At 42.3% G+C, this 121,896-nt stretch overlaps 3 protein-coding genes and 1 long non-coding RNA gene across 7 annotated transcripts in view; 2 read left to right on the top strand and 2 right to left on the bottom strand.

Annotated features, from left to right (window-relative positions):
* Positions 1-1,109: 1,109 nt before the first annotated feature.
* LOC101736317 (poly(U)-binding-splicing factor half pint) lies at positions 1,110-7,455 on the bottom strand. 4 transcript variants are annotated; one of them, XM_062674593.1, is made up of 11 exons: positions 7,282-7,455; positions 5,024-5,120; positions 4,757-4,833; positions 4,416-4,466; positions 4,117-4,336; positions 3,704-3,907; positions 3,489-3,629; positions 2,714-3,413; positions 2,548-2,640; positions 2,344-2,464; positions 1,110-1,291 (listed from the first exon to the last, which is right to left on the bottom strand). In XM_062674593.1, exons 5-11 carry the CDS (start codon positions 4,230-4,232, stop codon positions 1,182-1,184), a joined length of 1,485 nt encoding a protein of 494 aa, XP_062530577.1. In that variant the 5' UTR covers positions 4,233-4,336; positions 4,416-4,466; positions 4,757-4,833; positions 5,024-5,120; positions 7,282-7,455; the 3' UTR covers positions 1,110-1,181. The 4 variants fall into 4 exon arrangements, with proteins under 4 accessions (XP_062530577.1, XP_037874371.1, XP_062530576.1 ...); XM_038018443.2 differs by lacking the exon at positions 4,757-4,833; XM_062674592.1 differs by lacking the exon at positions 7,282-7,455 and having other exon boundaries at positions 4,757-4,935; positions 5,024-5,121.
* A 6,110-nt stretch (positions 7,456-13,565) lies between these two features.
* Positions 13,566-62,564, top strand: LOC101736178 (zwei Ig domain protein zig-8). Its single transcript, XM_062674596.1, has 7 exons — positions 13,566-13,740; positions 30,688-30,843; positions 45,934-46,085; positions 49,538-49,757; positions 57,613-57,785; positions 60,549-60,705; positions 62,337-62,564. Exons 2-7 carry the CDS (start codon positions 30,792-30,794, stop codon positions 62,459-62,461), a joined length of 879 nt encoding a protein of 292 aa, XP_062530580.1. The 5' UTR covers positions 13,566-13,740; positions 30,688-30,791; the 3' UTR covers positions 62,462-62,564.
* Positions 51,325-57,513, top strand: LOC134200829 (uncharacterized). The gene is made up of 2 exons (XR_009975891.1): positions 51,325-51,741; positions 52,389-57,513. It is a non-coding gene; the product is annotated as an uncharacterized LOC134200829 (long non-coding RNA).
* Positions 62,565-120,252: 57,688 nt separating the features above from the next.
* Positions 120,253-121,896, bottom strand: part of LOC101745954 (cytochrome P450 6B2) — a 2,445-nt gene continuing 801 nt past the window's right edge. The window contains exons 1-2 of the mRNA XM_012689784.4: positions 120,997-121,896; positions 120,253-120,492 (exon numbers count right to left, since the gene is read on the bottom strand). The exon at positions 120,997-121,896 is cut by the window's right edge and continues 801 nt beyond it. Of these exons, the coding sequence (XP_012545238.2) occupies positions 120,317-120,492; positions 120,997-121,896 (1,076 nt within the window). The 3' untranslated portion in view covers positions 120,253-120,316. The remainder of the gene's footprint in view (positions 120,493-120,996) is intronic.

Below are 121,896 nucleotides of genomic sequence, written 5' to 3'. Positions count from 1 at the left end.
ACTTATTTATATTACCTACGAATTCCACCGAACCGGTTTAAATGAAATCGTGGCGCATTCTGTAAGCCATCGATCAAACGCTAAATATTATTCAATTTATAACACTGTAGCGCGTAATTTTATTATAAGTCTTGTGATCGATGGAGCAGCGTCGGCGGGTATGAACATCAAAACATCTAAAACATTGGAAACAACGTGATTTCCTGATTGAAAACTTTGAGCGGGCTTTTAACGCTAATCTTCGAATAAAGCTTTTTGTTTAAAGTAATTTATGGTGTTCTGAAACAGGAATCAATAAGTGTGACAGTATTTATTACGCGGTAGTAACATTAAATAAGATTGACGGAGACACAAAAAAGCAATTTGATAGGTACTTAAGTCATCTACTAATTGGTTTCAACAACAAAATAAGGCCACAATAAAAGGAAACGTGATCACAACATATTGACAAAAGTTGAGATTCACCCAGGGACTGTAGAAAGTAGTTGTTTATTAATGACTAGCGGCCCGCCCCGGCTTCGCTTGGGATGTAGCGCACGCCGTGTAAATAATTTTAGGTAATTTTTTTACACATTGGGTTAGATTATTGGAGTTTCAGTAAGGATCCAAATTTATTTTTAATAAATATAGCCCATGTCACCCGGGGATAGCGTAGCTTTCCAACAGTGAAATAATTTTTTAAATCGGTTCAGTAGTTTCGGAGCCTGTTCAATACAAACAAACAAACAGATCTTTCCTCTTTATAATATTAAGTATAGATAAATCCGGATTTTACAAACTCATTTTAATACACACAGCCACGTACAAATGTTCTATGCTATAAATGTTATTTATTGTTAAATGTTACGGTCGCGAGGACCGAACCAGACTTCCGCGGAACCAGGTTGATGTATGCTGTTACTGTTCAACTGCAACTTTAAATAAACGTGCAGTGTGATGTTATTGCTTGCTAACTTTAACCCTTAGATACAGCCCACTGAGTTTCTCGCTGGATCTTCTCAGTGGGTCGCTTTTCTCAAGGCTCTCAGCTTCGGTAGGAAAAAAAAAGCTTGCTAAGATGTTCGGTCGTATTACACTGAACAGTGAGTAAGGATACGAAATGAAAGACATTTTACAAAAAGTTAATCTTAAGTTTATTTATTATTATTTAGTAGAGTAAGTGTATGTATGCGGCGGCGCGGCTACCCGGAGAGGTCTCCGTGGTCGAACAGGTCCTGGTCGTAGAGCGCGGCGCGCACGGTGCGCCCGCCGAAGTACCGCCCGTTGAGCGCGCCCGCCGTCGCACTCGCCTCTGGCAACGCAACAACACCCCGGTGCACATCAATCCTTCTTGCACATTTATGATCAACTACACCCTCGTATTTATAATCAACTAATCCTTCACATTCACAATCAATTACTACTTCACATTCACAACCAATTAATCCTTCACCTTCACAATCAACATATTTTTCACATTTATAGTCAACGAATCCTTCGCATTTACAATCAACTAATTTTTCACGTTCACAATCAACTAATCCTTCGCGTTCACAATCAACTAATCCTTCGCATTTACAATCAACTAATTCTTCACGTTCACAATCAACAAATCCTTCACAATCACAAATCAACAAATCCTTCACATTCACAATCAACTAATCCTTGACATTCACAATCAACAAATCCTTCACATTTACATTAAACTAATCCTACACATTCACAATCAACGAATCCTTCACATTCACAATCAAGTAATCCTTCACATTTACAATCAACTAATTCTTCACGTTCACAATCAACTAATCCTTCACATTCACAATCAACAAATCCTTCACATTTACAATCAACTAATTCTTCACATTTACAATCAACTAATCCTTCACATTCACAATCAACAAATCCTTCACATTCACAATCAACTAATCCTTCACATTCACAATCAACAAATCCATCACATTTATAATCAACTAATCCTTCACATTCACAATCAACTAATCCTTCACATTCACAATCAATTAATCCTTCACATTCACAATCAATTAATCATTCACATTCACAATCAATTAATCCTTCACACTCACAATCAACATATACTTCGTATTTATAATTAACTAATCCTTCGCATTTATAATCAACTAATCCTTCACATTTGCAATCAACTAATCCTTCGCATTTACAATCAACGAATTATTCGCATTTACGATTAACTAATCCATCACATTTCCGGTCAGTTGTTGTCAGGTTGTCAGCTTATCATTTTATATTGTTAATGAACTTACAATAAACTAAATGCACAACACACAACGAAATCCCGTTTGCACACCTTTAGTTAGATTACAGGATGTGTAATTAATAACATACCTTCAGGTTCAGCGAACTGTACAAAGATCTTAACATTAGCGTGCGAGGGGTCGTCGTCTTCGTTCTGTCGCTCGTTGTAGATCACGAGCCGCTCCACACTGCCCCACTTCGAGCATTCCTCCTGCACAGAACGAAAAGTGAACAGTCATAACAGACAACCGGTAGCACCGGCAAGTGCACGGGGAGCGAGTAACAGAACCGGACCTGGATTTCGTGATGTAGCGCCTCGTCCACCTCGTCAGCCGACACCATGTTGCACAGCAGCACGGTGCGGGAGGCTCGACGCCGCATTAGCCGCTGTAACAATACCGAGCTTCAGACGTCATACTGACGACACACGCACCGACACGTGAGCGGGCGCCGGACCTACCTGCATGACGAGGTGCCGCGCTGATTGACCAGATATTGAAAGGGACTCCTGCTGCTGCAAGGTGTCGGGTGACGCATCCAGTAGCTTCTGCTGTAAGGCAGCTTGTTGCTGTCCTTCCGCTTCCGTGAGCGTGGGGGGTGCGGCCGGTGCGGGGGGAGGCGGCGCAGGGGTGGGGGGAGGTAGGTCGGCGGGAAGGGGGCCGACCCGTGGAGCGGGAGGGATTACCACGCCCGGAGGAGGGATGGCAGCCGGCAGTACTCCGGGCAGGGCCGCCGGGATCACTCCAGGTAAGGCTGCGGGCAGCACGGCCGGGATGGCGGCGGGCAGCGCGGCGGCGAGGGTGGGCAGCGCGGCGGCGGGCGGCACGCCGAGCGCGTTGAGCTTGGTGAGGCCGAGCGCGACGGCGTTGGAGGCGACGGCGTCCATGGCCTGGATCTTGGCGGTGGCGGCGGCGGCGGCCACGGCGGCGGCGGTGGGCAGCGCGGACGGCTGCGGCGGCCCGGCCAGCGCGTTGGGCGGCGTGATGGCGCGCCCCACCCGCAGGTACTGCCCGCCCAGGTCGAACAGGTTCATGGAAGCTATGGCCTCGAGCGCCGCGGGCAGCGTGGCGTACTCGATGAACCCGTAGCCCTTGTGCTTGTGTTGGGAGGTGCCGTAAGCCAGTTTGCAATATGTGATCGGTCCAAATGCTTCGAACACGCTAATGATAAAAGTCACAGATGAGTACAAAATATACTAATGCCTTGAGAAAACAAACATCCTCCAATGTGCTTACTTCTTGATGTCGTCCTCAGTTAATTCCGGGTGTATGGAGGCGACGTATATCCGATTGAACTGTTTAGCTTCCTCTTGAATCTCATCAATGACTGCCTGCGCCTGAGGCATGTTGGAAGGTCGCCCGACGACTTTAATGTTCCTAAAATATTACCATACATCAATCTACTCTGAATGAGGAACAAAATACAAATGTGACATTAGGAAGGCACGAACCTTCCTCCCAGCATGACGCCGTTCATCTGTTCGAGCGACAGCTGCGCGGCCTCCGGTATCTCGTACTCCACGAACGCGAACCCCTTGTGCTTCTGCGTGACGGGGTCCCAGGACATGTTGATGGACTTGATCGGCCCGAACGGCAGGAACGCTTGTCGGATGGTGTCCTCCTTCAATTCAAAGGATATCGAACCCACGTACACCCTGAGCCAAAACTATTAGATGAGTATTTGTTATTTAACAGAATTAAGATTTAAACACGTATTTGTACATCAGATCTTTTCAGCTAAAAGGGTCAAAGGCTCGACCAGCGTGGGGCGGGAGCCTACCGTCATCGCTTACATCACGGTGCGGGGGAGGGGCCAGGGTAGGGGCCGCGGGGGGACGGCAGGGGGGCCGTGAGGCTCGGTTACCTGCACATGAGCGCGAGGGCCTGCTGCCGCTGCACCTGCGTGCGCTGCGAGGCCATCTGCTGCTGCTGGTGCGCGAGGGTTTGCTTCATGAGCACCATTTTGATGCTTTGCTCCATGGCGTATTTCTTAGCGCGTGCCACGGCGTCCGCTTGTTCCGACGACAGCCGCGGCAGCGAGCCGCCCAGGATGGCCGGCAGTGTTGCGCATTTCGCTCCTGGCCCTAAGCATTACTCAATTTTATTGTATTCAATACGAAAACTAAAACGAAAGCTATTGTGCACATAATTAATTCTACTGACCCGTAAATACGTCTCCTTGCTGTTTGAAGTCGTAGATGGGGGCGACGAAACCTGCAACACACGCGCACACGTTACCGAGTGGCCGCTTGGTTAAGTTGGCTTACAGCAGTGGACGCGTGCATGCCACCTCTCATCAAGTCAACCGAACACGCTCGCTAACCTCCGTCCCTCTCTACCCGCGAGTAGCCGGTTCTAACATTTGACCGTTCGACACACTCAACACCCTTTCACATGTCGTTCAGAGGCTCTCGGTAGCGGTGGGCTAGTGCGGTAGCACCAGGAGGACGGAGGCGCTTCAGTCATACGTCGCGGGCAGGCGGGCGGTAGAAGGAGGTAAGTACATTGGTCGTGGCGCGTGGCAGCCGGCGCCGCTCCCGGCCGCAGTCAGTCCTTAGCATTTACCTAACTTATATCTAGCCTGAAACAGAAAGCAGAACAACGGATCACTGAGCGAGTGAACGTGTGTCGGTCGTGCGGTGTGCGATGGCGCGCGTCGGCCGACCTCTCTGCTCCGCGGGTCCTGCAACAGCGAGCACAACCCAGCGGCGTTAGCGGGCTCCTCTACAAATACCGGTCTTCCTACCTCGGGGTGTCGTCGTCATACTTACCAGGAGCGGGGGCGGGGGCTGCGGGGGCCGCGGCGGGGACCAGTGTGGTCAGCAGTGGTACGGCCGGTAGGGGAGGCTGCATCGTGCCGCCCTGCAACTGTACGAAGCAATTATTTCATTCAAGAATTTGTGTACTTAATTATCTTTAGCTGGTTTGATATTTATTAAGCTTATTGTAATATCGTCTATTCGCATTAAAAGTGTACAATTTCCAAAAATATTCGAAATTGAGTTAATATGCGGAATCATTTGGTATCTCCAGTATTTTTCTCATAAATATAGTCAAAAGAGCGTAGTTTAGTTTTAGTTTACCTATATTTTGACTACTGTTAACAAAGTTAATACATAATTTTATCTTATTTTAAAAGACAAATAATGTAACTGGTAAAAACTAAAAAATAAATGTTGCAAAGATGATTAATATTCAAAATATCATGTTAAACCTTTAAAACACTCTCCTGTAAAACTTAGTAAGTTTTGACATTGTTATGACAAAAAATGGGTTTGATTTTGTTAACATTATTGGAATAAAAGGACCTTTGCTTGTGTAATACGTGTTTATTTTGGTTGCATTTTGGTAGCTGAAAACTACATTAAGGCTCGAGGCAACATCATTCATGAACAACATATTGTAGAGTTGGAGGCGTTTTACAGTTAATTGATTACATTTTGTTAGTTTTTCTTCAGTCATGTTCCTTGTCGTTAAGACATAACACAGTATGGAAATGTTGAAACTTTTATTGTCTGTAACTAAAGTCTTTGCCGTGTCTTCCGTACATTTGTGTATTTCTCAGTTATGAACTATTTTTATTTTTTTAAAACAGTTTTTTTTTCTTTAGTTTTACTATTCTTAATGTTATCATAATATTATTTAACTGGATATTTCAAAATACTTATAGCTGAAATAGAAATTTCTAATTGTGTTTCAGATTTGACTGTGATATCAAAATTTAGTCTAGTACTTCCTTATGCTAGATATGGACATAAATTCTATATTTGAAGACCAGGGCACCCTCTTGAAGTAATCGAGACATTTCAGTTTTATGATGTTGTGATATCTATAGACTTCTGTGGCTACCAAGTAAAAATATTAACCACTAGGCTAATATGACAATTTAAATTTAATTTATCTGAACCACATGAACCTAGTACCAAAACTGGTGATAGACGCATTATAATTAAGATATTGACCTCATTACTTTTCGCATAAAAGCTGTCCGCTGTGAATAATACGAAAAGATAGTAATCTGGCAAATTTCAATTGCTATTTGCTCGATTGAACGTTACTAGAGTAAAATTTGACAGATTTCGTTAATTTATCTTTAGTTGTGTTCGAGTCATGTTCAAGGTGGATTTGATAAAATACTTTTCGGAAATCTGAAGAAAATTTATCTGTTCATTAATGATGGTTAAGTTAAGTGGAGAGTAAGTTTAGGTTTAACTTATTCATGTAGCGTGAAATACTGTTTTAAATAAAAATTGTAAGCATTTGAGGATTTTATTGAAATAAAGTTTTGTCTTAATAGACAATTTTAGACAGAATAATATTTTTATAGACAATTTTAGACAGTTTTTTTTTTTATCTTGCACTCATTCACATTGCGTTTATTTTAGCAGTTCACTGATCAATGTAGGCGTCCCAAAAATATTTCCAACCAATTGGATGCAGCGACACTGTGTTTCATGTTGTTTGTCTATTATGACAGTATTCCACTGTGAAATTGAATTGCTGAGAATTCTGTCCATTGGCACTTCAATTTGTCAACCCAATAATTGGAAGTTTGTTGGTGTTTTCAGTTTTATTAAGATTCTACAACATTCAATCACCAATAGTGAATCACCAAACGAAAGCCCACTGTAGGCTATGTTGTTTATTAGAAATTATGTTATTAGAATATAATGGAATAATTACAAAAATATGCTAAGTACTATAAATCAATTAACCTTTCTATTTAAAAATGGAAATTTCAAAATTGATCGATTCATGTTTAATAATAAGTAGTAAAGATGAGGTAATAGGGTAATAAATAGCCAATAGATAGAAAATGTTTTGAAACTAAACACTACATTTGAACAACGCTTTGCAAATATTAATGTCTGTTATTACTGAATTTTGCTTGAGTAGATATTAAGAATATACGTCTTTGTAATAAAAGAATATTTTTCATAATTATTGTCTTCAACTTTTAGGTTAGGTACTTCCAGAAAATAACACATGCAAAATATATTATTCGATTTTACAGGTTTTATACACTTACCATATCCATAGTTGTTTTAAAATTATAAATTATTAACTGAAAAATCAAATAACTGAATTAGAATATGTTTAAGCGACTAAATTATTATAAAATTCATTAAAATACGATTTCAACACAAGTAACGCGAGAATTTTGACATTGAACGAAGTGACGCGATATCAGACACCAGCGTGTAGTGACAGCTGACAACTACAGTAGCAGTAATTCCATTTTTTCAATTGAAATGGCAAAGGTATCACAACATACTACCTACTCTTTTGTACAATATTCTGTTTCATGAAAAATTAAATGGAGAGAAATCAAGTTGATTAACTAGGAACTTTGAACAATTGAGATAAAATTAAATGAAACAAGAGTACATGGATAAAATGTAGTCGCAGTAAAATTTTCTGATAATTTACTGAGACTTTTGCTTGGGACTTTTTGGAAGATTCCAACAAGCTACGTCCTGCGGCTTTGATTCGTTTTCCCACATTTGTGAACTTTCACAGATACTAATAAACTATCGTTAATACGCATTTAAACCTGAACTAACAAAATAAAACAATTCACACAACTACGCTCCTTGCGTTTCCACCAAGAAGCCCTACAAGATGTCTTACAACCACAGAGACAATTGATAAACTGACAGTGATATTTGAAAGATAATCGAATGATCTTTTTGTTCTTTGAGCCAGCACATCTCTTTAAGAAGAGATTTCTTTCTTTTTTTACTGGTAGTATGTTCTTATGGATGCTGTAATCAAGCACATCTACTAAGAACCATTTATTATTACTGTTTTAACAATCTTTATGTCCATTGTTAGTAAACTAAAATAAATATATGAACGCATGCGTTTTATGCTCAAATTTACGACACTAAAGTTCATAACTAAAGTGTTTTTTAATATTAAAATGAATAACTTAACATGAATAATTAATTATATTTTTAATACTTTCATACTTTTCCATTTTACAACTTGCTTACCTAGTTCGCTATCGCTCAGTAGATGGCATCTGGTCTGAATCGCGCTAACGATATTTGCAAGAAATCGGATTTATACATATTATCATGTATGTTATTGTTGTGTAGTAATCCTAGGGTACCCCGTTGGTTGTAATCTAAAAAAAAAAAACATAGGGCCTTCGCCAGTTGTCTCCACTTCACCTTAACATCCTTAACATCACTCAAGTGTGTACAGGCCACAGGCCTGCCGCGCGGGCTTTTAAAGACAACAGATACGAAAAGTGTGTTACCAAGCAAAAATCTGCGGTATCTTCCTGGTTTCAAGGATAAGAGGCCCTGTGTACAATTATCCAGCGATTCAAGGTGCTCTTATTCAATTTTGTATCCTTAAGGCGTATTGTAATTCTGATCTGCCACGCAATAATCATCATGAATAGTTGTTTGGTAGTTACTGATTGACACTTTAGGACTGTGTGTTTGCCGCTAGGGGCGCTGTTCCAACTGCAAACAAATTTGATTTAACGTTTACGCTATCGAGGACGTTAAAAAACTCGCACTAAGCTCACTGTTTTATTACATAGTATTATATATCTCTTGACAGTACACCAGTAAGACTCCAATAAGATTTTTTTTGTTGTGCACCACTCGGCGCCAAAGCAATATTACAAATATAATTTTGCGTTTGAGAAGGCACTCGAAATTGCAGCTAAGTACAATAGTGAAATATTTTCCAAACTTTTGACGTAAGAATCTTTGTGTTAAAAACATCTGAACAAATGTACTCCATACTACCTGGAGCCACTGCGGTCATCCACAGTGCGTTTCCAGAGATCTTTTTTGCCACGTACCATCCGGCTATGGAATGAGCTCCCCTCCACGGTGTTTCCGAGCGCTATGACATGTCCTTCTTCAAACGAGGCTTATGGAGAGTATTAAGCGGTAGGCAGCGGCTTGGCTCTGCCCCTGGCATTGCTGAAGTCCATGGGCGACGGTAACCACTCATCATCAGGTGGGCCGTATGCCAGTCTGCGTACAAAGGCAATAAAAAAAAATTCTTTGAACAACATATTGTTATCAATAAAATAGTTATTTGCAAATGTTTTATAGTTGTTGTAGTTCCACAGAGCTTCCCATTCAACATGCTTTGGCTTAGGCGGCTAAACTAGATCACGGATCACCTGGTGTTAAGCGGTTACCAGACCCGATAGACATGAACAACATAAATGCCGCCGCCCAAATTGAGACATGAGCTTAAAGTCCCAGTATAATACAACGGTTGCCCCACTCTTTAAGCCGGAACATATAACTGCTGCAGAAACAAGCGGGCTCGTGGTACCTAACTATGCGGGCTTCAATATGAAGTGTATTATCTATGGTGTGGGCTCACAATGCCCACCAGCAAGCCTTCGATTAACAGCAACTGGTGGTTGGACGTCTTGTGAGTCCGCACGGGTAGGTACCACCACCCTGCCCATTTCTGCCCTGAAGCAGTAATGCATTTCAGTTTGAAGGGTGGGGAAGCCTTTGTAACTATACTGAGACCTTAGCATTTTCTATGTGCTCCGGTAACTATTTAACACCGGGCCGTGAGCTCGTCCACCCATCTAATAATAATAAAATAATAAAATAAAACTGTATTTTTGGTTGAAGGTCCCAGATATTTGTTTCTAAGCATCGCACCGAAACTATACTAACCCATAACGGTGGTGTTGTGGCCGGCTTAATTTTAAAAATCCTAACTTACTTACTTAAATTTAAAAGAAAGGGTCCGTGCTTGAATTATTCACATTCCTCAATTTAATTTATTGTTTTTTGTGTTGGATTCGTTTATGAAAAAACATAGTCAGTGTTGACATGAAAAAAAAAAAAAAAACTACTGGGATTTGGAAGTAAGCGCACCGTGATGGCCCGTGGCGTTACATTTTGGGTGCTCGTGTTTACGAACGATGTACAGAACAAATAAATAAATCAAATTAGTTAAGCGGCGGGTGGCGTACTCTTTTTTGTTACGTTTTAAAATTATTGAGGGGCGCGCTGTAATAAAAGGACTTCTATGGCGTGACGATTTGCATTTCAATGCGCGGGATTGGCCGATTTTTTTATGAGCTAAAATTACTATGCGAATAATTTTTTAAGAATTTTGAGGATTCTTGAGGAGGAGGAGAAAAGAATTACTTTTATGTTAAGGGTTTATTTCGTGCGTGTTACCAACGTTAATTGTAAAAACAAATAAAATTTAGAATAAACTAGTAACTGCAAACTATTCAACATTAACGCAAGATCCAAAGTACGCTCTAGGAAGTGCTTCGATGAATACATTCGATTTAATGGGGAAATCAGAATTTTTAGTTTCTGAAGGTTCGGGTTTTACAGCTTGCTCTATGTGATACAAACTTTTAAAGTGTATTCTGTGTAATAATAGGTATAAAATAAAATACTGGCATCAAAAAATATATATATAAAAAATAGGACCTGCATTTCAAGGTATTGTACGGGTATTATATGTGACTTATTATAAAGTTCTGTGTATACTTTTTAAATCGCCATTTGACTTAAATAACGCCGTTCTGTACTGGGTTAATTAATTGAGAAAATCGATAGAGATGTAACCGTTTGATCTAAAGGCTATCAGCACGATAGCCTTTAGAGGCTATTTCAGCTTCTTCTTGACATGAAGGTGAGCTCACGGGTCTCTAACCGGGAGTGTTGCTAACACTGACCCTAGCAAGAGCAGTGCTTCGCAGAATCTACCACTGGATCGGAAACGCGACTCACTGAGAATATCCGGCGAGAAATTCAGTGGGATGTGTATATGGGTAATGTCATCATTAGGAATAGTAATCTAATTTATTATACGATATTATATGAATATAGATTATAATATTTATTTTATTATACGATCTATACAATGAGTAGATAAAGTGTAGATGCGCTATTTAATATTCATACAGAATGCATTGGGACATTAGGGCAAAGATTAAACAGTTTAGAGCTATGTGCCTACGCCATTAGTCTATATAGATATGATAGCAGCGAAGATTTTCAGCCTGCATCATATAATCTTAGATCATATCAATATTCCTCAGTTAATTAAACTGCAAAGATTATTAATACCTATTTCAAGTTTTAGGAAAAACCATCATGGCTGCTTAATAAAGAGTAAGAAGTAGATTAAAGGGACTGGAAGAATACTAGATAATATTATATTGTCAACAACTGTTCAATTGCACATCAATATATTATGCTCTATCATCTCTGTATGCTGAAGCAAAAACTTTTTACCCCTTTTTACGAAAATTGCGCAGACGGAGGAGCATGAAATTTCCCACACTTATAGGGAATACAGAGAAGAAGTCTAGAATGTAATTTTTTTATCATTTGCATAAAACATACATTAAATGAATAAAAAAACAATACACATACTACCATGTATTTGACACAACACATACATATTAATATACTTACTCTTTGTTTGTTGTCAATTGTCAAACTTTTGTTATTGTTTAGTCTGTAGTCAAATTGAGAATACATTAATCTTGTTTGTCTTTAATATTATTTGTCTATAGTGTAGTCTTGGCGAAATCTGTGATTATAGAAGTTTAATTATCTTTGAAAATAGAACCATAATAATGTTCAAACTTATAATTTAAATTAATTATAGTCGAATTTCGACTACTGGGAGACCACTTGTAATCTTAAAATGAAATAAACAATTACTGATTATTATTATTAATTAGCCTTCAAATCGGAATGTATACTAAATGTGTGGCAGAAATATATAGAATGGTGTTACCGACCCGTGTAGGCTCGTAGCGCGCCCTGTCACTACTAATAAATGCAGCTGGTACCAAAACCTCCCCCCAATTGTCGTTTGTTAATTAAATTTTCGAAAATTCTCTAGTGCTAATTAGATGAGGGTCGACCCGGATGTAGTAATCTTGCCTAAATAATCTAAGTAGAAATTTGAGATTGGGCCGCATGATGCCGATTGTTAAATTACGCTCTTGCAGCGATCGTTTCATGCCATTTGCTTAGCTGAGTTGCTGAGTGTCTCGCTGGATCTTTTTCATGGGTCGCAATTCCGATCCGGTCCCATCCGATCGGTAGGCAGCGGCTTGGGTCTGCCTCTGGCTTGCGGAAGTTCATGGGCGATAGTAACCACTCACCACCAGGTGGGCCGTATGCTTGTCTGCCTACTAGGGCAATAAAAAAAAAGATTCTACGAACCACAGCTCTTACTAGGGCTGTGTTAGCAAATCTTCCCAGGCTGAACCCGTGAACCTACTCGTCCGGTTGTAGCGAAATAGCCTCATAGGCTACCACCAGTGAATAGGTAGGGAAATAATTTGCTTGTTGATTGCGTAAAATAGTTTTGAAAGCGTTTTGACTGCGTTCTTTGTATGGCTGCTGCTGAGAGAAATTGTTGCCTTTTGAAATAGTTAGATAAATAGATAGATAGAATATGATTGTTTTTATTAGCTCTAGCCATGCGCCTATTTTTTTATTTTTTTTATTGCTTGCATGGCTGGACGAGCTCACGGCCCACCTGTTGTTAAGTGGTTACCGGAGCCCATAGACATTTACAACGTAAATGCCGCCACCCACCTTATGAGATATGAGTTCGAAGGTATCATCAGTATAGTTACAACAGCTGCCCCGCCCTTCAAACCGAAACGCATTACTGTTTCATGGCAGAAATAAGCACGGTGCTGGTACCTACCCGCGCGGACTCACAAGAGGTCCTACCACCAGTAATTACGCAAATTATAATTTTGCGGGTTTGATTTTTATTACACGATGTTATTCCTTCACCGTGGAAGTCAATCATGAACATTTGTTGAATACGTATTTCATTAGAAAAATTGGTACCCGCCAGCGGGATTCGAACACCGTTGCATCGCTTCAACACGAATGCACCGGACGTCTTATCCTTTAGGCCACGACGACTCATAAGCGGGGTAGCCTTTATACACTACAAATGATACTTTAGTCCTTATGATGAGTGGCATCATCCAGATTATACGACATGAGAACGCTCTATGTATCGAGATGAAAACTTGTAACGTATTGTAATTCTAAAATAATGTCTCGATTGTAACGGATTTTTCCAAATGTTAATTTCAATTTAATGCAATTTTTTGTATTTACCGGAATACTAGTAAACATATTCAACGTGCGATGAATATTAGATCCCGTTTCGAGCACGTGTTAAATGCACTTCTGGCGTTAATCACCATAAAACAATATAAAGTTACCATTACCCTATTAAGGGTGGTCGGAAGCTCGGAGTTATGACAATAGGGGTGATCGCGCACGTGCAATGATCTTTCAAAATACTGAAGCTTAATCTATAAAATCTGTAAGCTCCGCAGTGTGACGCGAGTTGTGTGCGTGTGCGCACGTGTTTGAGACTTACGAGCATAGAAAAGTTCTGCTTCAGTGTTTATGTATTTTCGTAAAGTGCAATGTACATTTATTGTGTATGGTGTGAATGGTGTTGTTCTGTAACTAAGGTTAGTATACTTGGCAGCTATCGCGGTTCGCAGATGCGTTTAAAATCACTTTTACGGTTTAACCTTACAATTTGTTTGTTTTCTTCTACCGTTCAACCGTGAAAGATGTATTTATTCTAAATATCGGATATCGAAGGTAATAAATAGGGATTGATTACTGATTACATATGTGAAGATTGATATCTAAACTACCTTTGATGGCCTCGCGGGATATTTTCGAAGAAACTTTACTTTTTTTACACTGTACATAAATGGTCTTAATTACATTATATTTGTTATTATGCTTATTTTCCATGTTTGTCCGCTATATGATTTTCTCTTCAAAGCGAGGTTTAAACTTGATCCCAACTTCGAATGAGAAATTCGAGTTTGCCTATTAATAAACAGGAGGTTTATAGCCTTATCTAGTGTACGTAACTTACATCAAATTCCAAATTAACTTACATTATAATATATTATTAAGAATACGCTCAAAAACATTGTAAAAGGGAATAGTAGAATAATTGCATTCAAAACTACTGTTTATTTCTTTCTGTATATCTTCTAGCAGACCCTTCAGAGAAGAAAGTGATGAAGGAGGAGAGATAGCACGATATACTCATTAATTACGTTATGGAAGACAGAGGTCTGGCAATGACTCTTTTTTCCATAAGCGGCGTTCACTCATCATCACTACATAGTATAAAACAAAGTCGCTTTTTCTGTCCCTATATCTGTCTGTCCCTATGTATGCTTAAATTTTTAAAACTACGCAACGGGTTTTGATGCGGTTTTTTTAATAGATAGAGTGATTAAGGTGGAAGGTTTATATGTATAATAACATCCATTAAATACTGGAGAAATCAATAATAAATTACAGTATCCGAAGCGAAGCGAGGGCGGGTCGCTAGTCAGCTATAAAAAGTCTAATTAGCCAAAACAAAACCCCTAAATGTAAATGATTTTGTGTAATCTTTGCTTGGAATAGCACCACCCCATCTCTTCTCGCGGGTGTCGTAAAAGGCAATTAAGGGATTCGCGAGAGAACGTTTAGCAGTGTTCTTTGAGCATTATACTCTCGTAACTTTTAGTCCATGAGTTTCTCGCCGGATCATCTCAGTAGGTCTCGATTCCGATCCGGTGGTAGATTCTGCGAAGCTCTGTTCTTGCTAGGACTAGTGTTAGCAATTTTTCTCAGGTTGAGCCCGTGAGCTCACTTACCGGGCGTAGCTGAAATAGCCCCTTAAGCTTCCAGCGAATCGGCAGGGGAAAAAAGGAAGGACCACAATTCTGCCTATTTCTGCCGCGAAGCGATTATATGCTCGGGTTTGAGGGATGGGCAGTCGTGATATTATAAATACTATTGAGACTTTGTGAGCTAATGTCTCAAGGTTGTGATGTCTATGGGCATCGGTGACAAAACTAACATCAATCAGGCTGTGAGCTCGTTGACCCGTCGCAACAAAAGTAATTAAAAAAATAAACACAGTAAATGTCCTTATGTGGTTTTTTTTTTATTGCCCTTGTAGGCAGACGAGCATACGGCCCACCTGATAGTGAGTGGTTACCGTCGCCCATGGACTTCAGCAATGCCAGGGGCAGAGCCAAGCCGCTGCCTACCGCTTAATACTCTCCACAAGCCTCGTTTGAAGAAGGACATGTCATAGCGCGCGGGAAAGACCGTGGAGGGTGTTAGAGACAGTGGCAACAGTCTTCTGAAAATCATATCGAGCAAGATCGAAGGACTGCTGATTAATAAATAGCCTTTGCAGCAGGCACTTGGAAGGAAAAAAATAAAATAAAAATGTAATGATATAAAATGTATGTAATGTTATTTATGTGTTAGATTTTTTAAGTTACTAACATAGATTTTAAGTAATTCTTCTTAACAAAATGTTATGGTTTAAAAAAAAAACTGAAATAAATTATAAATAAATAAATTACTCTAACGGCTTACTGTGAATAGGTAATAACAATAAATAATAATATTTACAAGTATTTTAAACAGAGGGGTGAAAAGCTATTTGATTTAAGCGATATTTCGCTTAGTACGCAACATTTATCTTTGTAATAAAAGGTCCGTTTTATTTGGTATTAGTATCAATAGTTCGATATTTTTAATTGAACTTCAACTAGGTAAATTTACCCTATTCAAATAGTTGAAGAAGTTTTTGGATATTTTCTCCTAATTTTAAATATTTAAATGGCCCTCCTCTAAAGAAAATGTCGCTTATACCAAATGGCCTTTCACTCATCGATGTGAAGAGAGCTACACTTAGAATTGGGTAGACACCGGTTCAAGAAGAAGAAAAATACTGTAATGCTTCATCTTTTAGCTTTTACTTTTATTTTTTATTGCTTAGATGGGTGGACGAGCTCACAGCCCACCTGGTGTTAAGTGGTTACTGGAGCCCATAGACATCTACAACGTAAATGCGCCACCCACCTTGAGATATAAGTTCTATGGTCTCAAGTGTAGTTACAACGGCTGCCCCACCCTTCAAACCGAAACGCATTAATGCTTCACGGCAGAAATAGGCAGGGTGGTGGTGCCTACCCGTGCGGACTCACAAGAGGTCCTACCATCAGTCTTAGCTCCTAAACTATGCTACGCAATACTTTTGTGGTTAAGGTGCTGCTTCCTTTTATTAACCTCAGCTGTATCTAAATAGTAATTAATATTTCAAATATCAATTTGCGCACGTGTCTATAGGATCGATGACCGATGATAGAAGTGTATTTTATTGCTTCGGCCAAACGTCTTGACGAAGATGATCAGAATTAAAGATGATTCATTTAGGTTTTGAGTTTGAAAGCGCTTATTTAGTTTATGAGCTATGCTTTTTTATTGATCGAGGTAGAGAGGGAGAAGAGGACGCAGTCCGCTTTACAGTCCAAAGTTTTACGTCGATGGAGATTTTAGATACAAAAGGTTGGGAGCTTTCACGTGGTTTCTCGAGTTCGAACTCTATGGTGTCTCCAGAACGCTATGGCTTGTTTTTCTGCCAATGAAATTTAACAGACTTACGAAATTGTAGGCTAAATTCAACTGAGGGTATTTACAGTCAGAGGTGACTGCATTCATTCAAATGGAGGGTGTGTTCATATGCCTCTTGACGTACTAATTAAAAACCGTCGTCTTTTCCGCAACCAACCGTGGACTCTAATTCAAAAGGTAAAAATGGCCATTTTTCTAATGTGTCATGGCTCTAGGTGGAAGGTGACATATTGCAGTGTTTTTTATTTATTTATTTTTATTGCATAGATGGGTGAACGAGCTCACAGCCCACTTGATGCTAAGTGGCTGCCGAGGCCCATAGATATCTACAGCATAAATGCCGCCACCCACTTTGAGATATGAGTTCTAAGGTCTCAGTATAGTTACAAAGACTAAGTCTCAAAGAATGAAAAATTATAAGGAAGAACTGAAGTAAATAACTCAATGAACTTTGGTGAGGCGTCTAGTAGTGACAGAATAAAGACGACAGCATCACCTCCACTACTTCCTATTCTATTCATATTCAGCCGACAATGTTAAAAATAAAATATTTTTTTCTACAATATTAAATTCTGGGCGAAACTAATATTCTCATCTGCCAATCGCTCCAAGCCGAAACACATCAACCTCATGAACGTAAACACGACACGTGCACAAAAATAAATTCACAACATCACATTCACGCAAAGAAACTGGAGAATATAAAAAAAGATGATATTATAAAATCATAAAAAAATACTACAGCAATATATTATACGATACATTAATTTATTTTTGTATGTGTGCTCACGTGGCCGTCGTAAATAACTTTATATTAAGATCTCGTTCGCTGCGACCGGAAAATGGAATTTAGTGATTTCCGTAAGCCTAGTGCTGCCAAAGAGTTGAGCAAAACCGGAAAAAATATAAGACGACCGCATAACGTGAATAGAAAGAAGATGACTCATCCCTACCGCGGATGTACCATAACTGCTATACTTGCTTATGGTATTTTCCAAGTATTTTTCAAAGTTCTTGCAAATCTTCGAAATGTTTCAAAAAGTTCTCTTATATCAATATTATATATTTTCTTCGATTTTAGATAGATAGATAATACTAGTTTTAAGGCTTAATCCCACATTTTAAATGCTCTTCATGGTTAAAATATTACAAACATTGCAATCCACATGATCCAAAGTCATGTCACTATAGTTGAAATTTAAACACCTGAAATTACGTTACGAATTACGAAGAGTACTTAATGGTAAGGTCGGTAGGCAGCGGCTTGGCTCTGCTCCTGGTGTTGCTGAAGTCCATGAGCGACGGTAACCACTTACTATCAGGTGGACCGTATGCTCGTCTGCATTTAATGGAAATAAAAAAAAAAATGTGTGCAATTCACACGTGGTAGAAGTGAAACCTTCCAAAATTAAAATACAATTATCCTAAACGTCTTAAGTATATGTAAAATTTTGTCATTAGTAAATAATTGTAAGGTAGCGCCCTCTGTGAATTGATATTTTAATTTCACGTATAATCCTAAATTAAAATTCACTACAAGAGCTTTCATACACACGTTAGTATTAAAAAATCTCACAGATGGCCCTGTATTAAATGGTATGTATATTTCTGTCTCATTCTTTGCTGGCTTCATCCTACACATTTTTGTATTTGTGTCTCTTACCTGTCGTTTTTTCCGTTGCATCCGGTTTGAAATCACAACGATTCTAAAGAAGTTTTCACTTCAAAAACTTAGAATGTTACGGGAGTAAGGCAATCGTTGGGTTTAGTTTTTGTTGTCAGTACGTACATTGTATCCCTACAAGCCTGTCATACCTTTCAAATACAAAGGTACTGCAGTTCTTCGAACGATAGTACCGTCAAGTCTAAACCATTACACTTCTACTGGTGGTAGGACCTCTTGTGAGTCCGCACGGGTAGGTACCACCGCCCTGCTTATTTCTGCCGTGAAGCAGTAATGCGTTTCGGTTTGAAGGGTGGGGCAGCCGTTGTAACTATACTTGAGACCTTAGAACTTATATCTCAAGGTGGGTGGCGCATTTACGTTGTAGATGTCTATGGGCTCCAGTAACCACTTAACACCAGATGGGTTGTGAGCTCGTCCAACAACCTAAGAAATAAAAAAAACCAGGATTGACGTCGCTGTAACATGAAAGCCACTTGCGTATCCGCTGTCACCGGTCGTTGTATGAGGAGTGCCACGCTTCGTTGTCACGTCGCTGCGTTATTTAGCTAACCTTTGCGCGGTATTCTGGGAGTGCTATTTACGGTCCCTCCGATAGCGCTCAGAAATAGCCGCACGCGTCCTCAATGCACAACAAACAAACAAACATACTGCCGGTTAAACTATTTCAACATTGTCCACGCGCCTCCGGACCGTTTTTTAAATTGACGTAAACGCGCAGACGAACTCAAGGCCTGTTTGATTCCTGATTGTATAACTTGAATTTTGGCCACTTTTATGATTTCCTTCCAGCCGACGCAACGAATTACTTTCAATTAAGCCAGCAGGCAGCGGCTTGGTTCTGCCCCTGGCATTTCTGAAGTCCATGGGCGATGGTAACCACTCACCAGCAGATGGGCTGTGTCTGCCTACAAGGGTAATATAAAATAATGGTTTCATGCACTTAGAAAAATGAAAGATAAAGCTTACGAATGAAATCCTCCTATCACTTATTTCACAGTGTTATTCCCTCAAAGGAGGTTTGAAAAGCTCTCTGCGGTACGTGGATATGTCACTATCGACGATAATGATCGATCTATTAGGCTACGGTCGACTAAGCTGTTTGTTTGCCTTCAAAAGTAATAATGAAAATCCCAATTGCAATATCTTGAAACAAGATACAAAATAGGCAGCAATAGTTAACAAGCTCTTGTACTGGTGGTAGGACCTCTTGTACTGTTGGTAGAACCTCTTGTACTGGTGGCAGGACCTCTTGTGAGTCCGCGCGGGTAAGTACCACCACTCTGCCTAATTCTGCCGTAAAACGGTAATGCGTTTCGGTTTGAAGGGTAGGGCAGCCGTTGTAACTATACTGAGACCTTAGAACTTATTTCTCAAGGTGGGTGGCGCATTTACGTTGTAGATTTCTATGGGCTCCAGTAACCACTTAACACCAGGTGGGCTGTGAGCTCGTCCACCCACCTAACCAATAAATAAGCAATAAATAAAGCTACCGACGGTAAGTTTTTACCCAGCTAACAGCGGAAAGTAAAAATAAATGTTAAGCCTTACAAAATCCATAAATCGAGATGTAGTAAATATTTACAAAGTTCAATCACACCTGTTACCACGTGAAGCCACACGCGGAACGTAAACCAACCCACGAAGTATTATTCACCCGACGTAGTTCATCTTTCAGCGTTGCTCCGAATACGTTGATATCGTCGATTCCCATTTGGCAGGGAGAATTAGGTTAGACGTTAGATTTACGTGAGTTTTGTAATCAGGGTCTTGTTTGATTTGGTCTTGTGTTATTTGAGATGATCTGCTGATTTGTTTAGTTGATTGCGGAGGTGCTTAAGTGGGAAGCTACTGGACGATGTAAACGCAATTGGTACAAAAGACTATAGTCCGTGAGCACTCGTAATATCTATATATTAATACGTGAAGCAAAAACTTTGTATCCCTTTTTACGAAAATTGCGCGGACGGAGGAGTATGAAATTTTCCACACTTATAGAGAATATAGAGAAGAAGTGCACAAGGCTAATATTTTTCTAAAAGAATGCATAAAAGATACATTAAATCAATGAAAAAAACGTTACACACACTGCATACCCATGTATTTGACGCACACACGCATGCATACTATTTATTGTCAAGCTTTTGTTCTTGACGTCTGTTGTCAAATTGAGAATAGATTAAATATTGTTTGTCTTTGTTAATATTTTTTATAGTGTAGTCTTGGCGAAATTTGTGATTATAGAAGTATAAAATACAATCATAATAGTGTACAAACTTACAATTTCAATTAATTATAGTCGAATTTCAACTACTGCGGGACCTCTAGTAAAATCTAGTTACATAAGAGACAAGAGAGCGTATGCCCTTCAACAAAATACCACACAACGTACAACGTCCTTATACAGACTTTAGAAAACTATCAAAGAGCTTAAATGCAGTAAAGCGTAACAGTATAACGACGTCGGGGAAGGTGTTAGCTCCGTAAATGAAATATAGCTAGTTAAAACAATACAATTGTCATTGAAAAGCAAAATAACATTAATTTTATCAGCTCAAAAGCAAATTCGGTGAATTTATTTTGTCGGTTTGTCTGTGACACGCTTTGGAGGAAGGTTCAATTACAATATATATTATTTTGCCATTCAAATAAATATGTTATGTAATTTTATTGCTTTTTTTGGAAGTCGGGCATGTCGTTCGCTCAGAAGACCAGGGCCCATTTAAACTACTACCTACTACAAAGAACTGTCTTCAAACCCGTCTCATGCTATTTTTTTATTACACATGTCAATGAGCTGCTGGCCTTCCAGGTGTAAAACGGTTACCAGAGCTATTACATATTGCAACGTGAATGCTGTTACTCATTTCGAGGTGTGAGATCGAAATCCCATTTTTCAGCACTTGTTTTCCTACCTATTCTAGTCTCCTCGACGGGTTATGCTAGATTCTCCGGGTGAGTAGTTGAGCTCACGGGGCTCTAACCTGACGACGTTGCTAACACTAGCCCTAGCGAGAGCAGTGCTTCTCAGAATTTACCACCGGATTGGAAACGCGACCCATTGAGAAGATCCGGCGAGAAACTCAGTGGGCTTTTTCAGCACCAACCAACGAAAATTTTTTATACGTGTGAACAAGACAATACGACTTTGTCCGTACAATAGCGTCATCATCAGCCTTTATCTGCCCATTGCTGAACATAGGCCTTCCCCAATGCCTCCCGCAGAATGCGGTCCTGCAAATCAAAACAAATGAAATAAATAAAAAATTATTCAACATAAATGAAAGTACATACTTGTTGAACGTCAAAAGAACTACCGCCAATTCACAAAAACTAGCCTCCCTCCTGAGAAGAATTGGCAAGAAACTCAGCGGGCATGTCTTTTTTTTTTTAATATTAGATTATTTTTTTAATTTTTCGCCTTCCGCATCCAACGACTTCCCGCCGTGCGCACTAAGTCGTCGGTCCACCTGGTTGGAGGACGCCCAGCACTCCTGGAACCCATCCACGGCTTCCATTCGAGGACTTTCCTCCCCCCTGGCGTCGCTGGTTCGTTACCTGCCCATTGCCACTTTAGCCTGCTAACTTTGCTGTCGCTACCTGTAATCCTACAGGCTTGATACTACCTTCCTGTGCAGGGCTAAACATGCTCTATCAGCAGTAAATGGTGGTTAGCGCTCGCGGTACGCATTACCTACCAGGAAGCAAGCCGACGGCGTCGTTTTAAACGAACGAACTTCTGAGAAATGTATTGGAGCTACGGAGTTCCGAAAATTGGTTCGTTGAATTCGACAATTTCGTAATGTGTTGAAAAGCAAAAAGCCTGTAATTAACTTTCGACATAGTGTAATGAACCGTGAAACAACGGAATATCCTTCAGATCTTTCGTTGTTATCAAAGACTGATTGCCTCTCTGTGTAATTATACATTATTTAGGGATTAGTCGGTATGGGATGGTCCTCAGAACCGTTTTAGTCTTTTCTGTTACGAGATATGCGTTCTGATTTGAAGAATAAATAAGCTATTATTCGACTTTAAATAGAATTGCATATTTTAACCCTCATTTTATTTATCATTTAAAAAAAAAAACGAATATTTCACTTTCCTATAATTTCTTGTCGATACATTTGCAGCAAAATTTTGTACAAACAAATATGTTTATGCTTGAATTGCATACGAATCACACACACTACATTCAGCCTAATGAAATATTAGTGCAGTCATAAACATTAGCGCCACGAACGGACCGACCGTAAAACCGTTCAAATGCAATATTGTTGCGCACTCGTAAATATACGTAAATTGAAATTCGTTGAATTCTTTTTTTTATTGCTTAGACGGTTGGACGAGCTCACAGCCCGCCTGATGTTAAGTGGTTACTGAAGCCCATTTTTTTATATATTTTTTTTATTGCTTAGGTGGGTGGACGAGCTCACAGCCCACCTGCTGTTAAGTGGTTACCGGAGCCCATAGACATCCACAACGTAAACGCGCCACCCACCTTCACACCTGCCTACATCTATAACGTAAATGCGCCGCCTATCTTGAGATATGAGTTCTAAGGTCTCGGTATAGTTACAACGGCTGTCCCGCCCTTCAAACCGAAACGCATTATTGCTTCACGGCAGAAATAGTCAGGGTGGTGGTACCTACCCGCGCGGACTGACAAGAGATCCTACCACCAGTAATTACGCAAATTATAATTTTGCGTGTTTGCTTTTTATTACACGATGCTATTTCTTCACCGTGGAAGTCAATCGTGAACATTTGTTGAGTACGTATTTCATTATAAAAATTGGTACCCGCCTGGAATTCGAACACCGGTGCATCGCTCAACACGAATGCACCGGACCTCTTATCCTTTAGGCCACGACGACTTACATGTAAAGTTCTCATTCCCAAAAATTTGGAACCTGATGGTTAGTGATCGCCGTCGCCCATAGACATCAGCGAGTCACTGTCTGCGTCTGAAAAGACAATGTCACGTAATGCCAGTAAAATTATTAAAATGCTACAAACCATGAGTCTCGATCCACCTCTGGATCCTCAATCCACCTGGTTATGTAATTTGCGGTAGGCAGCGGCTTGGCTCTGCCCCTGGCATTGCTGAAGTCCATGGGCGACGGTAACCACTCACCATCAGGTGGGCCGTATGCCCGTCTGCCTATAAAGGCAATAAAAAAAAAAACACTACAATGCTTCTTATTGAGCGAGCAATGGATTTTAGATAATTTTTTTCAAAACGCGATAACCGAACTTAAAGTATGTATAAGTTAATAAAAACATCAGTTGTTCCATTGAATTTATGAGCATTGATGACTCAATATCTTTTGACCATATGCCTCGAGCACATCCTCCACTTAAATGGGTCATTAAAAAGACAATTTCCCCGAAATTAAACATATGGCCGCGATTGCGTCAACATTACAATTCAAAATATCTAAAAGAGCCAAATGTTGATCTAAGGAGTAAGACGCCCGATACACTTCTACGGAGCACCGCGACTGTGATGTTCGAAATTTAGAAAAGGTATTTTTTTCTAAAACAAGTACCTACCTACTTAACATGATTTAACGAACGGTAGCAAGAGAAGAAACACCGCTAAACGATAAGACAATCGCCAAGCTTTCTAAATGTGATCGACCAGCATATGTTGATCTATTGTGATTACGCCGTACTAGATATTTGTCCAGGTTCAAATCTTACCCATAGACACAGACCACTGAGTTTCTCGCCGGATCTTCTCAGTGGGTCGCGATTCTGATCCGGTGGTAGATTCTGCGAAGCACTGCTCTTGCTAGGGCTAGTGTTAGGAAATTCTAGCTGAAATAGCCTCTTAGGCTACCAGCGAATAGGTAGAAGAAAAAAAGTTCAAGTCTATCAGAAATTGGGTTACATTTTCAAGTATAGCCTTGACGTCCTCGGCACAGGAATCCGGACCGAAGACTGATCCTCTTTCATTGCTTAAGTTGTGCTTGTCTTTAACAGAAGTGTCTTCGTTCTCCCTAGATTAAAATGCAGTTTACCGGATTAGTTGCCCAGTCCTAATTACGTAAAATATTAATAATGTACTGGCTTACCAGTAGTATTATTTAGGGCTCCAGGGTATTTAGGCTCTCCTAATTAAGTTTCTGTAGCTATCGCAAGACAGTTTCGTAGCTTCAGGGGCTGAAGCCCAAGATAGATCGGCTGTATCTATACATCTAAAGTGTATAATTAGTCTAAAAACCAGTCCAAAATGTGCCACAAAAATCGAACTACATTGGATACTGATGTTTTTGCGTGAAAAAAAAACCAATTGCTATGAATATTTTTTTATTTACAGTTCAAAATGAGTGTAAAAAGAAGGAGTTATCATTACTACGGTACAGATGTCGTATCTGTTTTTATGTACTCTTTGTTTCCTGCGCGCGCGTGTCTGAAATAAGCTTAGGTTTCTGAGTTGCCAGCTGCGCGGGACTTTGACATGGCTATATTTACATCAATTACAGCGATTTGAAAACTAAATGATTTAAGAAAGCCTTTTGAACTGATTACTGTGAATATTTATGTTCCTCATTTTATTAATACGCTTTTATTAGCTTCAGACGTATGTATGTATGTTTGTAACGGAATCTTTGAACATGATTTTGACCCCCTTCGGTTTAACTCGAAATTTGGTATACTTAATAAGGACCGATGACAATTCAATATAAAAAAAAAATGAAGTTCAACTAAAACATGAAAAAGAAATAATAGTTTAAAAAAACTAACAAAATACGCTTTTATAGAAAATCTAACGAAAAAATAGAAAAAAATTTTTAATAAATTTGAATTAAAAATTTTAATAATTTTCACGGAGGACTGATGAACTCCATGGTAGGTTGGAAATTATTATTGAAATAAATAGAATGCAAAATAGAAAAAAATATATATATGGGATATGTTAGAAAAAGTGGTAGAAGTTAGAAGGTAGCGTAATACAAGCCCCGAATCTTCTAGGTTGAATCTGGGTAGAATTACCCTTTTTATAATTTAGCAACGAAATTCGGCGATGATTCCCTGTTATATATATATTTTTTGTTTCCTTTTGGTGGTCAGCATCTCGCAGGGATATCAGCAATTCTCAATAGCTCCTCGACATGATGCTTCCTCACCACAAGTACTCACTCACTGTCTCTCTTGAAATGTTTAGGGAGAGTCATTTGCGGCAGGTCTAGCTGTGCTGACGGGACTGCTGGAGAGTGACATGCTCTAGCGCTGATATATACCATGGAAGGGATTTCGTGCAAAGTACGTTGCAAAATTTGTATTGAAGAGCACATTGTGCATGAACTCAGTGGTTTTCAATGCTGGTCGGTGTGATAGTGAAAAAGAAAAGATGGAAACATTTAAAACAATTGTGTAAAATTTTCGACATGCCTGAATTTATCAAATTACTTTAACGCCTCTTTTTAGACGTCATTGTTACTATATATTTAGTTTTATTTGGAGAAAAAATAATTATCTATATCCAAGTATATACCAACAGCCGTGAATTGTAAATCTATAATATGTATATTAGCTGGCCCGGTAAACGTTGTTTTGCCATATAAATTTTTTCTAAGAAAGATAAATAACCTTGATACCGACTGCTGCGCTAACTGCCGGGCTGATTTGTAAATCTAAACCACTCTCGAATCCACCTGAAGGCACAAAGAACATTTTATTAAAATCGGTTTAGCTGTTTAGGAGGAGTTCAGTGACAAACACACGTACAGAAGAAATATATATATATATACATATATAAAGATTTGACAATCACTTAAGTGTACCCTTATGTGTAACAAACACTACACAGTTCATCTCTTCAAAATATGTACACACTAATAATATAAAAATAACAAAAAGGAAAAAAGGAAGAAAAATAAAAATACCTATTTAAACTAAAATCAAAAGTTCGGGATCCGAATTTAGCAAAATCGCTCGTGAGAGTGCCTCTGAACTTAGAAGAATTTAAGTTAAGAGATATACATTATGCCAAAAGTCTGTAGTGTTAACATTAACATAGCTGGATATATTTTTCGAATTTTCTAGAATCCCTACAATATGATCAAACAAACAAAAGTATACTTTTCAAACTATTATCGGTATCTGACAACCCTACTTACGTTTACTTTTTGTGGCTGCGATTGCGCAGATGCTGTTCCGAAGCTGTGAAGCTACAATACGTATCGGAATGTGCGAACCTGCATTCTTAGCATACAAGTATTGGCTGTTGTTTGTTCGAGACTAATTTTGTACTCAACGCCATTATTGAGGGGAGAAAAGTTGATCCGAAAACCGAAATTCACTAACGAAGGAATGTTGAGTTTTTGGAACAAAGTTCCTTACGGCAGGCTTGGAGGAGATAGGGATTTTGCTGCGCGACCGAACTGAAAAAAATGTGATAGTAAAACCGTAAGAAAAAGTTCGTGGAATAAGGCCTTGTTTTCCGCACAGCGATATTTCACCGCGCGATTTTTGCTGCGCGACCGAACTGAAAAAAATGTGATAGTAAAAACCGTAAGAAAAAGTCCGTGGAATAAGGCATTGTTTTTCGCACATATTCATTCGCGATTTTAACATTTCGCGATATTTCACCCCGCGATTTTTTTCTCGTAATTCTTTTTTTTTTTATATGAAACTTCGTTCATATCCGGTGTCCCACGACACCACACATCTTTTTTGTTAAATATCTCTCTATCAAAAGAATACCAAAAAAATAACTAAATTTAAAAAATAAATCTAATTTTTAAAAACAATCCGCACAAAACAATTTGTCAATGTCATTTCAGAGTCTAGCATGTTTCTGTACCAAATTTAAATCTATCCGTATAAAAGTGGACCGTTAAATGAGAAATCTGTCTTCAATTATATGAATTATAAAAGTAATAAGGTTATGAGGGAATTTAAGAATATTACTGAATGTTAAATCTCTGTCCTACATCCATGTTGCTAGTTATATTATCGACGGTCCATTTACTATTTCTACAAAAATTACACGCAGGCATTCCTCTGCAATAGCGTGTTATGTAATCTTCAGGCGCCTCAAGTTATTCTGTGAGTTTTTTTTTACCGCGCAAACTCAGCACTGTGACATTAAAAGATTGTAAATTTTTTTAAAGAATATTTTACGAGCTGTGTGACGACACGTTAAAATGATACGCTCTGAAATTTATCCTAATTTTCTATTATTTTAATTCTAATTTCGCTGTAGTTCCCGAACATTCTAGAATGACATTTTGTTTATAGGCGGACTGTAGCTCTATTTAAAGCTTAAATACTGTTCTTAGTCATAATAAAAGTCTGATTTATAGATAGTCCTCATTTCCCAATTTACGATTAGCATTGCTTGTTACTCTCCTACTCCTGTGAAAATTGAGACTTTTAATAAAATAACTAATCCAAAGAATCGATTCCAACATAAAATCGTTCATAAAACATTTTATTAGTACTATAATTGATAATTTGTGAGTATTCAATACTTTATAAGCCGTAAAAAGTAATGAGTTTCATGTGGCGTTGCACTGAAGTGGAACTCTTAGGGTTTGGTGTCAATGTTCTCATGGGATTCAAGATTATTTATTTTTATTTAATTCAAAATGTCAGGAGAATTTTTTCGAACGTCACATATCATGTGTCCATATGAGTTCGTTCTAATTATAGGTTTCGGTAAAACTGTGATTTTTTTTCAAGTTTTTTTTTTTTTTTTTTTTATTGCTTAGTTGGGTGGACGAGCTCACAGCCCACATGGTGTTAAGTGGTTACTAGAGCCCATTGACATCTACAACGTAGACGCGCCACCCACCTTGAGATACAAGTTCTAAAGTCTCAGTATAGTTACAACGGCTGCCCCACCCTTCAAACCGAAACGCATTACTGCTTCACGGCAGAAATAGACAGGGCGGTGGTACCTATCCGCGCGGACTCACAAGTGGTCCTACCACCAGTAATTACGCAAATTATAATTTTGCGGGTTTGATTTTTATTACACGATGTTGTTCCTTCACCGTGGAAGTGAATCGTGAACATTTGTCGAGTACGTATTTCATTAGAAAAATTGGTACCCGCCTGCGGGATTCGAACACCGGTGCATCGCTTCAACACGAATGCACCGGACGTCTTATCCTTTAGGCCACGACGACTTCAAAATAAAGTTTAAATAAAGTATATTGTGATTTTGACGAATGTGTATAAGTGTGAATGAACTATGTTGATATGCTATATGATTGATGTGTCAAAAAAATAATAGAATTCAGCTTTCGAGCTCGAAGACTCTGGTTGTTCTATTATAAATAAATAATCGTTATCCAAACCGAACTATAAAGCCTCAGTGGATATCCGAGGAGTTGATTTATTTAATTAATTAAAAATGATATATCCCTGCGTCCGGGGTCAGTGTAATAAATAACGTCACGGGAGCTGTCATCATCCGGAGACGCCTTCTAGTAGGGTTGGAGCGAACACTTTTAATCTTTCGTAATATAGTAATGTATATAAAGATACGATGTTAAGGCAGCGGTAGTTGTAATGAGTTGTATTTTATTCATTACTAGCTGACCCGGTAGACTTCGTAGTGCCTCAATCGATAAATAAAATACCTAAACTTTTTTTAAATAAACTTAAAACAAACAAAAGGAATCCGTCCAAAGGGGGACACATCAAAGGAAAAATAAAATTGTTATTTTTATTTATTTCCGAACATTTTCATATTTATCTACCTTTTAAACCTTCTCTGGACGTCCACAAATAATTAAAGACCAAAATTAGCCAAATCGGTCCAGTCATTCTCGAGTTTTAGCGAGACTAACGAACAGCAATTCATTTTTATATATATAGATATATTTTTAAAGATCATTTAGTCTTCTCCTCCTCCAATGACTTTAGTAAATATGCTTGCGGTCTTAAACTCATGTAATTAAGAGCTTAGAAAGAGAGCTGAAATTATTTAAAAGTCAAGGAATAAAAAAAATCCAATTCTTTATCCCTTTGTAAGTTTCTGTCTCATTTTTTATACATAAAACTGAATATTCCGGATAAAATGTTTCTTAGCCTGATTCGGTGCACCCTTCGGACATAATCGATCGGACAATCAAATGGGTAGACAAAATAAATAAAAATAACTTTAGATAAGTATGATGTCGAAAGAAAAATGATGATTAAAATGGATGCACTTGCACTTTTGAAGTCAACTACTTATCTAAATGCCGCGGTATGAAAAGCTTGTAATCATGATAAAATTGGTGGATCTATCAAGGTATCTTTAAAATAATTAGTTTTAACAAAATGTATGCTTATTGTAGGAAGTGTTATAACATAAACTTATAACCACCACCCTCAGACTTGAGGGTAAAGTATATAATAAAAGGTATAGTTCTGTTAACCCTACGGTCTTTTGTATCTTAGGGTGATACACCCATAATAATTATTGTTATGGTCAGCTGGTCAATTTTAATTATTTGATTATAGATGTTTCTGATAATACATATTGAGTTTTTGATAATATCACGTACCTAATTAAATTTCCGTTGATGTTGTCTTCACGCCATTGCTGTCTCGGGGAAGATAGAGAATATTAAATATTGTAGGCACATAAAAATAGTTTTCTATTAGCTACATAATGGGTTCGTACCATTGTATTGTTTACATACTTATTATACTGCATTACATTACAATACTTAACTTTTGGCCCTGGCATTGCTGACGTCCTTGGGTGGAAAAATCTGGATGAGAGAAGCCGAGGGTCGTGGCGTGCAATTAGAGAGGTCTGTGTCCAGCAGTAGATTGCTATAGGATGATGATGATGGGTGACAGTAACCACTCACCATCGTATACTCATCTGCCTTAAAGGGCAATAAGGAAATTGCCCCGAACTTATCAGGTGATTTAGGTTGAGAGAGGATCATATTTTCAATGAAGTCGAAACAGAGGGCTGTCAGGTTTTCGTTGCTATCAAAGAGACAATAGCAGTCAGTTCACTCTATGTTAAGTAGTTACAGCCGCCTCTGACCACTGGGACTATTGGTTTTTTTTCCTTACCTAAGATAGCCTTGAGAGGCTATGTCAGCGTAACTGGGCGAGTAGGTGAGCGCATGGGGCTCAAATTGGGAATGTTGCTAACGTTGGCAAAAGCAGTGCTTCGCAGAATCTACCACCGGATCGGAAACGCGACCCATTGAGAAGATCCAGCGAGAAGCTCAGTGGGCTGATCGAGCTATTGGTATTGCCAGGCCACTGTCTTTTCTAGTCTATTGGACATAACCTACAAAATTTTCATTAATTTCAGGTACAAAATATATATGAAATGTACTACGAGCCTCTCCAGCTTAAAGTGCAAGAACAGTGACCGTTTCTGACATCAGTGTCGTGCGTATTGTGACGTCATCGGACATGTGTGCGTGCGTGCGTTTGTTGATGTTGGCCGCGCTACCGACGCTTGCCGGTGAGTTGATATTATAACAAATCATAATCTGCATGTATGACTTCTTTTCGCGTATTTATTTATCGAAATTGGGTAATATATGTTAAGTGGAAATACTCAAATGCTGAATTTTTAATGAATTAGATGCCAGAGCCGGTAGGTAATCCACTAAAAGTCCGGCTCACAAGTACAAAAGGCAGTAAGTAGCAAAGAACAGTAGCTGTGTATTATTTTTGGTGTTCATTTAATTTTGATCCCGAAACTTTGGAGTTTCATTAAGAAAGGCATCCGGGATAGAATAAGATGAAAAACCAGCTTGCTCTAGAATCGAACTGTGTTATAAGTAATAATAATAACAATATCCTGATGGTTATAGGTAATAAACCCGAATGTGCTCTTTTGAGACACTGGGTTCATATACATACCCATGTACCTGGAGCCTCAAAGCAACGCAGATTTATGAGTTAAATGTTTAAATGTTTTAATAATTTTGCTAATTTTAATTTTAATTTTACTAACATAGTTCTAAGTATTACTCTACTTACAACATAATATGGACTTAAGATGGTCTGAATTAAGTTTTTTTTTTATATAATTTTTTATATAATTAAATTATAGAGATCTGTCTTTCTGCGCATATCAAGCGCATCGGTTCCTTATCATGATTTTCGTTTTTAAAGCTGTCAAGCATGTTTGAATCGCCTATGATTTTGTTATGGTTTAATATTATCAAAATGAATTAAACTATTTACTTATAGTCGTAAGGACAAAGTAGCGGACGCAATCAAACAGATCTAGATACGTTCAACCGCAGGTCAGTTTTGGTTACGCCGCTTTTTATTAAGATGCCATTTTGCTTTGACATCGTGTTACATGATCCACGCTTGTTTAGCTTACCGTTGTGTCGCTGTCTTTTATATTTAAAACAGATGAAGGAAAGAAAAAAAGAACCAATTGATAAAACTAAAAGGACACACTTTAAGGGGTGATTTAAAAAATAAAATTATAAGTAAAAATTCATACTAAAATAATCAAGAGCAAATCTAATCTAATCTAATCTGTAAAACCAATTAGATAAAATTGTATAAAAATATCAAACTGAACTAGCACTTTTTTGTTGCTTAGATGGGAGGACGAGCTCACAGCCCCCTGGTGTTACGGGAGCCCATAGACATCTACAGCGTAAATGTTTCCACCCATCTTGAGATATGAGTTTTAAGGTCTCAGTATAGTTACAACGGCTGCCCCACCCTTCAAACCGAAACGCATTACTGCTTCACGACAGAAATAGGCAAAGTGGTGGTATCTACCCGTGCGGACTCACAAGAGGTCCTACCACCAGTAACTTAATTTCAACTTTTTTTTCTGTCGATACAGATCAGGATATTAAAGCAAGATTATACAATTATTGTGTTGTCATCGGTTGGACGTCGGTGCAAATAACGTTCAGAGATTCCATTATCAATAAAAAAAACATACCAAGCTAATAAAAGCGTGTTAACAAAATACGCTGAGCCAAAGAATCTTCAACTTTAAGTTGATTCATCATTTTTAAAAGCGTTCCCCACGGATGGCTAACACCTATTGCTTTAGAAAGTTCATTGGCAACTGGAGAGGTCAAACATTAATTAGATTAGTTAATGGAGTCGTAAAGTTGTAACGTTGATCACTGCTGTTGGACAGTTAATTTTTAACCAAGATTTGTGGCCAGAGGATACTGACATTTTAATTGACTGCACGGTTTTCATTAATAGACTAGCTGACCCAGCTGACTTCGTAGTGCCTCAATAAATAAATAAAAGACCTAAAATTTTGTATAAAATAAACTTAAAACAAACAAAAGGAATCCGTCCGACGGGGGACACATCAAAGGAAAAACAAAATTGTTATTTTTATTTAATTCCGGTCATTTTCATATTTATCTATCTTTTAAACCTTCCCTGGACTTTACGAATAATTCAAGACCAAAATTAGCCAAATCGGTCTAGCCGTTCTTGAGTTTTAGCGAGACTAACGAACAGCAATTCATTTTTATATATAAAGTAGAGATGAGTATGCGTAACCGGTCCCTCAAGCTACTTCTCCTACTATCCTATTCGTCGAACTCGTCGATTAAGACGAAGAGTTCGACGAGCAAACGAGCCCATTGCCACAACTCACTGAATTTCACTGGATTCCGATCCAGTAGTAGATTCTACGAAGCACTGCTCTTGCTAGGCTAGTGTTAGCAAATTCTCTCAGGGTGAGCCCGTGAGCTTACCTACCAGTCCGGGCGTAGCGGGAATAGCCACTTAGGCTACCGGCTTATAGGTAGAGAAAAAAAATTTATACTTATGTGAGCACTCAACCTTATGGTTTGTTTTGAGGAGAGCTATAAGCACGAACATCCATCCCAATAAAATAAGCACAAATTCCCGATGTTTGTTTTATATGTAGACGATTTTCGTCTTTTCAATCAACTTTCAAAAAAGGAGGAGGCTCTCGCTTCGACACTAAATGTTTTTTTCTGTCATGGCTACCGGAAGCAAACACATGTTTAGGACGCTTACATAAAAGCGGCTCTAAATAAAATAATAAAATGTTTATTTTTATGTAGAAATGTACAATCTGTTTTCTTATGGCGGGGTTCATGGCCTCCTGGATTTTTGTAACCGCGCACGCGCGTGATGGAACCAAAGGTTTCGTCACACCACCCCCTCACGGAGACAAACAAATCAGTAGCAAAACAATTTAAATTAATTATGTCCTGAATCTAGCCTGCCTGCCTGATCGAATGGTATATAGTTTTACAGCGGGTGATGGAGGTAACTGTTGTGACACTAGTTTTTATTAAGTAACTAGCTGACCCGGCAGACTTCGTAGTGCCTCAATCGATAGATAAAATACCTAAGCTTTTGTATAAAATAAACTTAAAACAAACAAAAGGAATCCGTCCGACGGGGGACACATCAAAGGAAAACAAAATAGTTATTTTTATTTAATTCCGAGCATTTCATATTTATCTACCTTTTAAACCTTTTCTGGACTTCCACAAATAATTCAAGACCAAAATTAGCCAAATCGGTCCAGCCGTTCTCGAGTTTTAGCGAGACTAATGAACAGCAATTAATTTTTATATATAGAGATATAGATATAGATTTATTTTGTAAGGTATCTAATTCAACGAATGCAACAAGAACAGGACCAAGATCCTTCAGTTGCTAAGGTCACCTCTCGTCCAACGAGATCTATGACAACATGACGCGATGACTAATCGACAATGGTATCTCGTGTGGGTAATTTGTCGTGGGGCGTACAATACGGCATAGTGAATTCGGTATTGAATAATCAAATGGAAGGTTTGAATAAATAATATATCAGGAGTTAGATATTTCAACGTTAAAATATCTCTATAAATAGTAGGTAATTTTTGTTATTATCATGTTTATTTGTATGTGATCCGTGGGTTCGCGTGTCGATTTTAAGATTCAGTCTTGCTGTTGGCACTACTGGTAAGTTTGCCGGCCTGGTTTTATGCCCCTGGCATTGCTGAAGTCCATGGGCGACGGTAACCGCTCACCATCAGGTGGGCCGTATGCTCGTCTGCCTACAAGGGCAATAAATAATAAATAAATAAAAAGTATTCGAGTTGGTGTGAGTAGTTTCGACAAATGGATTTTTCGCATATTTTACGACAATCACATGGAAGCGTTGCCAACATTTACTAGTTAAGCTAAACTTCAAATAAATAATAGCCTTGTCGTTTTGTTGTACTCAGATTTACAGCAAAAGTGAGAGTAGATTAATGTCAATATCGAAATACACTCGATTATTACATCAAAATGAATCAAAGGAAACGCAGCGTTGGCGCATTAGCGTCGTTATAATATACTGTAAAAATTAATATTTAAAAAACAATCTAATATTAAAAAAAAAAAAAAAATTAAAAAAAGACATGCCCGCTGAGTTTCCTGCCAGTTCTTCTCAGGACGGAGGCCAGTTTTTGTGAGTATGTACTTTAATTTATCTATACTTATAATATCTATACTAATATTATAAAGAGGAAAGATTTGTTTGTTTGTATTGAATAGGCTCCGAAACTACTGAACCGATTTGAAAAATTCTTTCACTGTTTGGAAGCTACACTATTCCTGAGTGACATAGGCTATAATATTTTTTGAAAAAAATTAGGGATCCTTACTAAAATTCCAATAATGTAACCTACGGTGTAAAAAAATTACCTAAAATATTCTTTACATCGCGTGCCCTGCGAAAACTATTGATTATAGAATAAAATAATATACTACGACTTTGTAGAACACATTATTATTTACAAAAAATGTCGCGACAGCATATGTCTAACTGTTATAGTTATGCCGCAATAAGTGTTCTTTTATTTAAAAAAATATAAAAACGTCAAATATCGTTGAAATTTTTGTTATAGACCCAAGCGGAGCCGGAGCGGGCTGCTAGTGTTGAATAAAAAAAAACAATTTTTGATTTGTTTTGAATGTTTCCACGGCGGGTTTGTTTGCGCGCGTGATCACGGCGCCATGTCTTCAGAGCGCGGGCTGAAGGCGCCACCACCGGCCGCGGATGTGTGATCTATTTCGGTCCTTCACAGAAAAACATTGGGACTGTATAGGTTATTAAAATTCAAATGACGCTCGGTCACGCGACATTGTAGGAAAATCATTTGGTCTATTTTACAAAAACGCTTTACATTCAATGCCTTTTATTTTGATTAGAAGTTGTGGTACAAAGGACATGCACAAGACATTCGTATCGGGTGATGCAACTGTACCGGAGTTATAATTCTGTGGTTACTGCTTCTGGTGTTGTTAACATCATATCCGGAAAAGTTGTAATACTTTTCGATAAGTCGATATAGAAAGTCGTCGTGGCCTAAAGGATAAGACGTCCGGTGCATTCGTATTGAGCGATGCACCGATGTTCGAATCCCAGGCGGGTACCAATTTTTCTAATGAAATACGTACTCAACAAATGCTCACAATTGACTTCCACGGTGAAGGAATAACATCGTGTAATAAAAATTAAACCCGCAAAATTATAATTTGTGTAATTACTAGTGGTAGGACCTCTTGTGAGTCCGCGCGGGTAATTACCGCCATCCTGCCTATTTCTGCCCTGAAGCAGTAATGCGTTTCGGTTTGAAGGGCGGGGCAGCCGTTGTAACTAATATATATTTGAGACCTTAGAACTTACATCTCAAGGTGGGTGGCGCATTTACGTTTTAGATGTCTATGGGCTCCAGTAACCACTTAACACCAGGTGGGCTGTGAGTTCGTCCACCCACCTCAGCAATAAAAAAGCCAGAAAAAAAGCCAGGTCGCTCAGTCCATACGCATACATTTGTATAATCTGGTTACCCGCACAGACTACAAGTAACAATCGACTCCTTAATAAGTCATCCGCATCTATAAGTACATATATGTTAAGGTTTGTTGAATGCTCTATATAATAAATTCGAATAGAAACACGCGAGAATATCAGAGAATACAAACTTAAGTTTGCCGATAGTTGAGCGACGCCGGTGTCCGCTTGCAGTTCTGGTCCAGATAATGAGACGTCTCTCATAACTAAATTCGAACGCTTGTCTCGTGTGATTCTAGTTTGAAATCTGTTGCTGAATTAGAATATTTACCGTGCAGAAAGAATCAGCCTAATTTCTGTAAAAAGTACTTTTATTTATTTATTGCTTAGATGGGTGGACGAGCTCCCAGCCCACCTGATGTTAAGTGGTCACTGGAACCCATAGACATCTACAACGTAAATGCCGTCACCCACCTTGAAATATGAGCTCTAAGGTATAATTACAACGGGTACCCCACCCTTCAAGCCGAAACGCTTTGCTGCTTCACGGTAGAAATAGGCGGGGTGGTGGTACCTACCCGTGCGGACTCACAAGAGGTTCTACCACCAGTAATTACGCAAATTAAAATTGATTAATTGAAGAGTAGAAGAAATAATTTACTACTTATGTATGATGTGATTTAGAACTTTAACGAATGCTTAGAATAATCTATTATCCGCAATTACTGAGCTACAAGAGATATTTTGTACCATGTACCATCCCTCCGCTGTGTTTCCCGAGTTCTGTGACATGTCTTTCCTCAAGAGAGGCTTGCGAAGAGTCCTGAGCCGTAGGACCATATTGTTTTGTTTCGCAATTTGATTTGTTCATAATAAAGATATTGAATCTTCTTCTTCTTCTTTTTCCCCACCTTATCCCACTAGGTGGGGTTGGCACAGCTAATTTTTCTGTTCTAACAGCCGTCATCTCAACACTCACTTCTCACTCTCATATCGTGATTCACATACTCCATCCATATCTTCGTCGGTCGACCTTTTCCCCCTCTACTTTGCACTACCATTTCTATACATCTCCTAGTCACATGCATCTTCTCTCTACGCATCACACGTCCATACTACCTATAAGGATATAGAATGTGATTATTTAAAAGTATGACTCCTTGATTATGTCTGCTACCGAAGCGACCTCACGAACCGTATCTCTATGACAAGCTCATTTCATTGGAAAGCGCGCTAATTCTCTGTACCTTAATTTCAAAATGTCGCTAAAACTTTGAAGATTATGATTTCACAAAATTTATTGGACACGTGACTGCGGCTTTAACTGACGCGACTAGTTTGTTGTAACAAAAGCGAGCATTATTTAATTATCCTTCTGAGAAACAATATCCTGCGAGGCGAGGGGGAGTCGTCCGCCGGTGGTCCTTCGTTGACAGCTAGTGATGACAGTCCCTTCTCACGCTCCTATGAAAATATATTTTTGAAACTTGAACTTTGGGCTGCGGTTTGAAATTTTAAACGTATTTTATTACGTAAGTGAAGGTTTTCTGAAACTAATTGATCCCTATGATTAGGGACCATAGATCGATGTTAGGGACAATCGATACAATCATCAATCCCTATTATTAGGAACAATCGAATCAATCGATAATTCTACCACGAAGTAGATTGCGACTTGGAGTTCTTGCTGTGTTGTTTAGCCTTTTTTTTGCTTAGATGGATGGACGAGTTCACAGACCTCAACTGGTGTTAAGTGGTAGCTGGAGCCCATAGACATCTACAACGTACATGCGCCACCCAACTTAAGATATAAGCTCTAAGGTATCAGTATAGTTACAACGGCTGCCCCACCCTTCAAACCGAAATGCATTACTGCGTCACGGCAGAAATAGGCAGGGCGGTGGTACTTACCCGTGCGGACTCACAAGGGGTTCTACCACCCGTAAAATTTCATCCCCAAATTCCAGGAGAGGCACGATATGGCCTAGTCTCATGTGAGAGCTCAAAAGTACGTTTTATATAGCTTGCACTGGTTGACAGGCGTCATGCGAACTCCCACATCAATCCTCTGCCGACTCAAAATTTTTCGATTTAGAAGCGTTGCGGCTGGGCGATGAAAACTACACCAAACTCAATTTTTGTCACTTCAAAATGATTGACACAAATATATTTTTAGCGAACAGGAATTTTAGGGCTAATCTTCATAAGCCCCGATTAAAGAGCTTTGATTGGTTGCCTACGTGAGTGTCGTGGATAGAAAGCTCACACATGCGTTAGTTTGTGTGTCGGTGACAGCTGACGGTGATCAGTATATTTCGGTTTGAGTGTGCTCCAGAAAACGCGGGCTCATCTCTGCGGTGTCACAACTCAACTAATTGGGTCCCACTTTCGATGGCATTTCACAATATGTTCTCGAATTTGCTGTGAACGCTTGTTTTGTTGTGATGTTTGTTATAATCGGTAATTATAAGGTGACTAGGATAGTGCCGATGCTTTAGAAGACAGACTAGGGCTTAATTATTCTGCAGATAAGTTTAAACTTTAAAAAGTTACCATCTAATTAATAATTACTCGATAGTGCAGTAAGGTAGCGGCCTTGATTCCTTGACTGAAGATCTTAACTTCGATTTCCACGTCAGGTAAACATTAGTTTAGCGAACAGATTTTTTTTCACACGAGAATGTTAGTATATCAGTCTCTTGTTCGTTTTGTGGCGGGTAGCTATTATACAACGCAAGATATTTGACAGATGCCTGAATCTCGCTTACGACATTTTCAAGATAAGCTTGCATATATACAAGTTCCGAACAACATACGGACCGTCGGTCTACCGAGCAAATATCACCCGCTCGGTGGAAGATCTTCTTTTCGTCATCTAAGCCTTCCTACAGTTTAATACAGGGAATCCTGAGGCCAGACGGCCGTATGTAATTTGTCAAAAAACATAAAAAAATAATGTGCATCTAATGGTTACACTATTACCGCCACGGTCATCTCATCCTCCAAACTGAAACCTATATCTAACGCAATAAGCAGGAAGTTAAACTAAGCCTTGTGTGCTCACAACATATGATATCTACAATGTTGCTTCGCGACGTACACAGGCTGGATGACTGTGTCTACTCGTGCCCATAATCCGAAAACCACTACAACTGAAGCTCCTCAGCTCCTCTATATGGCATTGTGCCACATCTAGAGATGTCATGTTCCCATAGATACAGCCCACTGAGTTTCTCGCCGGATCTTCTCAGTAGGTCGCGATTCAGATCCGGTAGTCGATTCTGAAAAGCACTGTTCTTGTTAGGGCTAGTGTTAGCAAATTCTCTCAGGTTACGCCCTGTGAGCTCACCTACCCATCCGGGCGTACTTGGAATAGCCTCTTAGGCTACCAGTGTGGTTAGTGCGAGTTTTTTAACGTTCTCGATAGCGTAAAAGTTAACCCAATGTTGTATGCAGTTGGAACAGCGCCCCTAACAGCAAACGTAGGCAAACGAACCCATTCGAGCGAAAAAAAAGTTACTCTGAGAGCGCAGGAGATGTATAGCATTTCATTTGTGTTGGAAAGCAACGACCTATTAGGCCGCCTCAATTTCACAAGAACATCACGAACGCGACCACTAATATCTATTGAGTAATCAAGTCCTAAAAACCGACTATTAACCTCAACCGTTCAAACGAGTGTATATTTCCTGTTGTCTAAACAAAGAATGTCCGAGGCGGCAGCCGCGTGCTGTATGTTCCGACGCGAAACTGTTGGGTTTTGAGCGTTTGATGTTTTCGAAATAAATTTTTACTGTTTATTTTGGGCGATCATTTAAATGACAATAACAGTTTTCTTTGACGAAGATGTGCAGATGAATACGGCTCTGGTATTCTGTTCCAGAGCCCGTAAATACTGCAACCAGCGATTTTGGGACTCGATATCATCATCTTAATTGCATTAACAACTTCCTAATATCATCTACAACCTGCTCCTCAGCAGAAGAATTTGCTTAATTGTTTTTTTTCGGGTCGAGACTGAACCACCTACGAGGTTACTCGGGTTTTGACCCGAGTAACAAAAATCAGGACCGAAAAAGGCTTTCCCACTAAACGACTCCCCCTACACCCTGCCCGAGACAGAACCCGGATAAAGAGGAAGTGTTTCCGCGGTCAATATTGCAACCAAGCTCGCTACTCACCCGATAATGTTCGACCGGTGTAGTCGTCGAGGTGGCGAACGGCCTACCCGGTATTAAGTGGTAACAAGAGCACGTTGAAGCCGATAGAGTAGACTGAGGTATTCATGAGCGCAAGTTCACATATCTATGCCCTGTTTAGAAGTAAATTTCTCAAATGAATTGTAAATTATCGGCTTCCATATAAATGGGCACAGGATTATCGAACAAGGGAAGGATTTTCGATATTATGGTATAGTGATTGTCTTATTTTTATTGCTTACGAATGGACGAGCTCACGGCCCACATGGTGTTAAGGGGTTACCGGAGTCCATAGATATCTACAATGTAAATGCTGCCACCCACCTTGAGACATGAGTTCCAAGGTCTCTGTTTTCACAATACATGTCTTTTTATCCCCTACTCATTCCCTGGTAGCCTAAGAGATTATTCCAACTAAGTAGGTGTATTATGCATCTTTAAGTACTATCCTTATAACATCGCAAAAAAAATTCAATAGCATTCTGTGTAGCGTGCGTACTAACTTCAGTTAAAGTTTCGTGTTTGTACATCATGGCATTGTAATAATATTCATATTGTAATTTGCACGTGTGCGCTTATTAAGAGCACGTGTCGGATTTCGCGTCGGCCACCCGCGGCGATCACGACACGATTTTTACAACCTTAAATTCAGTACAGGATAATTACAGTACATTATTAGCTTCACTGCTTTATTGTCCAATGGGGTTGTAGTAGATAAAGTGCTCAATGCTTGCGAGAAATTGTTTCTTTGGTCACAAATTACATTTATCTGTATTTTTTCATGCTTGGTAATGGTATAAAAATGCCACATCGCTACTATATAACAAATAAAGTGACAATAAATACGCTTTGCAAGAGAGAAATTATATTTTATGATCGTCCCATGAAGTTAGATTATATTGTAACTACATTTAGCTAATTATTAATATCTTTTAATTAATAAGTTACCGGTGGCAGGGCGTTTTGTGAACCCGCACGGGTAGGTACCACCCTGCCTATTTCTGCTGTGAAGCAAGCAAGGGTGGGCCAGTTGTCGTGAAAAACTAAAATTGAGACTTAGAATTCAAGTCAGGTGGGTGGCAGCATTACCTCGTTCATGTCTCTGGGCCCAAATAACCGTTTATCACCAGGATTGAGCTCCTCCGTACAACTAAGCAATTAGAAAAATGAAATAACCGAAGTTGTTTTTTTTATCGCTCATTTCTGTTTTACTTGACGTTACACTTTGATGCGTACATTCTACATTGTACAACTGGAAGGCTTTTGTTTTATCAAGGAAGGATTACTGGTGACCTGGAGGACTTTCCAGTTTGACCTGTACAGGTGGGCGAACAAATGTTCAGTCAGGAGGGAGCAGTGCGTTCATAACTTTTGAGTTCCTTTTATAGTTGCACCCTCTATTAGATCCCTGATAAATAAATTAAAAGCCGTGGCCACCGAAAACGCACAATATCAAATTAGCAATGAGTCGAGATGCGAGCACGTGTAGGATTTTACAAGCGGATGTGCGTGTGGCGCCCGCATCCGCTTGCGGCACACTCATACACGATTATCGTTTGTTTTAGTGGCTAATACTCATTATGGGCTGTGCAAGGTAGAGTGAGCTCTATTGGTAACAAAGGGAGTTTTCAAATTCATTATTACTTCCTATTCTTGCTTTGAAACGCTCCATATTTATACTCGTTGTAATCAAGTAGTATTTCTATCAAAAACACATGAAACATGTTATATGTTTTCATGTAGTGTTAGAAGTTCAAGTTTGGTAAATTATATTTAGCACCTAACAATAAGTTGATTCAAAAGCTGTCACTGTCTGAAATTATTGACATTGTCGGCTGCATGAATCAGTAGCCGTTACAATTGCTGATTAGGTAACTTTAGTTATCAAAGCGATGAACGCCACGGCTCTGGTGAGTTTTGAGGATTATTCAAGACAATGACTGCATCTTTAGTCCTTCTTCTTGCCCTCAGTATGTGGGGTCGGCGCAGTTAGCTCTCTTCTTCCATTCAGGCTTATCATACATCATCTCGTATCTGCACTCTCACTCTGTTATCTCATATCCTCTTTCACACAGTACATCCAAGTCTTTTTAGATTGCTCCCCTCTTCAATCATATCATTTTTAGTATTATTTCAGAATTGTAAATTTGAACTTTTGTTTCAGAATAGGCAGCAGTGTTTGCAATATAGGAGATTCTTATTTTACTTTTGAAGCTTTTATTCAGTTATATTAATACGTGAAGCAAAAACATTGTACCTCTTTTTAAGAAAATTGCGCGGACGCAGGACTGTGAAATTTGCCACACTTATAGAGAATATAGAGAAGGAATGCAGAATGCTAATATTTTTTTCGAAATTATGGATATAGAAAACACACAAAAAAAACATTACACACACTCTCATGTATTTGACACACACACGCACACACACACACACACACACACACACACACACACACACACACACACACACACACACACACACACACACACACACATAAATACTCATTTGTTTATTGTTAGTTATTGTGGTCTGTGGTGTTTGATTTGATTTGATTTCTATATAGTGTAGTCTTGGCGAAATTTTGTGATTACAGAAGTATAATCCTTGACAATAACATTAACGAACATTATTATGGTTAAGAATGTTCCAACTTATAATTTCCATTCGTATTTCGACTACTGGGGGATTACTAGTTCAGATAAAAATGGTAAATTCTCTAATGAATTAAGGAATTAAATTAATTCAAAGGAAAATGTGTTTTTCTTTTGATTATAATGTGACATCCCCGCTGTGTTAACGAGTTAGCAGCAATGAATGGAGGAATGCATTTACGCGACTTGTATCTTAGATGATGACTCAGAGTTTCCGCACACATCGGCATCTTAATAATGTTGTTGTTAGGGTTGGTAAACTTGTTTTGACCGTTATTTGGATAAATGTTGAAAGAAGAGAACTCGCTGAATCCATATTTTTTGACTGACTTTAATGTTGAGCTGGATTGTGTCACTTGAACTATTTCTAAATGTCTCTTGGAAACGTAATTACAAACGAAATGGTGTTCATCTAATAATGGAAATTATTGACTGACACTTTAATATTTTGTTAACATTTTTATTACAATCAGTTCCCAAATAGAAAAAAAGAAGATATTCAACTGCTTTCTGCTTAAAAAAACTGCCTATTTACAAAATATTTATATCGAGCGAAATAATATATGTTTAATTAGTCAAAAAACAAAAAAAAAGGTTCACAAATGGAGGAGACATTGGTACATCTACTGATCATGCTATCTGCACCATGTAATTTTCTTTACTATTCTCTAGAGGGGCTGTCTAGAAGTGCCTGAAAACTGTTAATCTAAGACCTTGACCTAATGAGGGTGACGACATTACCTCGGTGATCTCCATGTGCTCTACGCTGGACAACAGATGTGGCCTGCGCTTTGTTTACCCTAGATAGGGATAAATAAGTATCGAAACACTGGCTAAAATTATCTTTTTCCCACCCACGTCGAAAGTTCGGTTTTCCTCCCGCTGTATAGGGAAGAAAGTGTAACTTTTCCTCCCGCTGTACAGGGTAGAAAGTGTAACATTTTCTCCCTGGGTACTGACAAGTGCGCATGCGCGTTAGTGTCTACGTCTGCTCTCACGCACCTAAAATTTCGTGTAATTTGCAATATTGTGCTTAGTGTAAAAGTGAAATAAACAAAAGGCAATAAAATTTAATAGTGAAGTATGAAACAAATATGAGTTCATCAGACAGTTCTTATTCAATTAGTAGATTATTTAAAAATTAAAAAAACAGTTAAATTCTTTTTTTTTATGAGTATAGGGGGAGGGTCCACCCCCCCTACCCCCCACCAGGGCTTCGCCCTTGGACCCTACCGGGGCTTCGCCCCCGGACTCTGACTCGGTACTCCACGAACTTTCGGCCTGGTAGGAGAAAAAATAGTATGTGCACCGCGGGACAAAAGTTGGACATTTCCTCCCGCGTGTTTGCACAGTGTACTATTTTTCGACTCGTTTATTATGTTTATTTTTAACAAATTCATCAACCCTACAGCGCCTGTTTGGTGCACAAGCTCCCGATGACGTCACCATCCATTCATAGCCCGTCCTTGCCCCGCGCCCTAAGCCCTGCACTCGCGAACTGCGATTTGTCCTTACAGTTTGTTTTGGTCTTTATGGAGTAGGGTACAGATTTTATTGCGTACGAATATAAAATACGTAGGTACATGGTGAACATAATTAGAATACGCTTTGCAAAGTGATCTCGATTGTGAACAAGCAATATTGGGAGAAGTTCTAAAATGTAAATCTAAATGAGGCATTCTAGACTGTTTTTAAATACTAGCAAACTGGTTACTGGTGGTAGGACCTCTTGTGAGTCTTGGAAACGTAAAGTATGGGTGCATCGCAGTAGAAATGTCGAGTCGTCGTGGCCTAAAGGCTAAGACGTCCGGTACACTGATATCTAGCGATGCACCGGTGTTCGAATCCCGCAGACGGGTATAAATTTTTCTAATGAAATACGTACTTAACCAATGTTCACGATTGACTTCCACGATGAAGGAATCACATCGTGTAGTAAATATCAAACCCGCAAAATTTGCGTAATTATTGGTGGTAGGACCTCTTGTGAGTCCGCACGGGTAGGTACCACCACCTCGCCTATTTCTGCCGTGAAGTAGTGATGCGTTTCGGTTTGAAGGGTGAGGCAGCCGTTGTAACTATACTGACACCTTAGAACTTATGTCTCAAGCTGGGTGGCGCATTTACGTTGTAGATGTATATGGGCTCCAGTGACCACTTAACACCAGGTGGGCTGTGAGCTCGTTTTTTTTTTATTGCTTAGATTGATGGACGATCTACCCGCCTGGACGGTACCTACCCGCGTGGACTCACTAGAGGTCCTACCACCAGTAATTACGCAAATTATAATTTTGCGGGTTTGATTTTTATTACACGATGTTATTTCTTCACCGTGGAAGTCAATCGTGAACATTTGTTAAGTACATATTTCATTAGAAAAATTAGTACCCGCCTGCGGGATTCGAACACCGGTGCATCGCTCAACACGAATGCATCGGACGTCTTATCCTTTAGGCCACGACGACTACATCCACCCATCTAAGCAATAAAAAAAAAACTAACAAACTTAGGCAGACGATCTCCCGGATCAAGCGATCCTCAGATGTATCTCGTGGAATTGGTCAGTTACTTCTAGTGTTCTAGTTTAAACCTAATGCTGTCTCAAAATACATAATTAATATTATCTATATATCTCTATATATAAAAATAAATTGCTGTTCGTTAGTCTCGCTAAAACTCGAGAACGGCTGGACCGATTTGGTTAATTTTGGTCTTGAATTATTTGTGGAAGTCCAGAGAAGGTTTAAAAGGTAGATAAATATGAAAATACTCGGAATTCAATAAAAATAACAATTTTGTTTTTCCTTTTATGTGGCCTCCGTCGAACGGATTCCTTTTGTTTGTTTTAAGTTTATTTTATACAAAAGTTTTGGTCTTTTATTTATAGATTGAGGCACTACAAAGTCTGCCGGGTCAGCTAGTCTGAAATAATTTGAATATTACAGGTATTTCGCGATGGTGTGCCGACGGAGAGGTTGTGTCGGTGACTGAAGGCACAGGCCCGGCCTTTGCCCCTCGACAGAGAGATTCACTCATCGCTGCTGTTGGACAAACAGCCGCCTTGGAGTGCCGAGTGCTTCGTTTAGGTGATAAATCTGTGAGTATAATATATCTGAGTATATTTGAGTAATTCTGTTTTACTGCGGGTCACAATTATTTAGCTCGGAGACTTAGCCATTTTTACCGCTCCAGAAGCGGAATAAGTTCACGGCTAACCTGGTGCTGAGAGGTAGTTTTTTTTATTTTTTTTTTATTGCTTAGATGGGTGGACGAGCTCACAGCCTGGTGTTAAGTGGTTACTGGAGCCTAGGAGCCCATAAACATCTATAACGTAAATGCGCCACCCTCCTTGAGATATAAGCTCTAAGGTCTCAAGTATAGTTACAGCGGCTGCCCCACCCTTCAAACCGAAACGCATTACTGCTTCACGGCAGAAATAGGCAGGGCGGACTACCCGGACCTACCCGCGCGGACTCATAAGAGGTCCTACCACTAGTGATGAAATCGTTTCAAATACACGGTATAAAACAAATCAAGTGACCGAATCTCTTCCATTTCAACTGTAGGCGTTTAGTCAGAAATTCCGACACGCAGTACCTGATGCGGTATGCGTTCATACAACGTCGTCAAACTCGATAATATGTCCATAAATTATGGTTATTCACGCGCTTCATGATTCGGAGTGAAAATTGTGATCTCTGCCATTTATATTTGCAAGTTATTTGATAAACAATACGGAAGCACATTGTTTTTATTTTCTTAAACTGTTTCGCGAATATTGGGAAAATGCGGCTGAATGCAACTTCGTTACGTGTTACGTTATTTAGGTTCGGATGTGACGTGTGTGACGGATAATTGACGTAATACTGATTAGCTTAGGCTGCTAAAAGCAGCATGAAAAAAGAATAAGGGTTCCGCGCATAAAATAAAAATTGTAATTTTAGAATGAAAACCGATTCAAATAATATTAATATGAAACAAGGCAGCGGCGCGGGAAATCACTTAAAATCATAAAAATTGAACTAGATTTATCTGAAATACATTTAATTCAGAAGAGAGCATGCTACCTTTAATGATAATAAGTTGATAGAATATTTTTTCCCACTTACCTACTTACCACTTACTTCTAATTTCGTTTCTTAAATACATTCAAAGTTCAATTAGCACTACAGTGATACATTCATATAATGCATGATTTTATCCATGCCTAGAAGTTTCTAAAAGTTCCAAGTTTCATAAATCAATCAATACCACGCATACTTCAACATAGGATCAAAGCCAAAAAATCCAAACGTACCTACTGAAGTTGATTGAGAAAATCACCGCCTTGCCTGATATAGGCGGATGGATTTACGTGAGGCGGGGGCGTCCGGGACACGTGGACGTGGAATAAAAACGGACAGCTGACACTGGGCGAAAGCGTTCCAAAAATGTCGGTCAACGACACTATGGAGCCAAGGTTGCCAGCCGAGTGGGCCTTGGTTGAATTAATTGAAAAATAAATGTTTGCTTAGACCAGCTTGGCGTATTTATTGACTTGTTGATTACAGTCAACTTGTAAATCACAGTGGTTCAGTGTTCAATCCAAACGCATCACAATGAGAATGGCCTGAGGTCGTGGTCTCACTCGCGTCCTTTCACACCGGGGCGCATGACTGCTTCGCAACAGAAGTTGGCAAGATCACACCCTATCACTTGTCAAATTGGTCCAAAATGTATTATGAATTTGACAACATCTTGTTATAGCTTTTTTTTTATGGGCGAATCCACTGTTCAATGTACCTGTCTTTTCAAACGAGTTTCAAACTAAGCTAATCGGAATATTTCCTGTTGTTCTTCAGTATTGTCCCGGATCCAAGTTACTTTTTGATATTTCGAAACGTAGTACACAGTTCACAACCACTTAACACAGAATGGATCGTGAGCTAGTTCTATTGTCTATACCATAAAAAATAAAAATATTGCAACATATTTTTATATAAGACAAAAGTTGCAAGTTTTTCAAACCATTTCAAAATTTTTCCATCAACCAAAAAACCTTATTACTCTTAAATATAATCTCTCACTCAACTCTAATTCCTGATAGTTTTCCTAATTATAACCAGCGCTATGTGAAATTAAACCTTGAATTTGTCTTAAATCATGGCAACTGCTCGCGAAATTCCGATAAAATCACCGACATTTTCAAACCTACACCAATAATTTCAGTGTAATTAAACTGGTAACTCCACTAGTTTATAAAAAGCTGCACGGGAGCTTTATTTAGAGTCGCCCCACGCCTCGTACCTCGCCCCTTACTACGGAGCTTGCCGGAAGTATCTAGTGCCAACTGCTGGCATTCGCAACTACACACTTTCACTAGCGTGGGCAGAATTTTTGCCTTGCGTATTACCCGTGTTAATTTCATTCTTTATTCAAACCAAGCTTTCGGAAATCGCTCGGAATAGACCGGCTATGTGCCTGAGCTTACTGATCTCCATAGGCTACCGTAGCCACATCCTATCGCTAGGTTCATGGTTACCTAATTTTTTTTAAGATTCATAAAATGAGAATAGGAAAAATATGTGTAGTGTCGTGGACACCGGATAGGAATGAAATTCCTTATTATTAAAATATTAATTTTAAGTTATATTCGAGGTATAAAGAAAATAAAACTGGAGGCTTCGCAACAATCCACGGTCATTCGGTAACGTGCGAACTTATTGTGGTACACTTCATTCACGGCAGTTTGCATAAGAGTTAGTGTATTGCGTAAACGAACGCTCTGAGATCGTGGTCAATGAATGATAAAAAAATATGTTATTTTTTGTACGTTATTACAAAGTTAAGACGTACACTGTGTGCATTACTACTAAAAATCTTACGTTACAGACGTTTTTTCCCGGTTAGGGTACCCCTCCGCATCGTTCCATAAGGAACTTCGTTCCAATGATTCTAGTATTCTTAATAGGAGCAAAACTTTTACAGCATGGCGGTAATGTTTTAACTATGTTAATGGCGTGAATAGGTAGCGATAGATAAATAATTGGCGCCACATAATATATAATCATAATATAAAGTAAACATCCAAAAAGGGTCCAGTAATTAGTCATTTCCTTTTTGAAGTCCCATCTTCTAATGAAGTTTGACTATAACTAAAGTTATTTTAAAAAATTCAGCTCGAAACACATTAGTAGCTTATAATTGTCAGCTACAATAGCGACTCGCACAGTAGCGTAGTGATTAGCCAAGGCACTCTGCCAGGATATTCAGTCCCTGTTGCTAGGCGCTGCTTGATGACTGATGAAAATAGCAGGTTTCGAAATGTTTTATTCTTAGACATACTTTTTATTTGCTTTAAAACTAATTCTCATGCCAGAAGAGCTCGACAAGATCTCAAAAGTTTGGGTTATTGTGCTATTTATTGTAAATAAACCGATGTGCCAAATATGTCTTTCCCATTAAGGAGGTCTTCTCGACAAATTAACCCACAGCTGAGATAGATGCGAGAATGGCGGTATAACTAGACTATATGAGAATCATACAACAAATTTTCTTGACTGTCCGCAGGTATCTTGGGTAAGGTCCAGTGACCTTCAAATCCTGTCTCATGCAGGGTCAGTTTTCACAGCAGACGCGCGTGTTTCTGCGACGTCGTCCCGGGGAGGCAGTGGCTCTAGCCGGCATACCTTGAGAATCGAGAGGCTTCGGACCACTGATGCTGGACGCTATGAGTGCCAGGTCAACATGGAACCTAAAATGAGCAAGTTCTTCAACCTTACTGTGTTAGGTAAGTTTTAGAAGCTCTTTAAAAAAGTTGGAGCATGTTTATTCACATGAGGTATTCGCAAATGATTTTTAAAGTACATGTAGTAAAATTTACTGGTGGTAGGAACTTTTGTGAGTCCCCACGGGTAGGTACCACCACCCTGCCTATTTCTATCGTGAAGCAGTAATGCGTTTCAGTTTGAAGGGTGGGGCAGCCGTTGTAACGAACTATTCTGAGAACTTAGAACTTATATGTCAAGGTGGGTGGCGCATTTACGTTGCAGATGTTTATGGGCTCCAGTAACCACTTAACACCAGGTGGGCTGTGAGCTCGTCCACTCATCGAAGCAATAAAAATAAAAAATACTACAAATTCCCAAGATGCCTTGATTCCTGTCGATGCTCTATCCTATCAATTTGAATTACAATTAAATATTCAAAAAGTCATGACTAAGGTTGTATGCATTAAAGTTTGCAACAGAATTGACTACGGGGCAATAAAATTATAGAGGGATTATAAGATCATAAAAATATTAATTTAGCAACTTTTAAGGCCTAAGTTCGTTGTTATCTTCATTTTCATTGTTAGCAGCAAAAAGTATATAAATACTTATCCTTACATGAATATCAATTTAGTGGATTTCCGGATCCGTGTCGAACACGTAAACACAAGAGGCACGCGTGCCATTGCTGGGTCACGAACGCATTATAGTAACGTTCCTATGAGATTTCGTTAGGAATGTCTAATTTTAGAGTTTCTCTTTGACTATGTGACTCAGGTCTATTTGTGTGGCGTGTCATCGGTTGTCAGTTAATTTTCCGTTCACTTGTTACATACTTTACGTTTATTTCAATATTTTATTATGCATCATGAAGATAGAAATAGTTTGTAGTAGAAATAGAAATGGTATATAGTTAGAGCTAGTTTATAGGAGGTATTGTCGCCGAAAGGGCCTTATTTGTATGTGTAGGGGAATAGCACACGTCGGGGTCATCAGTGTGAGGTTTGTGTGGTGGGGTTGTTATGCGTTGTGTGTATTGTCCTTCGGAAAGCTCATTGGAGCGGTCAATAAAACACTAAGTATAATTACATGTTTATTCGCGTCAGCAACCGTGGTGGATCGTTGCACGTTAACCATTGACTGACTAATGTATAAGACTTAATATTGTTACGCGTTAGGGGTTCGGAAATAAATAAAAATTCTACCAAAGTTCAAATTAAAACTGTATTAACAGTTAAAACACTCACAGAGTACTTAACAATTCGTAATTCGCTTCTTCCGCTTCGCTTCAGGTGATCCGTTCGCGGTTTCGCTTCGAGTAGATTACAAACTGTCTTCTGAACTGCACGCTTTTATAGTCAATACGACACCTCTAGAATTATCGAGCACATTCCTCACGAGCCGAGTATTTTCGATACGCGTTTCCGCCATTTAACAATAGATGGCGTTGTACTTCTCGAGCGTTCTCGATTTTACGAGTTCTTTTGATTATATTAGTTTTTGCTATTCGACGATAGCTGGCGTTGCTCTTACTGACATAACTGCCTATTAAGCTAAGCGGGTCGGAGTATCATTATCCTACATATTGTAAGGTTTATGATTATTTATATTAATATGATTATATAGAGTGTAAGGTTTCTGATTATTTATATGATTATATAGAGTCCTGTACATATTAAGAATTATTATTAAATATGAGCTATATTGCAAACCATTAAAATATTGTTAAGTTATAAATCCAACAGTTGACAAATGTCGTCAATAGATGTCACAGGCCAACAAAATTACATCGCGGTAGCGTTGTGTGTAAAAATTAGTATAAGAAGTCCAAAGTAATTATGAATAAAGCAAGATCAAAGCGCATCAGTGTACAATTGGGAGAATAAAGCAGAGTGTGAGCAAAATTGGCCTATTTAATTTATGTCTGACACCCAAAAGGTCAGAAGCGGGATAAATAAGGCTCTAGAAAACTAACCTTACTACGCCCACGGATCGGTAAAAAACGTAAGTTATTATTAATTATTTACATGTGATTCAGTGATATTGAAAATTCTGGTGGTTGTGATTTTTTTTTTTTTTTTTATATGAATTTTCTTTGTCTTGTTCCTCTTCATATTACAAACCTGCACTGAGTCATTTTTTTATTATTGCCTTGTAACCGATCAGTGCAAGTGCACTGAAAAATCGACCACGTAATGATCACATGTGCGTTGGGTTGAATAAACCAATGACGAAGAACCAATGAAGAAATCAATGACGATTATAACTTTCAATATAAGTAATTAAACTTAAAACAACAAATTCATTCTACCCACCTACCGTTTTATTTACATGGTGACGAAAAAGTTAAGGGTTTTATAGGCTCTATTAGAATCTAACGACACTCGTTATTGCATTGGTTTAAATGTTTACATAAATGTATTAGAGTGCGTCAGGTCTTTGGAAATACATGATTTTCGATGAATGCACATGCATAATAAAGTTTATTTTCTTTTCTGTTCCCCGTTCTACGAGGAGTCCTCTTCTAGCTTTTCGGAATGTACCCGATATTATGCCATTTAAATTACCCTATTCTACTTTTTGCAATTATTAAACCCGGTTAAAGCAGTTTATGATTATCATCATTCTAAGCTCCACAATGTGAGTTTCAGTTACGCTCATCAACTGTGACGTGGAGGACGACACTAGCCGAGGGGAAGGGTCTAGTGCTCGGCTAGTAAGAGGAAGTGGCTTAATGAAAAAAGGAGCCCATGTGCTTAGTCGAGGGGAAGGACTAACACATAGGGAATGACCAAGGAGCATCCGAGGCTGAGGATGTAGGTCACATGTGCTTAGTCGAGGGGAAGGACTAACACATGGGAGTGACCAAGGAGCATCCAAGGCTGAGGGTGTAGGTCAACAGGGAAGGATTGGGAGGATGAGCTCGCGGATAGAGCAAGGAGCATCCGAGGTTAGGATGTAGGGTCCATGTGCTTAGTCGAGGGGAAGGACTAACACATGGGAGTGACCAAGGAGCATCCGAGGTTAAGGATGTAGGTCAACAGGAAAGGATTAGGAGGATGTGCTCGAGGATAGAGCATGGAGCATCCGAGGTTCAGGATGTAGGTCGACAGGAAAGAATTAGGAGGAGGAGCTCGAGCATAGAGCAATCGGTACCATTGGATAAAATGGACAAGGACACGATGATTCGAAGAGAACGGTTGCGTGGAAAGCGATCGAGTGAACGACGATCGCGTAAGCAGCGGTCGAGCAGGCAACAATCAAGCGGCTCTGACGACAGGGACGAATACGAAAGAAGGAGATGGAAAACAAGGACAAGGACAGGACAGAGGAGACGGCATGTGTCTTCCTCTTCAGGATCTGATATGGGGTCACCGCAGCTTCCGCGCAAGGTTAAGCGTGGTAAGGAGGACGACGGTTCAGATACAAAGGTATTAGTAGATAAATTCTTGAATATTCTTGACAAAATAAAAGGTTCAGATAAGCCCAAACTTACGTTCAACACAAATGTTATCCCCGAATTTGACCCAATGGCAAAGGAACAAACTATCCTTACTTGGCTGACGAAAGTGGAAGAATGTGCTCACATATATGGGTGGGAAGACGGAAATTATCCACTATTCCTTGCCCAAGCTTTCTGGTGTCGCTAAAACTTGGTATCAGGGCTTATCTAGCCTATTATTTTACATGGACTGAGTGGAAACAAAAACTTATAGAATCTTTTCCCCAAAGCGAGAACTATGCTGAGTTATTGCATAAAATGTTAGCAAAAACAGTTAGATACGGTGAGTCGTTTGAACATTACTATTATGCGAAAATGAACTTGTTAAATCGTTGCAAAATTTATGGCAAGGAAGTGGTAGACTGTTTGCTGTACGGGGTTGAAGATCGTGCCGTTAAAGTGGGTGCTCAAGCCGCTCAATTTAAGCGACCTGAGCAAGTGCTCAAATACTTTAGAACCGTGAAGATAGGCAAAGTTCGTGACTCCATTAACGATGCCAACCTGAAAAAAACAAATCAATCTGGCACGAGCAGGGCGGGCCCTAGTAATAACGGAATCCGTTGCTTCAATTGCAATGAAATAGGTCACCCTAGCTTTAAATGTACAAAACTTATCGCGAAGTGTACGACCTGCGGGAGGATTGGTCATTAGGCGATTAACTGTTTAAAAAATAAAACTCCGATTAATAAAGACGATAGTCAGGCCTTAGATAAAAATAATGAACAAAAACAAGTATCTAATGTAACTGTCGATGATCGCGCTATTGATAAATATATACTGGATATAAAGATTAACAACTCAGGGGTCAAGTGTCATGTAGATTTAGGGAGTCAATGTTCGTTAATTAGACAGAGTACCGCTAAGGAGTTGAACCTGAATATCGATGTGAGGGAAGGTATGCCGGTATTAAGAGGAATAGGAGGAAACCTGACTTGCCCTTTAGGTGTAGCTACCGTGAGTGTAGAAGTTCAAGGATTAAAAGAAACTATTGAAATATATGTAGTAGAAGATTATGTACTAAGTTACTTGGACATTGGCATTACTTGGACATTCCTTTACAGAGAAGCCTGATATTATAATGACTAAGATTCCGACTAAGATCGTATTTGAAAGACTCGCGTGTACTAAAATAAGACTCATAGTGGAAGATGACACGGAAATAGATGGTAACGTTGTACATCCCATAATTGTTAATGCTGATGGGCAGGGAAACGGTAGCATCTACGTCCATGGCTCGTTAAGGGGTGCTGAAGGAAAAGAGTACTATCTCTTTCCCGGTACGTACGAGATAAAAGACAGCCGCACAGCGCTTCTAATTTATAATGCCTCGTCAAACAAGATTTGTATCAAGAAGGACACTCTTAACACGAGCACTGCGTAATACGCATCGAACACCTTTTTCCCAATCTTGTAGCGTTCTTACCGATAGGGGACTGGATGAAGAGATCAGTTGCAATCCTGAGCTAACAAAACAGCAACGCGAAGAACTACACTTCTCAAGTGGACTCAAGGACCTTGGGTTTACCAACATCACTGAGATGGTAATCGACCTTAACGACACGGAACCAGTCGTGTATCGCCCATGCCGTATGTCACATACTGAGCGACAATTAGTAAGAGGCATGGTTAAGGAGATGGTAGATAATGGTAGAGCTAGGGAGTCATCTTCATCATATGCCAGTCCTATAGTCCTGGTACAAAAAAAAAGAATAGTGAGAAACGATTCTATGTGGACTATCGAGCTCTAAACAGAAAGCCCAAAAAGGAACACTACCCCCTACCAAGAGTCGAGGATCAGTTGGACCTATTATCCGGTAACACCCTATTTACGTCATTGGACCTTGCTTCCGGGTACTATCGAACACCAGTCGCCGAGGCCTCCCGTAGTAAAACTGCCTTTGTAACACCTGATGGGCAGCATGAATACAACCGCATGCCTTTCGGACTAGTTAATGCACCATCTGTGTTCCAAAGGACAATCCATAAAATATTAAAGGAGGCCCAAATTAAATATGCTGTTGTCTACATGGATGACATACTGATACCATCCAAGGATTTTAGGGAAGGCATCCAAAGACTAGGCGAAGTTCTCACACTGAAATTAAGTAAGTGCTATTTCTTTTTGAATGTCATAGACTTTCTAGGGTTTGAAGTGACTGCTAATGGTATCCGCCCAGGTAGAAGTCCGAAACCGAGCTACATACGGAGGCTTGCAAAGAAGGCCTAGCGGGCATTTTACTGCAGCGTAACTGTAATGGTGCATTGCAACCAGTGTCCTACTTCAGCAGGAAAACTACCGCTGACGAACGCAAGTTTCATTCGTACGAGCTCGAAACTTTGGCAGTCATTGCATCTCTCAATCGGTTAAGAGTTTATTTAGTGGGAATACCATTTAAAATCTTGACCAATTGCAATGCACTCAGGTCCACTCTAACTAAACGTGACTTGATACCTCGCATAGCTAGGTGGTGGGTCCAACTTCAGAAGTACGACTGTACAATCGAGTACCGGCCTGGTGTTAGCATGGCACACGCGGATGCCCTAAGCAGAAACCCAGTGAATTCTTCTTCAGGTAACACATGTACTAGATGTTTTACAAATACAGCAAATCGAACAGGACTGGATTGCGACGGTACAAAATGCAGATGACGAGATAAATAAAATCAAAAGGATTCTTTCTGACCCTTCATCGGCGGAGGTAGCGGACATACACAAAAACTACAGACTGAAGAATGACCGTGTTTACCGCGTGGTAGGTGACAAAATAAAATGGCTGGTACCCAAAAGTGTACGCTGGCAAATTTTAAAAATGAACCACGATGACGTTGGCCATTGTGGTTTTGAAAGAGCCCTACAGCGCATCCGAGGCCATTATTGGTTCGCGAAAATGCGGCGTCTCGTCCGGAAGTATGTTACCTCCTGCCTTGAGTGCGCGTACCACAAAGCTCCAGGTGATAAACGAGAAGGAGAACTCCACCCAATCGAAAAGATAAAGGTACGAGTTTCACCAGTAAGACGTTCCAAGATTTTACGACCTCTTACGGGATCAAACATATTGTAAATGCCGTTGCAACGCCTCGAGCAAACGGGCAAGTAGAAAGGTTTAATAGAACGATTTTAGATGCTCTATCGACAGCCAATCACGGCGGCGACAAGTCGTGGGACAACCACATCACTGATATACAGGTTGGTATGAACACAGCTCGACATAAAACTACCCAAAAGAGCCCCTCTGAGCTACTATTTGGAGTTAACATAATTAGTAGTACGGAAAGCATACTTAGTACGGTAATCAATGACACTCTAAATAGGACTCCCATTGAGGAATTGGCGGAAGTCAGACAACAGGCTAGAAGTTAAAGATGCAGTCAATTTTAATAAGCATAGGAAACCAGCGAGGCAGTACCAAGAAGGGGATTTAGTACGCTTAGCAAGGCAGGCTCCGCACGATGGAAAATCTCAAAAGCTCTCTGTTAAGTACCAAGGTCCTTATCGTATACTAAAGGTTCTTCGCAATGATAGGTTCGTGGTAGAAGATGACTCGCAAAAAGGTAGAAGGTATGAAGCAGTTGTATCTATTGATAAGATTCAGCCTTGGATGTCGTTCTGTAGAGAATTAGAGTCTGATGAATCTAGTAATAGTGTTGATGACAGTGATTAGATACTTGATTACTCAGTTTATGTTGGACATTTAGTTACTTAAGAAAGAAATTGTTATTTTAATTATTATTTTGATAGAACTTAAAACCATGGAAACGATTTAGCGATAGATATGTGTATGTACTTAGTATTTATAGCAAAAAAATGTTTAAAAAAAAATGTTACACGTCATATATAAACCTAGTGTATAATTAATTGCATTTATTATTATTATTATTTTGTAACACATATATTTTGTTTTTTTTTCTTTCTTGATCTCAAAGCGAAGGGTCTCGCTTTAGGTAGGATGGCCGAGCTGTAAGGTTTATGATTATTTATATTAATATGATTATATAGAGTGTAAGGTTTCTGATTATTTATATGATTATATAGAGTCCTGTACATATTAAGAATTATTATTAAATATGAGCTATATTGCAAACCATTAAAATATTGTTAAGTTATAAATCCAACAGTTGACAAATGTCGTCAATAGATGTCACAGGCCAACAAAATTACATCGCGGTAGCGTTGTGTGTAAAAATTAGTATAAGAAGTCCAAAGTAATTATGAATAAAGCAAGATCAAAGCGCATCAGTGTACAATTGGGAGAATAAAGCAGAGTGTGAGCAAAATTGGCCTATTTAATTTATGTCTGACACCCAAAAATATATATTAGTGGATTCAAGAAAGACAATGTCAAAGGGGAAATTATTTTTTCTTTATTTGTACAGATGAGCCAATACCAGTTCCAGTGCTGAAGACCCTGAGAGAGGTGATGCACGGGACGATCGGTAGCGCTGTGACCTTGACATGCGAGGCGCGATACGACCCCCCGCCCGGGGCGCTACCCTTACCACCCCTCGAAATACGCTGGCAAAAAGGCGACCAACTTATCAACTTACAGGTAATGCTATGTAATGGACCACTCAATCTTTTAATTGTTCTGCTGTTTTTGATCATCGCAAAAAAATTAAAGCGTATTGTAATCCCACACGCGTACATTTTGTCTATTTAGAGGATAAATAGCTTCTGTAATACGATTTGAGACCTCAATCTAACGTCCAAAGTTGATTGCGGTAATCACGTATCTGATGTCTATGGTATTTAAAAATAATTTAACTCACATACGGACCTAACGGTTCATATTTATTCATATAAACAAAGTTTTCAATCAATTTTTACTGCCTTTTACTGTCACAACGCAGCGCTGCACAAAGTTCCTGTTTCAAGAGTGATGTAGTGTTGTCATCTTAATGCATTTATTAGGCTTTACGTCTACGAGATCCTTTGTCCGATAGTAGACGATATTAAAAATCGGATACCGAAACGTTCAAAATTATAAATTGTATAGTAAAATGTAAAAGTTAAAGTAAAGTCTAGTATAATATATTAATCAACGGAGTATTTATAGATTCACCTATCACTATTACTCTTTATGCTTCACGATTGCTAAAGACAGTACAGATAAAAGCTGCGCACGGCGTCTCGGATATGTAATTACAGAATTCATTACGAGAAGTTCCTCTGATGAGGTGCCAAGCTCTCGATTTGTGATTTGTGGATGTCACAAGTCGGTTACGACACACACAAATACAAATAATTTATTCATATTTTTTTTGGCTATTAGTATGATAACTACGTAGCCACTAGGTTGTAGGTTCACTTTTATTGGACTGGTGTAGAGCTGAGAGAATAGGAACTCCGTGGTACAACTGCTATGGTACAGCTACTACACTATAGTTAGATTTCTATTTGGTACTTACACTTGACATGCCGCAAAAATGAGCAGGGTTGGGAAGGTGGTGGAACTAACCTTCCGATATCTCTACTTGCCTATTTATTTTAAACCAAGATATTTAATTTTCAACAGAATATGGTTCCTTCTTAAATAAAGGTCAACTTTATTAGACATTAACACAACGACTGAAACTAATTCAGGAAAATAATATTCATTGATTTCATTAGATCAATTTAGATTCTGACAGCACTGGCCAAATAGAAGTGGAAATCTGTTTACGACTTATGTTTTTTTCGACACAATAGAATTAAAAAAATATAGTATGGTATATTAAAATTACATAAAATCGTAAATTTTTTTTTAGATCATAATAAAATCCTAGAGGGTTCAATGTTTCTTCCGAGTCTAAATCTTAAGGCACATCTCAGACGATCGTGACACGTACCGTATCTGATATTAAAAATCACGCAATTACAGATCTACAGCTATTATTTCTAACTAGTATTTTTGTTGTTGAAAATCAATCAGAAAGTTGGCAGCTGTAGCCGCGTCCCACAAACAAGAGCAATGACATGAACTCCGCGTGCTTGCGACTAATAAACAGCATAGTACTACACTCTTATAATACACATGACAAATGTTATCTGAGGTTCGTTTCTCTTACCATGGCACCGATAGGATCCATACATTTAGCTTTAGACAAAAACGGACAATCAGTGGAGTTTCTTATAAATGTCTTTCAACAAAGAGATCGAACTTTTGAAACTGTATACGTACTATGTTAGTAAAGTAAGTAGTAGTAGTGGTAAGATTTTCCATCGGATGCGTATTTTTCTGGATAGATTGAATGATGGGACACATTGTTTTTTTAACACTTAATGATACTTAATGATATGCTTTTTTAATGATACACATCATTTATCTACCACAAGAAATCGAGACCTATTATAGTCAAATTTTATCAGAAAATCCCCATGAAATAAATTTCAAAGAGAATAAATTGAAATAAAAATGTTACTGCGATTCAGGCATTTGCAGATTTCATCTGTTCTGAGAAAGTAACTGGCCCGGTGGTAGTGCGCAGGGGCAGGTACCATCATTAGGCCTATTTTCGCGCCCTACAACTGTCATGCGTTCCGGATGCTTATGTCCTTCGGTAATCACTTAACACCGAGTGGGTAGTAATATCATTCACCCACATAATAAAAAAAATGGACTAGATTGTGCTTTAATTGATTGGTGATCACCAACGCATTAATAAACAAACTTCCGTTCATTTAGTACCGAATGTATAATATTGTGTGTGAGGAAGCAAGTTGAATGCGTGTAAATGTATCCGGGCGTGCCCACCCCGAGGCCAAATAATTTGGCAACGCGACCAATGTGGGCACGCCGCGGTATTTCGCCCGCCAACTTTTTAAATTCTATCAATATGTTTTCCACTACTTTGTAATAAAAATAGCGATAATTATTTTGTCGTTTTTATTATTGTGTAGTTTTCGGACGACGCGTTGAAAAGAATGTGTGTAACGGTGATTTCGTATATGCGTGTTTGTAAATTTCTATGTGTGATGTTTAAATTTTTAATACCACTGATGAGAAATGTATAAGCTTGTATATGGCGTAATAAATGACATGCAGGTGCTAGCAATGTCTATCAAAGAAATAAAAGTTTACATAAGAATATTTTTATCAAATTATTTTAGGCAGTGGCTTGGTTATGCCCTTGGCATTGCTGAAGTCCATGTGCGACGATAACTACCCGCCATCAGGTGGACTGTACAATACAATAAAAATACAGTAGGTACAATAAAAAAAGACCATTAATAGAAAGAGCTCGCGCTGGTCTATGTCCACGCTATAAACCGGCGTTATCTAACTTACCCTACGTATTTGATTCTTATTTGTGATGCTCCCATGCTCCCACAGACTGGTCGTGGTGGTGTTTCCTTGGACACGGAGCGGTGGACTGGCGGCGCTATCTCTCGCCTGACGTTGGGAGCGCTGCGCCGGCGGGACTCTGGCCGATATTCATGCACCGTGCTGGGACATTCCGCCACTATATCGCTCACTGTCGATGACCAGCGTAAGTACTTGCTACTGAGGAATTACATGTCGCGATCTCGCACGGAACGCTACTATATACTATTCCTATTTCCACCACGAATCAAAGGCTTAATGTCTTAAGATAGCTGGCGATATTTCCGATGTGACGTGTATAGAATCTGTTTTGTAGCTGCTTATTGCCTGACGGCAAATGACCTTGCCCACTCATCTAAATGAAAATAAAACATTTTATATAGATTGACCTTGGGATTTAAATGTGACATTGTAAATGGGACGCGTAAGTTAGTTAGGACGAATGATCGAACACGCAATTATCAGCAAAACCCTGAAGCTATCGTGCTATTGTGCGCTGTTTAAGTTTCAAAACACAATCTTAGAGCATTCTCCAGCGCTGATTTTTTGATTTTAAATTCAACGTAATGTTCTTGTCTTTCAAATTTCTTGTAAACAAAACTCAGTTTAAACAACGCGAGCTATTTTTCGATCGAATCACAATTGGTTAGGTAGACACGAGATAGGACCTTGACACGGTATCATTTTGAAATCATTGTAAACAGGCCGATGAAATGATAGAAAATATGGTTTCCTAACACGTCTGTGCGAGGATCGTACACTTGTCGTGTTCACCGTAAAATTATGTTATGCATTTGTTTTCATGTGGCTTCATGGCCGATCAGCATAACCCATAGACTGCCCAAAGTAAATAAAACGCCATACGGCTTCAAACGTGAAGTCGAAGTTTCAGTTACCCTGTTGAATGCTGTTTCAGGGTGTTTCCTCGTTCCTTATGGTCCTTATTCTGACTAGATGTTAAGAGAGGCCTCAACATTAGACTATGTCTTGGCCATTCTAGTCAAATTTAAGAAAAGTCTCCTACTTTTTTGAAGTGAAACTTCTAATGCGATTTCCAACAAGGTTGCGTTAAGCGTCTAACGCTACCATACTAGAAAGAGACAGAGCGAGTGAATGCGTGATACTCGAACGCGTGCGCGTAGTATACCTGTTACAGGCCAGCGCGAGCATTAGCAACGAGTAGCGTCCAATATTTTAATGAAGTATTTTTCTATCTATATTTAAAAAAATATATAATGTAAATGTTGAAGATATCGAATCTCTTATACACAGCATTCCCTATTACAAGAGCAATCTGACTTAAGGATGAAAAATGAAGATAACCACAATACTTACCAAATCAAAAAAGAAGTTTCACTTCATTCATGTGCACCAAGTTGCACGCGCACGTTTTTTTTCTGTCTTGACTCACGTCGCTGTTTCTATTCTGCTTACCAGTCTATAATTCTGAAGCAGACCTGATGACCGGCAGCCATAAAGCTATGTGTTTTATCATGCACCACTATTTGTCACTTCCGTTATTTATAAATAGAATTTAACGACATCCGAAGATAATACCATGCTTAAATTTTAGAAGCTTTTCAAACTAAAGAGCTTGTCAAAGAACAGACACATATATTCTAAATCTAAATATCTATCTAAATCTAAATATAATTTTAGAAATACACTACCTATCTCTAAATAATCGTTGAACAAAGAATCCATTAAAAAAATATCGTACGATATCTGTATGATATTATTTCAGATTTTAAGGACGGCATAATGTTTGATATTTTAATCTTTTTATTCTAATTTCAGCGAGTCCAATAGATGCGATGCAACGAGACGAGACAGCAGTAGCGCAAGTCGGGAGCGGCTTAACGATACATCAAGAATACTATACAACACTTGCGATACTGTTCACTCACATACTTATGAGATGATTCGAAATTAACTCATTTCTCTCTGTCTGTGTATATTTTGAAATGTAAATATTGTACATAGCTATTTATAGAGATGCTATTAAATAAATTCGATTTAGGGATACATTGGTCTATTTATTTACGATAATTATTATTTACCTTGGTATAATTAATTATGTTACTAAGCGGTTGAAGCTAAGCCGTATCGGGCGGAGCTATACATTTAAAGGTTGAAAACTGGAAACTTACCACTTTATTATCAGATTTCTGAAGTACGTTAACTTGTACAATTTGACAGTCTGTTAGTAATATATTGATGCAGTTAGAAGAATGGTCAGTCGGAAATGTGTATCACATTGGAGTTCACGTCATTGTGTCTTAAAGTTAAGTTAAGTTTAAGTTTAAGTTAAGAAAAAGGTAAGACACACAATACAGTCGTATTGAATGAAAAAAAAACTTACATAGATGACTGGACGAGCTCACAGCCCATCTGGTGTTAAGTGGTTACCTGAGCCCATAGACATCTTTTTTTTTAATTTTTTTTATTGCCCTTGTACGCAGACGAGCATACGGCCCACCTGATGGTGAGTGGTTACCGTTGCCCATGGACTTCAACAATGCCAGGGGCAGAGCCAAGCCGCTGCCTACCGCTTAATACTCTCCACAAGCCTCGTTTGAAGAAGGACATGTCATAGCGCTCGGGAAACACCGTGGAGGGGAGCTCATTCCATAGCCGGATGGTACGTGGCAAAAAAGATCTCTGGAAACACACTGTGGATGACCGCAGTGGCTCCAGGTAGTACGGATGAGCTCTACTCCGATGGCGGGCGGTGCGATGGTAAAAACGAGATGCCGGTATCATCTCGAACAATTCCTCAGAGCACTCCCCATGGAACATACGGTATAAAATACAGAGAGAACCGAAGTCCCTCCGCAGACCCAAAGGTTCCAAACGATCCGTGAGACTGGGATTATCGACAATCCGAACGGCCCTCCTCTGTATGGAGTCAAATGGAAAAAGCTGGAATTTGGGAGCCCCGGCCCAGAGATGTGAGCAGTACTCCACGCGAGGCCGGACTTGTGCTTTATAAAGCAGAAGCCTTTGTCCAGGCGTGAAGTACCGCTTCGCTCTGTTGAGGACTCCCAGCATTTTGGACGCCAACTTGGCTTTGCCTTCCAAATGACTCCGAAACTGGACATCGCTCGAAATGTCGACCCCAAGTATCCCGATACTCTCGGAAGGTTGCAGGGATACTCCTTGGAATTGCGGCGCCATGACAAAGGGGTCCTTCTTCGCAGTGAACGCGCAAACTTGTGTCTTTAACGGGTTGAATTGAACCAAGTTCAATTCACCCCATTTGGAGACTCGCCCCAGAGAGTTCTCCACTTCAGACACAAGTTTTGATCGTCTCTCTTGCACCACGCTTCGAGAGAGACTCTGATGGCCGATATATCGCGCATCCCCCGTGCTGTCATCCGCATAGCAATGCATGCCATCAATAATAATAATAATAATAATAATAAACATTTATTCCAAACACAAATTAAGTACAAAAAATAAATAAAAAAGATAACAAAAATAACGAGGCTTGGAAATGGTTACCGGCTCAGCAATGCCTAACAGTATCGAGACAATCGGTACTGCGGCGCTGATCTTCCGCCGGCACCTGCGGAGTGACGCGCACACCAGCATCAGACCGACCAATACACATCATTGTAAAATATATTAAAAAATAAAAAGAACATGAATAATAAAAAATAAAAAATAAAAACAGTTATGAAAAGGACAACAAAATGACATTATTAAATTAATTAAATAAAAATTGCAGCTGCAAAGCACAATTAATTATAGTACGGAGTAATTATATTTGATATTTTCGAATTTTTCTTGTATATTCAAAAGATATACTTTTAAATTTGTTTTAAAGGACCTTAGCGTTCTCTGGTGCCGGATAGGTGGAGGAATATTGTTCCAGCATTTAGAGGCCAAGTAGCGGAAGCTGCCTCTAAAAGCAGCAGAGCAGTGTCGAGGAGTCGCAAACACTTGGGAGCGTTGTCGCGATTGCCTACCGCCATCTCCTAAATAAGTCAACTTAAGATATAAATAATTCGGCGTTTGCAATTTTACGACTCCAAATAATAAACAAGCAAAATGCAACTTCCTTCTCAACTTTAAATTCAACATTTTGCTTTGATTAATTATCGGCGTAACATGGGATCGTGGTGGGATGCTAAAGCAAAATCTCATGCATGCATTCTGTACTCTCTGTAATATGCGCCCAGTTGAATTAAGTAATCTTGGTCCGTATACCACGTCCGCATAATTCAGTTTCGAGAGAATCAGTGTGTCAACGAGTTGAATCCGAAGTTTTTCACTGAGATAATTGCGGATGCGGTACAGGACCTTCAAGCGATAGAAGCAGTGGCGGACCATCTCAGTGACATGCTTCTTAAACCGGAGACCTGCGTCCATCAGTAGGCCCAAGTTACGCACCTCATATACTCTCTCAATGGGGTCATTTCGAATATTTAACCCATTGAAAGGTTGTGATGGAAGCTTAGACAATCGAGATTCATTTCCAAACACAATATATTTAGTCTTGCTGGGATTTAAGAAGAGTGAGTTCTGTTCCGACCAATTCGCCACTCTATTTAGGTCCCCTGTAAGTTTCTCAATGGCCATTGTAAACTCGGACATCTTAAAAGAGATGTACAGTTGAATGTCATCAGCATATATATGGTACTGACAATGATTGATATGACCAACAATATCTGCGCTGTAAAGGATAAATAGTAAAGGGCCCAGGATCGAACCCTGTGGTACACCATTAATGACGTTAGCCATGTTGGATCGAACATTACCCTCACCGCGACGAATTTCCACCAATTGCGATCGTTCAGTCAGATAACTTGAGAACCAACGAATGGTATCTGCACTTAAGCCGTAGAAACTCAATTTGGCAAGAAGAAGGTCAATGTTCAAGCTGTCGAATGCTCGAGAGAAGTCCAGAAGTACCAGAACCGTACACATACCCCGATCCTGTGCAGCAAGGATATTATCCGTCACATCTAAGAGAGCAGTTGCAGTACCACGCGATCTCCGGAATCCGGACTGATACTCAGGCAATATGTTATGTTTCTCGAGATAGTCCGTCAGCTGTGAAGATATTACTTTCTCTAGAATTTTAGACAAGCAGGGCAATATACTGATGGGTCGGAGGTCACTGAGTGTCATGGCATTAGGTTTCTTAGGAACAGGACGAACCACAGCAGTCTTCCAAGTGTAAGGAAATATCGATGTATTAATTGACATATTAACAAGATTGGTGACAGAAGTAAGACTGTAGGGCAATGTCATACACAACATTTTAAGCGAAATATCATCAACACCCAGAGCATCCGACTTCAGTTGTTGCAAGATCTGCAATACAGTACATTCCTTTACCCCGGACAGATTAAATTGTGTATCAGAGTAACGATGAGAGTTAAAATAGTTAGTATTGGATATAATAGAAGAACAATTGATTACATTAGGAATTTTCAAAAAATGATCATTAATTTGTTTAGCATCGTTAAAAATTAATGGTAGACAGCATGTCATTGATACACAGGGTGAAAAGCGTGGGGGAGAGCACCGAACCTTGTGGAACGCCAGCGTTAATGGTCATGGTATCAGAACAGTCACCGTCTACAACGACCGTGATGCTCCGCCCATCCAAAAAGCTAGCGATCCACTTGCAGAGACCCTCGGGGATTCCGTAAGATGGTAGCTTCGACAGAAGTGCCCTATGCCAGACCCTGTCGAAGGCCTTCGCGATATCAAGGCTCACAGCAAGAGCCTCGCCCTTGCTCTCCAAGGCTTCAGCCCACCTGTGAGTAAGGTATACAAGAAGATCGCCAGCTGAGCGACCGTGACGGACCTATATCTATAATGTAAATGACACCCCCACCTTGAGATTTGAGTTCTAAGGTCTCAGTATAGTTGCAACGGCTGCCCCTCCCTTCAAAGCGAAACGCATTACTGCTTCACGGCAGAAATAGGCAGGGTGGTGGTAACTACCCATACGGACTCACAAGAGGTCCTACAACCAGCAGAAGTAGTTCTCCCCTGAGGGTAGATTGGTGCAACCGCCAATGTTTTATGGTGTCTCATCACTGATGATGTCCAAGGGCTTCGTTAGCCATTTGCCACCACATGGATCTTGAGCTCGGTCACTAGTAAATAAGCAATTAAAACATAAATTCATTTACATACGGAGACATGAGATAACAGCTGAGATATTCCTATTATTATTCGTTTAGTATAAATGGGAGTGGGCACGTGCCACCCCGAACGTAGGGAACACGTACATGATTTTCCGAGATATTAACTACAGGAAAATAAAGGCTTAGTCGAACTCTGTTCAGAGATTAACGTTTACGAATAGACAGAAATACAATAGGTAACCAAAACACTGTTTGGATTTGGGTAAATAACTAACAATTTTTTTTTTCATTACTTTTTTTTATTTTTTTTTATTGCTTAGATGGGTGGACGAGCTCACAGCCCACCTGGTGTTAAGTGGTTACTGGAGCCCATAGACATCCAACGTAAATGCTTGAGATATAAGTTCTAAGGTCTCAAGTATAGTTACAACGCCTGCCCCACCCTTCAAACCGAAACGCATTACTGCTTCACGGCAGAAATAGGCAGGGTAGTGGTACCGACCCGCGCGGACTCTCAAGAGGTCCTACCACCAGTAATTACGCAAATTATAATTTTGCGGGTTTCATTTTTATTACACGGTGTTATTCCTTCACCGTGGAAATAATCGTGAACATTTGTTGAGTAGGTACATATTTCATTAGAAAAATTGGTACCCGCCTGGACGTCTGGAGGACTGGACGTCTTATCCGTTAGGCCACGACGACTTATTATGTATTATGTTTCTTTTTATTTGCGTGTGATGCGTAAAAGAGCTTGCTTGATTATTGTCTACGTCCACGGCTGGGATGTACTTTGAGTTCCTGTCCACTATTGCAGTGCACAATAATATTATAATCGAGGCTTCCAGATACTGTGTGTCTCTAGGACATTTGAACAACAATGAATTGAAAGAAATGGTGGAAGCCGATCCGAGCCAAACTACCCAGTAATTAGCGGAATGGTTTAACGTTACCTTACCAACAATATGGACTCATTTGCGTTAGATTAATAAAATAAATAAAAAATATGAAAAATGGGTGCCTCATTATTTGACTGATCTGCAGAAAGAAACATGTGTTGAAATTTGCCTTGCATTTTCAAATGCATGCACCCTTCGAACCGAAACGCATTACTGCTTCACGGCGGAAATAGGCTGGGTGGTGGTACCTACCCGGGCGGTCTCCCAAGAAGTCCTACCACCAGTGAAATGCTCTTACACAGTTTGTGTAGGTACGTCTTAACGAAAAGAAGACTTTCCACCAAGCGGGCGACATTGCTCGATAGACCGACGGTCTAAATATTGTTGTTCGGAACTTGTATATATGCAGCTTTTCTTGAAAATGTCGTAAGCGAGATTCAGGCATCTGTCAAATATCTTGCGTTGTATGATGGCTACCGCCACAGTTTGTAGAATCTAGATCACCAGAGTTCTATCGTAAAGGCATCAATGTCCTTCGTATTAGATGGCAGCAATATATAGATAATAATGGTAGATATTTTGATGAAATAAATATGTTAAAGAAATAAAAAAAACGTATTTCAATTTTTCAGTACAAGTCGGTTCATTTCATACTTTAACCCCTAATGTAATCAACTGTAATTAATCGAATGACAAACAGGCCAACTTTACCGTCCATAACGCCATTAGAAATAGAAGCTGTTTGTTATAGAATTAGAGCATTCGTGGCGACCTACGCTCGGTACTACGAGCCAACTACTAAAATACCCACAAGCCAATCGGCTCTTCATATTTAGCTTCCGCCTTTTACGGTATTGTGATATATATTTATATATATTTTATGCTTATGTGGGTGGGCAAGCTCACGGTCCACTTGTTGTTAATTGGTCACTGAATCCCATAGACATCAACAACGTAGATACTACCACCCATCTTGAGACATAAGGTTTAAGTTCCCGTTTTACAGTACAACGGCTGCCCCACCCTTCCAACCGAAACGCATTACTGCTTCATGGCAGAAATAGGCAGGGTGGTGGTTGGTACCTACCCGTGCAGACTCAAAAGAGGTCCTACTCCACCAGTAATTACGCAAATTATAATTTCACACGTTTGATTTTTTATTACACGATATTATTCCTTCACCGCGGAAGTCAATCGTGAACATTTGTTAAGTACGTATTTCATTAGAAAAATTGGTACCCGCCTGCGGGATTCGAATACCTTTGCATCGCTCGACACGAATACACTGGACATCTTATCCTTCTTTCTTTTCAGGTTTTCTCAGCGGTGAGACTCCAAAGCTCTGGTAAAGTCATGCCGATTTAAAAGCACCTATGAGCGTCTATTTGAATTGAATAGTTGAATTATAATTAATTTTTAATGATAATTTTTGAATGTTTAATTTTTTAAAGTGTCCTCGTTTTTTTTACTAACTGTATTTTTTTGAAATTATATTTAAATACGAATTATATATTGATATTATATTATATTATTTGTTATTTTCTTTCAAAATAAAAAGTTTATGTTTAAGTTGATTATCGATAAAGTTGATTATTGAAAACACAAATAAAACAACATTTTCTGAAAATAAATCGTAGCTAGATCGATTTATCGCCCCCGAAATCCCCTGTATACTAAATTTTATGAAATTCGTTGGAGCCGTTTCCGAGATTCAGATTATATATATATTTACAATAATTGCTCGTTTAAAGATATAAGATAAGATAAGATTTGAAAAAAAAAAACGGGCGTTTCAGGAAATATCGTACCACTTGTGAGAGTTGTAAAGATTTAGGCCTCTCGACCGAAGACATTGTCTAAATCTGTCGTGAGGCGAACCATCTGCCGGAATCACTCACAAAGTTCAGTGATATTTTAATTATTAGCCGAACATCCGCCAATTTCACGACGAACTATCCAGAAACAATATCTACTCTATAGACATAGCCGATTGAGTTTTATTGCTGTCTATTTATTGTTCAATTCAATCGTCCTAAATAATTGACCGATGAACAAGTCGATATTTTCATACTAGCACATTAATATCATGTAGCATGAGATAACACTAAGATTATTTAATGATGAACCTATCGTACTTTACCATACTTTATGGTGAACAGAGACGTTTACCTGGTTGTCTATGGTAGTAGACCATGTTTCAGTAGACACTTAAAATCGGGTGGGCTGTGAGTTCGTTTATGTTAAGTAGTTATGTGGGCCTATAGATAGCACAGCCTGAATATATCGTTATAAAATCCATCAAAAGCCGTCTATCTTGAGATATAAGGTCGAAATCTAATGATCGCTGAAATCAGTAAAATTCACGTATCTACAAGGTTCACTATTGATAATTATAGCTAGCACATGGATATACTTTTTTTTATTTTTATTGCTAGATGGGTGGACGAGCTCACAGCCCATCTAGTGTTAAGTGGTTACTGGAGCCCATAGACATCTACGACGTAAATGCGCCACCCACCTTGAGATATAAGTTCTAAGATCTCAGTATAGTTACAACGGCTGCCCCATCCTTAAAGCCGAAACGCATTACTGCTATATATACATACATGTAATTAGCATAAAAACCTGTATTCACAATATTCGTATTTAGGTTTAAGTTTTATTTCTTTAAGAGAAATCTTTAGTGCGTATAAAATATAGCTGAAGGGAATTAAGGTTACAATAATTAACCTGAAACAGATGTAGGTTGTGCCAAATTTTTATAATTAGGTTAATTTAGTTTGTACCAATTCTAGTTACCTAGTAAAATCATTGTTACTATTTTAATTTTTATTCTAGAATCATAAAGGAGCCGGTCCTGAGAATTTTTGAATTAACAATAATTTTTTTCAGTAATTTATTTATAATTGGATACGCTGAACGCGAGGTGAAGTGAGTTTACGAAGACAATAACATTACAAAACACATATGTCGACAGTGATAACAGTATCAACACACGTGTTAATACTGTGTTGTGTGTGTGATAGGTAAATATATACTTGAAGGAATGAAATCTATACCTTGTTATTTTCATCGTATCTACTTATATATATTAATACGTGAAGGAAAAATTTTGTATCCCTTTTTACGAAAATTGCGCGGACGGAGGAGTATGACATTTCCCACGCTTATAGAGAATATAGAGAAGGAGTGCAGAATGTTAATATTTTTTTTTAAATTATGCCTAAAAAATACATTAAATCAATAAAAAAAAATTACACACATTACCATGTATTTGACGCACACACGCATGCCTACTGTTTATTTATTATCAAACTTTTGTTCTTGACGTCTGTGGTCAAATCATAGACCTTTAAAGTAGGTCAAATTGAGAATAGATTAAATATTGTTTGTCTTTATTAATATTTTTCTATAGTGCAGTCTTGGCTTTGAAAATACAATCATAATAGTGTACAAACTTACAATTTCAATTAATTAAAGTCGACTACTCGTACTAATTTCGACTACTGCGGGACCTCTAGTATATACTTAATACTGAACATACTAATACAGTTAAAGAATACTTGTTCACTAACAAACTTATTATTTATTGAACAGATACGCGAATTTCTGTGTTTATCTGGGCTCTCTCATTTGCAGGCAATATATTGAAAATATAGCATTGTAATGGTTCATATTGTTACGCGCTGGGGTTCGGGATAAATAAAATACTGCCGAAGTACAAATTAAAAACTGTATTCAACACTTAAAACACTTCACAAGTACTTTATCTCAATACGCTTCTTCCGCTTTGCTTCAGGTATCCGTTCGCTGTTTCGCTTCGAGTAGTTCCGATTATTGACCGACTGCGTGCCATCTCTGCAACGCTTTTATAGTCGAGACAAAATCCCTAGAATCGTCGCGAATATTCCACAAAAGTCTAGTCTTGGGTGCTTCCGCTATCCGACAATAGATGGCGTTGTACTTCTCGAGTGTTCTAGACACTACTAGATCCTTCGATATTCGTTCGGCTATTCGGCGATAGATTGCGTTACACTTATCGGCGTAACGATATACCTATTACGCGTAGAATAGACTCGCAGTATAGTCGTAATTTAATTAATTACAATAAGGTAAACGTTTTAGCAGCGTTTTGAAATGTTGACTAGCGTCATTTGAATTGAAAAATCATAACTCAATTCTAATTATGAAAAATAATGTCTAAAAATTTCACTTATTCTGCTTTATTATTTTAAGCTGGAGCACCTTCATCATCATCATCATCATCAACAGCCCACAGTCGTCCACTGCTGGACATAGGCTTCTCCCAATCCATACCACTGAGCCCGGTCTGCGGCTCTCCTCATCCACTTCTTGCCGGCCACCGTGCGGAGGTCATCGCACCATCTAGCCAGGGGGCGTCCCACGTTACGTCTTCTCCACTCGAGAACCCGTCTGCTCCAGCGATCGTCAGTCCTACGGCTTATATGGCCAGCCCACTGCCACTTCAGCTTGCTGATTCTTTGAGCTATGTCGATGACTTTAGTTCTCTGTCGAATAATCTCATTCCGGATTTTATCCTTCAGAGAAACTCCGAGCATGGCTCTTCCCATGGCTCGCTGAGCGACCTTGAGCTGACGGACCAACCGTACTGTGAGTGTCCACGTTTCGGCTCCGTAAGTCACTACCAGTAGGACGCACTGGTTAAAAACTTTCGTTTTCAGGCACTGTGGGATGTGCGATGAAAAGACTCCACGCAGTTTGCCGAACGCCGCCCAGCCCAGTTGGATCCTTCTCTTGACTTCCCTCTCCAAGCTGTGTTTACCCATCTGCAGCGTCTGCCCGAGGTATAAATATTCATCATGAGCACCTTGATCATTACAAATATCTAGAATAGAATATCATTTGTGTTTTGCTATGTTTATTTTGTAGGGGATACCAAATAAGTCAGTATAGTGATACTGATAACTTGGTTTTTTCTTAAAATTTTGGCATGTAAACTGGTACTGTAATTTTATAAATCACTCTGAATATTATAATTTTCAAATAATATTTTTATAGATTGTTATGAATCTATATATTAATACGTGAAACAGAAGCATTGTACTCCTTTTTGCGAAAATCGCGCTGACGCAGAAGTTATGAAATTTCTCACACTCATAGAGAATATAGAGAAGGAGTGTAAGATGCTACTCATTTTTTAATTATGCATAAAAAATCATTAAATCAATAAAGAAAATATTACACACACTACCATGTATTTAACACAACACATATACTCTGTGTTTATTGTCAAACTTTTGTTACTGTTGAAAGTCTGTGGTCAAATTGATAACAGATTAATATTGTTTGTCTTTAACATTATTTGTCTATAATGACTGTAGTCTTGGCGAAATCTGTGATTATAGAAGTATAATAAATAGTTTTTGACAATAGAGCCATAATAATGTCCAAACTTATAATTTCAATTACAGTCGAGTTTCGACTACAGAGTGACCATTATTATCTATTATTAAATTTAAAAAAAAAAAACACGTTTAACTCATAATAATAATATTTTAAAACTAAATTAAATCTAGCACATTTAAATAAATTATTCATTAATGAGGTGTTCCAGTTTATATCACTGGATATGGATCAACCGTTGTAGAATACAATTAATTGAGATTTGAACTAATGTTGCAAAGCGGGTGGCGAAGTTTACCATGTTTACGGGTTTCGGTAATCAATTAAAATCTTCATCTATCAACGAAAAAAAAAACCCATTTAGTATTATTAAAGCTAGTCCAGCAGCCTATTGTGAGCATGTATCCCATCACTATATAATAATATACAAGCGGCCCGCTCCGGCTCTGCTCGAGTCTTTAACAAAAATTTCAACGATATCTGACGTTGTTTTATTTTTTAAATAAAATAACACTTATTGCGGCATAACTATAATGTAATAGTTATTATAGATATATGCTGTGCGACACTTTTTGTAAATAATAATGTGGCCTACAAAACCATAGTACATTGTTTTATTCTATCATCAATAGTTTTCGCAGGGCACGCGATGTAAAGAATATTTTAGGTAATTTTTTTACACCTTGGGTTACATTATTGAAGTTTTAGTAAGGATCCCTAATTTTTTTCAAAAAAGATTATAGCCCATGTCACTCGGGAATAGTCTAGCTTCCAAACAGTGTAATAATTTTTCAAATCGGTTCAGTACTTTCGGAGCCTATTCAATACAAACAAACAAACAAATTTTTCCTCTCTATAATATTGGTATAGACAATACGAGTAAGCAATAACAATTCACTTACATAACTTATGAGCAGTTAATATAAGCTCAAGAAAGTAAAATTTAAGCGTGCTCAAACTATGAGTTGTCAGTTTATAAAAAGCACTTACGTCTGCTCTCAAAGCCACGAGGTCCTTCGACGGAAAAATTCATTTTACTACAACTACAACAAAAAAAAAAACTTAATATCTTCGAGAGTGCTCGCGGGGCTTTTACATCTCTGTTTCCGCAACAACGAACACAATATCGCACTTAAAAGCAATCATGCAAACTTAATCGTTACGCGATAGGAAATAGTAATGAAACTCGTTTGGATTTCGTTCGTGACTTGCGACGTTGATCCCATCGGATTCATTTATGTGAATGATGGTTGATTTGTCGATATTTCGAGGGAGCTTAATAGTTTTAAATTCATTCGAATGTGGTTCACGAAATATTTCATTTTCATTTTGACTGCGCAAATGTAATTTGGAATTTTTAATCTTTCTGAAGACTGAGTTGATTAGTCTTCCAGAGCCTAGCGTCATTCCGATAGAGGCACCCGTCACGTGCGGACGTGCTCATCGTCCACTCGATCGCCCGGTCTTTGTTCGCCCGGCTTTTGTTAGCCCGGCCATTGTTCGCGCGGCCTGTGTTTGTGGTACATCTGCCGACTAAGTGCTCTTTCTGGAAGTTTTTATTTGTTTTGTTTCCTTTTGTTGTTTCTGTGTTCGTGGTACATCTGCCGACAAAGTGGTTTCCTGCAAGTATTTATTTGTTTTGTTTCTTTTCGTAATTTCTGTTTTGTTGTGCTTTTTCTTTGTCCTGTAGTAATCGCGCCGCATTGCCACCTGTGTTCAATAGAACCGCTCAGGTCCGAGAAGTTGGGGCCTCGCCGCAAGGCGAGTGTTTTCAAGACCCGGGGCCGCCCCACCTGGGTACTCAGCGATCATGGACGCTGTATTCGCGGAATTCCTCCGACTTCGCCACCCACAGCTCGCCTCGGAGTTTTTGGCCTTCAAGGCCAATCACACTGCGAGCCCTCTCGAGGACTCCGCCGCGCTCGCTGCTCCTGCGTCGCCTGTACCTGCGTGCAGAGCTTCTGCATTGAGCACCGCAGCCTCTGTCGTGCCTGCCGCTCCCGTGTCGCCTATACTGGCGAGAAAAGCTGCTGCGTCGTCCGCCGTGACCATCGTTTCAGCTGAGCGATCATCCGCGGCCTCCGTCGCGCCCTCTAAAACACCTACACTTGCTCGTAGGTCGCCTGCACCCGCCTCCTCGTGCTCCGACTCTGACTCGGACATGGAGGTCGACCTCGCCCCCGCCTCATCGACGGATGGATTCACCCTGGTACAGAAGGGTAAGAAGCGTGCCGCGGAGTCTCGAGCTCCCGCGGCCGCTAAAATTAGCAAAGCCGTGAACGCGTCGCGCCCCCGCCCTCAGACTCCCGTTGCGCCCCCAGCCCGTGCCACTCCGTCGCCGCGTCCGGTGGCACAAAATAAAACCCAGACCCCTCCCCCGGTTATCCTTCAGGAGAAGGCAGCTTGGGATCGAGTTTGCCTGGCCCTTAAGGCCAAAAATATAAATTTCACGAATGCCCGTAACCTCGCGAACGGCATTCAAATTAAGGTTCAAACACCCGACGACCATAGGGCCCTCTCTTCTTACCTCCGTAAGGAGCGTATAAGTTTCCATACGTTTTTTTTTTTTTTTTTTTTTTTTTTTTTTTTTTTTTTTTTTTTTTTTTTTTTTTTTTTTTTTTTTTTTTTTTTTTTTTTTTTTTTTTTTTTTTATGATTGAAAGTTTACTGGTGGCCCGAAGGCCTTTCCAGTTTCACCAGGACAGGTGGGCGAGCAAAGGCTCAGCCAAGAGGGGTGGGATTTGCTAACAACTGCCCGAGCGCCTCCGAAGGAGACCTAACAACTCAAGAGCAATTGTTTCGCGAATGAATCTACTACCGGATCGGAATCGCGACCCGCTGAGAAGATCCGGCGAGAAACTCAGCGGGCTGATGCATGGGTTAGGTTGCACGTCGACCTCTTTGTCGAGTTCGACGAGTACGGTTACCGGGGTCCCTAAGCCTGCCCCTAGTATTAGAGCTGAAGGCATCTAATGCAAAGGTTATTGGATCTGATGGATCCGTAAGGACGTGTCTAGGGCGTCGACGGTGACTGGCTCCTGCATGATCAGGATTCGGGGAGTAGTCAGCGGCGGCAACGATAAGGCGATTATTATGACGCATAGCCTTATCGAAGTATCGTTCCGACGCTGACTTCATGTATTTCCGAATTGATTCGAGGCCCAGGTCGTCGTGTAGGTCAACGTTCCTCACGAACCACGGAGCCCCGACAGCTAACCTGCAAAAGCGGGATTGTAGGGATTGGAGGGTGTCTATGTGTGTGCGGGCCGCGTGAGCGAACACCACACTCGCGTAAGTCATGACGGGCCTTATGCAAGTTTTGTAAAGTGTCACCTTGTTCCGAAGGGACATTTTACTTCGCTTACAGATCATGGGGTAGAGTCTACCGAGAATAAACGCGGCACGGTCACGGACTGATTTTATATGCGGGCGGAATGTCATCGATGCATCCAGGGTAACGCCCAGGTACTTGACCTTCCTGGCCCAGGGTATGGGTTGTCTAAAGAGAGTAATCGGGGGTGTGAGATTCCTCCTCCTAATCCGGGAGGAAATCCGTGTGGAGCTTCCCCTCTGAAATAGCACCGCAGTACTTTTCGCTGGGTTGATGTCTATGCGCCATTTTCGGAACCACTGTCCTAGGGCTAGGGCTGCGCTCTGAAGCTTCTTCGCGATTAGGGACTTATTTCTACTAGAATAGTAAACAGTCGTGTCGTCGGCGAATAAAGCTAAATGGGTCGGCGGCGACCGGGGAATATCGTTGACGAATAAGCTAAATAGGAGGGGTGAGAGGACAGAGCCTTGCGGGACTCCAGCTGTGAGAGGTCGTGGGGAGGAGCGGGTTCCCTCGACTCGATATCGAAAAGAGCGGTTCGACAAGAAGTCCCGTATGATGAGCACGAGACTATCCGGCACGCCCATGTTGAATAGTTTGAAAATCAAACCATTGTGCCAGACTTTGTCGAACGCTTTTGCGACGTCGAAGAAGAGAGCTCCCGTGTATAACGGTTTTGGTCGATTAAGCCCCACAAGAATGTGCTCCGTGAGGCGGTGCACCTGTTGAACGCATGAGTGATTTGTACGGAATCCGAATTGTTCATCGATAAGAATGCCCTTGGATGAGACGAAGTCTCTGAGGCGTTTGTAGAGCAGACGCTCATACAGTTTGCCTAGAGACATGAGGAGGCTAATCGGGCGGTAGCTCGTCGGATGATTTTTTGGTTTACCGGGTTTATGTATGCCGATAACGTCCGCTTCTTTCCACACCGCGGGAAAGATACAGTTCGCCATAGCGGCATTGAAAATAGATGCCAACATCACGATGAGTTGGACGGGTAGAAGTTTAATAACGCGGTTGGATATACCGTCGGAACCGGGAGCCTTGCGAGGACGTAGGTCTTTGATCAAGTCTTTAACTTCCATCGGGGTGACGGGTGGTAACGCATCAGAGGGTGGCAAGGAGGCTCTGCGTTCTACCTCACTGTCTACTAATTCTACATGAACAGGGTCCACGGATTGAGTGCTGGGCGTGCACTGGGTTTGCAATGTATCGGCCAGCAGCTCTGCTTTTTCGTCATCATCGAACGCCGCGAGTCGGCCTGAGGGGCCTACGAGGGGGGGCATAGTTACTACCGTATCCGATTTGAGAGTACGAGCTAAGCGGTAGTAAGACCTTTGAGAGGGCGCGAGTCCTTCTAAGAAATCAGACCATCTGGCATCTCGGACTTCGGTGATGCGAGACTTTACGTCGCGTTGTAGGGCACGCATTCGAATACGATTTTCCGCGGTAGGATACCTATCGTACGCACGGATCGAGGCGTTCTTAGCTCTAAGGAGTTCCCTAATATCGTCGGGAAATTTGAAGCGGTGAAGGAAGTCCTCCGCTACAACTTGCTTCGATGACCTATCTAATGTCGAGGTGATGTGTGACGTTACGATGTCTATGGCTTCAGCGGTATCCTGAGGAGACGGGATAGAGTCCGGACTAAACGGAAGCGATGGTGGATCAGATTCAGCCAGGCTGATGCCCAGCGTGTGCCAATCCACCACAGTCCTCGTGACGGGAACGGAATCGGGAGCGCGACCGAGCTTCATAACGACGGGACGGTGGTCTGAATCTAACTCTGAAACTACTTCGATCGAGTGTAAGCGCAGAGTTACGTTTTTTAATAACGCTATGTCGAGTATATCCGGGCGATGCGCGATATTTAGCGGGTAGTGAGTCGGGGTTAGCGGAGCGACGATATCGAAGGCGAGATCATCGACTAACGCGTCAAGCCGCCTGCCATTCGGGGTTGTGGTGTGTGAGTTCCACCTGATGTGTTTACAATTTAGGTCGCCCGCCAGAATGACAGAGCTCCCCATACCGAGCAGCGCCTCGATATCACTGCTTAGAACGATCTTATCCGGTGGAAGATAAACGGACGCGATAACGATCGGCGCGTGTCCCGTCAGTGAGATTCGGCACACTGATGCTTCGATATTAGCGAGCGCGGGAGGATCGAGCGGGACGCAATGCAGGGCTCTTCTATAGTAAATGACGGTACCACCACCACGGGCAGAGAGCCTGTCGTTCCTGACCATATTATAGTTCGCGATTTTAGGGTCACGGCGCGCGGGCTTAAGTAGGGTCTCCTGCACTAAAAAGATATCAATTTGGTGGTCACGCAAAAAGTCAGAAACCTGATCACGTTGATTTGCGAGACCGTAAGCGTTAAAAAATCCTATCGTTACGGATAGGGGCTTTATTCTACTTATATACGCCATTGATTACCGGCGGAGTGAGGGGAGGACGTACGTATTTAATGACGCGTATACGTCGGCGTATTCCTGTACAACGGCGATAAAGTGTTGTGCAGTGGAGGCAGCGCGAATGGCGTCGCCCAAAGCGTTAACGCGCTCAAAGTTGATCGACTGAAAGAAGTCGATCGCTAAAGCGAGATTGTCGGACGCGGTCGGAGGGCAAGTCGCGGGAGAGGGACGAGTCGCGGGGGCGGGACGAATCGCGGAGGAGGGAGTTGTAGCCGTGTTCGTGTACGGCAGCGGTTTTGCCCAGGCCGAGACACTGGGCACCGCCGCCGGAACGAACGCTGGCTTAGCCTGCGACGCAGAGGGTGCCGAGGCTTTGATGTCTGGGCCGGAAGCTCGGAGGCGGTTTTGGCGGGCGACGCGGCGATTTATTTTAGGGGCTCGGGGGCAACCACGGTAATTCGCGGGGTGACCCTGTGTTCGACACAGGACGCAGCTAGGCGGTTCCGTCGCGGTTTTTTGGTCGCGAGCGCAGAGGGCCGTGGCGTGATCGCCCAAACACTTAACACATCGGGGGCGCGCGTGACAGTTACGGGAAGAGTGCCCGTACAATTGGCAGTTATGGCACTGGCTAGGAGTGCCTTTTTTATGGGGGGCTTCGACAGCGATACCAGAGAGCCTACAGACGGTCTGTGTGTTAAAGATTTTCTTACCCTCGGGGGTAGGCTGGAGAGCGACTAGAACCATATTATATGGCTCCCTACCGCGACCGGTGTGCATACGGTGCACAGAATTCACTGGTAGGCCTTGTTCTAACAGGTCGGCTTTTACGAGCTCTACATCTAACTCTTTAGGGATTCCGCGTATTACAACGCGGAGTTCGCGCTCCTCCTGGAGCGTATACGTATGGAAACTTATACGCTCCTTACGGAGGTAAGAAGAGAGGGCCCTATGGTCGTCGGGTGTTTGAACCTTAATTTGAATGCCGTTCGCGAGGTTACGGGCATTCGTGAAATTTATATTTTTGGCCTTAAGGGCCAGGCAAACTCGATCCCAAGCTGCCTTCTCCTGAAGGATAACCGGGGGAGGGGTCTGGGTTTTATTTTGTGCCACCGGACGCGGCGACGGAGTGGCACGGGCTGGGGGCGCAACGGGAGTCTGAGGGCGGGGGCGCGACGCGTTCACGGCTTTGCTAATTTTAGCGGCCGCGGGAGCTCGAGACTCCGCGGCACGCTTCTTACCCTTCTGTACCAGGGTGAATCCATCCGTCGATGAGGCGGGGGCGAGGTCGACCTCCATGTCCGAGTCAGAGTCGGAGCACGAGGAGGCGGGTGCAGGCGACCTACGAGCAAGTGTAGGTGTTTTAGAGGGCGCGACGGAGGCCGCGGATGATCGCTCAGCTGAAACGATGGTCACGGCGGACGACGCAGCAGCTTTTCTCGCCAGTATAGGCGACACGGGAGCGGCAGGCACGACAGAGGCTGCGGTGCTCAATGCAGAAGCTCTGCACGCAGGTACAGGCGACGCAGGAGCAGCGAGCGCGGCGGAGTCCTCGAGAGGGCTCGCAGTGTGATTGGCCTTGAAGGCCAAAAACTCCGAGGCGAGCTGTGGGTGGCGAAGTCGGAGGAATTCCGCGAATACAGCGTCCATGATCGCTGAGTACCCAGGTGGGGCGGCCCCGGGTCTTGAAAACACTCGCCTTGCGGCGAGGCCCCAACTTCTCGGACCTGAGCGGTTCTATTGAACACAGGTGGCAATGCGGCGCGATTACTACAGGACAAAGAAAAAGCACAACAAAACAGAAATTACGAAAAGAAACAAAACAAATAAATACTTGCAGGAAACCACTTTGTCGGCAGATGTACCACGAACACAGAAACAACAAAAGGAAACAAAACAAATAAAAACTTCCAGAAAGAGCACTTAGTCGGCAGATGTACCACAAACACAGGCCGCGCGAACAGTGGCCGGGCTAACAAAAGCCGGGCGAACAAAGACCGCGCGATCGAGTGGACGATGAGCACGTCCGCACGTGACGGGTGCCTCTATCGGAATGTTCCATACGTATACGCTCCAGGAGGAGCGCGAACTCCGCGTTGTAATACGCGGAATCCCTAAAGAGTTAGATGTAGAGCTCGTAAAAGCCGACCTGTTAGAACAAGGCCTACCAGTGAATTCTGTGCACCGTATGCACACCGGTCGCGGTAGGGAGCCATATAATATGGTTCTAGTCGCTCTCCAGCCTACCCCCGAGGGTAAGAAAATCTTTAACACACAGACCGTCTGTAGGCTCTCTGGTATCGCTGTCGAAGCCCCCCATAAAAAAGGCACTCCTAGCCAGTGCCATAACTGTCAATTGTACGGGCACTCTTCCCGTAACTGTCACGCGCGCCCCCGATGTGTTAAGTGTTTGGGCGATCACGCCACGGCCCTCTGCGCTCGCGACCAAAAAACCGCGACGGAACCGCCTAGCTGCGTCCTGTGTCGAACACAGGGTCACCCCGCGAATTACCGTGGTTGCCCCCGAGCCCCTAAAATAAATCGCCGCGTCGCCCGCCAAAACCGCCTCCGAGCTTCCGGCCCAGACATCAAAGCCTCGGCACCCTCTGCGTCGCAGGCTAAGCCAGCGTTCGTTCCGGCGGCGGTGCCCAGTGTCTCGGCCTGGGCAAAACCGCTGCCGTACACGAACACGGCTACAACTCCCTCCTCCGCGATTCGTCCCGCCCCCGCGACTCGTCCCTCTCCCGCGACTTGCCCTCCGACCGCGTCCGACAATCTCGCTTTAGCGATCGACTTCTTTCAGTCGATCAACTTTGAGCGCGTTAACGCTTTGGGCGACGCCATTCGCGCTGCCTCCACTGCACAACACTTTATCGCCGTTGTGCAGGAATACGCCGACGTATACGCGTCATTAAATACGTACGTCCTCCCCTCACTCCGCCGGTAATCAATGGCGTATATAAGTAGAATAAAGCCCCTATCCGTAACGATAGGATTTTTTAACGCTTACGGTCTCGCAAATCAACGTGATCAGGTTTCTGACTTTTTGCGTGACCACCAAATTGATATCTTTTTAGTGCAGGAGACCCTACTTAAGCCCGCGCGCCGTGACCCTAAAATCGCGAACTATAACATGGTCAGGAACGACAGGCTCTCTGCCCGTGGTGGTGGTACCGTCATTTACTATAGAAGAGCCCTGCATTGCGTCCCGCTCGATCCTCCCGCGCTCGCTAATATCGAAGCATCAGTGTGCCGAATCTCACTGACGGGACACGCGCCGATCGCTATCGCGTCCGTTTATCTTCCACCGGATAAGATCGTTCTAAGCAGTGATATCGAGGCGCTGCTCGGTATGGGGAGCTCTGTCATTCTGGCGGGCGACCTAAATTGTAAACACATCAGGTGGAACTCACACACCACAACCCCGAATGGCAGGCGGCTTGACGCGTTAGTCGATGATCTCGCCTTCGATATCGTCGCTCCGCTAACCCCGACTCACTACCCGCTAAATATCGCGCATCGCCCGGATATACTCGACATAGCGTTATTAAAAAACGTAACTCTGCGCTTACACTCGATCGAAGTAGTTTCAGAGTTAGATTCAGACCACCGTCCCGTCGTTATGAAGCTCGGTCGCGCTCCCGATTCCGTTCCCGTCACGAGGACTGTGGTGGATTGGCACACGCTGGGCATCAGCCTGGCTGAATCTGATCCACCATCGCTCCCGTTTAACCCGGACTCTATCCCGTCTCCTCAGGATACCGCTGAAGCCATAGACATCTTAACGTCACACATCACCTCGACATTAGATAGGTCATCGAAACAAGTTGTAGCGGAGGACTTCCTTCACCGCTTCAAATTGTCCGACGATATTAGGGAACTCCTTAGAGCTAAGAACGCCTCGATACGCGCCTACGACAGGTATCCTACCGCGGAAAATCGTATTCGAATGCGTGCCCTACAACGCGACGTAAAGTCTCGCATCGCCGAAGTCCGAGATGCCAGATGGTCTGATTTCTTAGAAGGACTCGCGCCCTCCCAAAGGTCTTACTACCGCTTAGCTCGTACTCTCAAATCGGATACGGTAGTAACTATGCCCCCCCTCGTAGGCCCCTCAGGCCGACTCGCGGCGTTCGATGATGACGAAAAAGCAGAGCTGCTGGCCGATACATTGCAAACCCAGTGCACGCCCAGTACTCAATCCGTGGACCCTGTTCATGTAGAATTAGTAGACAGTGAGGTAGAACGCAGAGCCTCCTTGCCACCCTCTGATGCGTTACCACCCGTCACCCCGATGGAAGTTAAAGACTTGATCAAAGATCTACGTCCTCGCAAGGCTCCCGGTTCCGACGGTATATCCAACCGCGTTATTAAACTTCTACCCGTCCAACTCATCGTGATGTTGGCATCTATTTTCAATGCCGCTATGGCGAACTGTATCTTTCCCGCGGTGTGGAAAGAAGCGGACGTTATCGGCATACATAAACCCGGTAAACCAAAAAATCATCCGACGAGCTACCGCCCGATTAGCCTCCTCATGTCTCTAGGCAAACTGTATGAGCGTCTGCTCTACAAACGCCTCAGAGACTTCGTCTCATCCAAGGGCATTCTTATCGATGAACAATTCGGATTCCGTACAAATCACTCATGCGTTCAACAGGTGCACCGCCTCACGGAGCACATTCTTGTGGGGCTTAATCGACCAAAACCGTTATACACGGGAGCTCTCTTCTTCGACGTCGCAAAAGCGTTCGACAAAGTCTGGCACAATGGTTTGATTTTCAAACTATTCAACATGGGCGTGCCGGATAGTCTCGTGCTCATCATACGGGACTTCTTGTCGAACCGCTCTTTTCGATATCGAGTCGAGGGAACCCGCTCCTCCCCACGACCTCTCACAGCTGGAGTCCCGCAAGGCTCTGTCCTCTCACCCCTCCTATTTAGCTTATTCGTCAACGATATTCCCCGGTCGCCGCCGACCCATTTAGCTTTATTCGCCGACGACACGACTGTTTACTATTCTAGTAGAAATAAGTCCCTAATCGCGAAGAAGCTTCAGAGCGCAGCCCTAGCCCTAGGACAGTGGTTCCGAAAATGGCGCATAGACATCAACCCAGCGAAAAGTACTGCGGTGCTATTTCAGAGGGGAAGCTCCACACGGATTTCCTCCCGGATTAGGAGGAGGAATCTCACACCCCCGATTACTCTCTTTAGACAACCCATACCCTGGGCCAGGAAGGTCAAGTACCTGGGCGTTACCCTGGATGCATCGATGACATTCCGCCCGCATATAAAATCAGTCCGTGACCGTGCCGCGTTTATTCTCGGTAGACTCTACCCCATGATCTGTAAGCGGAGTAAAATGTCCCTTCGGAACAAGGTGACACTTTACAAAACTTGCATAAGGCCCGTCATGACTTACGCGAGTGTGGTGTTCGCTCACGCGGCCCGCACACACATAGACACCCTCCAATCCCTACAATCCCGCTTTTGCAGGTTAGCTGTCGGGGCTCCGTGGTTCGTGAGGAACGTTGACCTACACGACGACCTGGGCCTCGAATCAATTCGGAAATACATGAAGTCAGCGTCGGAACGATACTTCGATAAGGCTATGCGTCATGATAATCGCCTTATCGTTGCCGCCGCTGACTACTCCCCGAATCCTGATCATGCAGGAGCCAGTCACCGTCGACGCCCTAGACACGTCCTTACGGATCCATCAGATCCAATAACCTTTGCATTAGATGCCTTCAGCTCTAATACTAGGGGCAGGCTTAGGGACCCCGGTAACCGTACTCGTCGAACTCGACAAAGAGGTCGACGTGCAACTTAACCCATGCATCAGCCCGCTGAGTTTCTCGCCGGATCTTCTCAGCGGGTCGCGATTCCGATCCGGTAGTAGATTCATTCGCGAAACAATTGCTCTTGAGTTGTTAGGTCTCCTTCGGAGGCGCTCGGGCAGTTGTTAGCAAATCCCACCCCTCTTGGCTGAGCCTTTGCTCGCCCACCTGTCCTGGTGAAACTGGAAAGGCCTTCGGGCCACCAGTAAACTTTCAATCATAAAAAAAAAAAAAAAAAAAAAAAAAAAAAAAAAAAAAAAAAAAAAAAAAAAAAAAAAAAAAGCCTAGCGTTTACATCCCTGTTCTGTCTCCTGACTAATCATAGTCTCATGAACCTTATATCATAATGTTACACGCTGGAGTTCCGGATAAATAAAAATTATACCGAAGTGTAAATTATAACTGTATTAAGAATTCGAACACTTAACAATCACTTTGAAAATTCTCCTTTCACTTCTTCCGCTTCGCTTGTGGTGATCCGTCCGCTGTTTCGTTTGGAGTAGTTTCGATTACTGACTTCGTGTCATCTCTGCAACGCTTTTAGAGTCGATACGACATCCCTAGATTTATCCAGAACATTCTGAGCAAGTCGAGTAGCTTCGATGTGTGTTTTCACTATCTTTTTTTTTTTTTTTTTTTATTGCTTAGATGGGTGGACGAGCTCACAGCCCACCTGGTGTTAAGTGGTTACTGGAGCCCATAGACATCTACAACGTAAATGCGCCACCCACCTTGAGATATAAGTTCTAAGGTCTCAGTATAGTTACAACGGCTACCCCACCCTTCAAACCGAAACGCATTACTGCTTCACGGCAGAAATAGGCAGGGCGGTGGTACCTACCCGTGCGGACTCACAATAGGTCCTACCACCAGTGGTTACGCAAATTATAATTTTGCGGGTTTGATTTTTATTACACGATGTTATTCCTTCACCGTGGAAGTCAATCGTGAACATTTGTTAAGTACGTATCTGACAATAGATGGCGTTCTCGATGTTACTAGTTCCTTTGCTATTCGTTTCGGCTATTCGGCGATGACGTTTCTCTTACCGGCGTAACAATAAGATGTGTATACGATCCCGGTAACCGGCCCGACTGTTTCTACCGTCATAAATTAACTGCGTATCTTATTATATGTATATCTATCTATTTATTCAAAACACACCGATGATAACCGACAAAAATTCTTCGAACGAGCAAACAACCAACCCCACAAAGATGGCCGCCTCTCCCCAAACGTGAAATGCAATTTTATCATTGCAGACACATTGCGACGTTCAATTGAAGGGCCATTATGTGCTCCGACAGTTTGCATAATTGCTTGTGAAGTGCGTCTAGAAACGAAAAGTCGCGCGGATAATGTGATTTGGTCGTTACACAGTCGCGCGACTGAGCTGTCGGGGGTGAGCAGCGTGGCAGCACTCAGTGGGCGTGTTGTTTTTTTGAATTTTTAAGTTAAAGAGACTCGCTTTTAGCACTTTCAGACAGAAAACGAGGATCTTCCTTCACTTTTTCATTTGTCTACACTGGCAGTCGGGTATGATTGCTTTACTGTTAATACGCTACGATTTGCAGACTGTTATCAACAGATTGACATTATTAATAACATATCATGATCCCATAAAATATGCCTGCTTACCTTCTAATAGATATTACTGCAAGTTAATTAGGCTTGGCTTGGTGTCCCTTGTGTTGCCGACGACCATGAGTGACCATAACGGTATTCACTTAACACCCGGTGCTTGCTCGAATACCATCATTATCCTGCCCTTCTCCCTGTCACCTGGGGTCGGCACAACATGTTTGCTCCTTCCATACTCTTCTATCATATACCATTTCTTCGCTCACTCCCCTCTTACCCATATCGTTTTTCACACAATCCATCCATTTCTTCTTAGGTCTACCTCTTCCTCTAAATCCTTCCACATTCATAGTTAACACTCTCATAACAACCTCATTTGCATTTCGTCTCATCACATGTCCATACCATCCCAAGCGCACTCCTCAGCTTCTCTGTCACAGGTGCCACTTTCAGACTTCCTCTAACATACTCATTCCGTATTCTATCCATTCTCGTTATATCTTGCTCGAATACCATCACCATTTTATATTGAGACCTTAGAACTCACATCTTAAGGTACCTACCTTGGCCGCCGCCACCTGGCGGTATTTACGTTGTAGATGTCTATGGGCTCCGGTAACCACTTAACATCAGGTGGGCCGTGAGCTCGTCCAAGCACCAATGCAATAAAATAAAACAAAAACATCGATATTTTAAATCGGCTACATTTTTCGCTTGGCTTATTCGATTAAGTATATATTTAGTACATATTGTCGACAACAGGCATGTGTTTCGTAAAAGAAAATGGGTGTATTTACATTAACCTAATAACTAATTGCCGTTTCGGGCATTCAAATAAAATAAAACAACGCTAATGCGAAGACAGTATAATACGAACTTAATGTAGATCTGATGCCGAGGCTGTCACTGAACATTGCAGCGCGAAAGACACCTAAGACTAAAGCCTCAAATAATAAAAATCGGACCCCAAGATTTAATTTCGCATTAGAAGCAGCCGTAATAGCGATACTTACCGGTCAGAACGATTAACTCCTAAATTAGTTCCGCAAATAATAAGTTTCTTTCTTTTGTGAAAACTGTGATGAGGACTTACAACATACAACATTAATGTGTATAATAAAATTAGTGGGCGCCCAGTGGTCGAAATTTGAACAAAATTGAAATTGTAAGTTTGTACATTATTATGGTTCCATTGTCACATTTCTATAATCATCGTTGATCTGTAATCATAGATTTCGCCAAGGCATATATAGACAAATAATATGAAAAACAAAAAAATATTAATCTATTATCAATTTGATTATAGACTTTAACAATAAACAAAAGAGTATATAATATGCATATTATGTATAAATAAATACACGGTAGTGTGTGTAAAGTTTTTTTTTTTTGATTAATTTAAAAAAAAAATTAGCATTCTGCACTCCTTCCTCTATATTCTCTAGAAGTGTGGGAATTTTCATACTCCTCTGTCCGCGCAATTTTCGTAAAAAGGAATACAAAGTTTTTGCTTCACGTATTAATATATATATATATATATATATATATATATATATATTATACTATTAATTTGTCCTCCGGAAAAGACGATGCTTCAATAGCCAAATACCAAAGATTCTTAATTAAATTGGTGTTAGGTGTTTTCAGTTGGAAGCCTCCGTCACTTGGCCTCTTATTAGCTCCTTTGATGTTCAGCCTATCGGGAACTGCGTGGGTACAAACTCAATGATTCCTCAGAACACGAGTTTCATTTCTTTGAGTTCTTATGTCATTATTGGACTATTTTCAGTTTGATGTGGATGCGGAATAAATAGCTCCACATCCCTGATTTTATTGATATTTCCTCTGGTTTTTATCTATATATTAATACGTGTAAAACTTTGTATCCCTTTTTACGAAAATTGCGCGGACGGAGGAGTATGAAATTTTGCACACTTATAGAGAATAGAGAAGAAGTGCACAATGCTAATATTTTTTTAAAATAATGAATAAAAGATACAACAAATCAATAAAGAAAACATTACACACACTACCATGTATTTGACGCACACACGCATGCACACTATTTATTTACTGTCAAACATTTGTCCTTGACGTCTGTGGTCAAATTGAGAATAGATTAAATATTGTTTGTCTTTATAATATTTTTCTATAGTGTAGTCTTGGCGAAAGTGATTATAGAAATGCGTCTTTGAAAATAGAATCATAATAGTGTACAAACTTATAATTTCAATTAATTATAGTCGAATTTCGACTACCGGGCGACCACTAGTTAATGTAATTGCCTTAATTATTATTGCGTATTCTTTTAAAAAGTATGACTACCGAGTTTGTAGTATTGGTTGTAAATAGTTATGTCACTCATACCCAGTATTCAGTTAAGATAAATTATGTAGAGGTACATTGTATAATTTCCAATTTAACAGACCCATTGAATCCTCCCTATTTTCAGTACGAAAACGTATGAGTCGCGAAAAAGTACATGTCTATATCCAGACTGTGAATACTAAATATCCTGCACACCCCCGATTACTCTCTTTAGACAACCCATACCCTGGGCCAGGAAGGTCAAGTACCTGGGCGTTACCCTGGATGCATCGATGACATTCCGCCCGCATATAAAATCAGTCCGTGACCGTGCCGCGTTTATTCTCGGTAGACTCTACCCCATGATCTGTAAGCGGAGTAAAATGTCCCTTCGGAACAAGGTGACACTTTACAAAACTTGCATAAGGCCCGTCATGACTTACGCGAGTGTGGTGTTCGCTCACGCGGCCCGCATACACATAGACACCCTCCAATCTCTACAATCCCGCTTTTGCAGGTTAGCCGTCGGAGCTCCGTGGTTCGTGAGGAACGTTGACCTGCACGACGACCTGGGCCTCGAATCTATCCAGAAATACATGAAGTCAGCGTCGGAACGGTACTTCGATAAGGCTATGCGTCATGATAATCGCCTTATCGTTGCCGCCGCTGACTACTCCCCGAATCCTGATCACGCAGGAGCCAGTCACCGTCGACGCCCTAGACACGTCCTTACGGATCGATTAGATCCAATAACCTTTGCATTAGACGCCTTCAGCTCTAACACTAGGAGTAGGCTTAGGGACCTCGGTAACAGTACTCGTCGAACTCGACAACGAGAGTTCGCCGTGCAACCTAACCCATGAATCAGCTCGCTGAGTTTCTCGCCGGATCTTCTCAGCGGGTCGCGATTCCGATCCGGTAGTAGATTCATTCGCGAAGCAGCTACTCTTGAGCTGTTAGGTCTCCTTCGGAGGCGCTCGGGTAGCTGTTAGCAAATCCCACCCCTCCTGGGTGAGCCTTTGCTCGCCCACCTGTCCTGGTGAAACTGGAAAGGCCTCCGGGCCACGAGCAATCCTACAATCATAAAAAAAAAAAAAAAAAAAAATCCTGCACAAAGTTAAATTGATATCTGGAAATCGTATCAGGAGTTTTGTTTACCCATAAATACTCAAAGTTATTTTTTTATTTTATTTTTTGCTTAGATAGGTGAACGATCTCACAGCCCACCTGGTGTTAAGTGGTTACTGGAGCCCATTGACATCTACGACATCTACCCATAGACATTTACAATGTAAATGCGCCACCCGCCTTGAGATATAACTTCTAAGGTCTCAAGTATAGTTACAAGGGCTGCCCCACCCTTCAAACCGAAACGCATTACTGCTTTACAGCAGAAATAAGCGGGGTGGTGGTACCTACCCGTGCGGACTCACAAGAGGTCCTACCACCAGTGATTACTATTCCCATTTAACTAATAACAGATATTTCTTTGAACATGAGATGTAAAATAGCTAGTGCCTGAAGACAAAGCAGTACTTTACACTTTTTACTAAAATTTCCACTTTTTTCTTTTCTACGGTTTTAGTCGACTTCCAAATTTGGACATAGACAATACGAGCAAAGTAGCTTACATTCAGTGTCAATATCATCTTAACTGACTACAAACTGCATCGTAAACTCTAATACACTGCTAGACATTAACACATTGTTTGTCGAAGCTGGAGCCTCGCGGATCTAGTAGAATATCGTGTTTTGATTCTTTCATATAATTTAATTGGGGACGATGTCGACACGGCGCCTTGGCTAATAATAAAAATATAATAAAACAAATGACACAACTTCCTAAAGTCATAACTGGGATGAGTGTTTCCCAACTACACGTCACGGGCGAGTGGGCGTTAAGATGTCGTTTCGAATTCTGCGCAATCGATCTCTGCTCAAACGACGGGCTCAATAAAAGCTTCATCAAATATTTCACAATGTGTGATATTTTAAGGCTGTTGTTTAAAAATTTTATGTTTTTTTTTTGAAGTGTAAACTTCTTTAGAATCGTTGTGATTTCAAACCGGATGCAACGGAAAAAACGACAGGTAAGAGACACAAATACAAAAATGTGTAGGATGAAGCCAGCAAAGAATGAGACAGAAATATACATACTATTTAATACAGCGCCATCTGTGAGATTTTTTAATACTAACGTGTGTATGAAAGCTCTTGTTAATTTAGGATTATACGTGAAATTAAAATATCAATTCACAGAGGGCGCTACCTTACAATTATTTACTAACGACAAAATTTTACTTATACTTAAGACGTTTAGGATAATTTTATTTTAATTTTGGAAGGTTTCACTTCTACCACGTGTGAATTTTACACATTTTGTTTTTTTATTTTTTTATTGCCTTTGTAGGCAGACTAGAGCATACGACCCACCTGATGGTGAGTGGTTACCGTCGCCCATGGACTTCAGCAATGCCAGGGGCAGAGCCAAGCCGCTGCCTACCGCTTAATACTCTCCACAAGCCTCGTTTGAAGAAGGACATGTCATAGCGCTCGGGAAACACCGTCGCGTCGTATGGAGAGAATGCGTGCTGAAGCAGTTTGTATTTTCTACGCAAGTAAAAACGTTGTCTAATAAAATCTTCTAGTGGTGGAGTGATTTTTTGGGTGAAAGCGTTTATTACAATAAACTTGATATCTTATGTTAGAAGATATAGGTGGCAACATTTAGTTTTGCATCTTGGTATGAAATATACAGTTTGTATAATACAGATTAAGTGAGATGACAATGTGAATCCATAATACGTACAACCAGGGTCTGCGTATCATGGTTTTTTTATGAATCAACTATAATGACAGGTCTGAGACTAAGCACATGAATTAAGTTTCGTGACACGAATGATCATTATAAACTTATAAGCGTTAATTTGTTAACTCCAAGGGCGACTGTTTTTATTTGAGAGTCAGTCACCGTCGCTGCTGGACTGCTGTCCACTGCTAAGGACTCTCCTTAAGCCTCGTTTGAAGAAGGACGAGTTATAACGCTCGGATGAATAACATAAACGGCCGTCTGGTGCACTGGTAAGTGACATGGTCACTACACAAGGGGGTCGCGGGTTCGAATCCCGCCAAGGGAAGATATTTGTATGATAAATATAAATGTATTTTCCAGGGTTATGGATGTGTATTAAATATATGTATGTGTATAATAAAAATCTTACATTTATTTCCGTTATCTGGTACCCAAGTTCTTTACGAACTTATTACGGAACCAGTTAACGTGGCGTGACTGTTAGTAAATATTTATTATTTATTTATTTATTATAACAGCATGGTAATGTGAAAGACCTCTGAAAAGGCACCGTAGATTAAGGGAGCGATTATAGTTAGTATGGATGTACTCTACTTCGATAATAACAGGAAAAATAGAGATGGAAAGATATTTCAGAGCACTCTCTATGGAACATACGGTATAAAATACAGTGAAAACCGACGTTCCCTCGGTTCTCAACTGTTTGAAATGATCCGTGAGAATGGGATCATAGACAATCCGAACGGCCTTCTTTTGTATGGAATCAAATGGAAGTAGCTAGTACTGACATAATGTTATTATGATATAATAGATATTTAACTATGAAGTTGACGTTTTACAATACTGACTATTTGAAAGTTAATATTTTATAGTAAATATGGAATTCTATTTTCAAATTCAGTTATTTGTTTGTTAATTAGGGTTTTGTTTTCACTAAATTTGTATTTTTTTTCATAAATATAGACACGATAAAAATACGAGTAATCGTGGGATACGAGTTCCGTCGCGGTAGCAATGTCGCAAAAACAGCTGACGTTATTAATGACGTGTACAGATTGAATACTACAAGCGCACGGGTGTTGGTTTGAACGTTTCCGATATAGAAATTATGATATTATGATCTAAAACTTGGACGCCGTGGCCGCCGGACTGTTAAAATCAACAAAGAAGAATCAGAGGTGACAGTGGAGTTAGTAGCAGCTTTTGACATTTGCATTAAAACAATATTGGTCCGTTTGCGATTAATTTTTATTTTTTTATTGCTTAGATGGGTGGACGAGCTCACAGCCCACCTGGTGTTAAGTGGTTACTGGAGCCCATAGACATCTACAACGTAAATGCGCCACCCACCATGAGATGTAAGTTCTAAGGTCTCAGTATAGTTACAACGGCTACCCCACCCTTCGAACCGAAACGCATTACTGCTTCACGGCGGAAATAGGCGGGGCGGTGGTACCTACCCGTGCGGAATCCCAAGAGGTCCTACCACCATTAATTGGCAATTTAAAAAAAAACTTGAAAAGTGGGAAACAAAACGCTCGTCAATGCAACGAACACGTTAAGGTATACCATGCGTTGCTTGACAGTTACAGAAATGAAAGGATTTTATCCGCATTGTCGTGGTCACTGCCGGTATAATTGACCACAGTTTCTTACTAAAAGGCACCAATATTACTGCGAATGTGTACTGTGAGGAACTGGACACTATAATGGAGCAAGTCGCTATCTCCGGCTAGCCCCAAGGTTAGGCCATTAACCGATTAATGGCTTTTCATTAACCCTACATGGTCATGGTCACGGTTGACCTCATACGGCACAACAGACAATTGTGTAAGCTACAAGATGTAGGGTTTGAAGTTTTGCGTCATCCACCCTGTTTACCATACTCACCTTATGCCGGCAGACTTTTAATTTTTCAAAGTTTGGACAAATTCTTGGCAGGGAAAAAATAGAACACCCTAGACGCAGTAAAAAATGCTTCTGAAGGTTTTGTTCCTCTCGTACATCTGATTTCTTCAAGCAGGGCATTGAAAAAAAATTCCACAGCGCTGGCAGAGATCCATAGAAAGATACTTTAATTTTCTGCATACTAAACGCCAGTTTTGTGAGTAAAGACCTAATATAATCGCAGTTGCTGATATGGGAACGAAGACTCACATTAGTGGCTAAGCAGTTACGTAATACTTAAAAAGTACGCTTTTATACATTTATAGGGATACATGTTCATAAATAACAACATTAGGTTAATTTATTTATCTAGTGGTGTGTACTGTGAGTGAATATACCATTTCTACCAAGTCATCATGCATCAGCAAGTGCTCATGTGATTTAGTCTGAAGTCTGGATAAGTTTCTAAGATGAGAAACTGTCTTGAAGTAAGAGGGATATTCATAATAAGGAGATTATACGATCAAGTAGCCGATTAAAAACGTGGTAGACTCTTGTGTGCTTACTCTAAAACCATCATTTGGTATCAGATATCTCAGGGATAGCTTTAATATTTGTGGCATTTAATAAAATTTATGTTAATATTTTTAGACCTTATTTTTTATTAGTTATTTTTGTAGGTGATATTTAAACAATAAGCCAGATAAACATAAATGAAAATCTGGGTCTACGGGCTCGGGTTTCACTTTGTTTTTTATGGTATATTGATTTTCCTCACAGACCATCGCGCTGTGGATGGAATTTCTATTTGTGGTGTTCCTTGAGCAGTATCACATGAGGCCGTCAGCGCAAAACTGACCTAAGCTTACCATAGTAAGTATGGAGGCAATTAGGTTTGAATTTTCATGAATTTGAATTTGAGTAGGCAAAAAAAAAAAACAATACGCGCAAAAATAATGTTTACAAAGCTTTCAGTTATCTATGGGTGAATTATCTATGAATAGGCCGGAATTGCATCAAAATTTATTATATTTTAAATAAATTCCAACATACGTCATATAAGCTTGAATATAAAAAATTGTGGGCTAGGCCACTATTGCGCTGATGGCCTCATATATCCTTCTACAAGCGCGGCTAAATCATAATCCTCAATGCTACACAGAGACTTGACCGTGCTTCGATGCGTTCCTGTGCTTTCGTTCATAAGCTTGGGTGATGCTGCAACACCAGGTGGAGCATGTTCTCGACTAGCTTCAAAGGCAAAGTGTACTTTTGTATTTCATTTTTTCATTCAGCCGAATAGATCGTTGTGAAATTTTCGTCAATTCAGGGTTGATTGGTATCGCGTGTGTTTCCCGTTTAGCGAATGTCGAGAGATCAGATTTTCCAGGGCCGGACCCTAGAGACCTTTTTTTTTTTTTTTTTTTTTTTTTATTTTAGAGCCCACCCACTAAACGACTCCCCTGCACTCTTACACCCGACGTCCGATCCCCTCCGAGGTCAGAACCCGGATGAGGTAGGGGGGCTACCGCGGTCAACACTACAACCAGACGGCGCGGCTCACCCCAAGGACGCCCAGCCGACGGAGCCTTCGAGGCGAATCGAAGGCTCTGAAACGTCGGCCGTCTCGGTACGGCAGCCCGTCGGGCCGCCCAGACGGTGCCGCTGGTGTCCCGGAATACCCCGCTGGACCAGAACCAGCCTGCCGGGTCGGGACGCGATACGCCGTCGACCGGTCGCTCTAATCACTCCACAGCAGCGCGCTAGAGTGCTGGTAGCGCGCCGCGCGGCCTCACCCCCTCAGGTCGCCCCTTGACCTTCACCGGGGGGAGGCCGCCACCTACAGGGGCCGGGACGTACGGGCGTATTCCCGCCTCCGGCCCCCGGCTCGACGGCGACGGATCGGTGCGGAAAGGGAAGAGCTCTCCCTCTCTCGCTCCGCCGCCTCCTTCTGCGATATGGTGGACTCGCAGAAGTCGAGCATCGCCTTCCAGGACGCGTCGCTGCCGAGCATCGTAGCCACGACGCGCGGCAGCGAGAGGTCCTCTCCAATGACCGCGACGAGGGCGGCGCGTTGCTCGTCGAATCCAGAGCAACGCGCCAGCGTGTGTTCCGCTGTGTCTTCCTCGTCGCGGTCCGCGCAGTGGTGGCACTGCGCCGTCGGTTCCCTTCCGGCTATCTTGTGCAAGTACCGGCCGAAACAACCATGGCCGGTAAGCATCTGCGTTAGCCGGAAGGTGAGGCATCCGCGGTCGCGGCCCACCCAGTCCGCGAGAACCGGGCGGACCGCCTCGACGGTTCGGAGGCCGGCCGACGGGTCCGCCAAGCGGCGAGACCACGCCTCCAGCACGGACCGCCGAGAGTGGAGCCTCCGCGCTCGAACTACACCTTCGCTGGGGCGCCCTTCCCCCCTAGAGCGGAGGTCGCTACGCCACCGGTAATCGGCAGCGAGCGCCTCCGCCTCCAGGTCCCAGGGTGGCGCCCCGGCGAGCAAGCACGCCGCCTCGAAGGAGACGGTGCGGTATCCTCGGATCGCCCTGACCGCGATCGCGCGCTGCGGACGTCGCAGCGCGGCGACGTTCTGGCGGGTCAGGGCGTGGCACCATACGGGCGCGCCGTATAGTGCCATCGACCGCACCACCCCCATGTAGAGGCGGCGCGCCACCTGATCGGGACCCCCGACGTTTGGAAGCAGCCGGCTCAAAGAGCCGGCCGTCGCCATCAGTCGAGGGCCCAACTTCGCAAAGTGAGCGCGGAAGTTCCACCGACCATCCAGTTCAAGGCCGAGGTACCGAAGACCGGTCACCCCGACCCCGACGCGGACGCCTCCGATCACGAGGTGGGCACCCAGAGGCGGCGCTCGTCCCGGCCCGTGAAACAACAGGGCCTGGGTTTTGTCGAGCGCCACCTCGAGTCCCAGCCGTCGGATCCTTGTGACGACGTGTGCCACGCCTGCGCACGCCAGACGGGCAGACTCCCGGTAGTCCCTCCCCGGAGCCACGACCAACGTGTCGTCGGCGTAACATATTACGCTCAGCCCGGGGAGGGGACCCCGAATGACGCCCCGCAGGACCCAGTCGTAGCCGATGTTCCACAGCAGGGGGCCCAGGACAGACCCCTGCGGAACACCGCGCTCGACGGGGAAGCGGTACATCGCCCCACCGTGTCCGATGCACTGGATCGACCTGCCCTCGAGGTAGGAGCCGATCAGTCGGCGGAGGTATGCGGGGACGCCGTGATACTCCAGCGCCCCCGCGATCACCGACCAGGGCAGGGTGTTGAAGGCGTTCCTTACATCTAAGGATAACGCCATCGCCACCCCGCCCCGGGATACGGCTTCGTCGGAGAGGGCACGCACGCGCAGAATTGCGTCTATCGTCGAGCGGCCCTCTCTGAAGCCGTATTGTTCCGCCGAAAGATCGGGACCCGTCTCGGTCAGGTGCCGGACGATGCGGGCCGCGACGATCCTCTCGAGCATCTTGCCCGCTTCGTCCAGCAACACGATGGGGCGATAGCCCGCGGGTGAGTCCGCGGGGCGCCCGTCCTTCCGCAGAAGGACCAGTCTGCCCGTCTTCCATTTCGACGGGAACCGTCCCGACTCGAGGCACGCTTCGAAAAGCCCCCCGAGCCGGTCCCCTAGGGCCTCGAAGGCCAAGCTCCAGACCCGGCCGTGACCGCCGTCAGGGCCGGGGGCCGCGTCCTTCGCTCTCATTCTGGACACGGCCGCATGGATCTCCGCCCCCGTGATAGGGGGAGGGGGCTCCTCGGCAGCGGGAACGCTGGGGCGACGCGGAGGCGTGCCCCACGTGGCGTCCATCTGGGGGGGCTCAAAGTCCCCCCCTGCTGCCGGCGGGAAGAGTGCCGCAACAATTTCCCGCAGCTGCCGAGGCTGGAGCCGCTCGGTCACCGGGAGCGCCCACGGCTGCAGTTTCCTGCGAACCATCTTGTATGGGCGCCCCCAGGGATCTTCGTCGAGCGACTCCAGGAGAGTCTTCATGCTCTGCTTCTTGGCCTCGCCGATGGCCAGCTGCAGCGCCGTCTGCTTTTGACGACAGTCAGCGTGCAGCTGGGCCGCCGTCTCCGCGAACGCAGCGTCGCGACGACGGCGGCGGCGGTGGCGTGCGCTCCGGCGGCGCGCCCTCACGCACTCCTCGCGGAGTCTTGCGATCTCGGGCGACCACCAGAACGCACCCCCACGTGGTGCTCGGGGGCCGACCCGGGGCATGGCGGCATCACAAATGTTTGCCATGGTGCCCCGGAACCAGTCGACCTCCGCATCCACGTCCGCGAGTCGCGCGGGTTTATGGCGCCCACGCAGCAACAGCGGCCGCCTCCATCAGCAACTCCTTGTTCATCCGTTTCAAGGCCCACCTGGGGAACGAACGGGGCGCACCTTGCGGGAGCTCCTCCTCGCCGCGGGCGCCCACGGCTGACGACGACGACAAGGAGGAGGCGGAGAGCTCGAATCGGACGTATCTGTGGTCCGAGAGCGTCTCCGCCCCCTCGAGTACGCGCCAGCCGCGGGTGCGGCGCACGGCGGACGGGGACGCGAACGTCACGTCCACGTGAGATTCCCCGTTCCACCGCACGCAAGTCGCGACCGTGCCTCTGTTTAGGAGACAGAGGCCGGTCGCGATCGCCCACTCCGAAAGGGCCCCGCCTCGCGAATCCGTGCGGGGGGAACCCCAAGCCGTACACTTGGCATTGAGGTCCCCCGCGACGATGACAGGGCGGGACCCGAGGCGGTGTAAAAGCGCCTCGAGCCCGCCCAGAAACCGCTCGAACTCGGCGAGGCTCCTATTCGGAGAAAAGTACGCCCCGATCACGACGGTCCCGTCGATCCTAGCCGCGACGTACCCGGGTCCCCTGGCCACCATATCCAAGGGGGGTAACGCCGCGGACTGTCGTAATATAATGGCCACTGAGCCGTCGACGTCCCCGATCCAGCAGTCCTGGTCGGTGGGGACGAAATACGGCTCCGCGGCGACAGCAACATCGATTGACCACTCCGCCATGGTGTGGACGAGGAGATCCTGTGCCCTGGCGGAGTGGTTCAAATTACATTGGAGGAAGCGATGGACGCAACCCATTACGGGGCTACGTCCATCGCTCCCTCGTCTGTCCCGCCCTGCGGCTCTTCTCGTGCCGCGGCGGGAGCTGACTCACCGGCTGCCCTTTTTGCAGCCGGCTTCTTTTTCTTTCCGCCCCTCCTCGTTTTTGTAGAGGAGGGGGCGGACTTGCACGCCGGGCCCCCGGCCCGGTGGTCGGCCTTCCTTTTAGCCGCGTCGCACAAGACACAGTGCGGCGCGGCTGCGGTGCAGGAGGCTGCCTTGTGCCCCGGTTGGCCGCAGCGGAAGCACAGGTCGCTGCGGTCCACTGTCGAGGGGCACTTGGCGAGGCCGTGGCCGGTGCCGAAGCACCGAAGACAACGCCACGGCCTGCTCTCCTGCAGTTGCACGTGGGCCACTACCCAGCCCACGCGCAGCCATCCTGGGCTGTCTGAAGGCCGACCCTGTGGAGGGGTGGCCAGGAGGTTCGCCGTTGCTACCGGGCAACGCGCCCACGCCGTCCGGGTTCCGGAGTACGTCGCCCGGAGCTCCCCGACTTTGACGTCGGCGAGGGCGCAGTTGCCCTGCGACGCGATGGCCGCGGCGACCTCCTCCTTCGTGGCGCACTCGTCGAGGCCCGTAATCTTCACCTCCGCCATTTTTACGGGCCGCGCGATGCGCACCACCTCGGGGTCCGGCAAGATTTCCCGCAGACGGACCGCCAGTTTTTCTGCCGCGGCGCTGGAATTCGCGCCGGGGCATTCTACCAGGCGGGCCCCGTTGGCCGTCTGCCGGACCTTCAGGCCACCCTCCACGCCGAGGGCGTCCACATTTACGCCGCCGCGCGCCTGAGTCATCACGTCGTGGTACGTGATGCCCCGTTCTTTGGCGGCCGGCAGCAGCTCCACGACTACTGCAGCCGACCGCGGGGCGCGCGGCCTCCTTCGTCCAGTTCGGCCCCTAGGCTCCGCTCGACCCTCTTGGCGGGGAGCGGCGGCCGTAGGGGCGGGCTTGGGGCGCGGCGCGACAGGCGCCGCAACCTTTTTGGGCCCTCGCCGCACCACCGTCGTCCAGGCCTCGTCCATGTTGGCCGGGGCTGGGGGCAGTGGGCGGGGCTGGGGGGTCGGTGCCGGTTTGGCGGCGTTGGTCCGCCCCTTCTTTTTGATTCGGCTCCTGCCAGGCCCCGCCTTCGCAGGCTGGGACGGGGCAGGAGCGGACACCGGTTTTGATGCAGGGGCCGTGGGTGCCGGTGCCCCTGCAGCCGCGGGTTTAGGTGCAGCCGCAGCGGGAGCTCGCGCGGGTGTAGCCTTCTTCTTCCCGCTGTATGCTTTTACAGCGGGCTGCACACTCCTGCGGGGTGCCGGCACAGGCGTACTTCCGTTAGCCTCGTGAGCGAGGGGCGGTCTCGCGCGCTCCACCTTGGAGCTGCGCGCCTCCTGTATGAGGAGCTGCCGCCTCAACTCGTCCACCTCACTGAGGCCTTCCGCTTCGGGCGGAGGAGGGGCAGGGGCCGAGCTGCGTTGCCGCTCGATGAGGTCGGCAACCATGGTCCTCAACTCGGCCATGTCCACTCGCAGCTGCCCATTCTCCGCCCGAAGTTTGCCATTCTCGTTCGAGAGTTGCTCGAGGCGGGCGTGCTGCAGGGCCACTTCCTGCCGCAAGCCCGCCGTCTCCGTCGTTGTGGTGCGGTCTACCACTTCCCTCAGACGTTCTTCTAGGGTGGCCGCTCCGGATTTTAAGGCCCGCACGCAGTCACCCTTGAGTCCACCGCCGGATGTTGCCACGACTGCGGAAACCAATTTCCCAACCACCTCGAATGCTCGGAAGGGGTCAGAGGGACCCACCCCGGCCAGGCAGCGCTCCAAACGCGCGACCTCTCCGGTTTCCGCTTTTCCTCTTGCCTCACAGCAGGCGGCCCTGGACTGCGCCGAGGAGGCAGCAGCCAGTCCGCGAGAAGAGACTGCGTCACAATCTGTGGCGGGCGGCGCCGCAGCAGCCGCCGGCCCTTCCGCCAACGCCATATATTTGGCGCTGGCAGGCTCACCCTCGGACGAGTCAGACGGAGCGGAGGACGCCGGCCGTCGGGCCGACTTCCGCTTCCGCCGAGTCCGCTGTCGAGTGTCGGTGAACAGCGCCGGTGTCTCCCGCCCACTGGACGCGTCGCCCCTCGCGGAGCTCCGCGCCGAGTAGAGCGAGATAAGGCTCTCGCAGCGCTCGAGGCGCACGGTGGGGACCCTGTCCCTTACGCGACCCGTGCTGTCGCCCCCTTCTGCGTGACAGTGTGTGCCCCCCCCAGAAACGGTGGGGCAGCGTGCGGCCGATCGCTCGACCGCACGGAGGGATTCTCCCCCCGCGGAGCGGGAGGTACCCTCCTGGGGTATTACTTTTCTCACAGATGCCATTTCATGTTTTGTTTCCTTTTTTATTAACCAGGGGTCGGTCCCCTGGGGTCTGGTTGGTACCCTCGGGACTGGACTCCCTCCAGCCATTCATCCCATCGCCGGGCACCAGAGCTTAGGATTGGGGCATTTTTTAAAGAGGTTTACGTCCTCGCGGCCCCGTACCTCGCGGCAGCGGCCCCCGTCCCCCACGCGGTGAGGATTACGGGTTGGCCGGCGGCCCGCCGAGTGCAACGAGCAACACGACAGACCACCGCCCGACGCTCATTAGAGCAACAACCACGAAGCCACGCCGGTATACCGGTACCCCCCTCTGGAGGGCGTGCCCCTGTAGCCGAAGCCGGGGACATGGCGACCAGCGGCCGGAAGATGCGTAAGCAACGCCGGCTCACTTCTCCATCAAAGGGCAGGCCAAAAGTGGCCCACCACCACCCGTGGGTTACGTCCGAAACGGGTCGGACGTGACCCGAAGAAAAAAGAAAAAGGGGGAAGAAAGGGGAAAAGAGAGGGAGCCCGAGCGTCTCCAGGAGGAGCTCCCTTCAGCGAGTGAAGGGCGTGGAGAGCCCGCAACTCCCCCTGCTGGTTTTGGTCCGCGTCATCCGATCTCTTTCGTTGCAAAGCCTAACTAGGCTACCCTACTCCTACACCTAGCCTACCTACCTAACACCTAGAAATCCTTGCAACGAAAAAGACCGGACGATACCCCTGGGAGTGGGACTGTTCCCAGAGGATCCCGTTATCCGCCACCTACGGACGCGCCCGGTGGAAGTCCAGCAAAACTCCCCCACAGACGGAGCCCCCGGCCACGCAGAGTACGCGCCGGGGGGCCCGCCCAGGTCCCTCGGGGACCCTAGAGACCTAGTTACATTTTTTTTTATTGCTTAGATGGGTGGGCGAGCTCACAGCCCACCTGGTGTTAAGTGGTTACAGGAGACCATAGACATCTATAATGTTAATGCGCCACCCACCATGACACATAAGTTCTAAGGTTTCAAGTATAGTTACAACGGCTGCCCCACCTTCCAAAGTGAAACGCGTTACTGCTTCACGGCAGAAATAGGTAGGGTGGTGGTACCTACCTGCGCGGACTCACAAGAGGTCCTACCACCAGTAAACGACTATTCTGAACGATTTCATAGAAATTCAACGCGTCCCAATACATAATGAAAATATAATATAAAGTAAATGCTGTCTACGATAGTCATTTTAATATTGTGGGGAAACTAATCAACCAAACCTTTTGTTGAAGGAATATCTCATTTTTCTTGAATTACAGGGTCGGGATAACGCTTAGATTATATTTTTACCGCTAATTCTGTGAAGAGGAGAGCTCGCTGTTCACTAGCTAATCCATTGAAACTGAACACACGCTTCTACGCATATGTTTAACATGGTGGCTATGTGTTGTTAACAATAAAATTTTAAACTGGTCCTATATTTATCACAATTGTCAAAAGTAGTGGTTGTGTTTAAATTACTTGCTGATCTGCATAGCTAGTCTGCATAACGTGGTAAATAGCGTAGGATATAATATTTTTTTATTATTTCGTCTAGAAATAATATATTAATGTTCTTATTTTTATTTCACCTTTCTCCAATCGAGACCAAAGATTAATATTTTTTTTTGTTATGTTACGCGTAGTTTTCGCCCGGTTCTTGTAAATTGGGTGAATCGTGACAGAGGACGCCTCACTTTCCGGCTCACGCAGGTGCTCACTGGGCATGGTTGCTTCGGTGAGTTCCTGCACCGGATCGGAGGGTGATGGGAGAGATGTGCTCCGCACTAAACGCTTCACTTTCCCCCTTTTGCCTTTTCATGAGCTCTGTCTCATGCGAGGTTTGGATGCTGGTTGTTGAGCGACAGAGGGTTTTAGTCGGTTCGACTCCGACATGCCCCGCCCTCCATCTGCAGTGAAGGGCGGAAGTTCGGCGATTTCCTCCTGACAAAAAAAAAAAAAATGTTACGCGTAGTAATGTGGCTCTTGCAGTTTCAATGTCCACAAGCGAGTCTGCTTACTGTCATTTGTTTACTGAGTTAGCGAAATTTTTGACCCTCCAAAAAATTACCTGAGTGTGTCCCTTCATGAATAGCATTCATACCTCTCCCAATAGCGATGATTGCCCGCACCGTCCGCGCAAAACACACAAATGAAATATCGATCACTTTCGTTACGCATCAATGTCTGTGCAGTGTGATTTTCTGCACTATTGCACTCACTACATGCTGCCGGAAAACCTGCCATATACAGGGTGATAAATTAAACAATAGATTGTGCCCTAAATATGTAACTACGAGTAATGGGGAAGAAGATACTGAACGGAGAAAATAAACCAACTTTATGAACTGTAACATGTAACTAATATATATTTTGAAGTTTAACACAGGATAATAAAAGAAAAAAATATTTATTGAATATTTATTAATATGAAATTTTACGGATATTAAGGACATCAAGATATTACAATAATAAAGTACTTACCAAATGAACTATTTCAAGGTCATTTTAGTTGATCATAGTTTTATATTTAAGTATGTCATTTTATTTAATTGTTGATAAGAAATCTACGGTATCTGATCCTGGCCGACTTGTCTATTTCTTCTCAGTGGGTCGCGTTTCCGATCCGGTGGTAGATTCTGCGAAGCACTGCTCTTGCTAGGGTCAGTGTTAGCAACGCTCCGGTTTGAACCCCGTGAGCTCACCTACACACGTTAGGGTGAAGCTGAAATAGCCTCTCAAGGCTATCAGAATAGGTAGGAAAATAAAAAAAGGTCTATTAACAGGTTATTAATTCTTAGCTGAATTCGCCAATACCTTTCTTTTTCGACCTACCAACCATTTTTACAGAAAGCTGGGAAACAAATATGGAGTGTTGGATGCACTCTCAAGAAATGGTTACAGGTACATGAGTAGCACACGATTCTGTTCTCTTCTGACGTTGATGTATCTTATCATTCATTCAACAGCGGAATTAGTTTCCCAGTGATCGTTAAAGAGTTTACTCTCTATGTTACTATTCATTCATCTGTAAATACGATCGAAGTCAAGCTTGTATTGTTATATTTTAGCGAGTGTAACGCGGAGCACGACAATGCTTAACTTAATTAAACGTCTCTGGGTTCGATACACGATGAGAGGTCATTGATTACCGCTTGAATCTGGCATTTAACAAAATTGTTGGACATTTCGAAAATTCATTATTTAAATTTTTGCTTATAGGAGTGGATGAGCTCACAGCCCACCTGGTGTTAAGTGGTTACTGGAGCCCATAGACATTTACAACGTGAATGCGCCACCCATCTTGAGATATAAGTTCTAAGGTCTCAAGTATAGTTACAACGGGTGCTCCGCCCTTCAAGCCGAAACGCATTACTGCTTCACGGCAGAAATAGGCAGGGCGGTGGTACCTACCCGCGCGGACTCACAAGAGGTCCTACCACCAGCTGTTTCATATGTTTCATACTTCCCCATGTCCACGGCTCGAACGAAATATGCTTCTACTCTTTTGTCCGTAGAAATTCGATACATTTTAAAAGTTTACTACAAAAAAGGTAAAAATGCAACGCAAGTCGCGAAAAAAAATTGCGATGTTTATGGATCTAGTGCAGTGTCTGTGAGAGTAGCACAAATTTGGTTTAAGCATTTTCAATCCGGAAATTTTGATGTCAAAGATACACGTCGCTCTGGTCGCCCTATTACGGATAAAATGGATGCCATTTTTGAAAAAGTGGATGAAGATCGGCATATCAGTACTTACGACCTAGCTGAAGAACTGGGAATTGACCACAAAACATTTTGGCGCATTTGAAAAAAACTGGGTACACAAGAAAGATTGATTTTTGGGTACCTCTCGAGCTCACTGAAAGAAACCTATGAACCGTGTACTCATTTGTGATTCTTTATTACGACCTAATGAAACCGAACCATTTTTGAAGAATCTGATAACTGGTGATAAAAAGTGGATCACGTACGACAAGAACGTGCGAAAAAGGTCGTGGTCAAAGGCCGGCTAGGCTCCACAGATTGTGGCGAAACCCGCATTAACTCGCAACAAGGTGATGCTGTGTGTGTGGTGGGACTGGAAGGGCATTATTCATTATGAGCTGTTACCACCAGGCAGGACCGTCGATTCTGAACTCTACTGCGAACAACTAATGAGATTAAAGCAAGAAGTTGAGAGAAAGCGGCCGGAATTAATCAACAGAAGGGGTGTGATTTTTCATCTTGATAACGCTAGACCTCACACATCTTTAGTCGCTCAGCAAAAATTAGGAGAGCTTGGCTGGGAGACGCTAATGCATCCATCGTATAGTCCTGACCTTGAACCTTCAGATTTCCACCTGTTTCGGTCTCTTCAGAATTCTTTAGGCAGTGTCAGGTTAACATCACGAGAGGACTGCCAAAACCAATTATCGCGGTATTTTTATTAGAAGCCCCAAAATTTCTATAGCAATGGGATCATGTCCCAACCTACAAGATGGCAAAAAGTTATCGAACAAAATGGTACCTACATACTTTAGTTAAATGTAAATAAACCATATTAAAAAATGTTGTGAATTTTCTTAAAAATACGAAGAAACTTTTTCCCAACCTATTATTACATTACTTCATAAAAAAAAATGTATTTTCATTTGAAACAGAACTTATGGCTGGACTTGGTATACTAGTCCAGTCATTTTAGGCCAAATTAGGTGCATATCTCGGAAAATCGACATACCCAGTATATTACCACGTAAAAACTTGTTTTTTGGCATCCTAAAACAGTCCTCAAAATTCACATATAATTTTATTTTATTTTTTTTTATTGCTAAGATGGGTGGACGAGCTCACAGCCCACCTGGTGTTAAGTGGTTACTGGAGCCCATAGACATCCACAACGTAAATGCTCCACCCACCTTGAGATATAAGTTCTAAGGTCTCAAGCATAGTTACAACGGCTGCCCCGCCCTTCAAACCGAAACGCATTACTGCTTCACGGCAGAAATAGGCAAGGTCTGTAAAAAGACTCGTTTAATAAAAACATAAATTAAAAATGTATTTCTTTTCTTCTTTATTTATATGTATAGAAAGTAATTAGATCAGAATTAAAATACAATTTAAATACTTTCCTCAACAATTTCTTAATTACATGGCCAGGTAAGTATTATTAAATAAATTGACACTTAATTAAAAATAGAAAATTAACCAAAAAAAAAATTATTTAAAAGTTAATAAAAAACGATAATTATATGTTTAACAATAAATTATAACCTTAATATTAGAGTTTTTGATCAAAACTACTAGTTGACCTCAGATAATTCTCTGACCGCACGCTCTACGCCCTTTATCTCGAAAACAATTCAAGGTATAAAAAAATGTTATATTATATAAAAGTTATAAAACATTAAGTTAAAAGATATTATTCTCTACAATATTGATAATAAATACAAATAGCGTAAAACCCATAGACAACGAGATATTTGCAAAAAATGTTTTTTGTGACCTTTGACCCCTGACTTTAAAACTTGTTACCATCCAATTACATATATGTGAATTTTGAGAACTGTTTTAGGATGCCAAAATATAAGTTTTTATGTGGTATAATATACTGGGTATGTCGATTTTCCGAGGTCAACCCCCTATAATGACTGGACTTCATACAATGTATATTAATCCTAAAGTACTTTTTAGGATCATAGTCAAACCTCGCCCTGTCAACTTTCTCCAATTATCAATTCACATTCCTGGCTGGAGACCCCGAAGAAAGTTTTTTTTATTTTTTTTTATTGCTTAGATGGGTGGACGAGCTCACAGCCCACCTGGTGTTAAGTGGTTACTGGAGCCCATAGACATCTACAACGTAAATGCGCCACCCATCTTGAGATATAAGTTCTAAGGTCTCAGTATAGTTACAGCGGTTACCCCACCCTTCAAACCGAAATGCATTACTGCTTCACGGCAGAAATAGGCAGGGCGGTGGTACCTACCCGTGCGGACTCACAAGAGGTCCTACCACCAGTGATTACGCAAATTATAATTTTGCGGGTTTTTTACTTTTATTACACGATGTTATTCCTTCACCGTGGAAGTCAATCGTGAACATTTGTTAAGTACGTATTTCATTAGAAAAATTGGTACCCGCCTGCGGGATTCGAACACCGGTGCATCGCTTCATACGAATGCACCGGACGACTTATCCTTTAGGCCACGACGACTTCAAAAGAGTGTTTGAAGACCTAAATTAGCTATTAATTGTATGTTAATCGCTCCACGCCCTGTGGCCCCAAGTTAAGATTTTCTATTTTACTACGCTAAAAACGTATGTATTATTCCTTCTAGATATCTGTGCCTAATTAGCGGTACCTAATTATGTGTCCATGAATACTTGATGAGTCATGTTAGGCAGATTGCATTTTGTAAATCTAGTTTCTTCAGGCTTAAGCATGCAATGATGGATGATTACTAAGCGCCTAATATTTGTGAAAGTGTGGGAAAACGGGCCAAATCTGCTGATGTTCCGTTTCAGAGCGAACGTAATCATTGATACCTCAAAAACTCAAGGGCAGAGTTAAGACTTTTCTAATATACACTTATGTCTTTAATTTCGTGAATAAGATGCAAATGATACCGATTAAATTGAACCTTCTCCATCTGTACAAGTTACTTAACTACATTTATTTATGTATCGTTTGCAGGTGCTCGCCTCGGCTTAATGCAGTCCTTGGCAGGCTTTTGAAGATTTTGTACCAGTAAGTTAGTAACCAGAAGATAACGAGTGGATTATTATCTCCCTGAAAACAGAGATTGTACGTGGCTGCAATTTAAAACGGAATTGAACACACTCATTGCGTTACGGTCAGTACTTTGCCGTATTTGAGGTACCGTCAGTTTTTTTTTTTTTTTTTTTTTTTTTATGATTGAAAGTTTACTGGTGGCCCGAAGGCCTTTCCAGTTTCACCAGGACAGGTGGGCGAGCAAAGGCTCAGCCAAGAGGGGTGGGATTTGCTAACAACTGCCCGAGCGCCTCCGAAGGAGACCTAACAACTCAAGAGCAATTGTTTCGCGAATGAATCTACTACCGGATCGGAATCGCGACCCGCTGAGAAGATCCGGCGAGAAACTCAGCGGGCTGATGCATGGGTTAGGTTGCACGGCGAACTCTTTGTCGAGTTCGACGAGTACGGTTACCGATGTCCCTAAGCCTGCTCCTAGTATTAGAGCTGAAGGCATCTAATGCAAAGGTTATTGGATCTGATGGATCCGTAAGGACGTGTCTAGGGCGTCGACGGTGACTGGCTCCTGCATGATCAGGATTCGGGGAGTAGTCAGCGGCGGCAACGATAAGGCGATTATCATGACGGATAGCCTTATCGAAGTATCGTTCCGACGCTGACTTCATGTATTTCCGAATTGATTCGAGGCCCAGGTCGTCGTGTAGGTCAACGTTCCTCACGAACCACGGAGCCCCGACAGCTAACCTGCAAAAGCGGGATTGTAGGGATTGGAGGGTGTCTATGTGTGTGCGGGCCGCGTGAGCGAACACCACACTCGCGTAAGTCATGACGGGCCTTATGCAAGTTTTGTAAAGTGTCACCTTGTTCCGAAGGGACATTTTACTCCGCTTACAGATCATGGGGTAGAGTCTACCGAGAATAAACGCGGCACGGTCACGGACTGATTTTATATGCGGGCGGAATGTCATTGATGCATCCAGGGTAACGCCCAGGTACTTGACCTTCCTGGCCCAGGGTATGGGTTGTCTAAAGAGAGTAATCGGGGGTGTGAGATTCCTCCTCCTAATCCGGGAGGAAATCCGTGTGGAGCTTCCCCTCTGAAATAGCACCGCAGTACTTTTCGCTGGGTTGATGTCTATGCGCCATTTTCGGAACCACTGTCCTAGGGCTAGGGCTGCGCTCTGAAGCTTCTTCGCGATTAGGGACTTATTTCTACTAGAATAGTAAATAGTCGTGTCGTCGGCGAATAAAGCTAAATGGGTCGGCGGCGACCGGGGAATATCGTTGACAAATAAGCTAAATAGGAGGGGTGAGAGGACAGAGCCTTGCGGGACTCCAGCTGTGAGAGGTCGTGGGGAGGAGCGGGTTCCCTCGACTCGATATCGAAAAGAGCGGTTCGACAAGAAGTCCCGTATGATGAGCACGAGACTATCCGGCACGCCCATGTTGAATAGTTTGAAAATCAAACCATTGTGCCAGACTTTGTCGAACGCTTTTGCGACGTCGAAGAAGAGAGCTCCCGTGTATAACGGTTTTGGTCGATTAAGCCCCACAAGAATGTGCTCCGTGAGGCGGTGCACCTGTTGAGCGCATGAGTGATTTGTACGGAATCCGAATTGTTCATCGATGAGAATGCCCTTGGATGAGACGAAGTCTCTGAGGCGTTTGTAGAGCAGACGCTCATACAGTTTGCCTAGAGACATGAGGAGGCTAATCGGGCGGTAGCTCGTCGGATGATTTTTTGGTTTACCGGGTTTATGTATGCCGATAACGTCCGCTTCTTTCCACACCGCGGGAAAAATACAGTTCGCCATAGCGGCATTGAAAATAGATGCCAACATCACGATGAGTTGGACGGGTAGAAGTTTAATAACGCGGTTAGATATACCGTCGGAACCGGGAGCCTTGCGAGGACGTAGGTCTTTGATCAAGTCTTTAACTTCTATTGGGGTGACGGGTGGTAACGCATCCGAACGCTTTTGCGACGTCGAAGAAGAGAGCTCCCGTGTATAACGGTTATGGTCGATTAAGCCCCACAAGAATGTGCTCCGTGAGGCGGTGCACCTGTTGAGCGCATGAGTGATTTGTACGGAATCCGAATTGTTCATCGATGAGAATGCCCTTGGATGAGACGAAGTCTCTGAGGCGTTTGTAGAGCAGACGCTCATACAGTTTGCCTAGAGACATGAGGAGGCTAATCGGGCGGTAGCTCGTCGGATGATTTTTTGGTTTACCGGGTTTATGTATGCCGATAACGTCCGCTTCTTTCCACACCGCGGGAAAAATACAGTTCGCCATAGCGGCATTGAAAATAGATGCCAACATCACGATGAGTTGGACGGGTAGAAGTTTAATAACGCGGTTAGATATACCGTCGGAACCGGGAGCCTTGCGAGGACGTAGGTCTTTGATCAAGTCTTTAACTTCTATTGGGGTGACGGGTGGTAACGCATCCGATGGTGGCAAGGAGGCTCTGCGTTCTACCTCACTGTCTACTAATTCTACATGAACAGGGTCCACGGATTGAGTGCTGGGCGTGCACTGGGTTTGCAATGTATCGGCCAGCAGCTCTGCTTTTTCGTCATCATCGAACGCCGCGAGTCGGCCTGAGGGGCCTACGAGGGGGGGCATAGTTACTACCGTATCCGATTTGAGAGTACGAGCTAAGCGGTAGTAAGACCTTTGGGAGGGCGCGAGTCCTTCTAAGAAATCAGACCATCTGGCATCTCGGACTTCGGCGATGCGAGACTTTACGTCGCGTTGTAGGGCACGCATTCGAATACGATTTTCCGCGGTAGGATACCTGTCGTAAGCGCGTATCGAGGCGTTCTTAGCTCTAAAGAGTTCCCTAATATCGTCGGACAATTTGAAGCGGTGAAGGAAGTCCTCCGCTACAACTTGTTTCGATGACCTATCTAATGTCGAGGTGATGTGTGACGTTAAGATGTCTATGGCTTCAGCGGTATCCTGAGGAGACGGGATAGAGTCCGGGTTAAACGGGAGCGATGGTGGATCAGATTCAGCCAGGCTGATGCCCAGCGTGTGCCAATCCACCACAGTCCTCGTGACGGGAACGGAATCGGGAGCGCGACCGAGCTTCATAACGACGGGACGGTGGTCTGAATCTAACTCTGAAACTACTTCGATCGAGTGTAAGCGCAGAGTTACGTTTTTTAATAACGCTATGTCGAGTATATCCGGGCGATGCGCGATATTTAGCGGGTAGTGAGTCGGGGTTAGCGGAGCGACGATATCGAAGGCGAGATCATCGACTAACGCGTCAAGCCGCCTGCCATTCGGGGTTGTGGTGTGTGAGTTCCACCTGATGTGTTTACAATTTAGGTCGCCCGCCAGAATGACAGAGCTCCCCATGCCGAGCAGCGCCTCGATATCACTGCTTAGAACGATCTTATCCGGTGGAAGATAAACGGACGCGATAACGATCGGCGCGTGTCCCGTCAGTGAGATTCGGCACACTGATGCTTCGATATTAGCGAGCGCGGGAGGATCGAGCGGGACGCAATGCAGGGCTCTTCCATAGTAAATGACGGTACCACCACCACGGGCAGAGAGCCTGTCGTTCCTGACAATGTTATAGTTCGCGATTTTAGGGTCACGGCGCGCGGGCTTAAGTAGGGTCTCCTGCACTAGAAAGATATCAATTTGATGGTCACGCAAAAAGTCAGAAACCTGATCACGTTGATTTGCGAGACCGTAAGCGTTAAAAAATCCTATCGTTACGGATAGGGGCTTTATTCTACTTATATACGCCATTGATTACCGGCGGAGTGAGGGGAGGACGTAGGTATTTAATGACGCGTATACGTCGGCGTATTCCTGCACAACGGCGATAAAGTGTTGTGCAGTGGAGGCAGCGCGAATGGCGTCGCCCAAAGCGTTAACGCGCTCAAAGTTGATCGACTGAAAGAAGTCGATCGCCAAAGCGAGATTTTCGGACGCGGTCGGAGGGCAAGTCGCGGGAGAGGGATGAGTCGCGGGGGCGGGACGAATCGCGGAGGAGGGAGTTGTAGCCGTGTTCATGTACGGCAGCGGTTTTGCCCAGGCCGAGACACTGGGCACCGCCGCCGGAACGAACGCTGGCTTAGCCTGCGACGCAGAGGGTGCCGAGGCTTTGATGTCTGGGCCGGAAGCTCGGAGGCGGTTTTGGCGGGCGACGCGGCGATTTATTTTAGGGGCTCGGGGGCAACCACGGTAATTCGCGGGGTGACCCTGTGTTCGACACAGGACGCAACTAGGCGGTTCCGTCGCGGTTTTTTGGTCGCGAGCGCAGAGGGCCGTGGCGTGATCGCCCAAACACTTAACACATCGGGGGCGCGCGTGACAGTTACGGGAAGAGTGCCCGTACAATTGACAGTTATGGCACTGGCTAGGAGTGCCTTTTTTATGGGGGGCTTCGATGGCGATACCGGAGAGCCTACAGACGGTCTGTGTGTTGAAGATTTTCTTACCCTCGGGGGTAGGCTGGAGGGTGACTAGAACCATATTATATGGCTCCCTACCGCGACCGGTGTGCATACGGTGCACAGAATTCACTGGAAAGCCCTGTTCTAACAGATCGGCCTTGACGAGCTCTACATCTAACTCTTTAGGGATTCCGCGTATTACAACGCGGCGTTCGCGCTCCTCCTGGAGCGTATAAGTATGGAAACTTATACGTTCCTTACGGAGGTAAGAAGAGAGGGCCCTATGGTCGTCGGGTGTTTGAACCTTAATTTGAATGCCGTTCGCGAGGTTACGGGCATTCGTGAAATTTATATTTTTGGCCTTAAGGGCCAGGCATACTCGATCCTAAGCTGCCTTCTCCTGAAGGATAACCGGGGGAGGGGTCTGGGTTTTATTTTGTGCCACCGGACGCGGCGACGGAGTGGCACGGGCTGGGGGCGCAACGGGAGTCTGAGGGCGGGGGCGCGACGCGTTCACGGCTTTGCTAATTTTAGCGGCCGCGGGAGCTCGAGACTCCGCGGCACGCTTCTTACCCTTCTGTACCAGGGTGAATCCATCCGTCGATGAGGCGGGGGCGAGGTCGACCTCCATGTCCGAGTCACAGTCGGAGCACGAGGAGGCGGGTGCAGGCGACCTACGAGCAAGTGTAGGTGTTTTAGAGGGCGCGACGGAGGCCGCGGATGATCGCTCAGCTGAAACGATGGTCACGGCGGACGACGCAGCAGCTTTTCTCGCCAGTATAGGCGACACGGGAGCGGCAGGCACGACAGAGGCTGCGGTGCTCAATGCAGAAGCTCTGCACGCAGGTACAGGCGACGCAGGAGCAGCGAGCGCGGCGGAGTCCTCGAGAGGGCTCGCAGTGTGATTGGCCTTGAAGGCCAGAAACTCTGAGGCGAGCTGTGGGTGGCGAAGTCGGAGGAATTCCGCGAATACAGCGTCCATTATCGCTGAGTACCCAGGTGGGGCGGCCCCGGGTCTTGAAAACACTCGCCTTGCGGCGAGGCCCCAACTTCTCGGACCTGAGCGGTTCTATTGAACACAGGTGGCAATGCGGCGCGATTACTACAGGACAAAGAAAAAGCACAACAAAACAGAAATTACAAAAAGAAACAAAACAAATAAATACTTGCAGGAAAACACTTTGTCGGCAAATGTTCCACGAACACAAAAATAACTAAAACAAAACAAATAAAAGCTTCCAGGAAACACACTTGGTCGGCAGATGTATCACGAACTCAGGCCGCGCGAACAATGGCCGGGCTAACAAAAGCCGGGCGAACAAAGACCGGGCGATCGAGTGGACGATGAGCACGTCCGCACGTGACGGGTGCCTCTATCGGAATGTACCGTCAGTGCGGCAGCTAGTTGTCCTTGTTTTATGCCCGTCACCCCCGGTGTGGTAGCGATTCCGCTTAATAGCTTTTGTTGCTTTCAATGCAGAAAAGAGACAGTGATATTCTTAGAACTGTTGTTTTAAAAAGAATAATTTTCACGGCGAAACAGTTGCCGTACGCACTGGAAGCAAGTTTATTCATCCAGTGCGGGACGGGAACTATTTCGCCGTACCCCTCCAACCCCGCACCTCGCCCATGTGCCCGCGCAGGCCATCCATTTGTATTAGTACTGTGTGTAAGTGACACGTAATTAATCGATTTTTGCGTTTATTCATTCTGTTAACAATCAAACGTTCACGAAAAAACTCAATACGGGTAAAGTGATTAAGACTCAGGGTAGAAAAGCAAGAAACAAAGTTATTAGTGGTAGTGGCTCGGGTGTGATTAATAGTACGACTAAAGCGAGTTCCACTATTACGATTCATATAATAAAGACAAGAGACCGGTGATTCAAAATGTACTGATAAACGGAAAGTCTAGTCGAAGTCAATAAGACAAAATCCAAGCGAATAATGTGATTTGAAGTCAGTTTACACACAGAAAACTCGTTCAGTCCATAAGGAATCAAGCTTCGTAAGTCCTTCAATAAAAAAGGATATTTTTGTTCTAGGTGAGGAGTAGACCGGTGATTTTTTTTTACCGAATCTGGTGTTCTTCTTTGGACGATATTCCTATGAGTAACTTGACAACTCCGATCGCATCCCCTTGAATTCCGAACTTCTGAAAGATGTTTTATCATCACCCGAAAATAGGAATTCAACCAATCAATTTAGTACACCAACGAGTTCTTCCTTTCGAAACACTGACTTAAATATTCGAAATCATTAAACACAGACATGATCTACTAAACGCAAGCTGCAAACTAGTGGATATGAAGATTATTCATTATTGCCGGTAAATAAAAAATTGGAAATCAGCCTGAGTATTGAAGAGTGAGCACCTAAAGAGTCTTTAAATGAAAATAGTGATTATGACGACACGTTGACTAACGACACATCTGATTCTCATACATTTGATGAAATATATGATACTGATTCTGAATGTAGTGATACTCATATAATAGATGTCATCGTAGCCTTACGGATAAGACGTCCGGTGCATTCGTGTTGAAGTGATGCACCGGTGTTCGAATCCCGCAGGCGGGTACCAATTTTTCTAATGAAATACGTACTCAACAAATGTTCATGATTGACTTCCACGGTGAAGGAATAACATCGTGTAATAAAAATGAAACCCGCAAAATTATAATTTGCGTAATTACTGGTGGTAGGACCTCTTGGGAGCCCGCACGGGTAGGTACCACCACCCCGCCTATTTCCGCCGTGAAGCAGTAATGCGTTTCGGTTCGAAGGGTGGGGTAGCCGTTGTAACTATACTGAGATCTTAGAACTTATATCTCAAGATGGGTGGCGCATTTACGTTGTAGATGTCTATGGGCTCCAGTAACCACTTAACACCAGGTGGGCTGTGAGCTCGTCCATCCATATAAGCAATAAAAAAAATAAAAAAATAAAAAAGAGATGAAAATAAAAAAGCTCGAAGATCAATGGACTAACGTTGCAAGTATCGATGATATAAGTCTTGAGCAGTATCCTATTGAAAGTCAAACAAATATTCCACCAAACGCTCCGCTATAAGGTCCTCTTGATTATTATAAATTATTTGTTACTAAAGAAGTTATTGAAAAAATGGAAGCAAAAACTAACAAGCGAGCCCATGAGTACATGAATTCACATCTTGTTAACATGTTAAGCCAAAATGACGCTTTAAGCGCTGGGAGCCTACCACTTTCCTGGAAATTGAGAGATTTATGGGTGGGTATGCTGATGGTTATGGGTATCAATAAAATACCAAATATATTTTTTTACTGCTCTAAAAAGACAGGTTATCGAAATGAATATACCTATTACAAACATAACGCCAAGAGGACGTTTCTTGTTTTCTTGTTATGATCAAAGTTTTGGCACTTCTGTGAAAATGCTGAAAATGGAAACAAATTGTCTAAAATTCCAAATTTGCTCGATATTATTTTCCCATCTCTAACATTTTTTCTCTTCTGTGCTACACCGCAAACAAATATTTGAGAAAAAAAATTAATATGAAGAATTTGCACGTCTGCAGGAACCCTAGAAGTTAGGTCTTGCTTATTCTGTTACGGCAAAATACAAGCCGTGACGCATATCAAGCAACAAGGGGACGGGCAGTATTTGTTGCTACTACTTGCACTAGCAAGTAGTAAGTTTAGTTTTTAGGCGGCCGCAGTGAATGTGTTAACAAGGAATTCGTATCGAGTGCTGTGAGCGGTGTAAAAGTGTTTTAAATGCTTAATTATATATAGCCCAACAAGCACTCAGACAAGTAGTTAATTAAGGTATTGTAAGTGTGGATCTTTAATTAGTACAGGTCAGTAAAACCCACGTTTGTAGGATTTACATTATATACTCATATAGCTACTTTGTCGTCAGGTACATCATTGTTGTAAATTGGGAATTAATTTGATGAAATTCAGTGAAAATAATAATTTTTAGTACCTACCTATCTTTTATATTATTTGTGTCGGCAGGTAGTAGGTATAAACCTCACTTTTTCGGGCTAATAGCATAAACTAAGTGTAATTAGAACAGTTGAGAGAAGAATAATTGGAATTTGAATATTGTAATTGTTTTAAGTTCATTTAGGTAAAACCATAAAATTTATTGTTTTGAATTTATATACGAAATACTTTCACATAAGAACATTGTTAATTAACTTAGTTAATAATATTTGCTATTGTAAAAATTACAGGTTTTGGGCATTTAAAGTTAACATTATAATTTATTCTCATTATTATTGGGGAGTCCAGCACTCATACAAATATTAGCATATCCATTAAGTACATGACTGTACTTTCTACATGGATACCAAGTTTCAAGTCAATCGGATGCATGGTTCAGTAGTTAAAACGGAACATCCGAAAAAAACACTGTAGATTTATATATTAGTTTAGAAGTATAGATTACTTCAAGGTGAAAAATTATCTAAAGAGAGGCCTCTATAAAAATTTCATGCTTATTTAGATAACGACAATGTAATGCGCGCTGGAGGACGTCTCGATAATTCGAAATTTGGTTATGATAAAAAACACCCGATAATATTACAGTCCATTCATATTTTCACAAAACTAATATTTACTTTTGAGCATAAAAAGCTGATGCACGCAGGTCCACGGTTTTTATTAGCATCCATAAGGGAGACATATTGGCCTATAGGCGGTCGGAACTTGGCAAAGACCTCATAATAATATCACAATTGCGTTCTATGCATAAGCTCTCAATAAAATCAGCTTGACTGTGTAAAAAGTCAATGAACATAATACATCAAACTTAAAGGATATTGGGCTGTTTTGATCCAGATTACGCTTTTGTTCTTCCCACGCACAGTAGGTGTTTTTGTCTACCTTTTGTGTTATGATGTATATTAATAGCGTATTCCAATACTTCACTTAGGTTCTCCTAGAGATTCTAAAGTTCTCGAATTGAAATAACCCTTGTACGTGATTATGAATCAATAACCTTTTTTATCAAACCTATCGCATTATATCTTCCATGCTATATAGCATAGCTTTTAGCTGAGGTCTTGATAGATTGGATAACTACAGCGGCGGATCCCTCTAATGAAGCTCGTAAGTAATGAAACTTATTAATCTCATCTGTTTCGTCATTTTAGTGAATGAGGCTAGTAAAGGTGTCACGAAACTCTAACCAATCGTTATAAGATCCGCTAAATTTAGATATTTGTATAGTAGGTAATTTGACTGGCTTCTGAGCGCTTGAGTGAGGCTTACTTTCAATCACTTGTGTTTCCTTAAACTCACTTAATATGCCCTGAGCGCCAGACAACGCTTTATAATAAGAAGTCTCAAACTCAGCGCGTTCATTAAGTTGTAGTTTTGTATTTTCGGCTAAGCAAACTGTTCATAAAGTGATTCCATCTTACCTATCCGCAATTGCAATTCCCTATTGTCAGAATCAGATAAAGGTTTAGACAATGACTGCATTTAACTAATAAACAAAGTCAAACGCCCCTTAAAGCTACCTCGCCCTTTAACTATCTTTTTCCTGGCTCATATTGGGAGCTTGGGAGATCGGGTGATGTCAACCTGTCAACCAATAACCTTTGCATTAGGCGCCTTCAGCTCTAACACTAGGAGCAGGCTTAGGAACCTCGGTAACCGTACTCGTCGAACTCGACAAAGAGTTCGCCGTGCAACCTAACCCATGAATCAGCTCGCTGAGTTTCTCGCTGGATCTTCTCAGCGGGTCGCGATTCCGGTCCGATTCGCGAAGCAGCTACTCTTGAGCTGTTAGGTCTCCTTCGGAGGCGCTCGGGTACCTGTTAGCAAATCCCACCCCTCCTGGCTGAGCCTTTGCTCGCCCACCTGTCCTGGTGAAACTGGAAAGGACTCCGGGCCACCAGTAATCCTTCAATCATAAAAAAAAAATGCAACCTGGAATTTTTACGATAGCAAATATTATTAACTAAGTTAATTAACAATGTTCTTATGTGAAATTATTTCGTATATAATTTCAAAATAATAAATTTTATGGTTTTACCTCAATGAACTTAAAACAATTACAATATTCAAATTCCAATTATTCTTCCCTCAACTGTTCTAATTACACTTAGTTTATGCTATTAGCCCGAAAAAGTGAGGTTTATACCTACTACCTGCCGACACAAATAATATAAAAGATAGGTAGGTACTAAAACTTATTATTTTCACTGAATTTCATCAAATTAATTCCCAATTTACAACAATGATGTACCTGACGACAAAGTAGCTATATGAGTATATAATGTAAATCCAACAAACGTGGGTTTTATTGACCTGTACTAATTAAAGATCCACACTTACAATACCTTAATTAACTACTTGTCTGAGTGCTTGTTGGGCTATATAAAATTAAGCATTTAAGACACTTTTACACCGCTCACAACACTCGATACGAATTTCTTGTTAACACATTGACTGCGGCCGCCTAAAAACTAAACTTACTACTTGCTAGTGCAAGTAGTAGCCGTCAACAAAATATACTGCCCGTCCCCTTGTTGCTTGATATGCGTCACGGCTTGTATTTTGCCGTAACAGAATAAGCAAGACCTAACTTCTAGGGTTCCTGCAGACGTGGAAATTCTTCGTATTCATTTTTTTTTCTCAAATATTAGTAGAATATATCCTTGTGTATAACAAGCTAGTGTAGCCTGCCGTTCTGGAAGATATTTTGAAAGATGTAGAGATTTTTAGAAACTATTGATTTACGGCTATATGTTCGCCGTGTAGCATAGAAGTGAAAAAATGCTAGGGATGGGAAAATAATATCTTAAAATAATATCGAGCATATTTCGAATTTTAGACAATTTGTCTCCATTTTCAGCATTTTCACAGAAGTGCCAAAATTATAATAATAACAAGAAAACAAGAACGTCCTCTTGGCGTTATGTTTGTAATAGGTATATTCATTTCGACAAGCTGTCTTTTTAGAGCAGTAAAAAAATATATTTGGTTCTTTACTGATACCCATAACTATCAGCACATCCATAAATATCTCAATTTCAAGGAAAGTGGTAGGCTCCCAGCGTTTAAAGCTAGATTTTGGCTTAATATGTTAACAAGATGTGCATTACTCTACTCATCGGCACGCTAATTACTTCTTTAATAGCAAATAATTTATAATAATCAAGAGGACCTTATAGCAGAGCGTTTGGTGGAATATTTGTTTGACTTTCAATAGGATACTGCTCAAGACTTATATCATCGATACTTACAACGTTAGTCCATTGATCTTCGAGCTTTTTATTTTCATCTATTATATGAGTATCACTACATCCAGAATCAGTATCATGCATTTCATCAAATGTATGAGAATCAGATGTGTCGTTAGTCAACGTGTCGTCATAATCACTATTTTCATTTATAGACTCTTTAGATTTCAAATTTTTAATTTACCGGCAATAATGAATAATCTTCATATCCACTAGTTTGCATAGTAGATCATGTCTGTGTTCAATGATTTCGAATATTTCCGTCAGTGTTTCGAAAGGAAGAACTCGTTGGTGTACTAAATTGATTGGTTGAATTCCTATTTTCGGGTGATGATAAAACATCTTTCAGAAGTTCAGAATTCAAAAGTGATGCAATCGGAGTTATCAAGTTACTCATAGAAATATCGTCCAAAGACAGAACACCAGATTCCGTAAAAAAAATTACCGGTCAACTCCTCACTCAGAACAAGAAATTCCTTTTTTGTTGAAGGACTTACGAAGATTGCTTCCTTATGGACTGATCGAGTTTTTTGTGTGTAAACTGACTTCAAATAACATTATTCGCTTTGTCTTATTAAGCTTCTACTAAACTTTCCGTTTATCAGTACATTTTAAATCACCTGTCTCTTGTCTTTATTATATGAATCGTAAAAATGGAACTCTTAGTCGTACTATTAATCACACCCGAGCCACTACCACTAATAGCTTTGTTTCTTGCTTTTCTCCATTGAGTCTTAATCACTTTACCCATATTAAGTTTTTTCCTGAACGTTTCATTGTGAAGAGAATGAATTAACGCAAAAATCGATTAATGACGTGTAACTTACACATAGCACTAACCGATGGCCTGCGCGGGCGCATGAGGCGAGTTGCGGGGTTGGAGGGGTACAGCGAAATAGTTCCTTTCCCGCACTGGATGAATAAATTTGCCTCCATTGCGTACGGCAACTGTTTCGCCGCACATTTTTATTTAAGAAAATGATTCTTTTTAAAACAGCAATTCTAAGAACATAACTGTCTCTTTTCTGCATTGAAAGCAACAAAAGCTATTAAGCGGAATCGCTACCGCACTGGGGGTAACGGGCGTAAAACAAGGACAACTAGCTGCTGCACTGACGGGACCTCAAATACGGCAAAATACTGACCGTAAAGCAGTGAATGTGTTCAATTCCGTTTTAAATTGCAGCCACGTACAATCTCAGTTTTCGGGGAGATAATAATCCACTCGTTACCTGGTTACTAATTTATCTTACTGGTACAAAATATTCAAAATCGTGCTCGATCCAGAACCATGTTCGGGAATGTAAGAACTAAAATAATATAGAATCGGGATAAAATTCAAAGCGTATATTTTAACGTGTCACGTAGTAAACGCTTTTAAGTTAACGAATAATTATCAGGACTTTGTCCTTTCAATGAAGAGAAGAGGCAGACCATCTTTGATGCTCTGCACGACGCTGGACTTGGGTTCAACGACTGGATGACGCTTGGTGCTTGGAGCTGGCTTCACCGTGAACTTGGACAAGACAGCTGCCAAGCCTGCCAAGGACTGCATTAAGCCGAGGCGAGCACCTGCAAACGATACATAAATAAATGTAGTTAAGTAACTTGTACAGATGGAGAAGGTTCAATTTAATCGATATCATTTGCATCTTATTCACGAAATTAAAGGCATAAGTTAGAAGAGTCTTAACTGTGCCCTTGAGTTTTTGAGGTATCAATGATTACGTCCGTTCTGAATGTGCTCAAACACTTGGTTTTTTATTATTATTATTTTCTAGTGTCTTACTTTTATACATATTTATGTAAAGCTAGCCACAAGAGACGATGTGCCAACTTAATCCAATAAAATTAAAAAAGGCTCGCGAGTGCATAGACAATAAATAAAGAAACCCACAGACATTAATTAGATTTGTTTAGATGCGGTAAACCAGTTCCATGCAGACAACTAAAGTTCGTTTTGATAAAAATGTAATTAAGGTGGGTCTTGTTTTTTCTCAATTATATCTCAGGGCGTTGTGTAATAATATTTATAAAAAAAAATATTCTGTTGTTTTAAAAGAAAACCAATCTTACCGATGCAACGACGAGGTCCATCTCCAAAAGGTAAGTAGACAAATTTCGTTTTGTTATGATTATATTCAGAGGGCATGAATCTTTCTGGTCGGAATTCATTCGGACTATCAAAATATTCTGGGTCATTGTGCAAGGCCTGGAGAGGTATGATTATACCTACGCCTTCGTCTATAGTCAAGTTTAACTCCGGGAATGTGTATTGACGAGCGCACTCCCTAATCAAGAAACCGAGCGACGGAAACATTCTCATGGCCTCTTTAAACGCACTCTCCAAGTATCTCATCTCTTTAATTGCATCGTAGCACAGCTTGTTGTTATATTTGGCGAGAACCTGGTCTAGTTCTTTTTGCACTTTCTCTTGGATCTCAGGATGGAACGCAAGTTGATGGAGCGTGAAGCTAGTGGCAGACGACGATGTTTCAAAGCCAGCTGCAAAGAAGACGAATACTTGAGCTGCTAGCAATTGTTCTGTTAACACCATTCTAATGATCTCAGGAGTGCCATCTGGTTTCATTTTCTCAATAGATTCTACTACGATTTCTCCTTTCATTTTACACTCTAAGAGTAAATCAATAAAATCGTTTCGACCAGATGGTTTGTAATTTCTTTGTTTTAATATGGAACTGACCAAACTCACAAAATCTGTTTCATACTTCGACGAGTACTTAAAATGCTTGAATAGCCTAGGGAATATCTGTTTGAGGACAGCCACGATTGCTCGCTGAACAGTTATGTTGAAAATGGCCGCTCCAAGCTTTCTGAATGCTGAATCTTCATCGTTCAGTGAGTCTGCATCGAGGCCAAAGCCGCAAGCGCCTATGAAATCTGTCGTGTAACGTGCCATTAGTTCTCTAGCATCTAGAGGTTGTGAAGCAATCTTAAGGGTCCGAGCTTGAAGTC

The sequence above is a fragment of the Bombyx mori genome, chromosome 21, assembly GCF_030269925.1.
Source record: "Bombyx mori chromosome 21, ASM3026992v2".
NCBI classification, from domain to species: Eukaryota; Metazoa; Arthropoda; class Insecta; order Lepidoptera; family Bombycidae; genus Bombyx; species Bombyx mori.
Note: the sequence above shows the minus strand (reverse complement) of the source record. Positions and strands in the feature narration are given on the sequence as shown.

What these genes read in the sequence shown, in the direction of transcription:
- LOC101736317 (XM_038018443.2), bottom strand. An exon ending in GCCCTCGCGCTCATGTGCAG is followed by an intron (nt 3,908 to 4,116) that starts GTAACCGAGCCT and finishes GTTTTGGCTCAG; the next exon opens with GGTGTACGTGGGTTCGATAT. An exon ending in ACTGAGGACGACATCAAGAA is followed by an intron (nt 3,414 to 3,488) that starts GTAAGCACATTG and finishes TTTTATCATTAG; the next exon opens with CGTGTTCGAAGCATTTGGAC.
- LOC101736178 (XM_062674596.1), top strand. Translation starts at nt 30,792, where the DNA reads ATGTGTGCGTGCGTGCGTTTGTTGATGTTGGCCGCGCTACCGACGCTT. An exon ending in CTTCAACCTTACTGTGTTAG is followed by an intron (nt 49,758 to 57,612) that starts GTAAGTTTTAGA and finishes TTATTTGTACAG; the next exon opens with ATGAGCCAATACCAGTTCCA. An exon ending in ACCAACTTATCAACTTACAG is followed by an intron (nt 57,786 to 60,548) that starts GTAATGCTATGT and finishes ATGCTCCCACAG; the next exon opens with ACTGGTCGTGGTGGTGTTTC.